Source organism: Cydia pomonella, chromosome 22 (assembly GCF_033807575.1).
Source record: "Cydia pomonella isolate Wapato2018A chromosome 22, ilCydPomo1, whole genome shotgun sequence".
Taxonomy (NCBI): Eukaryota; Metazoa; Arthropoda; class Insecta; order Lepidoptera; family Tortricidae; genus Cydia; species Cydia pomonella.
In genome coordinates, this window is record NC_084724.1 from 8,012,033 (window position 1) to 8,125,627 (window position 113,595).

The 113,595-nt window shown below is 37.0% G+C and overlaps 5 protein-coding genes across 8 annotated transcripts; 3 read left to right on the forward strand and 2 right to left on the reverse strand.

The window, feature by feature from the left end:
• Window positions 1–395: 395 nt before the first annotated feature.
• On the forward strand, window positions 396–77,854 carry LOC133530162 (transcription factor AP-2-epsilon). Of its 4 annotated transcripts, none has more exons than XM_061868020.1 (11): window positions 396–993; window positions 20,680–20,787; window positions 58,465–58,611; window positions 60,235–60,372; window positions 63,094–63,204; window positions 63,966–64,020; window positions 66,354–66,537; window positions 75,215–75,333; window positions 76,129–76,271; window positions 76,693–76,860; window positions 77,515–77,854. In XM_061868020.1, the coding sequence occupies exons 2-11, from the start codon at window positions 20,728–20,730 to the stop codon at window positions 77,620–77,622; spliced, it is 1,233 nt and encodes a 410-aa protein (XP_061724004.1). In that variant the 5' UTR covers window positions 396–993; window positions 20,680–20,727; the 3' UTR covers window positions 77,623–77,854. The 4 variants fall into 4 exon arrangements, with proteins under 4 accessions (XP_061724004.1, XP_061724003.1, XP_061724005.1 ...); XM_061868019.1 differs by having other exon boundaries at window positions 20,685–20,787; XM_061868021.1 differs by lacking the exon at window positions 20,680–20,787.
• Window positions 77,855–87,089: 9,235 nt separating this feature from the next.
• On the forward strand, window positions 87,090–90,695 carry LOC133530126 (uncharacterized). The gene is made up of 2 exons (XM_061867969.1): window positions 87,090–89,910; window positions 90,442–90,695. Exons 1-2 carry the CDS (start codon window positions 87,784–87,786, stop codon window positions 90,544–90,546), a joined length of 2,232 nt encoding a protein of 743 aa, XP_061723953.1. The 5' UTR covers window positions 87,090–87,783; the 3' UTR covers window positions 90,547–90,695.
• Window positions 90,696–93,835: 3,140 nt separating this feature from the next.
• LOC133530163 (large ribosomal subunit protein uL30) lies at window positions 93,836–103,245 on the reverse strand. Its single transcript, XM_061868023.1, has 7 exons — window positions 103,137–103,245; window positions 102,321–102,468; window positions 101,498–101,617; window positions 100,606–100,695; window positions 98,894–99,037; window positions 96,723–96,875; window positions 93,836–93,996 (listed from the first exon to the last, which is right to left on the reverse strand). Exons 2-7 carry the CDS (start codon window positions 102,462–102,464, stop codon window positions 93,856–93,858), a joined length of 792 nt encoding a protein of 263 aa, XP_061724007.1. The 5' UTR covers window positions 102,465–102,468; window positions 103,137–103,245; the 3' UTR covers window positions 93,836–93,855.
• A 1,083-nt stretch (window positions 103,246–104,328) lies between these two features.
• LOC133530165 (small ribosomal subunit protein eS12) lies at window positions 104,329–109,280 on the reverse strand. The gene is made up of 5 exons (XM_061868025.1): window positions 109,128–109,280; window positions 108,573–108,707; window positions 106,712–106,814; window positions 105,371–105,472; window positions 104,329–104,430 (listed from the first exon to the last, which is right to left on the reverse strand). Exons 1-5 carry the CDS (start codon window positions 109,142–109,144, stop codon window positions 104,368–104,370), a joined length of 420 nt encoding a protein of 139 aa, XP_061724009.1. The 5' UTR covers window positions 109,145–109,280; the 3' UTR covers window positions 104,329–104,367.
• Window positions 109,281–109,680: 400 nt separating this feature from the next.
• On the forward strand, window positions 109,681–111,399 carry LOC133530164 (protein NDUFAF4 homolog). Its single transcript, XM_061868024.1, has one exon. The coding sequence runs from the start codon at window positions 109,835–109,837 to the stop codon at window positions 110,501–110,503; it is 669 nt and encodes a 222-aa protein (XP_061724008.1). The 5' UTR covers window positions 109,681–109,834; the 3' UTR covers window positions 110,504–111,399.
• The last annotated feature ends 2,196 nt before the right edge of the window (window positions 111,400–113,595 follow it).

Genomic DNA, 113,595 nt, shown 5'->3' on the forward strand with positions numbered 1-113,595 from the left:
GTTCGTCAATTAAGGCCATTTCTCTCTGTCACTCTAATTACGTCTTAGTGAGAGTAAAAGAGAAAGATTCCCGATTTGCGAATTTCGGTTTTCGAGGTAGGCCCCCTGTTTCAGTCGGATACTTTGCGAACAGCTAATTGTAGAGTTACAAAGCAAAAAAATGCTAACCATACCGCTTGCAATATTTGACAAATAAGATTCACAATTACCTTTCAAGCAAAATATAACCTACCCAAAAAGTAAAATATATTATAGGTAATTTTACGAATCCTATTCTCCTTCTTTTAAGTTTTTGTTTAACTCCTTTTGTACACTACCAATAGGCAAAGTGTAACAAACCCAAAAAACCATTTTTTGACAAAACCATTTTCTGGTGTTCATTCTTACTTAAAAATGGATATTCGTTTAAATCTCACCATTTTATACACACTTCAATAGAAATAAGCAAACGTAAACACGAATCCCTCGAAAAAAGAGCAAACCTTAACCAGCCTGATCAAACAAATCGTCGCAGGCGCAATCTGTACACAGTCATAAAAAAATCAAATATCGAACACAAACGTCACATATTAACCGCTCACTCAACCCTACAATAGCCATAAAGAATTACAATTAATCGCTGCGACGAGAAATGCCACCGCGTTAAAAAAACGTCAAAATATCTATGCCCCCACTGACTACTGACCGCCAATGGGGGAGCCCGTTTGACGGCTCGCTACCACTTTCGGGCCAATGGGGCGCCCCGGGGCGGAGCCTCGAGCGCCGCGCGGCGTTTCGCCCCCAGCGAAAACCTTTTCGCCTGCAGTCGTTTACCGATAAGCCTGAGGGATGGTCGGTTATTATTACATTCGGTACGTGAGCGGATGGCTCCGGGCATAATCGATAATGCGGAAGGCAAGCCAGTGACTGTTGTGATATGAGACATTTTGTGTTCTGTGATATGTTTGCCTTAGTATAGATAGCATGAACCTTTATATGCAGTGTCACCGCGAGGTATGGATACGATTGCTTACTTATTAGGCGTATAGATATGGAGTGATGCGGTTAACAAGTGTGTATACTTACATGTACAAGTGTATGATAAATCTTCTTTTATAACTTAAACCGTTGTGGATACCTACATAGGTACTTGGTTTATGGAAAAATAAGGATACAAAATATAAAACATAAACAGAAGTTACTTAGTTTTGAAAAATACTACCTATTAAGTGTTTTGATTGTGTTTATAATTTAAAAAATCGTGATTTATTACAAAAAATATTGTAGTTAAAAAAACTGTTGTTGCGCTTAATTACATTTACTCACACGAAATCACGGTAATTAAATTAAATATTTAGAAAAAAGCATTTTATAAACACCAATGTCGTAAATAAAATACATACTCTCTTTGAATCTTTTTAACAAACTTTTTGGCGCCCCACGGGGGCTTAGTAAAAGGATAAGAAGAGGAGGGTTTTTGTAATAGGTAAATGGAGACCAATAATCTAATAAGATTGTATTAATACCTTCCTTTTATTAATCAAGATATTTAGCTGATTTATTTTTTGGTGTTTAGGTACTATTTAGTTAAGTCTCGTTTATTTTTTTCAATTAAGGTACTATTTTTTTATTAAATAACTTGGTTTTTAATCCATAACTAATCAAATTTACGAATACTTTCGTATTTTAATTGATTGTTAGGTATTCGGTACTAAGGTAGATTTAGGTTCTGAAGTGTTTTTATTACACAAACATTTTTTTTTAAGTACTAAGAAATAAATACGGTGCTATCAATAAAATAAACGTATTAAAGTTTAATTTAAACATAAATTATGTAGTTCGAAACTGAGACTATAAATATGTCGTTAGGTGTAAACTTAAGGACCTGGAAAAACCGACGGGAAATTTAAAACTTCTTGACTTTACCAAATTAAGTAAAAATGAACAATTATTACGGAAAAAGGACCTGAAAGTATATGGTACCACAAATACTGAATCAAATTAGCTTACTACGACACAGTCCTAAATTAAGTAAGTCCCTGATAAAAAGAACAGGCTAAAAGAGTGTCTCCTCGATTTGTCTTAATGTACTCGTATGAGACTATTACAGCATGCTAATATCATAAGTTCAATAGGTTAAGTTGTTAAATTGTATAAAGAACTGAGCGCCTCTCGCCAATAAACGTTACAGTTTGGCGGGAATAAATATGTATTAATTATAAGTTTTAATTTTAATATATAAATAAAAAAATTAAATTAAGTACACTACTAAAATTTTGCACTAATAAAACTCGTAACAATATTAAACTAAAACCACATCATGTTTAGTTCGACCACAATGAAACTTTACATATATTCCCAGAACTTGACAGTCACAGAAACTCACAAACCCTATATTTAAAAGTCCAAAATATACTTTCCCGCCTTAAAACCAAAACTAAGTAACATTTCATCCAAGAAACTTGACACAAGAAAGGGCCCAATCCTTTATTTGTAGCATTCCTTGAAGCGTATAATTATGGCGGCCAACGCACGTTATACTTTGAAATTTTATAATTGGTGGTCCTTGGCACAAATTGTCGGGACATCCTTTTCAAACAGGTAAAACAATAAAAAATAACTTTTTGCGATATAGGTATCTTAAGTTGAAAGCTTTGAAAATCGAATATTTTTGAGTTGTGTGTTTTTTTTTGGATTTACGATAAAAAAATACTATGATGTATAATTCATCTTTTTCCTGTCTTTTGCAAGAATTGCCCTCAATCATTATTAGTTCAACTTTTGTTAGTTTGAACATGGTAAAAGACAAGACTTCCGGCAGAAATAAAAGTACATCAAATTTTTACTAAAAACATCGAGTGACCCAGCAGTGGACGAACCCCTATTTTCATAGGTACAAAAGTGTGGGACAGCTTTGTCCCCTGGGTCACTGCTCTTAAACAAGTTAAAAAATATCAAATCATGATAAAAAAATATTGCATTACGTAGCTTGTTTATCTGTTTTTATATAAAAAGAAAAACAAAAACATTAAATCCGATTTTTTTTTAATCACTTTTAGCCAAAGTAGGTCAAATTTTGCTGACAAATAACTGAGCGCTTTGCTAACGATGTAACTTTTGTGGTGTTCATTGAGTACCTAAAAAAAACTGATTTACGTAGTTTTAGCCCCCAGTCCTTATAACAAAGCGTTTTCGAACAGTTTTTGCTGGTAAAAAAAGTGACGTATACATATATTGTTGTATGCGTCACTTGGCACTGAAATTTGAAAAAAATGACTTACGTAGTTTTAACCCTAAGGATCTTAAAACGGTAGAACACCTGATTGGACCGCCGGCCAGTCAGCCGACGGGATAGTCACGTCAATAGGAATATACGTTTGACGACTTTCCTAGTCGGTAGTGACCCTACATACGGTCACGTCTGAAAATATCGATACAAAGTGCCAAAAATATGTATACACTACCTTATATATGGAGTCCATATACATGCCCATATTATGGACAATAAGGTCGTGTATACATATTTTTGTCAGTTTTTCCGTATCCATATTTTCAGACGTGACTGTACAAAGCAGGAGGTTCAAAGTTCAAAAAATAATAATCTGCAAGTAGGCCTCAGGCTCTTTTACAAGTCAATGCAACATTTATAGTAACATCATATAGTGACATGAAAAATACTTAACAACATTTATAAATACAACAGCCAATACCTGGGTAAACATTACATTATAATAATCTTAAAATAAATAATTACTACAATACAATAGAGATGTATAGTCTCTATGGTTAAAAATACATTTAATCTGGAGATGTAAAAGGTCCCCAGGTTCAGATTTTGAATCATAAATACGAGGGGAAAGCTGAAAATGTTTAGAATAGAAAAATCTGAAGTAAATAAGCCGTCACTCTTTATTTTAATGCGTGCTTTAACTCTTTCTGATCACGCGTACAAATTTTTATTAGGATAGGATTACCCTGAAGCGCACACATCATTCTTCCAATGCCTTTTCTGTATGGCGATTTTATGTCCTCGGAGTTTGTATGTGAAATTCACGAGATGTCCATCGGGATTAAAGTTTTTTTACGCATAAATATTTATGCAAGAAATTTTAGAAGAAATGTGAATAGGGATGTCAGAAACTGCTTATGTATATAATTTTTTGTATAAATAAAAGTATTAACTGCACAAAAGTGATGTAAAATTTTGACGTTGCTCTTGAATGACATTATTAGAGAAGCATCATAGGAATGATCCTATGATGATTGAACGGATGACCGTTAAACAACTACAAAAGCGATTAAATTTAAAATTTTAAGAATAAACAGACATTCATTATGAAAATATAACTGAAACTTGTAACTCTGTTGGTGGCTGAACCCCAATGAAAATCGTTTAAAGTAGTTTATCTACACACACTACACATATCATAAACCCTCTATGATGCCTTCAAAATTCGTAAATAATGGCCAACATTACGATAAACTGTTTTGTTACATCAAATTTCTTGCCTGTAATTGCTTCATAACTACATCAAAATCGATTTGGTTATGATATTCAAATTTGGAACACATCTGAAAAAAAAGCAATTCGATTTGACCTTTATTCTAACATCAGGTTAGATGCCTTTTTGTTCGTAATGAAATGTCAATTGCATACAATTTTGACATAATTCGCATGTTAGTTTGTATCGAATGATACGGAAATAGGGCCCCGACTCTTGTTCGTCTCTGGATTCAAAAAAAACTACGAATGCGTGACATAAGTTTTCGTTTACCGCCATTTGATGTACTGTTTATATTTTAATTAGTTTAAAGTATAAAAAGAATATGTTTTGTTGTTTTTAAAGTAACTATAGCGAAAGTTTCGTGTAGAATGAGCGATAAAAATATTTCGGTGACGCCACCACATATCCGCGAGTTCCGCCAAGAGAGCAACGATGCCCCAACGTTGGCTGTAATTTGGGTTAGTGAATATATCATAGAAAGTTTATAATATGTGTGTAGATAAAATAGTGAATGTAACTGTATATAATTAGGCATTAAAACACTCGTGTGATCCTTTTAAGAAACTCACTTCATTCGTTTCTTAAACCCCCACTCGTGTATTTTAATGCCTTTTATTATGTAGCACTCACATAAACTACTATTACATGAAAATTCTTGGGTTGAAATTAGAATAAAGCTCGACGTACAATTTCCAAATTGCCAGCAATCCGGAAACACAAGTAACGACCAAAAATACTTCAAAAAAATATAAAGAGTTATATTCTCATAAATAATATGCCTCTTTTTTTATACGATCTCTAAGCAATCTTTTCTAAGAACATTTAGTGTTGCCCTCGTAGGTATTTGTTCCTGAGTTATAGGTGTCGCAACTTCGAAATATATTTTCATTCATTTTACTAGACTAGACGCTTTTTTCTTCAAAAACTATCTTGAAAAAGGAATCTTGTAGAAGCCATTGAGTTAGGTTATGTTAAATAGGTGACCCTCTAAAAATTCAACAGTTTTTAGAAAAAACGTGTTCGTTCAAATATAAATGGCGCCAAACCTCTTGCGCGAATTACAATATTTGACGTTGTCAACATGCACGCTGTACCTAAATTTGAGTTGCTCCCTTGAGGTCATTTTTGAGTTCTAGTCAGACTTCTGTAGTTATTATAATTCATTGGTAATGTTTTACATGTCACGTTCAGAAACACTAGTAACAGGCTAACAGCGACGCCATTCAACAATACATAAACATTTCAAGGCAAGAACTACCATGAAGAACCAATTCAATTTCAGCCAGCATAATAAAACAATTCGAAAATGGAACGCTGAAGTATTATTTAAAAAACCGCCGTTCCATTATGCCGCTGTCATCGGCTTGATAAGATTTAAATTAGCCCCACAATACGGCGCTGTCAAATCCGCCATTAATTTCGAATTTCGAACGGGAGCGGTGTTGCCAACCTTTTGGCCGTTACGACAATGGATGTAATCTTGGATTATTTCGGTTGATCTTTTATTTTAGGTAATTAATGTGGATTAGGGATATTTAATGGATACTTTTATATAGGTTATTTTTCTGTTTTACGAAGTAAAGTTGATTTTGATGTTGAAATTTGATTTGACTTGACTTGCCAAAAAAAACATTTTCAACTTATATTGCTTTTACTTTACTTGCTAGACAATACCGTAAATTTAGTAATTCTACCAAGAGTATAAATATTACAATTAAATGCAATTTTCTCAATCATGCAAAAACATACAATGTTGACGTCACTTACTTCAAATTAAGTGCGATGAGTGAAGATATCTAAAGGAGTTTCATGCAGCCTTACACACCTAGGCCTGAAAAGCAACCTTCTTTTGTTTTAAAACGTCAAATTTTGACGCAATGTCTTGGCATTCAACCATCAAATAGTAGTAGATTCGAAGATTGTTTTTACCTGCGGAAACCTACGAATGAAATAAAGCACTATACAAATCTTAGCGAGCAACGGTATTGCCGGCCGCGCATCCCTATCCGTCTATATCTACTTGGCCTGCAACCCTTCGTTTCCCGGCCTCTATAGTAATGTACTAATACTCAAACCAAGTTACAATTTATTATATTACAAGTCCAGTTTACATATACGGGTAAGTAAGCGCTATAACAATGATAAAATATGTCTTGAATCTTTATTACATAAACTGCCAAATCAAATCAAACTCCACAAAAGTATTAACCTTTAAATTACAAAGGTTATATTGATAAACAACAATTAATTAATCGTTAATGAATTTAATGCCGCAACCGACGCAAATAAATGCAATTAATAGCATTTGAAATTAATGCGCTGCTGACAACATATAATAAAAATAAAGGCAGACATTAAATATATTTAATGACATGTCACGCAGCCCCGCCCACAGCTATTTAAAATTAGTCATAAACTATATAGAGAATATTAAAAAAAACAGTAAATTGGTATTGATATTCATTTGCAATAAATTAATGTAATTATTTTGCGTAACATAATGACTAGAAACCAAGGACTAGATGTTTATTTTTTGTACTAATGCATAAAGACAGATGCCTATAAATTTTACAATGGTTAGGTAATAGCCAGTTAGAGTGTATAGGTAATGGGGATGATAATGAGATTTACCTAAATATTTCTTGATCTACCTACACAAATTGTATCATTTGATTAAAAATAATAGTAGATTTTGTATGATAAAATTTGTGTAGATAGTTATTAAGAAATTATCAAATAAACTTCATTTTAAGTTTTGTCCCTATTCACCCCAGCCGTCCCTATTCACCCCGGTTGACGGTAAGATTCTTATCTGATTTCATTCGTTCTGGTCTTGCCATTGCCAGCAATTCCTAAAAAAAAAACACCTGAAAAATGCAAATAATTTTTAGTGTTCACCGGAAATTATGTATATCCCGGAAATGTAAATATTGCAAGGCCTAAAAGGCGCATTAAAAAAGCTTATCACTTTTGTTTATTAGTGTGTAAATATATTTCACACAATATTTTCCAGGTTTGACATCCCGCTGGCCAAGTAAATGCAGCCTCTACACACTACAATTCGAACGTAGGTGTATACACTTCCTTAGGAAATATATTTAAATCATGTTATTTAAGTATTATAGAAAGTCGGTTTTAGGATATTTATAAAAAAATAATTCTTTACTCATAGTGTGGGTTAGTCCTAATAGAACCATCTAGAAGTCGTCAACGACATCATTAGTTTATCTCTCTCTCCCCCGCTGTGACGAGAGCTCCTGTCGCTCGTGAATCTTCAACCAATGTTAACAAACGATTGTAAACCCTATTGGTAAAGGCCATAAGGTCCACCGATGTTTAAATGTTGTTGTTAGAACATTAATCGTGCACCACTCGTGAACTTCGTATTCGAAGTGCAAACCCAACGGCTAGAAGCTCGTTGATGTCTTTTGTTATGTCATTTGGTATGCGTCTATAATTTGGTCTACGAAATCTTGGTTTAAACATTAAAGTAGGTTCTCCTGTATTGGAAGCCTCGATTCCCAGGAATTGCAGAAAGATAGCTTGTAGTCCCCTGACAGAGGTATACAGAAATCGTGAACAATATCATTAGATTATCTCTCTGCCCCCGCTGTGAAGAGAGCTCCTGTCGCCGTGATCTCGTGAACCTTTACCCAATGTTAACAGACAATTGTATACCTTATTGTAAGAACCATAAGGACTATTGATCATGTACTACCCGTGAACAAATTCAAAATGTCGGATTTTACTTAGATTCATTAGAGGCCATTTTTGCAATTACCTGACATTCGGAACTTTTAGGAACTATCCGAATACACCTTAAGGGAGCGATGTGTTCAAAATTATCTACCCACAGTATGGTGGTCTTCAAAAAGTAAATTTTTGAAGAAATTTTTTATCCTTGTTATTAATTCTCGAGTAATTGTAGAAAATTCTGTGTCATTTATGCTTCAAATTTATGCCCTAATTCATAAGCTATCGAATGATTATTTATTTTTAAATGTGCGGTAGGCAAATGGACAGATTGGTACATTAATCGAGTGCAGTAGTGTTTGGCACCATAAAACTTTGAAAGGGTGCATTTTTAAAATGGTTGAAAAAAACATAGGTATGGGGGGTGATTGGTCGATAACATTCATCGTACTATACGTGGTTAACGGCTCGACTATACGTCGACAAACACATTGTACAATATGTATGCGTTCTTACAGTCAAGTTGTAATGTCAAAGTTTAGGCAAGTAGCTTTTCGTCGAGTAGTTACACACATCTCTTTTTGACATTTTGCTGTGACATCAGTTATCCGCGAGCACGACCAGTGAAACCTGCGTCGAAACGTCGGAAATGAAGGTAACAAAATAAATTCACGATAGACTCGGTTTTGAATATTTTTTTACAGTACATATGGGGCTACTTTATAGCACTAGTGCGAGAAGTAGCATATTACGTTACTGTGTCGAACATTTAAAGGGCCATATGTACTGTAAAACGTTGTACGATATATGTGCGAATAGGTAATTCGCAACTCGTGTCGATTTAAAACACTCCCTTCGGTCGTGTTTTAATTTATCGCCACTCGTTTCGAATTTCCTATTTTTCGCACTTGTATCGTAATGTACTATTAAAATGTGTTCAAAAGTATGCTTGCTTGCCAGCGACGTAAAAAAAAACTTGAAAGTGTGAAATGTTCAGTAACATAATAAAAAATATTTATTTAAATTACAAAGTATTTATCGATAAGTAGATGAAGTACTTAAATCAAAATTATAAGTTATCTATAGTAATTAACAAACAGTAAGTCTAATATAAAAAGTCAAATCATCAGTTTAAATTTTCGTACAATTTAATAAATGTCACAACTTACGATAAACAAACGCAATTAAATCGAGACGCGAGACAAAACAATACATTTTCTAATTGGCTATCCCTGAATTGGATTTTCAATGATTGCCGATATATTTTTAATAGGCAATAAGACCAAAGATGGAGGTTGTTTTATTTTTAATTTTTCGAAACTTTAATAGTGTGTAAGGCACCGGCCAACGGCCAAATGAGAAGGTCGTTCTTTTTTCGAATTTGATTTATAAGCAATGAATTGTGAACAGCAGTTAATGAAATATAGAGTGATGTCGCACTGCGCACGCTTTTATATCGGGGTTCCGTAATTTCGTTTACAGTATGGGTGCTACCTTACGGCACTAGTGCAATAATTAGCACATTACGTAACTATCTCGAAAATTTAAAGGGACATATGTAGTGTAAAACGTTGTACGATACGTGTGCGAATAAGTAATTCGCACTTGTATCGTAATGTATTATTATGTTTTCTGACAGATATTTCAGTGTATAGAATAGTCTGATATATTTATTTATTTAAACTTTATTGCACAAATGTACACAATTATGTACAAATAGACTTAATGCCAAATGGCTAATTTACTAGTCAACCATAGCGCCATCGCCACACAGACACAGAAACATTAAAAGTTGGTATACTTACCAATTTGTTAGAGAGACACAGCGATTTCAAATATATGATCCTCCTCCGCGCGTTATCGCTGCTCAATGCACTCTTGACATCAGCACCAGAGTGTGACTTGTTTGCGGGGAGATGGGCGAATGTGTGCCAGGAGTGTCTGAGGTTCTGTGAGATGATGGATGATAGGCTTTCCAGCACTTGCATGTGATTATTAATGAATATCTGTTTTTTATTTTATATATGTTTTGTATTTGTATAGTCTAATTATTCGGTGTATTGGCATATGCTGTAATGCCGTGTAAATATTTGAAAAAAAATAAATAAATAAATATATGATTTTTATAAAACGCGATCCTAATTATTTATTCGTGCAACTCGCGCTTGGCCATAATTTCATACTCGCTATAATATTGTATTTGTTTGCCCTCAATAGCAAATATTTAGTTATAACGAAAACGAAAACGCGGGGAAGAAGATGTTAGATATTTATCTAAGGACGTATACTGCCTAAAATATATGATTCATTTCATGTAAGTGGGGTTTTATTTCAAAAATGTAGAAACAGTATGCACATTTCGACATTTTTGAAATACTTAATAAAACCCTACTTCTAAAACGTTATGTAACATTTCCGGTCTAGTTACTTGTTTAACTTGCCTATTTGTTTGTTTATTTAGACCGCATTGTGTTCTAAATTTGAATTACGGAGCCTGTGGATCAACAAAGCACCATAGACAAGCCATTTCTCACCGTCGCTTTTTCTAATAAAGCATTTGTTAGGCAAAGGCAAGCGCCCATTGTACCCGTACAACCAAACAGAGGTCAAATCATCGCTTTCCAAGCCGTAACACGAATTTATACCTGACATTATTCATACCACCCGACCGCTTGTTTTTCCCTAATTAGAATCCATTCAAACGTACCCCATTAAAACTCGTCTAAATTAAAATTCGAATAACTTACTAACTAGATATATAAATCACGAACCGTACAGAAAGACAATAAAATATATTGTCCAGTCCGACAAACGGCTCGAGTCCAATAATTAATACAACAATGCGCTCACCGAGTAATTAAAATAAACTAATTTCTAAACGTGAGTGGCTTTTTATGAATGAACGCTGTGGTCTATCTTTTTTCAGTCTGGCAACATTTCTCATCCGCGGTTGCGCACTGACAGTACGCTTGACGGCGTTCTTTTTTCAAAGCGCGACTCGCAGCGGGGCGCTGCATCCGTTGCGCGTTCGAATTATCTCGTTTTAATTTGAGAATCGGCTTTTTTGTTTTATGCCATTATTTTACTAATTCGTAATTTGAAATGTTTAGACAATTACACGGCACTTATGAGTGAGGATTCGTGAATCACGTTCAAATCATTTTCTCACGCTAGGGACTCCCACGAATTAGTTGAATTGCTCGAAGCCTGGGATTCGGGACGAACCTAAGGATTTTCGGCATCGGATCGGGACGAGATGATTCCGAGCAAATCGGCGAACATAATTACAACCTGCCTGCCAGTATTTGAGCGCAGCGCCGCGTGCACAGTAGCAATAACGTGCAATTTAAATGTTTCAAATTTCGAACACGATTCTTTTTTAAATACAAATCGGTATTGCGTGCATGCATTCAAAATAAACAAATAAACATCGTGCGATTTACAATGCTAAAAGAGTCCTTTACGATTTCAAAAATAAGTACATTTATTTCTCAATCATGCTACAACTCATAGGGTACGTAGGTACGCATTAACTCACACATGAAACGTCAAAGGCAGTGTTGCTAGTGTAAAAAAAGACAACAGGCATTTCAAAATTAGAACGTTAAAGGCAGCACGTGCACAGATAAGTGCACGTCGCTCCACCGTATTCGGGATCACGTATCTCAAATAACACAGGCCGGTTGTAATGAGCCGATGAGTTTAAACACGGCCATTGGGCTCCAAATTCGAATTAATAAAACGAGTTGTCTGTTATTATTTTGTACATGTTCTGGTGCTTGAACAACGTTATTTTAGAGTTAATTAGCTAATGAAACAAGGTATTCTACCGATTTTCAAAGACTAAAAGTATTTTCACGTTAATTTATAAAAAGTCATATCATTGACGGGGTAGCAGAGGAACTTAAAGGGGTTTTATTCTGTGTGACTGGAAGAGATCACTCATAGGAATAAGCTCGCCTTTGTACTTTCAATTGTATATTCGCTGTTACATATCCTAGCCTAACCGGTATTAGTAACCCTGCCTTCGAAGCAGGCTTGTTACTTGATTATGGATGTTTTCTATGTATATTATTATATCTTCAAAATCCATGATGGCTAATAATTCAAATATTGTTTTGTAATCATTATGTTTGCCATTTCGTGGCTGTTTAATATAAAAAATGTTCACAGTGACTTGACTATGAAGAGATCCTTCATAGGAATATTAGGAATAGGTTCGCCTTTGTACTTCTTGGCGTATATCTACGATACACACAGCCACAAAATTGCTTGGTCATTTTATGAATTAATTACTTCGTGATGTGTCCATGCAAATTTGCAGCTATTTGTTTTATGCAATCGAGAATGTATTACCTACTATAATGGACTAGGTATGACTCGAAATTTCAATGTCTGATTCATTGAGTTGAAAGAGCGTTTTTTTAAACCTAGGAGAAGACCCTGCATAACTATTAGTGGCTCTGTGAGATGTAGACCTCGCAGGCTCCCTGAAATATTTCCTAAAATTGAATCGATAAAAAAATCGACAAATAAATTTCACGAGAATCGGTTGAAAATGCGACCCAGAAAATCTGGACATACGAAACAATTGTTCCCAAACTGAAACGGAGACCTTTCGTGCGGTTAAAAAGTACAGACATAAAGTAAGCACTCGTAATGACCGCATACAGCTTCAACTCATCGTTATGAATGAACACAACAGGTCTCTCAACTATCTTAATTAAAAACAACAAAAAAACTTTTAAAACGATTTATCCATTTTTATTTATGACCGCCACTCTTCAAATCGACGTACTTTTAATTTTTTTCCAATACCGGAAGACATGACACCTCCAGATTTACCGCTCTACCCATCAATTATTATAATAGATTCTCTGTCTCGCTCGCACGCTCTTTCTATTATAATTTAGTTTTAAGGATGACCTCGGAATCTTTTAGTCGTATATCCTTAAAGGTAATATATGATATATGTATAACAACTGTTAATGTGACTTAGGTAATTATTACTCATGAAAGTCATGAATATTACTGTAAAAAAAACAGATTGCGGTCAGTTTCCACTAGGGTTCCCAACCGTACTATATTATATAGTAACGTACTATATTTTGGCTCTCTGTACTATATACTGTTGAAAAAATATATAGTACGCTAAAATACTATATTTCCGACATCCTTCTAATTTGTTCAAGATCGATTATCAATTTAATTCTAATCAAATAAAATTATTTCAAGTATGAAGACAAAATGGCGTGAGGAATGCAACAGGGCTGACTCATTTTATTAAAAATTAGACATTACTAAAAAGTGCACAAAGTTCAATAAAAAATATAAATTTAAACTTTAAATAAATTTTGTTATTAAAAAGATTTTTTTTTTACTCTTTATTATTACTGGGCGTATGAGATGACGAGTGAGCAGTTTTACATATATGACTAACTGATGGCATGATAGCTGGAGTCTAGGAATAGGATGATTTTGACAACAGAGAGTGGTCTACATAAAAGGAATAGTTAAGAGGCCGTTATCGATTTTAGTCGCAATTCATAGATTTAGTCCATGAAATTGTACAACTTCTGTTAACTGTTAGAAATAACAAGTACAAAATGAGTACAATTTCAACGACTAAATCTATCAATTTTACATTTTTTCTCTAAAATCGTTACCATAACTAATCTTACCAGAGTGCTAGTAAGTATGATTAAACGTATATTACACTTATGTTAAGCATTTTATCTAAAAGTACTATATTTGTTGAAATGTACTATATTTTTAATGCCTTATTCTGGAAAATACTATATTCCACCAAAAAATAGTTGGCAACCCTAGTTTCCACACGAGTCTATAGTCTACACAACACGAACACAGACGCAAAATCCTGTATTATATAGCACTGAGGGCCTACCGCGAAAAAGAAGATCTAAATTTCGTTATCTGCATCTCTGTGCTACTCTTGAATATTCGAACGATCCAGAGGCAGATAAAGAAATTTCGATTTTAAATTTTCACGGTTCACATTTTATTTCTGATGGAAAACTTTACTAGCTTAGTTCGATGTTCACATTAATTTCCGTTGTTTTTAATGCTTATCCAAAAAGCTTCTTCTGAATCCAATTTTCTACACATTCCTACAGTAGCCTCATCCTCCCACTTTATAACCTATAAAAATCCCAAAAACAACACGAATCAATTAAGAACCGCATTGCCCGCACCGCCCAGGCCGGCCCAGTGTTGCCCACTAAAACCGAATTACCCGAGCAATTACTGTGTTGCCGCGTTACGGCGTAAGCCAGGGGCGCGCGTGCCCGCCCGGTCACGACCCAGCGTAAGTGTTGCAACTGTTAAAAAATCGATAATGAACGATCAGTTCTTGATTAACGTCTAATAGAAAAAATAATTTCAATTTGATTTTGGAAAAATATTGATGCAAAATTATCGAAGTGTGACAATGAAAAACTTGGTTACGACACAAAACAAAGACAAAGCAGGATCATTAAAACCACTAAGTTGGCATAGCATTGCCCTATAACAATGGCAATATATCGGCATTTAAAGTGAAAACGAGCCATATGGAATTATATTTCATAAATACCTTTTCTATTATCAGTATTGTCACCCTATGTCTTGTCTTCAAAATATAATTTCAGGATTTCACCAGCAGATAAGGATAGCAATCTTACCAAAATGTAGTTCATGTATATATGTATCTCTGATTTCCAAATGTTCAGTAACTTTATTGAGTGTTCGCTATACTTATATGTCCAATTTTCTTATAGATAAAGTGAATTCATCTGCTTTTCCTATCTTGTCTTTGGCCACAATGAACAAGTTCAATGTAGTAACTAAATGGTCCAAATTTGATCTGTGAGTGTTTACTTCAGTTACTTACTTCATTTCTAGTTTATCTAACTAGTATAGTTATTAGATACTATCTACTATCCCCTATTTAATTACTTACACAGAGCTGCATTCATATGATTGGTAAAGCATTTGATTATTCAGCTCTGAACAATAGGCAACAAATACAGGTAAGTAATAGGCTGTATAGGTATTAATTTATCTCATCAGCTTTTCAATCAATATCTTATAATGATTTCTAGATGATTCCTACTCAAGTCATGGCAACGAGGATTCTTCGATGGCTCGTCCTCAAAATGACTGGTTGAAATGAGCAAATAATTAACATTCCTGTACAGAAGCGTAATTTATTCTTAAAGACTTGTAAACAGAATTTGCACGAGCAGACAGCCGAACCAATATTAATAACTCAAACCAACTTCCTTCATTAAAATCAAATTCATTTTCTAACGTTTTCCATGCGTTGGAAACAAAAGTTTTTAAGCGTCACCACGTTAGATAATCAGTTGAAGACACCTCTATTTTTATAGCTGTAGAGTTTACTTTAATATATTTGTGTGTAAGTGTTAAGTGTGTGTTATTAAAGCTGGACATTCAATCTCGGGCATCCACCGGCATCCATCACGCGACCACGCCCCTCGAGAGTGTTTCGACAACGCTCTTGCCACGTGATTTGTGGGTGATTAAAATATTAATAATGTCTTTAAAGCGTTTAAGAATAGGGCTTGGCATGTCAAATGTGATGTAGATGCTATCACCGTTACTGCTTAAACTAGATGGTTCAAGACAATGGGTTACTTAATGTCAGTGTCAAAAACCGTTCTATAAATAAAACTGGCATATGTAACTAACTTACGCATTTTCTATTTTGGTAACTTTAAACGGGAAACTTATTCTATAGATAAGTAACATTTTTGGAATAACTATATCGAAAACAATAGTTTTAATTTTTATGGACACTACCAATTCTTACATTTCTGTTCATTACTAGCAGTAATATATTAAAATGAAATGCATTTTCACATTTTGTGCTTTATTAGTAATAAGTAGTACTTTACACACCAAATTACCTACGTGCTGCATCTCATTTCACCTCGAATACAATAATTTATTCAGATTTGTTATTCTAAAATTACCCCTAATTTTGGGTAGTTACGGTGCTGTAACCTGACAACACTCAAAATTACATTAACCAAACAGAGCCGTAGACATTTTTCTGGGAATTCCAATTTTCTAAAAAATATGTCAAAGATTATTAAAAATTGTAATAACATCCCTAATGAAAATTCCAAATCCAAACTACTGGCCAGTTAAAAAAAAGAAAACAAATCACTGGCTGTTAAACCACCCGAATTTAAAAAGAGAACTCGAGCATGGAATGTTGAAATCAACAGGCTACCAATTTTTAATACGCATTCGCGAACTCGACTTTGAAAAGAAACACTACCGCGTAGATATAGAAAGCATTTTCATTTAATAGTTTTATTGGATTTAGTATCTTTTCAAAGTGAAGCGTTTAAACGACTTCCGTTTTTTCGAAAGAATGTTAAGATTAAGCCAATTAATATTCGTATGTTTTGGATGCATAATGGAAACCAAATTTGACTTTATGAGTCAATTTTGAAGAATTATTGAAACACATTCCTTACGAATAATTTCTAATTTCGTAGTAGGTAATATTGCAAACCGTCTATCTACTTAACAAAACTGTAACGCTCCTCACACTCTGTGATTGTGCTTAGAAATCAACAGACTAATTACGGAAGTTTTTAGAGGAGCACGGTCAGCCTTGATTATTTTTGAGACCCCTTATGTCAAATCGAGCGATGCGATCAGTTTCGTAAAACTCCTGCAAATTATTATTATTACCGATTTACATCGGTTAATTACATTTATTTTGAAATATATGATCTCTCTGGCAAACCCACTTTGTTAGTAGAAAATGGCGCAAACTTCCAATTTTCAATGGAAATGGTTACCCATTCTCGCCTAAACTTTTTAAATTTGCCGCCATTTTCTACTGACGAGAATGGCTTGCCAAACTATATGTTTAGCCACTTTTCATCGTCTTATATAAAGTTTAAAAACACTTTAAATCTAATGTCAAGGCAGTTACCAGCTGCCGTTTTTGCAAAAGCTAATAGAATCAGACCAAGATAAGTTGGCAGCGGTTTTGACCATGTTTTGACAGCCCAGACAGTGCAAGTGCAACCGCTGCCAACTTAGGTTGGTCTGACTCTATATCAAATTTTCTTAAGTACCTAAAGTAAATCTTAAAATATAACAGTACAATTTTGAAATATAACTTTTATTATTATTGGACCGAATGGCTGAGCATGCGTGATCCTGATGATCACAAAAACGGACTTACCCAGCAATTACTGTACCTTTACGCTGTTATTAGGTGCTTGTGCATTAAAGGGTGTACATTAAATAGGGGTTGTCTTCGCATATGACCTTTTTGGTACGAAGAGACTAATTATGGTTCACATCACATTAGACATGCTAGGTATTGAACGCCATGCTATCATCAAAACTGGGAAATTTTATTTAATCTATTTGATTACCTATATACGGTTGGGGTCTGCTTACTTCACGTTATTTTTCTAATAGGACGGTACAGTACAAATGTGAAACTTTAAAAAAAAATTTAAAGCGTCTAGAAAATTTCGCTTACTTTCCGACCCTACATACGATGGGGACAAAAAGTTACGTTCAACGTGTCACTTTCCTTCTCTTTATGCTTCGTTTCACGTATGTTTCACGCAGTGTATAACAAAGAGCTATTTACGAAAACGACAGTCCTTGACTGAATACAAACACCATACGTATTGCTGTTGGAATTTTACGGATAATTGTTATATTACGCTTTCTTTTAACATTCTAAAATGATTTATCGCTCAGTAAGTGCTGTTAACTCGAGCTCTACAATGAAGCATAAAATCTCGCCGTCAGTGCACCAAAATCGACTTTAAGAAAAAAAAACTAGTACCACTTAAAACCGTACCTTATATGGTGTAAGTTAAAGTTTAAAATTGGTTAGCGCAAGTGTTTTTTTTTTTTTCTGTAAGTTGGTCAATAAAAAAGTTGTACGTGAGCGTAGCCGCGGGCTTGGCACGAGCCCGCGCTCCACGCCTAGGATCATTTTGAATCTGTGGACGTCAAGTCAGATGCGAAAAGTTCACTTTGAATATCTGGATGATTCATTAGTTTTTTATGGTCTATGGTCTTTTTGGTTTTAAAAAAGTTTGAAATTTCGGGTTCAGGTAAAGTTATAATGACAAACGACGTTGTTTCTGACAGCATATGAGTCGATGAACACTCAGCAAAATGGAACCCTAGGGCACCATTGGCACTTGTTTTTTTGTATAAAATAATACTGCTAGCATCTACAGTGCCAAGAGTCAGACCAAGATAAGTTGGCAGCGATTTTGGCAGCCCAGATGTTATTTTAAACGTCAAACTTCTATGAAATGATGACGTTTACTTAACACTTGCACAGGCTGGGCTATCAAAATCCCTGCTAACTTATCTTGGTCTAACTCTTACGTAAATTACTAACTAATTACTAATAATGGACTATGAGTATACCCCTAGAAATGGCTTTTTTTAGTAATATTTATTTATGATTAGTATAATGTAAAAATACATAAATTAATATTTTATTTTGTCGCAATTTTAAGGCGGCTTATGACCGCATCAATATGATAGCCGCCTAAGACCACATCTAGAGCTGTAGGGCTAAGATGGTCGGCTCTTTACCTATCATTTGTCACCATAGCTGTCACGTTCTAACAAGTATGTAAGCGCGAAAGTGACGGGCACAGTGACAAGTAATAAAAATGGAACCATAATACCGCCCCTGGTCAAACAACTTTGTCGATTGAAAAAAGCGCGAACTTCAAATTATCTATGGGACGACCCTTCCCGCCTAAATTTTTTTAATTTGCCGCTTTTTTCTACTGACGTAAATAGCTTGACAGACTGATAATACTCGTAAATTCCCGAGGTATTCAAGCAATGTTAATCTTTTCAAAGCAATCAGGTACTATATTGTCTGATTGGCAATCATTGGCGAATTATCTTGTCGAGGCGTACGTCTATAAATCAATATTATTGGATTATTCAACTTTCGTGAACGTTGAGAGAAGTTTCGTAACAGACATTCAATTTGAACTAGTAAATTTCTGAATATACTACAGAGCAATGAAAATAGTGTAATTGACATTATTACAAATAATACAAATAGCAAAGAGAATTTGAAATAGAAGTGGATTGTGGTGGATTTCGAGCGATGGCGCCATCCATAACCTATGGCCTATGCTCTATTAGATGGCGCCACTTTTTGAATTTTAACAAATTTAACACATCAGTTAAAGAATAAGGATCAAAGTCAAATACCGTTCTAAAAGTTTTAATAATGTGTCGAAAGATGGCAATAGATTTACTGTTTTCTTTGACAATCCACCTCTATTTCAAATTCTCTTTGGAAATAGCCATACAATGTGACTCGTTTTAATAAAGTGTATTTAGGTTGTGGAGATGGTGGTGGCCGAGTGGATATGACGTCAGACTTTCAATCCGGAGTTCGCGAGTTCAAACCCTGGCCTTACCAATGAGTTTTTCGGAACTTATGTACGAAATATCATTTTATACATATTTACCATTAGCTATTCGGTGAAGGAAACCATCGTGAGGAAACCTGCATACATCTGCAAAGAAATTCGAAGGTGTATGTGAAGTCCCCAATCCGCATTGGGCCAGCATGGGGACTATAGCCCAAGCCGCATGAGAGGAGGCCTGTGCCCAGCAGTGGGACGCATATAGGCTGAATTATTATTATTCTTTAGATTATTTTCTGTCCTTTTTTGCCCTTCGCTTGCTCGGGTATCAATATTAGCACGAGAAGTTTAACAACAACTATACCCCTTGTAAAACAAATAACTATTGTTTATTTATTTTAATTTTGAAGTTCAACCGGAAATCCGGACATATTAGTTGTTTGACACCAAAATTGACAACGTCTGGATGATTTGACAAACTTGGAATGTGATAAAAAAAATTAGCTATAAATCAGCTCAGATTTAAGATGGCGAAGACGTCTCGAGAATATTTTTAGTGTTTTGCTCATTAATGTTGCTTAAAGTATAAATATTGACAGCTTATTATGCAGTGAACTAGCGTGGAAGTGTGCACCTAATGAAAAACTAATCTTGAAATGCGTAAAACGCGTTTATCCATATTTTACTCAACCTTGGTAATCCATCGTGGTTTTTAGTAAAGTCCAGCTATCTCTTTACTAAAAGCAACTACCGAACAACGTCATGATCTACGAGCACACTTAAAAGCTACTACTGACCAACCGCACTTGACATTGGCAAAATCATCATAGATTTGATGGAGGCCATTTTTTTTTATTCAGGATTACAACAGCTTATAATAATTACATGTGCAATTTTAAATTTTAAATGTATAAAGCCTAACAACGAACTAAAACATAAATTTACTAATTGAAGCTTGTTAAGTTTTATGAATAAGGGTCATTCTAATCTAAAGTATCTCTCTGAAATTTTAAAGAAATCTCAATATATGATGTTTTATTTATTTACAATGATCACTAAGTAAGTGTTTTGTTTTGTTCTAGGTAAGCTGTGAGAAGAAACCACAAGTAGACTACTAGAATAATATCAAAATGACTTTCCGTTGTGTTCCTACATTCCAAGCAGTGTCTAATGACAGTAGCGCCACCTGGGTAAGAATTGTGTACCAGTTTTTAATTTAGTTTCACTACTCGCCGCTAGATGACTAAAGACCATTCACAAAATGTTATTAGTTAAATCTTGTTTTTAGTATGTTTTGCGTATGCATAATTAGCATTTATAAACAAAAAAGGCTAATGTATAAAAAATATAATTAAGAGGAGGCATTAAAATAATATATGCTAAAAGGAACAAAACATTAGTTTTTGTCTATTATTATACAGTACCTGGGCGACCGAGCTTTGCTCGGTTATAACTATTTATTGTAATATGGTGGTGTATAGGTGATAATCTTAACTACATTTTTTTACTAAATTAAACTTGTCTAAAACAATAAAAATTAAAAAATTATATATAAACTTGAACATATAAAAAAAAAAAAAATTAGTCACAGGGCGAGATTCGAACCCGTTACACTCGTTTAGCAGTCCGCGTCTTAACCCGCAGGACCAGACAGACAGTGGCCGGCGTTACGAAATTAGCGACCATATTCTGCGCCGAAAGAAAAACGCATGAAAACTCGAAAACACGCGTTTTCCCAAACATAAGACTAATCTAGATAGGGCCTATTTTAGATATAAGCTAGTTATAGTAATCATCTGTATATATCCATTATGTATATTGACATTGGAAGATAGATTGTATACCCCCAAAAACCCCCATATACCAAATTTCAGCGAAATCGTTAGAGCCCTTTCCGAGATCACAGAAATATATATACAAGAATTGCTCATTTAAAGGTATAAGATAAGCATTCTTCCCGAGTTTACATTTAATAACAGCGCCATCTAGCCGTGTCTGAGTAAAACTTTCATTATGCGAATGGCATGTATTGCTTGCGCGCTCTCGGAGTTACGCTACGCAACGGTAGATGGCACAGCGATTAAAATTTTATTTAGTTCGTTTACTAAAATAAAGATGGCGCAACATGTCCTTTAATGTCAATTAAATTCAATGTAGTCTGATTTAGTAACTTTGATATTTATTTCTTTATTTTGTTTTGATAATATAGTATAACCATATAATATAATTGTATTAAGCACAGAGACCTCTTCCTCCCACACATACTTAACTGTTTTCTATCCAATGAACTATTGACTCTTGGAGTACCAACTTGACATGTCAACAGCTCGCCAGACTTGACCCGAAAGTTTGGTTCGGTACTTATTCATTCTTGTGCCCAAACCTAAGCAAATTTATAGCATTCTAGTCTAAGGCAATGACCTTAAAAAAATACAGTTGTTCTGTTGCATGTTGTAAGTACTAATTTTCAGTGGCGCCTAATGCTGGTCGTCTATAGAACTTAATTCCCATCGACTTGACTAACTTTCGAACTATAGAACTCGTGAAGAAAGAAAAGCCAAGTTAACTTCAGCTTATTAGTTAATATTTTTGACGCGTCGTCATTGCTACCATTGTAAAAGTATAGTTAAGGTGCAATGGGCTAATAAAACGGAGTTTTTAAAAGTCTTAGCGGTTTTTTGGATCGCAATACTGCTGCCATAAATCTAATTAGCAATCTTGAGGCCTTTCTCGAGGGACTGTATTGGTTCGAATCCTGAACTTTCAAAAAATCACAGGTAAGTCTAAAATTAACTTTAAAATGTAACAAATTATGCACAAAAGCTAAAAATATGAAAATTTGAGGGAAGGAGTTTGAGGGAAAGTATCGATTACTTTTTTATTTGTTTAATCGTACAAAAAAAAAAACATTGTATCCGCTTTCCCTGGCACGTACTTTCATCTCGCTCACACTTATGCTCAGGGAGAGTGAGAGAAGAACATAAACGTACTGGGTCTTAATGTCTACGATTCGATTACCTACGATAGCTACGATTAGATATCTACCTATTCGCTACTTGAGTTGCGGGTTTACGGTTAACGTGTCCATTATAAGAATCTTTACCACCTGTCGTGTCAATCGTGTTATTCACGATGACGCGCAGATTTGTCAAATCTAACCTTTAATAACAAGGCAATACGAGTCAAGGCGCCGTCAATGACACGTTCTTATACATTTTGTAAGCTAATAAAAGTGGAAAATGTTTTTAACCAAATTTTTTTACGAGAAGTTGAGAATTTTAAGACGAAAGTGACAACCCTTGAAACAGACAAACGTAGCCCATTTTACAAGCTTTTATTTAACTTGCCCTGTTAGTATGTAACTTTGTTAATTTGACCCCCTTCCCGCTTTCCGATTTAGCTGAAAATTTGCATACATATGTTAAAGGCACCAATCGTGGGACATTTAAGAGAAAAAATTGACTATTTTTGATATTTCATTGACATCTGTAAAATTTCTACCGCTTTATGCTTTAAAAGTTGAATGTCCAATTCATCCTTTATGCTTTCTATGTATGTAATGAAAGCTACTTCAATTGGTTTTAATATTATTAACCAATTAAAACTATGTTTTTTTGCTCCAGTCATGGGATTTATATGGCGCAATTTTTTTTCAAACTAACAAATATCTTAAGCAGCTCATTGGCTCTCATTTATGGTAAAATGTTGCCAGCGATTAAAAACTGATGGTAAAAACTTGTTTTACAGGATTTATCTATACCATCCCATTACTGGTGCCTGTTCCATTATAGGGGTGTTTACTATACATTTTGTAAGTTAATAAAAGTAGAGGCTGTTCTTTATCATTTTTTTACTAGAACTTGAGAATTTTAAGCCTAAAGTGGACAACCCTTGATACTGACAAACGTAGCCCATTTTACAAGCTTTTATTTAACTTGCTCTGTTAGTATGTAACTTTGTTAAAGCCTGACCAGTAATATATGATCACGCGCCATATTGCGGAATTTCATTGGAACTAAATTTTTCATACTAAACTGAACTGTCATTCTATACGTGAGAATAACAGCGCCCTCTTGACAATGATCATATATTTCTGGTCGAGCTTTAATTATTGTGGGTCAAATCTTGGAAGCTAAATTTGACCCGATTCCCGAATGAGCTGAAAATTTGCAAACATAAGTCGAGTGATATTATGGTACCATTGAGCTGATCTGATGATGGAGACAGGAGGTGGCCATAGGAACTCTGTGATGAAACAACACAACCTAATTATGTCTGGGGTTTTTAGAACTATCTCGATGAGTATTAGTTTCCTGAAGAAAAGTACAGTCAGCGACAAAAGCTTGTACGAAAAATGTATATTTTGCCAAAAACTTATTCCTCCCTGAATATTGGGTATACTGCAGACGGATTATGGATGGTTTTATCCACGTGATAAAATAACTGTCACTTTTTCACATCGCGGGATAGAAAGTGACGGACTCCGTTTTATCACGCTGTCACGTAGACAAGAGCGACGCAGCTATGCGGTGGAATGAGATAGCAATATCACTTACTCCCTCTAACGCATAAATGCGTCCCTTGGACTGGCCTGCGCTGGGCCAACGTATAGAAGAGCCCGTAGGTGGACTTAGTATTGTTTAAAATGTTACTAAGAAAATATGGATCGCTGCTGGTCTGAAATAAATAAATTTTGTTTTTCTTTTTATTTGATTTTATTGATTATATTTTGACAATGTTTGGTGTATATCAACAACAGCTATGCCCTTTTGTTTGATTGTTTTTCCATTTTTTATTATTATGAGTCGCGACTCTGACTCGCAATTAGCCGGTTTTTGAATCTAGATCCCGACAATTATCATAAGATTTTTATTTTTAACTAATTAGTATGTAGATAATACTTATACCTAAGTACCTATAACATTTTATTTCCTTTTTAGGGTTCCGTACCCAAAGGGTAAAACGGCACCCAATTACTAAGACGTCCGTCCTTCTGTCACGAGTCAAGTTGAAATTTTCACAGATGATGTATTTCTGTTGCCGCTGTAACAACAAATACTAAAAAGTACGGAACCCTCGGTGGGCGAGTCCGACTCGCACTTGTCCGGTTTTTAGTTTTTGTATAGTATAGTAATAATGGGCCCGGTTTTAATAAAACTTCCCAAATGCAATTCTGGCATAATACGACATCAATCAAAGGCTTCGTCACTTTCCTTAACTCGGGCTCATTAAAAAAGTTCAATTCCATCCGATACACACACACGCACACATACACCCACACGCGCGCATACAAACTGGATATGAAAGAAACAATATTATAGATTCGCCGCTGTACGAGGAAGCTTTTGGCTGTAGTATATGTAGAGGTGTCAGATGCGGCATGAAAGCTCGAAGCTTTTCTTTATTTTAACACACACCATTCGGTTCTTTAATTATTAAATAGGTATCTGAGATGCCTATCTTTCATATATATGTAGTTTATATGCATTATTATTACTTTAGTTGATATGGCGTAGAGTCAAACTTAACATCTATTCGTAATTTCGTAATCGATCATCATGCTGGTTTGTCAAAAAATATTTAGCTAAAAATTGACGTTCATACTGTTTCAAATAGTTCGCGAACCATACCTTAGCCTAAACTTAATTGTTACAAGTTAAAATTATGTAGGTTCCTAAGTCACAAATTCTACAATGCACAGCAAAATATAAGATTGATCTTAAATAATTAACTATGTTTTATCACAGTAGGTTATACAACTCAGGCGGACTTATCGTTCACAACCATCTCAGCCAGTCAATTGTGCCACTTTTTCGTTTCATCTCACATCTCGTCTTGTACTCGCAGCACCTTTGCCATGGCATGTGATAGCCGCGAGCGCCCGCCGGCGGCCGCGTTCGAGATTTAAAAAATAAAAACGCGCGGGAAAATAACGTTTAAAAAATAAAATCAGCTGATCGTCAATCGGCCATTTTGTTGTGATATTATTGTGGATTTTTCGCGTCTTGTTTTTGCATTTAGAAAAAAGTTGTTCATATTTGTTCCATATAATTTGTTACCTGTCGTAATTTTAGTGTGTGTTAAACTTTTTTTTATTGGATTTGAAAACGAATTACGGTTTGAAATCAATCAAAGCGCCTAATCACATATTGGACGTGAGATGCACCGTAAACCAATAACGGTGCAAGGTAAACAAAATTATTTATTGTAAAAACGAAACGCAACTACGTGAAAGAGTGAGATGGGAAACAAATCATCGATCTAAAGAAAATAGAATTCTCATACGAAAGGTAATGGCGGAACAATAATCGTGTAAAAGTTCACGATAGTTGCCCAACGGTGCGGTAACAATGCAACGTGCCCAGATAAGTAGACCTCACACTAATCGATTTTGAAGGTACTTTAGTTCCGAGCCCAGAGGTCAGGGTGAACTGGACCTTTAAAGCGGTCATCTTAGAGATAATGATCTGCAGATGACTTATATCGCGCTAAACCGACAATGGCGGCATAGATTCAACAATATGACCAATTAGTTCGCCAACATGACCAAAACCGACGAAGCTACGATGACTGGCGGATTGGTCGACGACATTCTAAACGACGACAAAAGAAAAAGACATTACGATTTGGACAAAATGTCTGATAAATTTACCAACAATAACAGCATCAAATTAGATACAAACTTAAAAAGAAAAGCTAACGAAGACTTTATAGATAAAATAACAACTGATATAAATATAGAATTAGATAAAGACAAGACTATTAGACTTGAACTGAGGCAACCTGAAAATGAGTTTAAGAATAATTTAGAAAAAGAAGTGAACGAGGGTTTGTTAACTGATGACTATGCGGTACAGGGCGAGAACAAAACTATAGGAGACCTCGTTAGCAATGAAAATGGATATGTACAGAATGGGCAAGATGATGTAAGTACTAATTAAAACCTGTAATATCAGGTTCGACTTCTTAATGTGTGGGTACAAGTTGGTTAACACATAATAATGTAAGAGATCGAGAACAGATCTCATTACGTAAAAAGGTACTGTCAACCGGGATGAATAGGGATGAAATGACGGCCCTGGAGTGTCAATGGTGACGTTTTTATCTGAAGAAACGCTGATATATCTAATCCTCGTATCTTTAGAAAATGTTTGACGTATCTTAAAGTTCGAATCGGACCGTGAGATTTGCCTGATAATTTTTTAAAAACTGCCCAAACAAATTGTATCATGCGATTGAAAATAAGATTTTTCACCTCAGCAGCTCGAACAAGCCTACTTTCGTCACTCCAGTGAGTGAGACAAGCTTTCGTCATAATGATGATGCCTTTCATTCATGAATGTAAATAAATGTGGTTAACTTTACTTGATGTTGAATTTTTTAACTTTAATATGTTTTCACTGCTGAGGTGAAAAGTTGTATGTGTCACACGAGAGCAAAGTTATTTTACATCTCGTGTTTTTGAGTCCCGGAGTAAGCGAAAGAGTGTATAATTGAATCACGAGCGAAGCGAGTTATTATAAGTTAAAATCTTGAGCGTAGCGAGGGACTCAAAATCAACACTCGCAAGAAAAACCAACTTTCCTCTCTTGTTGCCTAAATAACTATTGTATGATACAATTTTAGTGGGCAGTTTTTAAGAAAATGTCAGGTAAATATCATTCAAGGTTTTATCCCTATCCACCCCCGCTATCCCCATTCACCCCGGTTGGCGGTATGTAGTTACACGAAAATGTTACTTGCTTGGATATATTTCAAGCTAAACTAATACGATTAAAAGTCGAAAAGGAAAAGCGTTTAGTTTTACTGTAGGTAACTTGAACTATAAGACATTGCAATTGCAGTACAGACTACAGACAGATCACATTAAAGCCAACTCACAATGGACGCGATTCTACATTGTTTTAAAGAGCTAGTGACATTCCTGGCTCGCTAAACCTTGGAATATTTTCTAACGCGTATATAATGTATACACCTAAATAGAAGAGCCTTGGTAGAGAGTACCATTTGGCGTTGAAACTCTAGGTCCATGGGGTCCCAGCGCGCACAAGTTTTTTTGCAGAAATCTTGTGACCGAAGAGCTGGCGGCTTCCTCGCACAACGTATCAGCATTGCGATACAACTAGGAAATGCCGCTAGCATCCTTGGTATTGCCTCAGGGGTCTATTGTAGATTTAAGCTAGTTTACAGTAACCACTGTCTATATCCATTATGTATACTGTTTGTAAACAAAATTTCGTTCAGTACCCCTAGTGTAAATATTTTCGACAGCGAAACGTTACGTACGCGTTTGCGTTAAGTGTCATTTTGTATGAGATTTTTGACTTTCCAAAACGTCCCGCTTGGCGCGCTGTTCAAAAACCCATACAAAATGAGACTTAACGCAAACGCGTACGTCACGTTTCGCTATCGACTAAATTTACACTAGGGGTACAGTATGTCTATTTCAAGTGTGTGGAACTTTTAAACAGCAAAATGTTACATCGCCTCGGTGACATGTGCAACTTTTTTTTAATTGGCTATATCTCCTCCTACACTAAATCATTCTGAGTTACCAATCTCATTTGTGACACAAGCTTTTTTTCTGTATAGAGATTTCAATCATTTACCAATAAGAAAAAGATTTTATCTAATCTTTTACCCAACATTGGACATAACTGTTTCAAAACAGATTCGCTGTGATAATATGCCCGAAGTTTTTTGCAATGAAGTCAAACGCGAAATAATTGCACTCACAATCAAATATAAATTAGAATGCTAAAACGTATGTAGCGATTTGCTAGTTAATCGCTAGTTAAGCCTAGACTGAAAGTCGATAACTGTGTGAAATCTGCTTGAATTTTTAACGAGTATGTACAAATTGAGGGAAGAGGACGTCCGATTCTCCATACAAACGTGGTCCTCATTTTCCTCCCTGGATATTTTTTTTTAATACTACGTCGGTGGCAAACAAGCATACGGCCCGCCTGATGGTAAGCAGCCTCCGTAGCCTATGTACGCCTGCAACTCCAGAGGAGTTACATGCGCGTTGCCGACCCTAAACCCGCCCCCCCTCATTGAGCTCTGGCAACCTTACTCACTGGCAGGAACACAACACTATGAGTAGGGTCTAGTGTTATTTGGCTGCTGTTTTCTGTAAGGTGGAGGAACTTCCCTAAATGAACTCTGCTCTAGATCTGGAATGACATCCACTGGCTGTGCCCTACCACACAAAGCGAGATGACATTCACAGTGCCCATACCTCTCTTTTGGACGTAGTTTAAGGACGTACCCGGGTCCAAAAATGATATTGGCATAATGGAAAATATTTTTACACAATTTTATGTATTTTAATCATAGCTATGCCCGACCGTTTTATTTTTTTTAATTTTTTCTATATTATAAGAGTTACGAGCGAAAAACAGGTTTCATACAATTGTTTAAAAGTAAAAATCGATAAATATCAAACGGCCCGACCGTTATATCATAGCTATGATCCAACTACATCAAATTGTGTCAAAATGTTTTCAATAATGTTAATATCCAGAGAGGAAAATGGGGACTACGTTTGTATGAAAAGGCGATGTCACGCGGTTCCTCCACTTTCCTCTTAAGGCGCTTATAAATCGATTAGTTTTAGATAAGTTATGGATCATGTACATTTTATAGTATTCTCAACTCGTTTCCGTCATTTCGTCTTTCCTGTAGACCCCGTAAAATGAAGATAATCACCTTTACGGGCGGGATACATTTGTTCAGTACTTGAGGCTCAAATAAGAGAAACAGGATATTATAATGTACCAGAGTCGTTAACTTTTATTGTACCTATTGTCCACAGAAGTGACCTTTTTCTAAAATATGTTTGACCCGGCTGGAAACTAAGGTTGTGTCGCTCCGGCAACTAACTAAGATCAAAACGCTGCAGTTGTCTTTGTCAGCAACATAGGTTTACTTGCTGTAAAACTGTACCCAATATTGTAACGTACAACGCACAAAGTAGGAATGACCTACACTGTACTGTACAAACAGCAACACTCTTTGCTGTCCATCGATGGACCTTATGCCTTTTGTAATAAGGTCCACCGATGGGCAGTTAACAGTGTGGGCGATGGTACAAATATTCAGAAGAAAATAGTTATTTGTTTCACAAAGAGGCAATGTTGTTGTTTAACCGCTCGTGCTAATATTGATGATACCCGAAGTTCCAAATTGAACCACGAGCGTTCGAGAAGTGGAATCTTGTGTGTTGCGAGGGTTTAAAGGGTTAAAATCAACTTCCGTCACTCCAACAAACTTTGCCTCCGAGTGAAACACAAAATTATTCAAAAATTTTAAAATTCTAATAAATTTTAATTAAATTCAAAGTAAATATTTATGACGTGAATTTTTACCCGGGCCATTTTTATTCTTCCTAGCATTACTATAAATGGGTATGTAGGTAGGTAACAGAACATTTTGTTTTTAATTTAAGAGTAGGTATCCCTTCAGTCGGTTGTACAGAATCTCAAAATCTCAAAGCAACGTAAAAACAAGAAGTGCGGTCGGCGCTCAAAGGTTACAATTTGTGGGTCGCCGACGCACGAATACTGCGTACTTTACCAAGTTTTTCAAAAGCTTTTGAGAAGGTAATACAACATCAGAAAACATTTGAAAAAATTACATAATATTCGATTTGAATTGCATGAGACATTTACCCAGAAATGATCAGACAATTAGTAAACGGTAAAAGTCTGAGCCTTCTTGATGGTGGCTAGAGATGGGTAACTACCAGATAAATACCCGAGAGCGTATGTCCAGTCCTGCAGTGGCATCATTGTTCCATTTTTGCCCGTCACCTGTCACTTTCGCGCTTACATACTTTTTAGAACGTGACAGACATGGTGACAAATGATAAAGAGTCGACCATCTTAGCCCTAATGCAATGATATTCCGTTTGATGTCCATAGAACGAAATGACGTACATAGAAATACCATCTCATCATCTCATTTCTTGGTTTTTGGCTCCATACATTGCCCTTACTGTAAACTACAAATATCGGCAAATATTTAATGCAATGGGTAAAAGACTAAACAGCTCGCGTTGTAGTATTTTGTAAGTTAAAGAGCTCCCCGGTATTATATCTACAGAGGCACATTATTGAGAAAAATACATTTATTCCGTCAGCAATTTCTTCAGCCAGAACCCTCAACCAAAACTGCACTCTTACTTTTAACACCTGCGCCGTGTCCGATTTCCTGTACCCTTTACCCTTTGCCGGTAATGACACCGCCGAATTCACATAAAATGTCGGCTCGGAGCACCGTGGATGTAGTTAAGAAAATGTCAATTTATCAACCGCGCGTCGCGTATTGGTGTGCGACGGCGATAGTATACATACATGTAGCTTTTTAAATTTTCGATTCGTCGGTATCTTTGTTATTTTACAGTACATATGGTGCTACTTTACCGCACTAGTGTGAAAATTAGCATATTACGTTACTGTGTCGAACATTTAAAGGGCCATATGTACTGTAAAACGTTGTACGATACATGTGCGAATAGGTAATTCGCAACTCGTGCCGATTTAAAACACTCCCTTCGGTCGTGTTTTAATTTATCGCCACTCGTTTTGAATTTTCCTATTTTTCGCACTTGTATCGTAATGTACTATTACGGTACATATGGCGCCAATTTACCGCCCTAGTGCGGTAACTAGCACTATACGTGCGTATGTCGAAAATTAAAAGGGCCATTTGTACTGTAAAACGTTGTACAATACACGTGCGAGTTTCCTAGTTTTCACACTTGTATCGTAATGTACTAGTGTGGAACATATGGCGCTAATTTACCGCCCTAGTGCGGTAACTAACACTATAAGTACGTGCGTATGTCGAAAAATTGAAGAGCCATAATATGTACTGTAAAAAGTTGTACAATACATGTGCGAATTTCCTTCCTTTCGCACTTCTATCGTAATGTACTATTTTATTCCGTGACGTAAAAAGAGAATGTTATATACCTATTTGACGCCAATGTCTGTCTATATGTCTGTCTGTGGCATCGTAGCTCTCCAACGGATGGACCGATTTCGATGCGGTTTCTTTTACGTGAAAGCGAGTTTCCTTGCGGTAGTTCTTAACTATGTTTGATAAAAATCGATCCAGCAGTTTGAAGAATATCAGCTCTTTTCCAAAATGATGTAAGGCATTTTTTGGCATAACATTATTTATTGGGCATAATGCGTAGGGTTTTTTTAATAGTTATTAAGGGTAGGTATAACTTCACAGATGTTCCCATAATCAAGTCAGGAATTCAGGATCTGATATTATAGGTACACATAGATGTGTGTTTTGCCCCTTAGCCCCTTCCCCTAATTCAATATTTTATTAATAGAGGGACTTCAATGATTTTTGGGGGCTTGAATACCTTAGCCTAAAACCCGCTACTGTTCTCATACCAGAAATTTTTGAAAATAGTTATCACAACTCGATGCGGAGAAAGGTTTGATCATCCAGTTCACCCCAAATATGTCAACGAACATTTTATATACATACTTACTTTTATTTCATAACATAAACATTTGTTCAATAAAATCAAAAAACGCGTGAAATAAGATCGTGAGAAACACCGAAATATCGCCCAAGCGCTTTATTACACAATTACACCCATTTACACCCATAAATACGTATGTTTATAATGCCACGGGTGCTTATCTCAAACAGCTTTATTTGCTGTAATTTGAGAAACAGTTAAGAGGACAGAAAGAGAAGAAGGATCACAGAACTTTTAGATTTTGAATCCACTTAATACGTTTTTTTTGTAAATCATGTATGACGTCAATTCAATTCAATTATTATACCATACACATATTACGTCAATTCAATTCAATTATTATTTATTCATAAGAACGTATGGTACCTAATTGGTACTTCTTGTCTGTGTATTGTAAGGATGCTGTCAGAAAATTTAGTAATTTTTTTGCATTTTTTCCAAGAAATTTGTTTCTGCTCTATCCGGCACTACTGAGGTTTAAAACCACGATTTTTGACCCACACACATACGAAAGGTTAATACTTAAAACACGCAATAGTAAACTTTATTAGAACGTATTAAGTGTCATTCTATAGGTACTGTAAACTTAACGGCTATCGGCAGTCAATCAGTTCTTATATCCCGAATTTGTCCAACTGATCTGTACTTTGATCTACTGATTTTGAGTCAAAAGAAGAAACTTTGGTAGTAAAGGTAGTAAATTAGCCAATCGAACGATAATTAAAAGATATAAAGATAAATGCTTAGCGAAAGTTTTATGTTTTCGTCCCAAAGTTAAGAACATAGAATAGATAATACAAAATGACCACAATTTAACCCCGAAAATTACGTTAGCACCGGTTTTGAACTTTTGAGCGATGCGAATATTTTTTACTTGTATTGTGCTGTCACTACAACACAATACAACTAAACAATAAAAATAAATAAAGTAGAAATAAAATAGAAATAAAATAGAAATAAAATTAGGTTTTAGATAGGTAGGTACCATAGTAATAGTAACTTTTCAGCTAGACTATGAGAACTTATCGTCATCAATCTCACAATAAAAATATTAGCAAGCGTAAGTTTTTATACATTTTATTGATGTGCGTATGTGTGTGTCCGTGATGTCAATGAACTGTCGTAAATGTGTCAGTCGTCAGGTTGTTTTTGTGTCACTTTTAGTGTGAAGGCACTCGCGTTAAATCGAAGTCTGATATAAAAGTTGTGATACATTTTTTTTCTGATATTCCCTAGTAGTTGACACTCATCTCATATTTGTACACTATAATTTAAAAAATAACATACTTTCTGAGGCATACAGCTTAGGTATAGTATATGTATACAACTTATTTTGATGACAATCGGCTACCATAGCCTGCAATTGCCGAGGTGATTTGCTGACTAATGAAAGCTTGTTAACCTTTTTTTAAAAGAAACCAGTACCGTAAAATGGGATGACAAAACAGACATTCAAATCTCGATACAAAAAAACGTAGTTTCCAAAACGAATAAGGGTCGCCAAAATCATTTTTTGATAAAGTTAATATTTTCGGAAATAATTGCTCCGAAACAAAATAAAATGATGTGCCCCCCTCCCCCTCCTCCCTCTAACCAAGCAACCACCATGGGTCCAAGATATAATGAAAAAATAGTGAAACAAAAGCTTAATAATTACTTGCAATGAAAACTATAGCGAACATGATCGGTCCAGCCTTTTTTGAGTTATTGCAAAAAATCTTCTCTTCTTACTAAAAAGACGTACAAAGCGCTGCGAAGATACTCCCTTAGTCCCTAATGCTTGTAATGTACACGATATTTAATAATAGCCCCCGTTAACCCTGTTCTGACACTTCTGACCGCATGGTAACTACGAAAAACTGGTAACTAGTGTAGGGACACTGAGCATGGCCCGACATGCTCTTGGCCGATTTTATTAGAAATCTACAGGGCTCTTCTAAGTTTCACATTGCTTTTCCCAAAAACCGGATCTCCCAAAATTCGAATCGATCAGTTAGCTATGATCAGCGGCGCACGATTGCACATTGACAATAGATCACGATCGAAAATGAAGATCTATAAGTATTTGCTGTGATGGACGTGGCATCCTGATTGTTGCTATTGGGAAAACCACAATATTCGGTAAATGTGGCTTAGCTATGCACACAGCGACGGAATATTTTTGGCTTCGAAAAACGGTCCATACGACTGACGCTTATCACTGATAACTATTCCTTCTCCTTAATCTCTTACGGTAGCTTTGAATAGTATCCAATAGGTAGATAATTTCCTACTATGACAAAAAATCGGCCAAGAGAATATCGGGCCATGCTCAGTGTAGGGTTTTGTAGTTACCATTCTGTCAAAATATGCCAAACGGGGGCTATTAGTATGTATCATGTACATTACAAGTATAAGGGAGTACCTTTGCAGCGCTTTGCAAGTCTTTTTACTAAGAAGGGAATGTTTTTGCAATAACTCAAAAACTATTGGACTTATCATGTTCTCCATAGTTTTCATTGAAAGTATTTATTTATTAAGCTTTTGTTTCACGATTTTTTTCATATTTATTGGACCTATGGTTCAAAAATTAGAGAACGGGGGAGGGGAGATTGTTGTTTTTCTTACAGAGCTATTATTTTCCGCAAATAAAAAACAATTGGAGACCCTTATACGTTTATATTTGAAAGACCTAACGATACCCCGGACTATTGGGTCAAAGCAACAAAAAAATAAATAAAAAAAAGTCAGTTTTGTATGGGAGGTACCCTAGAAATATATCTTTATGCTTTTTATTTTACCATTCTGTCGCAATGCATGATTTATGTAATCATGCTAAATTGCAGCTTTCTAGCACTAACGATCACGGAGCACAGCCTCGGACGGACAGACAGACGGACATGGCGAAACTATGGGTTTCTAGGTGACTACGAAACCCTGAAATATGGCACGTATCTTTCATTTTATACCCCACACTTGTAATTCGTGTCGTGTATGAGAAAGGCATAATTTAGGTACAATATGCTTCTCTTTTACTCTCACTAAGACGTAATTAGAGTGACAGATAAAAATGCCCGCCATTGACGAACTTCGATTTTCGCGGTTGTAGCCCATTATTCTCAACCGCAAGGACGCGGGAGCCATTTTGATGACGTCACCTCATTACGTATAAGTAGATGACATGCGCCACCGTCTCCCGGCAGTTTTGGGGTCCCGATATACCGTGACCAGACACACTAAAAGCAGGTAGCAGTAGGCGGCACGTAGCGGATAGCGACTCTAAACTATGTTCCCACTAGGGAGAGTATCAGAGGATACTTTGAATCTCCATCGCGCTAGCTTTCCTGACGACACAGCTCACAGTACTAAGATCAGCCGAGGATACAGACGTACAAAGTGAGACCCCCCTGATGATAGCGATAGCTATTAAGAACATACGTTACCTACTGTAAGCGATTGTTCTAGCCATGACGTAACAGCCAACTAGTTTTGAGTCGCGGGTCGCCCACGCATGCGTACTCGACAATTTCACAACGCGGCGGTACGAGAGGTTCTCGATCGAAGCTTTATTAACTGCATGTCCCGCTATGAACCTAACTACCGGTGACTGGCCTAGTGGGTAGTGACCCTGCCTATGAAGCCGATGGTCCTGGGGTTGAATCTCGGTAATGGCATTTATTTGTGTGATGAGCACAGATATTTGTTCCTGATTCATGAGTGTTTTCTGTGTATTAAGTATTTATATATTATATACATTGTATATCGTACCCACAACACAAAGTCTTCTTGAGCTTACCGTGGGACTGTCAAGATTTGTAAGAATGTCCTTATTTATTTATTTTATTTGGCTTAGTAAGCTATATATTCATGTAATTATCAAACTACGTGCTCGTTCAAAAAATGGAATCTTGTACGTCTGCCTTTTCTTACCAATTTTCATTAATTGTTTCGGTTTTATAGTAAAAAAAGTATTATTTTTGATGCGTCGTAGAAAAAGTATTGTAAACCATAGTGATATAATCTTTTCAATCTCGTTCCTTACTTAGGCAACTCAGCAAGCTTCGTTGCCTAAACTCGGTACTCGACTGAAAAGCTTTCTATTATATCACGATTGTATAAAATACTATTTTTACACAGAATATTTTATTTAGCAAAAAACAAATAAATGACAGAGAAACCCCAAATATTTTAAAGAAATTCTAATAGTCGTTACGCTCGTGAATAGCAGACGAGATTTTTTTTCATGCCCATAGATAAAAAGTCTTTTTCATCACACTTGTTCGAAAAAGATCTTATTTCATGCAGGTGTGCTGAAGGACAAAAGCCTATTTCGTTCCCGCAGGAGTTATGGGTTGTAAAAAAAAGCTTTAACTCCCTAGGGAGTTATAGCTTTTTCTTTAATTATGTCACTTATTCGTTAGCATAAATGAGTTTTACTTTTAAAATACTGACGTTTATAATTTAATATTTTTGTTTATGGTTAAAATTATTTAATTTGATTAATTTAACAGCGCCGATTAAAATATTTTTACATAATTTTCAATCGTGGCTGAATGCTGAATAGGTCTGTGCCTTCGATGCTTCACCTGCCAAGAAATTACAAAATGGCGGACAAATGTTTGATATGTCACCATATTTAAGAATTATATCGCTTAAAATTTATTTTTTTCTTTAAAACATTGTGTGTAACTCCGGGGGTAAGAATATTGCAAACTCGGGTCGGGAATTACCACCCTCGTATCCAAAGTTTCACTTATCCCCCTCGTTGCACAATGTACTAGCGTTCGATACCTATCTTAGATACATAACAATATAAAATCTAGAGATAGGAATTAAGAGGCTGTCAATACATAAAGCGCGCACACTGTCTATTTGTATCGGAGTAAATGAGATAGCACTGTCGCATGTTACTGGGCCTGGGCAAGGGAATAATAAGAAAAATATTTAAATAAAAAAAAGTGGATTATTAGTGTAATATTTAACTCGACCAAGGTTTAGATATAAATGTTTTGAAATTGTGATTTTAATTGCAGACCCATAAGTCAAAACAATAAAGACATAAAACCGTTTAATTGTGATTTTAAGACCAATCTTTGCAATTATTTTCTATCGAGCCGATTTCGTTCAATCGTGTATCGAGTACGACCACGGTCTTTGAAATATAATTAATACGAACATATATTTTTCTTACTTGACTAAAACAAATAGTCTTTCTTAAAAAACTGTTTAAGTAACATCAATTTCAAGGACATTGGGTGTTGACAGCCTCTTAAAGTTAGAGCTAAATAAACGAGAATTTCGCGAGAACCAGTGTTACCACACTTAACAAACCATTTGGTAGAATAATAATAATACATGGCCAGTTCATTTGAAATACGTCCATTGTATTTTTTAGGTATGGCAAGTATTTGATAGTATGGCAGTATATCATTTTCCGTTACGCCAAGAATGTGATTGGACGTTTTTAGGGTTCCGTAGCCAAATGGCATAAAACGGAACCCTTATAGTTTCGCCATGTCCGTCTGTTTGTCTGTCTGTCTGTCTGTCCGAGGCTTTGCTCCGTGGTCGTTACTGCTAGAAAGCTGAAATTTGGCATGAATATATAAATCAATAAAGCTGACAAAGTCGTACAATAAAATCTAAAAATTTTTTTTTTTTAGGGTACCTCCCCTACACGTAAAGTGGGGGTGAAATTTTTTTTTCGTTTCAACCCTAGAGTGTGGGGTATCGTTGGAAAGGTCTTTCAAAACTAATAAGGGTTTTTAAGAAACATTTTTTGAGAAAGTGAATATATTCGGAGATAATCGCTCCGAAAGAAAAAAAAAATGTGTCCCGCCCCCTCTAACTTTTGAACCATAGGTCCAAAAAATATGAAAAAAAATCGTGAAAGTAGAGCTTAAGAAAGACATTTAATGAAAACTATAGCAGGTATGATCAGTTTAGTTGTTTTTGAGTTATTGCAAAAAGTTTTCCCTTCATAGTAAAAAGACTTAATTTAATTAGGTACTGATTATGCAAATTTGCCTATTTGTTTAACTCGGGTGAAAGGTACCGTTTCATCCCTTGGTTAACAATTTACTATACTTTAAGCTCCAGTTTAGCTTATTGTGACGGAAGAGTAACTACGGAACCCTACACTGAGCGTGGCCCGACATGCTCTTGGCCGGTTATTTTTTAAAGCGTAACTACCTACGCTTTTTTTAAATATGACATATAATTCCGTTATGTTAATCCGACATTTACATATCAGTAAGTAATACATGAGTACATGACAAAGTCGAAAAATTTAAATATTTAATAGTAAACAGACGAGTTTAATATATTCTATGTGCGAAGTACGTAAAGGGGGACTGAAAACTACAATAGTGCTCAAAATGGCAAAAATGTGAACTTTCGTAGGCGAATAAATAATAATAGTATGGTCTCCCGTAACCGCAAGGCGAGCGCCACTGTTACGCATACAGTCAGATAAACAAAACCTTATCGCGTCTATTTGATCCTTTTTAAACTAACTAACAATCAAAATATACTCTGACACAGCGACTTGTCAGTAGAAAAAGGCGGCAAATTTAAAAAATGTTGGCGCGAAGAGTAAACTTCCCATAGAATATGAATTTCGCGCCTTTTTCGACTGACTAGTTTGGTGTGTTTCAGTATAATTATATTTTTGAAAAAAAACCTGTTTTTCAATTCAATTCAATTCAATATTTATTTGCATAAATAAGGGTACAATCAGGTGGTATACAAAGTGTCAATGTCATTCCTTATTTTAACATAAAACTATTTTTAAAGATATCAGTAGGATCTCAGGACCGTTGGGGCCGTAGCAAAGACGTTTTAACGTTAAACTCCAATTCAAAAGTAAAAATCTATCGAGATGACCGAGGGCCTACCTAGTGCCTACCTACGTGATCATCAAGAATATAAATATCGTTGTAGGCCCGTAAAACTCACATGATCATAGGTACATTATGTAATGCTCTATTGTTGTTTTTTTACCTGGCAACCGTGAAATGCAAGCAAAGTGGAAAAAATGCTTTCGTATGTCGGTTCAGATATTCCCTCTACTGGTACAGGTCGGACGCCAAGAACCAAAATTTCACAATAATAAGTTTAGAACAACAAAGTTTTGTAACCAAGTTCGAGAGTTTTTTTTTGTGATTCAGATTGACGTAAATTTTCAAAATGGCGGATTTGGATTCGCAAGATCTACAGCTCACAGAGCCATTGACGATACACGATTATCAATTGACTAGGACCGCTGGGCCCGAAAAGATTAGAAAAAACTTGGCATTACGCAGCCTCATACATATATAATAAGACCCGTTTGTCCGTATGTAGAAAGTTGATCTACTTGCCCAACCCGAACGTCACAATCAATGTTGACAGATGACAACTTTGACAACGCTGTATCTCGGTTGTCATCGCGAATTCGACTTTATTCTGTATGATGTAAGTGTGTTGATATGTTATGGGATTTTCGTAATACCGGAACAGCGTAATTTATCTTAAGTGGGTTTAGTTAATGGGTCAAAAGATTTTAAACTAATTAGGTATTTAATAAAAGGAAAAAATAAGTTGATAAAATAAGTTTTACTTTGAGTCGGACCAAAGCTAACTTTGCATGGCATTTGCAATGACATTGTGTGGTTGTTATGTCATTAATTATGTCACAGAATAAGTAATAGTATGTTCTACCGTACAGAAAGGAAACTTCCTACAAAACCAAAGTTTGACAGCGATTTAGACTCATCAAAATTCATGTAATTATCTTATCTGTAGTTGTGCACGCAAAGGAACGTCAAGTTGTGCATCCCCTAATAATTGCTCGGAGGAATCCTAGCCGAACAGAGCCGAGAAAGCCCGAACTCTCTAGTTTCCTCCCCCTGATTATGTCAAATTTCTATGAAACTATGACGTTTATAATGACACTTTGTTCTATTCAAAGTTAGCTTAGAAGTTAGACGGACTACTTAATAATATAATCGTTTGTGTTTTTTTTTTTTAGTTTTTAGGGTTTCGTAGTCAACAAGGCATGTCCTAAATATTTGCCCGAAGTGTTAGCTTAGTGAACCTTATTGTCGACGGTATCCACTATTCCCTAATGAGACTGTAGACTGTAGGTAAGCATCTTCTACAAAATATTTGTTTGAAAAAATTTCATCGTATTTTTATGAACTTAAAATAGTCTAAATTCTTCTTATACCTAACACCCTCTCGCCCAAAAAACTATTAGATAAAAAAATTACGTTACTAAAAAACATACAGAAGCTAGTGTTGCCAGCGAAAGCCGAACAGCGAATCAATCACGTCCTTCCGCAAAGTAACGGCCGCTTCACATTACGTTCCTTTTTCAAAATTTCGTAATTAACCTGTTTTTGCGGAATATCGCGGGAATGCGGCCCGGCGAAAACAAGAGACCATCGGTGGCTTCCGATGTGATACGGTGTTGATACTTGCGATGTGTATGTGCAAGTATGTGTTAAATTTTGTTGATTAATGTTAAAGCGTTAACAAAACATACTATGGGTCATACCCATTATATAGTAAATACATGCTTAACTCCTTCGCGTCTTTTGCTATAGACATCGCAAAGTTAAGGGAATTTACAGCTAATTTTTACGTTGAACCCTTACAGGCGGGATGCATTTTTTTCAGTAGGTACTTGGGACTGAAATAAAAATACAGGTTATATATGTAACAGAGTCGATAACTTTTATTTTATAGTACGCAGAAGTGGCTTTTTTATTCAAAATGTTTGACCCTAGGTTATGGTAGGGTAGGGTAAGTATGTAGTTGAGTTATTAATGAGGTTACGGTATTTTTAATTTAAATTTTCCTTATAAGTTTTACTCATTCAGAGTACCTGGGTCATTCTACTTTAAAATGCACAAAATATGTCCGCACGTTAAAACTTCGTAAGAAATAGCATAATTTTACCATCTTATTTTAAATAATCATATACCTGTGAAGTTGCAGGTGTCCATAGTGACTGCTTACCATCAGGCGGGCAAAAATATACACTTACATTGTTTCATTCAAAATAAAATACTTTTAGATAACATAGTGATGGTCTTATGTGAAAGAATTACAGAGCTGTTAAATTGTGAATATGATAAATAACAATAAAGACTTCTAATGGCCCTGTGATCTAGGATTAAAGTCATGAAAGTGATTGGCAAAATTCTTTTTTTATTTTTTTTTTATTTAGGACACAAACAGTCACATATACAAATGGATTTGAAGTACAATGTAGAGTACTTAACATACTTAAGAATCATAGACCTGGAGGTTCATTATTAAGTACATAATGTTAACATACATACTAACAGCATAAAGAAAATGAAATCATGAGCCATACTTAAATTCTATTTACTAGTCTTCAGAGGAAAAAAAAATACAATAAGTTGTAATACAGTAAGCAGGTTTGACATTACTGTCTGTTTCATTAATTATCGGATATGTTGTATTTTTTTTTCTATAATTATAGTAAGATATATATTTTATGTCAAACAAAATGTACGTCTTTGAGTAGAATGACTACCTTACTGAGCTAAGGCAACATCTGTACTTTAGTACATACCATATTACTTGTACTGTGCCAAAAGATACCAGGAGGCCTATTCACACTTATATTAAAATGATATCTAAATGATGGATGTCAGTCTCTCGTGCATTTCACACGTACTTGTCCGTACATGTATTGGCGCGAGTGAGACGCACGGGCCACTGACATCATTTGGATATCGTTTTGATGTCGGAATGTTGAATTGGCCTCGATGTGTTGGCGCGAGCGAGACGGACGCACTAACATTATTCAGATATTATTTTGATGTCACAATGTAAGTCCGAATTGCCCTCCAGCAGGTGAAATGAATAAAAAACCCGATCCGTTTCGCAAGACAGGAAAATGAATCATTTCGCCGTAATTATAACTCGTCATTTGTAACGTGTAACCCACTTTTGCCGAATGTGCTCGGAAATGAATCAAGCGCTATAAAAACCTCCTTAAAAGCTTTAAACGGCCATTGTATAAAATATTAATTAGTATTAATAACCTGAAAATGAGCGCGTGAAATAATTGTTGCCATTTAAATGACCAGTACAATTTCGATAAAAGGTCTGTGTTGTCACGTTATTTCTTCTATGAAGTTTAAAAGCCGTTTAACTACATAGTACCAACTATTATACACCGTGTTTTTTTTTCTGTTAATTTCAAGAGTGCATACCCGAGCTTAAATTAAGTAATTAACTTTCTCAAAGACACCGGTATTCTAATTAACTCCATTTCGGAGATAATCAATAATTCATTTTTATCTTATAAGGCCCTTACGAGCTTATACACTTGCCTTAGGGCCTGGTTACATATTGATTCGTGTTTAGTACGAATGTATAAATTTGCTACTAAACGTAAGTACTATCTCGGACGATTACCATACCCCGGAGTTAACGGAATTCAATAAAAACACGGTGTATAATCTGTGACACTATACAAAATTAATTACTTGACTAGCAAAGTGGAGAGGTTAATGTTTTTCGAATGAATGTTTATTTTTGTGTGCAGTTGTTATCAACGTTCGTTACCTGTAGGCGTAGTTTTTTTTCTTACTGAAACGTATTTCTTTGCACATTGAAATATATTTTTGTTACTCCCAAAACCTTAACATACAGTAATTCTTTAGACCACTAGGTAGGTATTAGGTACTCCATTCAAAATGTTTTTAATAGTACCGTAAAGTAAGTGGTTGTTAGTTTTATACAGACTTTAGAAAAAGGAGGTTCAAACTCCATCATTTATTAATTTTATTATTGACTTCAAAAAATTATAATAGAAAAAATCGTGCTTTGAATAGCCTCACGGAAGTAATTTACTTACCAATAATAATTAATTAATAATAATTTTAAAAAATCAAACAAGCACTGGCCAATTAGAATTTAAAACTACTCAATGAAAAGAAAAAAGAAAATCCATTGTAGCAGAAGCAGTTTGAATTTTTGAATAAAGAACGCGCGCCGATTGGTCGTGTAGCCTGAGGCTAGAAGCGGGGGGTCGCGTGTTGCCAACCTTTCGGACGGAAATATGAATTCTATTTGTCTAATGAAGTTCGAAATTTAATTCAAGAGTAACAGGAGGTTGAAATGTTTTGAGTGTGTATTGTAAGTGGCAATAAATAGAAATAAGTAGGTACCTATTCATATACGAGTAAATAGAGTAAGTGCGGAAAGAGAAGAGTCGTGGAATGTATGGAGCCCAATACATTCCACGACTCTTCTCTTTCCGAACAGACTCTAACTATCTAGGTTTTTATGGTATGCTAAGTGCGGCCACACTTAGTCGCACAGTAGATTGCCTAGAGTCAATTCTGTCGCTTGTCAAGTCAAGTCGGTGCCACGGCCTTGTATAGAATCCGGACTGATTACTTCAACAAAAAAGTGTGACCGAAAGAGTAGTCAAACTAGAGGATCGCATTTCAAAATGAACAATCTTTACTTCAGGCAACTCACTCATTCAATTGTCATTAGACAATATCGCCAACATTACAATCAGTTAATATGTCAATGTATATACTTTGGCAAGCCGGCTTTATCAGTAAAAAAAGGCGGCATACAAAAATGTAGGCACGAAGGATCGATCTCCTAGTAGGCAAAGTTGGCTTGCCCAGAGTATATGTCCATATGTTAACAAATACAAGCTGAGATACAGTCCTCTAGTTTGATTATCTCTTTCGGACCGTTTCTCTAGTTTCGTTTGCTGCGTCTTGCTTGGTGATAAGGGTCAATTTTGATTAGCAAAATAAGTAACAATACACTATCCGGATTCTATACATACATTGTTGTATACATCTTTTGACTTAGTTTGGTCTAATTCACAGGTCATTTCCTATATACTTAAATACAACTCTATGTACCATTTCCCTTATTTACTTTGCCCTATAGCCTCGGGAAGGGTGACTGGCGGATATTGCCCAAACTGAATCAATTGCCAGATCCGAACGTTAGGGGAGAGTTGTCAGATGTAAATGAAGTCCATTTACGAATCGGTGATTTCATATTCGATATGAATTAAGTATCATTATGTGTATTTGTGATTGTGTATTAAATCTTAGTTTTATTGTACAAACTAAACACGAGAAACGCTTTACATAGATACTCATTATTACTGACAGACAACGCACAGCCTGACCATTGAAGGTAGGATCTTGAAATTTGAATTCCTCATATTCTACTAAGAAAGTATTTTTTTACTCGTCGACTGCATTGGTTGAATTAAGATTTCGTTTACCAAACTATAATTGGGAGCCCATACATGAAAGTACTCAACTATAAGATTCATTTTGATATGCTGTAGTCAACTATTAAAAAATTGACCAATCACGTGCCGCCGCGCTCCCATAGAAAAGACTAAACGGGCGCGGGGCGGCAGTCGCGCGTTTATGTCTACATTTTTGTCTACCGAGTTACTTACCAATTTTCATTATTTATTTAGGTTTTATAGTAAAAAAATATTATTTTAGATGACTCGTAGAAAAAGTATTGTATACAATAGTGATAAAATCAAGCTTTTCAATCTCATAATGAATTTTGAATTATTTTTTTTTAATTTGCAAAAAGCGGTCTTAATGCCAGAAGGCATACTCTACCAGTCAACCAAAGGCTAAACCGAATGAGTTACTAATTGGATTTTTTTAAACAAGATGCCGTCTTGATTAAAGTGATGCTTTCAATTTCATAGAAATTTAACGCTTAAAATAACACTTCCACAGTCGGGGCTATCAAAATTGCTACAAACTTATCGTGGTCTAAGGGCCAACACACATACCCACGATACGCGGTCGTCTCACGTTTCGGCATCGTGCAACGTTACGGCGTTGTATCGCGGGGCCAACACACATACCCACGATACGACGTCGTATCCACGATACGTGTGTTGGCCCTAACTCTATTATATTTTGACCTGAAATAATAGTATGTATACATAATTGTTCGGCTACTTCTAACTTCGACCATACATAAAGCTCAAACACCCTACCAGGTGAAAACTGCCTAACTTGTCAACTGTTTCTATTTGACATAAGCCATTTTTCCACTGGTAGCCTAATCCACGGCTGGATAGTCGCCAATCGGCGCGCGGCAATACCTACTAATTAATAGAGGGAGGGGCGAGCTACTACTGGAACTCGAAGGGAAATACTTGCGAGTTACTCGAGAGAACGCGGTGCGGTGATATACTATACACCGACGCTGGCCAAAGATCTCTTATTTGGTAAATGTCAAAATATGAGAGATTCTGATGAAAACTACGTAATGTATTATATTTTTTTTGTCGTATTTTTTTTCGTTACATTTGGATAAAGTTTGGCTGAATTGAAGAGCTCCTTGTTCTGGGTGGAATAATTACGAAATTAAAACTTACTCTGATAACTCTGACCAAATTTTATCGAAACGTAACGAAAAAAAATCGATAACAAAATAAAAATCGGCCGATTTAGAACATTTTATGTCACTAACTTCCCTGTGATACTATCTACAGATACTATTGGTCTTGGTAAGTCCGGTACGGTTCTGTCTAAGTTATTGATCCGGTATGACATCTGCTGTGCTGACCTTACAGTCCACCTTACAGAAAACCGCAGCCAAATAACACTAGACCCTACTCATAGTGTTGTGTTCCTGCCGGTGAGTAAGGTTGCCAGAGCTGAACGAGGGTGTTAGGGTTGGCAACGCTCATGCTACCTCTGGAGTTGCAGGCGTACATAAAAAAATAAATAAAATAAAAATCATTTATTTCAGACCGATAAGATCCATAAACAACACAACACAACATAGGCAACGGAGACTTACTTACCATCAGGCGGGCCGTACGCTTGTTTGCCACCGACCACCACCATTATAGGTCTCAAATCTTTATTTTTATAATTAAACTAGCCACAACGAATAATTAATATACATGTGGATAATTTGATTCTAACGAGGGCAGCGACAGAACCTATTATTAAATGGTTAACTTTCAGTTAAGCTTGATTTAGTTGATTATAACACTTCTGAATTTTAACACGTTAATAATTTATCCAAGATTTGACACATTACCTACCCATACATTAAATTAAGTAGGTACATTTACTTGTAACGGTATTGTAAATCAAAATTCCAAGAAAACTGACTTCACATTACTATTTTATTACTATTATTTAAACGTACTTGTTAAAAGTTTTACTTTCGTTCATTTGGTAACCAATGTTGGTTTAAAAAAACAATTACTAGAATAAGAATAAGAATAAGATTTTTTTTATTGCCACATATTACTAGACAATGTCTGAATTTATTTCGTAACAGATACTTCTGTGCTCAAATTCTGATAATTTCAGACCATTTGTGGTGCTGGTGCGCCTTAGTTGCATTTTATATTTTTATCTTTTATGAGTTAGCTTTAAAAATACTATAGTTTCTCAAAAATATTTCAAAAAGTGGTAAAAATAGTAAAGTCACAATATTTCACTATTAAAACACTTAGTAGCGCAAACTACAAAGGTCAGGGCGTAAGGTCGTCGAGAACACATGGTACCCCGAGGGTCCGCCCTCGGCAGTCGGCTACGGACCCGCGGCGCGCGCGGTTGCAATCCGTTTTTGCACTGGCAACATTTTTGGCGGGAAATCGAAAGTGTCATTTTTTAAAACGTACACGTATTTCTTGAGATATTTGCGGTTTTCACGCTGGCAACATTGCGTTTTAGCGGGAGAATACTGTGTTATAGATATGAAAATCAGAATTGGTTTTCTCATTTTGAATTTTAAATCTGTTCCTTATTTAGCTTCGTGCGGTTTTTGACACTAGTAAAGTCAGAGTTGGTCAAATTAACGTATCGTTAATATAATTTGTATCCATTCTAATCAACTTTTTAACAGTTTTCATAAATAACGGTTTCATAGGAATTAATTGCTCCAATCAACGTTAGTGCAGATTGAATTATATTTAAACTTTTAAAGATCAATCTCGTTACTGGCCGTTATTAAGTTATATTGTTAATTGGGAGCACTTTCCAATTGAATGTTTATTAAATTGATTGATAAATAATTGTAGCGCGTGTTGAAACTAGGCGTTTGAAAAAATTAAACCGATAGTGTTGTATTTACTAGTGATGTGTATATCTAATTCACTAATACCACAACTACTTATCGGACCCATGGCAACTACCTTATAATCTGTGGTAGAATAATGATGTAGTAGCCGCTTCTACACATATAGTTAAAGAAAAATTCACAATTATAAGGGCATACTTAGTCATAGCAACAAAATTAAAAATAAACACGCAAACGTCGCGTCAGAATAACCAAAATTGAATTCTTACGTTACATTGAGTAAACAAAAACCAATCAATATATAAAAACTAAAAACCTCATACTTCGGAAAATATTAATCTATTCATTGTATATCAAAATCGATAAAACATCTGGGTGCGTAGCCAACGTGTCAATTGTTAACGCTCCATAGCGAACGAAACGCAACAGTCACTGTCGGGCTAATATGAGTGATAGAGAGATATGACTACGCCACGGAGCGTTAACGATTGGCACGTTGGCTACGCAGCCAGAACAGAGCCAAGTGATTATGTACCGTATATAAAATGTCGTAACCGCAATCGATCTCATTAAAAGGATCCGATGATTGTCGTCATTCCAAATTTCATATTAGTTTTTCATCGACTTTCGCTTCCAAATATCGATAAAATGCTTCTCGTAGTAGCACTATTTTAACGTTAATTTGCACAGACGAACGTACGGAGTCCTAACAGTGTTTAATAAGAAATATTTCATTTGTTCAATTATTGTTTAAGCAAACTGTAAACTTTCTCTTACTCAAAAAAATTCAAGATTTTCCTATACAATCAAAACATCTCGCCCTTCTTTAACAGTAAAAAAAAAATACAATGAATTAAAAAAACTTTGAAAAGTGTGACCAGCTTCAAAAACCTGTAGTTTTTCTATTAAAAGTGATCCGCAGCCCTGGCACTGGCGTACGTGGACTTATCCAGCGTGATTGAGGTGCAGGTAAAGAAATTTGATCCTTAGCTACAAATACTTTTTATATTTTCTCAGATTAATTTTACTTTAAACACTTTTTTATGATATAGGACTTAAAGGGGGCAAACGAGCAGACGAATTGCGGAACACTTTAAGATAGACAGAGGAAAGTATACCTACGCTCTTTTCTTGAAGGTTTGAAGGCCGTATCGGTCCGGAAATACCGCAGGCGACAGTCCATTCCACAGTTTAGCTGTGCGAGGCAGAAAGTTCCTGGAGAAACGCACAGTAGAGAACTGCCGACAGTGCCAACCATCGGAACCATCTAAGTGGTGATTTGGTTAAGATGGGAATGTTGTAGCCTAGGGCGGCGGCGGAAAGAAGCGGCACGCGCTCACGTTTTTCGTTTGACCAAATATCAGCACATCGTTTACAATATTTGAAATGTAAAAAAATTGTTTATTTGGATATAACAACATTTTTGGCAATTTTTTTTTAAATATTGTTAAACCCTTAACTGCTGCTGATATTCCATGAAACGGAAAACGATCATCAGGCCCGAAATCGGGACTGATTTCGGGCTCGATAACGGAAATTGTGGATGTAATTGGCGCTTAACGTGATAACGCCAATGATCAACTTATCCCGCTGATATATTTGTCAAATTTGGAGGCAAATTCGACTTGTTTTCATGATACATCGTTACTGTCATAGTTCTTATTATCACTGGCGCAATATTACAGGGTTCTATGTTTCACTTTTATTGAACTGAAATTTGAACATTGTCATAGTGATATTGAGTCCAATTTCAACTATCTTGAATATGTAACATAGAACCCTGTAATATTAGGCAAGCGATATGTCGCCGGGAAGCTGTTTATTTTGATTTGCCACATTTCAGAACAGCATTCCAAATGATAATTCGTACAACTATACATATATTATATACATATATGTATACAAAGTAATACATTATCTGTTGAAACGTTGTAAACATCGTGCAACCCAACAGGGGTTACTAGGGTTGCACGATGAATCTATCTTTACCACTCAATATCAACAACTCCTATAATGTTTCCATAATATCACTTTAAAAAAAACACGGCATTATTTGTCTTCCCTGTAGTCCATCTATTGTATTTTTTGATGTCATGACTGTTTATTGCCATAATAAAATAAAATAAATAATAAATAAAACTTAGATGATTTGCGACTTACACATGTTGTAACATAGTGGTCAGTCATGTCACGAGGTATTAGGCAGTTAGCTTTATTTGACGTTCATAAGCGCATTGTAATATGCCTCTACATTGTAACATACTTGAATAATAAACTATCTTTATCTTATCTTATCACACCGACCTCAACCGGATGCGACACCAGTGTGAAAACTGCAGTAAAAAACATGGAATTGAACACTTAATAGACCAGTCTCTTTTCCTACTATATATCCGAAATGTCAATTCTAATTGATATTATAAAAGAATCACAAATAAATTCGGTTTGCTTTTATTAAAGAATACCGTTTCAAATTACTCTCATATATCCGACTTTTAAAAACTAAAGCGCTCGATCAGAATAATAACAAATAAAATTATTTAAAAATACTCTTATTTCAGATCATTTTATCAATTTAATAACAACTTTGAGAGCTTAAAAATAAAGTTTAAAATTGAATAAAAGTCAAACCTGTTATACACGATTGGGTTACGGGTGATTTTGTTCTAATTGGTAAGTTACTGTTCGGACATCATAAACTTACGCGTTCTAAAATCAAAATGGCGGTATATAAACAGAATAAAGGTCGAATAACGTGTTAATTAAGAATCGGCAAACGTAATAAAATCGATTTTTGATGGAGCAATAAATCGATTAGAGATTTGAGATGTTCATTTCTTCATTTTGTCAACGAATTAACCGTACCTATTGGCCTTTGCTATGAGTCCGATAGTCAACCGATAATTTCTCTATTTTCATAAAGCTTCTGTAGCTCCGAAAGAACAGAATAGAAAAATTAGTTTTTGCCAAAAAAAAAAACAGTTTTGGTACGAGCTTTTGTGGCTGACTGTACTTTTTTTACTAATACTCATGGAAACAATTCAAAAACCCCAAACACAATTAGGTTGCGTTGTATCATCTTAGAGTTCCTATTGCCATCTCCGGTCTCCATCATCAGATCAGCTCCATGGTACCATAATTTTGCATTGTCACCCGACTTACATATTATGTCTGTAAATTTTCAGCTCAATCGGAAATCGGGAAATAGGTCAAATTTAGCTTCAAACATTTGACCCACTTGCACTAACCAACTAACGTAACGTACATGTTATACTAACAGGGCAAGTTAAATAAAAGCTTGTAATTAGTAAAATTACCAACCAACATTTTTAACGCGCCGCCGCATCTGCTAACTAATCGCAAGGAACGTTGGAAATGCAAACCGTTAAAAAACGGTATGTAAATAAACGGTAAACCGGTAAATTACCGGTTGCATCTCGTAGATACGCACTAGTTTTTAAGACAGTAGCTGTAGAACTAATAGTATTTTATACAATCGTGATATAATAGAGAGCTTTAGAGGGAACGAAGCTTGCTGAGTTACCTAATTAAGGTACGAGATTGAAAAACTTGATTATATCACTATTGTATACAATACTTTTTCTACAAGTCATCTGAAATAATACTTTTTTTACTATAAAACTTAAATAATTAATGAAATTGGTATCTTTGTAGAAAAAAATGTAGTACGAAAGACATAAACGCTCGAAACCCCCACCCACCCGTACCCCGTTTATTATCCTTTTCTATGAGAGCGCGGCGACACGTGATTGGTCAATTTTATAGCTGACTACAGTGTATCGAAATTAATATTATAACTGAGTTGGGACCCCAGACATGAAAAGTACGCAATTATAGTTTGGTATACGAAATCTTAATTCAACCATTACACTCTACGAGTAGAAAAAAATTGTTACGATATTGATGTATAGCAACTTGATTTCCTTTATACATAACAGTCATAGCAACCCGTACAAAATCTAATAAATTACTATGAAGACCTGTCCAACTTAATCACCGAAATCATAACAAAATCAATATGCGATCCTAAAAAAGGCTTATGAAATACAAAATCAGTAAAATTAATTGTCTTTGAAAACGTATTTTCCTGACATAAAAATCCTAAATTCAACCTTAACTCTTCACTAACAAGCTTCAAAATCAAAGAAACGAACATTTTCATAGGCATGCCTCATTTACTGACAACATCACAATAATTATCCACTTGATTTCGACATTTATGTGTTTTATGGATCGATAATTATAATTACTGTAAAACAGAGCGCCTCAAAATATCGTATTAGTAAAATCAATAGAACAAGTCGATTTAAGACTTGTTCCTTTCCACTTTGGTCCAAAACGTATTGGAGTATTATAAAGGTTTCTAGTGGGTGACGGAACCGTACCTAGTCATTTTGTGAATTTGAGAATATTACTTGACAACGAAGCTGGGAGTTCCGCCCGGAACCTACGGGTTCGAATCCTGGTAAAGGCATTTATTTGTGTGTTAATCACGAAAATTTGATTCGTTCCTAAGTTAAGAGTGTTTTCTTTGTATTTATCTAATTGATTATAAGTATATAACGTTAGACCTAGTACCAAAAGTACAAGCTTAGTTTAGTTTAGGGCTATGTAAGTTGATCTACAAATAATAAAAGCATTGAATGGCAAATCTACACTTTGTAACTTCAAAGTCTGTTTAACTATAGTCCTGAAATGTAAAAAAATCTCGACTAGGCCAATAGTGATGTTAGAAGGCAACATAAAATTTATGGTATAAATAAAAAAAAATACTTAATGGAAGGTCGAGGAAAAAATATGGTACCGAATATAAACGTCCAATATTTTGTTTTGTAAAATTATGGTTACGTGTATGGACACCTCTCAAATTTTACATGGTACAGGGGCTTGAAAAATGGTACATGTATCATAATTATGGTACATATAACACCACTGACAGGCCAATAAGAACGTGTAGCTGATATCAAACTAATATTACAATAATACATATTGGAATCGTTAGCTGATACGATTCCTCGACTCATTCGCGCGTTCATTTCGCTCAGACTCGCCCGCACAAGTATAAGTGCGAGCGAGACGCCCGGGCGAATGACAGCTAACTGATATAGTGATTCCAATATCATTCTAATATCGGTTTTGTGTCAGGTGCGCAGTCAAATTGGCCCATTCTGCACCATAACCGTAACCTGATCCGGCCGACCACATCCGGCCCCCGAATAAATTAAACTAGATCACTTCGTAATCGATTGATGTCGTTTGCCAATCGATCTTTTTGTAATGTACACTCGGATACGATTTTAATTACGTACAGATTGTTGGGCGTGGTACATAGCAGGACTGTGAGTCAGAAATATCAATATAAAATTCTATATAAGCACATTGGAACAGTAGGACGCCTCTTGATATTATTACACCGTTCGTGTCATCGACGATGACGCGCAGATTTGTCAAATCTAACCTTTAATAACATGACAATACGAATCAAGGCTCGCGTCTTCGTGAATGACACGATTTATAATTATAATAAATCTTCCACCAAATTATTCTTTTCGTAGCGAAACGTAGTATGAAGCCGATGTTTACTATTGTGAAGGAAATCAATCTATTATATTTATAAATTATAAGGTTAAATTATGCTTACAAATTGGTGCCGTGACCAATATATTTACAAGAAAACCTTTTTTTGTCTATTCATTTTATGTCGGCTCTCAATTATTTACCCTCCTCTAACTTTTGAACCATGGATCCAAAAAGATATGAAATAAATTTTAATACAAAAGCTTAATATGGATGTTTATTTAGTCACCTGCAATCATTTACGGGGTGAATAGAGGTCATACTGAGCAACTTTTACTGTGGGACCAACCCCGAAATAGCAAAAAAAATGTCTGTTTCATACATTTTGGCTGATCTAATGTTGAGATTTTTTATGAAAAGGTCACCTTTTTTGCGATTTCGATAGTAAAAGATGCTCAGTATGTCCTATATGTTCACTCTGTAAATTATTGCAGGCGACTAAAAAAGCACCCTGTATGACTTTAAAGGTTGAATTCGAAATCCAATTTTATGGCGAATGAGTCAACCAAATTGCTGATCTAACTGTACCATTGCCTAAAAAGAATTACCCTCCTAGAGAAAGCGATCTCGACACTTGTCCAAAACTGTCATTAAATCTTACACATTACCATTTCGTTGACAGATCAACGCATTAACTAAAATGTAGATTAAACAAGATTTATGTGTAATTTGTTTATTACATTAGCCACTTATATGTCACTAAGTTAAAAGTTACCAAATAAGTAGAGCTTGAATTCACCTTTAAACGTAAGTTACGCAACCATAGCATTCCAGTTACAAGTATACATAGCATTCAAGTTGATAAGGCATTTATTGCTTTATTTTCAAAATAGATATATACAGAGGTAACTCTATTAATAACTAGCTTAAATCTAAAATAGGCCCTTGAGACATTGTACCAAGGATGCTGGTGGCATTTCCTCGTTGAATCGCAATGCTGACACGTCGTGCGAGGATTTTAATTTTTTTTTTTGGACCATTCTAACAGTCACCATCAGATATGTATATCGGCGCGACCGCGGTGCTCACATATATCTGAACACGTTTAGATATTTTTGACCACCGCGGCCGCTCCGATATATCTGATGGCGACCGTACAATATATCCCTAACTACGACCGACTCATCACTCAACAAGATTAATCTCAAATGACACCACGTAACATACATTAAATTACAAGAATGCATGCAATCAAATTAATTCACAGATTTACTAATTCAGAGTTTGCGTGCCACAGAATATCATTAGCTGTCTGTATATTCGTTCATACAATTATTCTGTCGATTCGTTCATACTATCATAGAATTAAATGAACGCTTTGATGGTACCGCTATCGCTACATTCCAATTTCCTATTGACATTTGCCTATGTTGAAAAAACGGACAAGTGCATGTCCGTCCGAGAAGAGTCGTGGAATATATGGGGCCCAATACATTCCACGACTCTTCTCTTTCCGAACAGACTCTATCATATACGTACAATCAAGTGTAAAAATATGTATCGAAAGAATCGTCTCATAAATATGGTACTACGCTCTTATTACACTGGAATAAGATGCTATGGGACATATTTTTGAGTAAAATGTGTACACCCATATTTTTACACTTGACTGTACTTGCTCTCTTTTTTATAAGGAGAGCAGTTATTTGGAGAAAATTCTATTTTCTTCGAAAGTATGAATATAGGCTCTATGGTCGGCTCGAAAGTTAGAGGGGTACACACTATGGACTTTGGACTTTCTACGCGATATTTCACAAAACGTTTGATAAAAAAACACCCCTCAACATTTTAAAAACCCTGAAAATAACTACCGTGACTTTCTCGAAAAATTACGTAGTATCTTGAAAGTGTCACTTTTAGTATTACGTCGCGATTCGCGTTGAATTCGGAATATTTTATGAAATTTGGAACACTTTAGTGTTTTAAACTGAAATAGATGTGTTAAGAGAAAAAAATATTGATCGAGATCTCCAGTCTGTGGACTGCATGCACAGCGGACGCTATGACCACTTGGCCACCCGGATCACAGTCGCACTGGTAGAAATTTCTCAAGTATATGCAGTCTATGAAAATATAGGCGTTTTTAAAGTATCAGTCAATTGTGCAGTCAAGTAAATTTGCATTTTATCGTCTTGTTTTTTTACAACATAAGTTTATTATTAAGAAATACCTGGATATATACAGAGGATTACTATAACTAGCTTAAATCCAAAATAGGAGGCATTATACCAAGGATGCTGGCGGCATTTCCTCGTTGTATCGCAATACTGATACAACTTATTTATACCAAACTAAATATGTAAAGTCAGACCAAGATAAGTTAGCAGCGATTTTGATAGCCGAAACAGTAATTTCATAGAAGTTGACGTTTAAAATAACCCGTGCACCGTCTGGGCTATCAAAATAGCTGCCAACTTATCCTGGTTTGACTGTAGTACAATCTAATCGCCTCTAGACAAGGTACCCACCTGACATACACTTTGCACAATAGCGCAGCGCGTAAATTACATCCACACGCTTGTAAAGAGATTTGATTACAAAATTACAATGTAATTAACCTTTCTGGCTTAATATGGTAACGGCTATGACTAAAGAGCGGCAGTAATGATTGCGGGCCTAGGCGTGAAATAAGTCATTAAGCTTTTTGTATAGAAATCATAGTGACATCGAATCGTTGGAGATGAATGGTACCGTAAACATATTTGATAACAAAGCGGAGCTTTATATGCCAGATAGGAAAATGACAGTTCGATTGACCAATTTACTATAGTCTGGCAAACTCACTTTGTCAGTAGAAAAGGCGCGACTTTCAAGTGGTCTATGGGAGGACAATCCTTCGCGCCTACATTTTTAAAATTTGCCGCCTTCTTCTAGTGACGAAAATTCACAAACTATACGTAACCGAGTTTTCGTATCAATTTTGTACTAAAATTAATTTAGTTGAGGGAATCGATCTGTCAATATAGTATGTAGATAAATATACGAAGCAATGGGCAATTTTTATGTTTGACTTTTGAGCCTTTCAAACACTAATTCAATAAAAAATTATGTACAGTCAGCAAAACTATTTGCTTATAATAATAATAATAATAAATTTCTTTATTTCAGATACATGCGATCCATAATTACACAATCATTAATATTATAGCAATTTTGATAAAATTATTTAGACAAAATATAAATTAATAAAAACAAATATACATTAAAATTACAATACTTACTTAATTACTTGCACACATAAAGTTAAAAACTAAAACGAATAACATACAATTGATAAAAACTAATAAATCAGTTAGACGCCCTGTGCAGCTTATCCCAATGAAGCTGGAAAGGGCCGTCTAGGCGCTCTGCCACCGTCTGAAGGAGGCTATTCGGGCTGCCGCGCAGGCGCCTCACCAAGGACGCAACGCGCTTGCGCATTATGGCATGGAAGCCGTCCGTACGTCTCTCGCAAAACATTCCCGATGCACTGCAATGGCGCGGCAGCCCCAACAGCATCCTAAAGCTATTATTATATTGGACGCGTAGGGCGCTGAGAGCCCGTAGTGTGTAGTTAATCCATAGGCTGCAAGTGTAAAACGATTGACAATACGCCTTAAAAAGGGTAACCTTAGCTTCTTTAGTACACCTTGCGAACCTACGAATCAACATATTGCTCCTTACTGCGAGCGCCCTACGCTCCCTCTCCACATCTTTGTCGTCACTCAGACTCTCCGTGACCCAGTGTCCAAGGTATTTAAACTCTTTAACGATACTAAGAGGTGTGTTGTCCAGTTTAGCCGGCGGCACGCGTGGATAATGTTTGGTACCCGCCTTAAAAACCAACATCACGCTCTTAGACGTGTTGTACTTAAGCCCGTGTACCTTGGCATACTGTTCACAAATACTGAGCATCTTGTTGAGAGCGTTGACGGATGGGGCTAGCAGCACCATGTCGTCTGCATAACTAATGTTATTCACAAAAGTGCCATCCACAGAGCATCCTACCATGGTGCTACTGAGCTCCCTAATCAACCTGTCAACGTACAAGCTAAAGAGCCTGGGCGACGACAAGCCACCCTGTCTTACACCACATTCCAGCCTGTATGAGACTGACAGCGAATTAGCCCACCTGACAACATTTCTCTGATGGTTGTACCAGTACTTAAATAATTCAACCAACTCACTGGGTAGGTGCGCATCCTCATACAGTTTCTGCCAAAGTTTGTCGTAGCATACCAAGTCGAAGGCCTTTGACAGATCGAGGAAACATGCATACACAGGTGTTTCCCTGTCCGTGTAGTACCGCACAGTGTGTTTCAGACAGAGAACTGCTGTCTCTGTAGAAAGGCCGGCTCTAAATCCAAATTGTGCATCATGCAGAGTCAAATGTTTTTCCAGTTCCCTGTCCAACACACTGTCCAGCACCTTTGCCACAATCGTGGCCAACGAAATGGGTCTATAATTATTTATGGTAGCGACATCTCCCGTTCTATTCTTGACTATGGGCACCACCACGGTCTTCATCATGTCGTCAGGTAGGTATGTATGGCTCACGCATACAGTGAAGAGCATGGCTAACACTCTTGGCAGATGTGCTCCGGCGTTCTGTAAGTGCTCTATACTAAGAGAATCATGTCCCGATGACTTACCGCGTCGCATGCCCCTCAAGATTGCTGCCACATCCTTCGCTGTGATTCTCACACGAAAGCCTTCCGTTACCCGCTCCACGTGTGGCACCCCCACGCCAGCACCTAGTTCAGACTCGATCCGAAAATGGTTTCTGAAGAGTTCGGCAACCTGCAAGGGATCGCTAACACCCTCGACGCTCACTGGGAGACCAACCTTGGGATTCAGCTTGCTGGTCTGTTTCCAAAAACTAGGGAAATCCTTGTTGAAGTGGTGCGTTGCTATAATATCCATTTTAATTTGTTCAGCATTATCTTGGCACCACTTGAGTTTCCGCTTAAAGGTTTTCCTAGCTTCAACCATTACTTTGTGCAAGGCGCCAACCCTAGGCTTACCATAGGCAACCCAATTTTGAAATGCCAGTCTAGCCTCCCTATGAGCTTGTCGAACATGTTTATTCCACCCTACGACTGGCTTTCTTCGACTAGAAACCACCTTACGAGAACTCAAAATTGCTGCGTCCCTTAACGTATTTACTATATTGTCATATAACCTGTCAATTATTAGCCTATGATTTAAATTACTACAAAATATATTATTACAACTTTTAAGATCATTCGGAAATTCAATTAATTTGAGTCGATCATTACAATATTCATTAAAAAATGTCAATTGGTCAGGTGTTCTAGTCCCCCACAAAATCTTATTTTTTATATTACTCTCAATGTCGTTTTTGGTAATAATTAATTCTAAATTACATTTAATTTCTAATGGGTGATGGTCGGACCAATAAACGTCATAATGGATCTTAATATCTGACACTGTTTTCCATGCCGCTTCAGTCACTACGCAGTGATCTAACCAGCTTTTAGCTCCATTAACATCACTTAAATACGTATATGAGCCCGATCCATAACCCAATGTTTCTATATCTGCACACTTCCAACTTTGATCAACACAAAAGAACCCCTGCATAAATGTTTATATGTACATACGTACTGTACGTAGGTGAAGCAACTGCTATTCAAATTTCTTACCCTTAAGAATGGCCGGTGAAGTAATACCCTTCTAACCATTTCTTCCTTGTCCTCAGGAGCGCCTGGGCGGCGGCGGGCTGGGCCTGGGCGGCGGCGGCTTCCGTGGTGGCGGGCAGCCATCGCTCGCCGACTTCCAGCCGCCCTACTTTCCGCCGCCCTTCGCCCCCGCGCCGCACCCCGCAAGCCCACACCACCAGCAACAGGTATAGTACAATCATATCCTCATCATGAGCCCTCACTTACCGACTTCAAGCCATCCTACTTCTCTCCGTCCTTCGCTCCTCGCGCTTCCACCATCAACAACAGATATGTCTAGCTCTCATCATGAGACCAGGAAGACTTCCAGCTGCCCTACTTCCCTCCGCCCTTCGCCCCCGCGCCGCACCCCGCAAGCCCGCACCACCAGCAACAGGTAGTACCTACAATCATATCCTCATCATGCGCCCTCACTAACCGACTCCAAACCGCCCGACTTCTCTCCGTCCTTCGCTCCTACTACAGTTCCACACCCTGCGAGTTTGCACCATCATACAGCCTTGACATCATACCCTCTTCACAAGTATAAACAATACATTATACTCTCATCATGAGACCACGACGACTTCCAGCTTCCCTTCGCCCCTGCTCCACAACCTGCGAGTTCACACCATCAACACCAGGTAAAGATATCATGCGTCCCTTATCATATTATCGCCCTTTAGGCGGGGCAAGACGGGTTCGTATTAAACCAGTTGAGTTTTAGGCCAAAATCTGAGTAAGTATGACTCTAATGTTGCCAGTTTCTATTTAATTCTGATTCTGAGTAAGTTCGATAATGTATAGAGCATTTTATTAGTTATCCAAGTTCCTAAGATGTCAGGTTATTAAGATCTCAAATTCCTAGCTCTTCAGATTCTCATAATGCCGGATTCTGAGTAGGTCAGAAAATTACATAACCATTGTGACATTGTCATTAAGAACTATCTATTAATTACTTTATCATATTTAATCTTAAAGTGGCCAGTATCTCAGATATCTGCTGATTGTACCTGGCCTTTTCGAAATTAAATATACATAAAATCTGTCCTAATAAGAAAGCGTTATTTCCAGAATTCATCATTAAAAGAATCTGCTTAATATTTTAATCGAATCGTTGCTAATCGGATGAGATAAGAAACTGCATAAATCCGATCCCAACTTATTACCAATCAGACGTATTACTGTCATGTCACGGGACCATATACGAATCTGACCTACTCAGAAATTGTTTTAAAAAGAAAGTGACTTCTATATCATAAGTCGTATGTCGATATTGTTTTGTTCAGAAAGATACCTATGGCGAATCTGGCCTCTACAGAGTCGGGCTTACTCAGATTCGGGCCCAAAAACGAAACTGTCTCAATACGAATCTGCCCTGGCCCGCCTAAAGGGCCGCATCTTGCCAGCCAACACCACCAGCAACAAGTGTAGACATTGCAATTATGTCATCCCTTTTTGATCATAAGCTATCATTAGCCGACTTTCAGCCACCCTACTTCCCACCGCCCAACTCACCGCCCAGTAACAGGGCTATAACCGCGAAAATCGATGTTCGCAAATTGGAGGCATTTTTCTCTGTCATTCTAATTACGCCTTCATTAAAGTAAAAGAGAGAGAGAGATTGCGAATTTAGGTTTTCGCGGTAGGCCCTCAGGTATAGTATAGACAGGTCATGAAATCTAACCCTAATTTTGACCTGATAATTGATTGATAAAATTCCTTATAGCATTAAATCTGTTAGTTCAAGTTATAAATGAATTACCAAATATTTTCAAAGTACATATAATAACGGTACCATTCATCCCCAGAACCATGGCATGGAATACAGCGGCGGCGGCGAGGCGTACGCGCAGCACTACGCGCCGCAACAGCTCCTGCCACGCCACCATACGCACCACGAACACGCGCGATTGCACCGCGACCATCACGACATTCATACACACCATGTAAGAATTTTTTGAGGTGTAATCAATAATAGTGCAGGCGATATCAAAGCCGATGTGTGTATTGACCAAAGCACACGTGTTTCATACGACATTTTTCAAAACAATTGCGAGGAACAAGATAAAACTTCTATATAAATCAAATGTTAATTGTTCAAATAGTTAGTAAAAGTACCTAGAGTAAAATAAAAGTGTCAACATACATTACCGCACAAGTTCGATAATGAAAAAGCACGCAGGTTTAACATAGGATTACGAGCCTAAAAGCAGTTTGACATTAAAAGCAAGTGTGTTGAAAAGAGTGTTCTATCTTTCTATCTAATTAGTGTACTTATATTTAAACAAACGCCCAAAACCAGAAAATTGAACAAGACAGATTCATTCAAAATATATAGATGCAATAAACTAATAAAATCTCAACGCCAAACGCATGCAAGAAGCTAATCGCTTAACTATAATATACGAATCCGAACTATTCTATGCTCGCATATTCTCCCCTCGCAAATATGTTATAACGGGGCTCAAAGGGGACTCGTAAGAAATGCTGCTTACATTTTAACGAACAATAATTAGTAGGATTAATTAAAATAACTGAATGCTCCTCGTGCTATCACTTACTTATAAATCTTGTTATTAATATTTGGAACTATTTCAATGAGAATGAGAGTTTTCAAAGAAAGCTAAGTTTCCCACTGCTTTCCTACTTTCAGTAAGCACATTGACTAATATATCCATAATATACTCTAACAAACCCACTTTGTCAGTAGAAATATGCGAGAAATTGTTTTTTAGGGTTCCGTAGTCAACTAGGAACCCTTATAGTTTCGCCATGTCCGTCTGTCTGTCTGTCTGTCTGTCTGTCTGTCTGTCTGTCCGAGGCTTTGCTCCGTGGTCGTTAGTGCTAGAAAGCTGAAATTTGGCATGGATATATAAATCAATAAAGCCGACAAAGTCGTACAATAAAATCTATAAATTTAATTTTTTTTAGGGTACCTCCCCTACACGTAAAGTGGGGGTGAAATTTTTTTTTTCGCTTCAACCCTAGAGTGTGGGGTACCGTTGGAAAGGTCTTTCAAAACTAATAGGGGTTTTCAAGAAACATTTTTTGATAAAGTAAATATATTTGGAGATAATCGCTCCGAAAGAAAAAAAAAATGTGTCCCCCCCCCTCTAACTTTTGAACCATAGGTCCAAAAAATATGAAAAAAATCGTGAAAGTAGAGCTTAAGAAAGACATTAAATGAAAACTATAGCGAACATGATCAATTTAGCTGTTTTTGAGTTATCGCAAAAAGTTCTCCCTTCATAGTAAAAAGACTTACTTTAATTAGGTACTAATTATGAAAATTTGCCTATTTGTTTAACTCGGGTGAAAGGTACCGTTTCATCCTTTGGTTAACAATTTACTATATTTTAAGCTCCAGTTTAGCTTATTGTGACGGAAGAGTAACTACGGAACCCTACACTGAGCGTGGCCTGACATGCTCTTGGCCGGTTTTTTTTTTTTTTTTTTGCGGGATAACCTTTCGCGCCTACATTTATATAATTTGCCGCCTTTTTCTAATGACGAAAGTGGCTTGCCTAACTATACAATATCTATTTAATATGCTAACATCATTCCTAACGTCAAATCAACGCAATAGCTTAGTACCAAACCTAAATAAACTAACAATTGAAATCTAAAAACTTGGAAATCGAATCCTGTTTTTCGATTTACAAATTCCTGAAACCCGTTTTTTTTTAAAATTCGAACGTATAATTTCAACATGCATTTCCGGCCAGCAATACTATGCTCCAGAACTGAAATGTTATATATTCCGTACAGATATCCAATGCATGAGACCATTAGGCGATGAAGCGTACATTTATGGCACTGGCACTTCGGCAGATTAGCCCTAATGTTCCGGTCCAACCGAGACGGGCGGGCAACACAAAGAAATTCACTTTTGGCGGGAAACTCTATGTCATTTTGTGATCTAATGGCGATTGAAGATGAAGTTGAAAGGATATTTTAGTTGCTGAAATTGCAATATCTATTGAAAACATTGTCATTGTATAATAATTCTATAAACATTTTTGCAATATAGAAATTCGATAGTAGTTAATAAATGTCACATTACAACGGTATTTAAACGATAATTCTTTCCTAAATTCAGTTTGCAATTTAACCAATTATAAGTGTGTTTATTACACTGGAAATAGCTATGAGATTACATTATAGACACCTTTTTCAAATAAAAGTATAATGTTGAAATCGGTTCACATGATAGAGAATTATCCTCGAAAAACCAACACACGTGCATCGCGCAAAGTAGTTAGACAATTAGCCGATAGATGGCGCTGTACACAATTATACTTAGTATAGGTACTTCTGATCAAAATTCTTTCGCCTTTATAGTTACACAAGATAATTCAAAGTTTGTACGGAACCCTCAGTGCGCGAGTAAAACGAACTCGCACTTGACCGGTTTTTTTAAACAACGGTTTGGCCTAGTGTTTTTGTTGATAGTATAAATACGAAGCTGGGCTGGGGGTAATCTCTTGGCCTGGAACCCGGTATTTATAGGATAGGTACAAAACCTACTTACTTACCGTCATGCCTTTTACTTAACCAGTGGCATCATATAACAGAATAGAATATACAGGATTATTTTGATTTATTTATATCTGGGGCTTAGTCGGTTTGTGTGATAATATCCTATAATATTTATTTATTTCTAATAGTTGGGGCACAGCGGTTTCGGGTACGGCGGCGGCGAGCGGCGCGCTGACTACGGCGCACGAGAACAACATGAGATCGCTCTTCACCACGCACTGCACTCTGAGGAGGCGCCGGTCAGTTCAAACTTGGAATGTTTGACAATAGGGCACAGGGACTATGTCACATGGGTGCAGCATGAGATCGCACTGCACCACGCACTGCTGGGAAGAGTGAGAAGGCGCCGGTCAATTCAGACGTCGATCGTTTACTAGTTAGGGCACAGCTGTTTCGACTTCGTCACGGGCCAGCGGCGCTATGAATACGGATTTAAAATTCAGAATATATAAGTTTTTTTTTTGCGATAGTGCATGAAATATGTATGTTACATCACGAAAAATAGGTGCGAATTGCGACGTCGAGTTGCGGAAAACAAGCCCGCGAATACGAATACGAATGTATGTTACATATGTATATGATCTAAGTTTTCAATCCAGATTAGAAACTACGCCTTGTACAGATCTATTTGATTTCCTTATGATGGTTTTCTTCAATTTGTCGCCAAATTACCTACATTTACAAGCAGATAGGTACACTCGTGTATATTGAAAATGTGTCTTCATATTTGGAATCAGCAGATAAAAAGTTAATTCTTAATAATTATTTAAAACATCATATTTTCTTTATATTTTATATTACATTCTGTTGGATAATAAAGTCATAAAACGCCGATCACCCCCGGTCAACAAGGAATAAATATGTCCGCAAATTCTATAGGAATTTAATAAAGTAAATTAAGGCGACCCGTAGTTGGAATGCTGGAATTTCGTGCATACATTTTTCTTAATATGCCAATAACGTATCGCTAAACCATAGACAACTTTGTATTTTTTTTCAGAACGCCGGCATGGATGATACTACAGGGTTCATGACTGATCTACCTTTATTAAAAAGTAAGTTTTTTTTTTAATAATTACTAGTTTTTTTATATTATTATAATGGACAGTGTCAATAGCTGCAATACTGCCGAGTGAATAAGAAAACATTATATAGCCCGTCAAACAACTTTGTCAGTAGAAAAACACGCTCGAACTTTAAAAAAAATATGGGTCGATACCATTACATTTTTTAAATTTGCCGCTGTTTTCTACTGACGGAAATTTCTTGACAGACTTAAGCTATCTAATTAAGTAGATTTTTTCAAATTACCGGTTTGGCCTAGTGGGTAGTCACCCTGCCTACGAAGCTGATGGTCCCAGGCCTATTCGTGTGATGAGCATGGATATTTGTTCCTGAGTCATGGGTGTTTTATATGTATTTAAGTATTTATAAACATTTATATATTATATATATCGTTGTCTAAGTACCCTCAACACAAGCCTTATTTAGTTTACTGTGGGACTTAGTCAATTTGTGTAATAATGCCCTATAATATATATAAAAAAAAAAAAAAAAACAAATTAACAAAAGTAGATTACTTACCTACTATTTCAAATTTTCTCACTCGACTTTATTTCAACATGACTGACATGACTCGTCTCCATAATATATTTTTTCTATACACACAAAAGCAACGAAAACGGGTCACTTTGTATACATTCGTCCATAGTGTCCATACAAGGTGGATACCTATATCCACTTTTATCTACTTTCCACTTCTCAATTTAAACACAGGTAAAAAGTGTACCTCATTAAAAATTTGTCAGTTGTTTAATTAATTATTGATATCAAACATTGATACAATTCGAGTGCCTAACATCTATCTATTAACATTTTGACTGCACTGCACCAGCTAGTTGAAAGTGGTCTAGTTCTTAAAAAAATAGTGTTGCCATGAATTAAAAGTATAATTACCGGCTAAATTACCCCTGCTGCTTGACGACGGTTTTTGTCGAGTCATCGATACGAATATATGAGTACAACCCAGTACAGACAGACAAAAACTTTAAGTATTACATACGGAAATTGGTTTTTTTTTACGGATATCATTCAATATGAATTGAAGACCAAATTTTGTAGAAAAGGTGCAACAAGGCAGCTTCCGAACGAACCGCCAAAAACGCGCTACACGAGTATTATATTATTTAAGAGATTCTAACACAAATTATATTTTTTAAGAAAAGTAAAACAATCTAGAATTTTGAGGAGAAAAAACCATATTAAGCGATTAAAACATTTTCGTAAGTTTTTTTTAAAGAGACACCTACTCCATTCAAGATAGGTCAGGTACGTAATAGAAACATAGTGGGCTTCATTTAAACTATGTTTTACTAACCGTACAGAAATTATTCAAATTGCACAGTGCGTCGATAAAATAAATACATATTATTAACTTATCAAATATTTCATTGTTACCCGCTCAAAGATGACCTCTTAAAGATAAAACTGTAATTAGGCCTCATACCGCACTTATCGGATAGGTGTATCGACTTTTCTAAATAGATAGTAAAAAAAGGCCCATCTCATCTCATGCAACGGGCCAATGAATCGATATCGACGAAATAAAACTATCGAATCGATCAATCAATCTATATTTGAATAGAGCATTCGAATTTGGAATCGACACTCGTAAAAACTCTATACCCTAGTATTTTTAATTACACTTCCAAATTTGAAGTTGCATTCCAATTTCAAAACTCGTAGTACCTAATTGACTGCTTTTTTTTCTTTTTTCAAATGGCAGGGTGTTAAGAGCCAGTATGGTGCAGAGTTAATGACATACTAATGTTTATTGTATTAGGGTTGCCATAAAGAAATATTACAATGTGAATGGCTCACGCTGCGTTCATGTTTGGGGCGTGGCGGACGCGGGGAGTGCCATTGTAGAACACGGTGCTCAGAAATTTATAATCACCCGTATTTTTTGTGCGAGATACGCATTTATTAGCTGTATTTGTATTGTAGCAGTAACAGGCGCTGGTAGATGGGGTCCGCCGATTTGGGGTACACTGAATGATATGCAGTTCTTAGAACATGTATCGGAGTAGCTAGATCATTGTTTGAAGTAGGCTCATTTCAAATTGTAGCGATGAATGCTTTTTTTTACCTATCAATGCTATTTATTTAGAATAATACATTAAATTGTACCCAGCAGGCAGATTAAAATAGGGACCATTTACATTACGAAAACTTATTACCAAGTTTAACCTATTAATACTTCAGCATCTTTTATGATAGCCCAACCTTTACCAAGCAATAGTTAAGTACGGAAAGCCTCACAACATAACAATAATTATCTTTCCTTTACACCGCTATATCTCGTTCTTATGTCTTATCTTTGTCGCAGCGATAAAAGGGCGCGACGGCCTCGGCGGCTCATGTGCACCCAACGACGTGTTCTGCTCAGTACCGGGACGGTTGTCACTACTGTCCTCAACGAGCAAGTACAAAGTGACAGTGGGGGAGGTACAACGTCGGTTGTCACCCCCTGAATGCCTCAACGCTTCTCTACTCGGCGGAGTACTACGTCGGTAAGTATACAATACAAATCTTGGAAAGCCAACTGCGACTATCCCTAATAGCACAATATGCTCTGCTCAATATCGGGACGGTTGTCACTACTGTCCTCAACGAGCAAGTACAAAGTGACAGTGGGGGAGGTGCAACGTCGGTTGTCTCCACCAGAATATGTCTCGACGTATTCTAGTATTAGACATGACGACTCTAGCTCACCACCGGCTCAACTATAACTAGGTATAGTAGGTATTAACTAAGTTCAAAATAAAAGGTGCAGCGCCAACATCTTTTTTTATCAGCATAGACGGTAATTTATGCCAGTAATAATAATTGACTCCGAGCAACAGTTATTACGATGATCAAGTGCGAGAAAACGGGTATCTTATCACGAGTGACAATATTTTCCGTTTTATCGTCAACTTTTATCGCCTTTAGTTTTATCACTACTTCGAAGCAAACAGATGATTAAAAAAACGAACTGGAATTTCGCACTCAAACCTGTCTGTTAAATTACAAATAAACACTTCAACGTCACATACTCCTCAAACCGATGATACAGACATTAATTTAAATCAAGGCTACAAGATTATGTCTAAACATAACACCTAATTATGATATGAATGTCTGTGTTTGTTCTTTAAAGTCATTAAGATACAAAGAGATTTACTACTAACTTAAAGATCTCCTAACTTAGATTGACTTGAGTGGTCTTCAAGTCAGGTTCATTACAATTAAGTCATAATTTAGGTATTATTAAAAGTAACATAAGTCAAGGCCAATATGCTACATAGCTATACATATACGCGAATACTAGTTTTAAGTATATTGCGGTTTAGTCCGTGGCTAGGTAAAGCTGCTTTTATATGCATTATTATCAAAGAGACCGTGCGGCAAATATATACCGCTTCAGCCGTTTCTCGATAAAAAGGTACCGGGCGGTCAATAAAGCGATTAATGACATGAAAATCCAATAAGAAATCGCACTTAATACCGACGTACAAAGTGGTAGATTCGGTAGAAAATGTCTAAATAACTTCCTTCCATAAATCTACATACAAACCATAAAAACAATATGCACCTGACGTAAAGCCATTATTATAATGCTCTCGATAAACGCTAGATAATATTTCAGTTAACTTCATGCATAATGTAATAATTCATTTTAAATATTTTTTAAGTACAAGCCGCCGCTACCAAGCCTCTTGTTTAAGTATAATAAAGCTGGAGAACTACCTATAGTGGAGAGCGAGCGATATTTTTATTAGCTTTGCGATTTCTTTTGGAGTTAATTTTCAACTATAAGTATGTATGCGATAGGAATTTTATTTTAATACAGTTATAATAAAAAATCAGAACCAGAAGCCCTAAAAGTCAAGACAGACATTCAAAATTGTCTTAAATATCTATTGCGTCGAAGGTCAACAAAGTTTTCTTACAGAACATAATATCCTAAAATGTAAGTTATATTGACTCGAATTATATCAAAATTAATTTTACGCAGGTAAGCGTCTTGGCTTTTTTCTACAAACAACTGAAAACTAGATATTGTAAAATTCTTGAAATATAAGAATATAAAGGAGTTGCCTAACGTTTATCTACGTGATTTTTTTCCTAAAACACCGAAAAGTGTGTTAAAAGAAAGTTTCCTCCTATTAAAAAATAGAGGGGTAGCTCTAAATTACGTTGAGACGATATGCGAAAACTCGACAAGTTGAACTTGACGATAGTTACCTGAGCGATGATAAATTTATCGCATCGCATGTCCATGAGCGACAGGCTGTCGATAAACTTTTTTTACAATGGCAACACTGTGTAGCTCGGTCAACTCGGTTTGCGGCCAGGGCTTCGTCTGCTATTAGATGCTTTTTATTCGCGGTTGGATCTGGGTCGTGTTTAAATAGCCACACATTCATAACAGGTTATAACCGCTCTTCCCAAGTTCAATTAGACCCGTAAATTGTAACAAATATGCGTTATTGGAAAGCCTACTTTTACTCGTCAATCTAAAGCGCGGCGAGCGATATACTACATATCTTACCCAGAGAAAATGTACCTTAGGACATGAAACGGTGCATTTGCTTACCTAAACGCCCAGTACCTTTTCCGTAAATATTATTTTAATTAGCTGACCTGATGTCTTCTATGAAGATGATGTGACAGTACATAGTAAAAGGTCAGATAAGACTCTATGTTGACTACATCGTGTGGTAGGCATAATATAAAGTATCTCATTAAACGTCAGCGGAGTTGACTAACTGCTTTGCAACTCACCCCATAAACACCATACATATTTATTGCTAGAAATAATTAAAAGACTTAGTGGGCCAGTACTTGAAATAAACTAAGCAATTATTATAAAAAAAAATAATGAGCCAAAATACTTCACACATTAAAAAGAGCTCATTTAGTTAATAGGGCGCATTAATTGAAAGACTGTCGCGCGACAAGACAAAGGTGCTGTCACGAGCGACGGTAACTGGCGTGACATGATGATTGAGCGTCCGTGAAATAATTGCCAATAGTGACACTTATTTACGGCCAGTTTGATTAGTTACTTCCATACGGATAACCGGATGTCGCGAAATAGCAACTTGCTTTGTTTTATTATTCATGAGGCAGTTACGTTGCACAATCTACCTACTACGATGGTAAATAGACATAAAACAATAGCCGATATATGACATAGTCCCAAAAATGTTTTCGGTAGCATGTGTACCACACTGTTAACTAACAATTCGTAAAATGTGTTGCTAAAGCATATACAGGTACAATAGGTACATCGATGATCAGTTAAAATAGTTGCTATTAGTACGACAAATTATAATAACCATAATCAATAACTCACCAACTTATCTTAATTAAAAGCCTAGATTTCACTCCTCGGTCACGAAAATCACGAATCGGCCTCGTTATAGTGACATTAGTGAGGCAACACTGGCAACACTGGTACGGCAAGACAGTGATAAGCTTAACAATGCGATTATTATTTTATGCTAATACTATATAATATCTCGCGGGCGAAAACTATTTATATGACTTAACGATAGTAATCAAAATTTATTTATTCATTGCAACACTAGATTTTATTTACGTTTTACGAAAAAGTAGTGATGTTCCTCTCAATAATTATTGAAATTTGATGATTTAAAAAAGCAAGAAGTTTCTTATTCTTCCTATTAAATTTATTCGCTTGATCAAACGAACTTATAAATAGGGTCGTTTCCATCTACAAATCTTAGGGCAGAATTGTATCCCAATAAATTCTTTTGGATTATAAGAACATGTTAAACTACTTTTAGGGGACCTGTAATGACCATATTTTTGTAAATATTGAATTTAAAATATCTTTTAGCATACGTCACGTGACCAAACTCGAAACGTCTTTGAAGATTCTGATGACGTCACAACTCTCGGATTGACACTGTTGACTGTTAGGCGATAAACAACAAATGACAAATGTCAGTTGACAGTTCGTATCTTCTACGTGTGTATGTAGTTATGTGTCAAACCGTAAACTGTGACGTCACACAATTTTCAAAGAGCGTTTTGGGCGCGAAAGCATCTGTCAAAATATATTTTGTTAATTTAACATATTTAAAGCCGTTTTTAGTATAAAAGTTGAATTTTAGGGCAACTTTTAGTTAATATAGAACGTAATACGAGCGTTTCAAAAAATTGGAAACAACCCTCTTGTAAGAGATTATACTTATCTAACATATCAACTTAAAATTAAATTGATAAATTATGCATTTAAACAATAACATTGTATTATAGAGTCTTTAATTCCCGCAAGTGTTTTAACTTACCGATTTAACAACTAAAGCCAAAATAATAACAATAAAAAAGCAACTTCACAAAACGGCTTAATTGCGACAAAAAAAATATAACTGAATAAGGTGTCCAAGTAAATTGGAAAATAACTGTTTAATGAGAACTGTTCCAACTATTTATTCCATTACTGTCACATCAATGTATTTACAATTGTACTTTACATATACATTTCATAAAACTTGAATAGGTCATCGGGTACTCAATATTACAAGATTAACATGAAAATTACCGTCTTAACACGTAAATTAGGTGACTATGTGACATTTTCTCTCTGTACGTATAATATATCTAGGTATAATTGCGAAGACCAGGAATGTATATTATTCGTTTTAGTGAATTGCAATGTAAGAATACAAATGGCGGAACTTATTATTTTGCCGCCATTTGCGCGATGTTGCCAGGCATAATGGGGCTAAGGGATAGTGATGGGATACATGTAAAAATATTAAGTGATACGTTAATAATAAATAAAGATAATATTTAAGGTCCCATACTAATACTAAATCATTATATGATATTAAATTACAAATCTCAAATAGTTCCTAATCTAAGCTGTAGATCAAATATTCGTGCATCTCTTATGAGTTATGATTGAAATAAAAGAAGCGTTTCTGATAACGATTAATATTATTCCCGTGTTAAACGCAATAATTTAAGTCCCATGTAGTAAAAAATGTTGTAATAAAATGGTTGTATTTTTTTAATGAAGAGAAAAATATCCCCGTTTTGACAATCGCCGCGTAATGAGAGCAATTACGAGCGCGTTCGAAATTCAATTTTAAAAACCGACCAGCGACAGTTATTTATTGTGTGAAACGGTTTTTAATTTGTAATTACGGCTATTATAAGGATGCTGCATGAATTATTAAATCGACCGGATAGATAATGTCATTCAAGCGTAATTTGCCTTTTCTGTGTGACGTGTAAAAGGGTCTTTAGTTCACTTGGCGCATACGCCATTATTGTAACGATATTCTAGTAAAAAGTGACGTTTCAAGGCGTAAGTGCCAATCGCCTCTAAAGTTCCTTTTTATACGGAACCAGATATTTTTATTGAGGTGTAGGCAATTCCTGCATAGCATTTTGACGTACTTACATAAATCTTATGTCATTATCTTTGTTTTTGGATCAAGTTTTTAAAAACGTGTCATCGATATAGGTTTTATTTTCGAAACTAAGTACCTAAGTACCTATATTACACGTATAAATACTAGTGGCACTGTAAGCTGTAGACTTCGCGAGTATAGATTAAAATTAAATAAAAATATATTGCTCCCCCATTTTGATAAGTTTCCAAAAACTGAATGCCAAAAAAATATATTTTATTATTGAATCTGCTCACAAAATTTCTCGAAAATCGTTTGAGAATTGCAACCTGTAAAGACATCCGGTTTCGGATATACGAAAGCATTTTTTCCCAAGCTAAAACGGAGGCCTTCGCTAACGCTCGATCAATTAAGCAAGAACCAGGATGTCCAAAATGTATGAAGCTTTGGCTTGGCTAACTGGCTCTTAAACAAACTATTTAGGGAATGGGGTATCAATACGGAGAATGCACCTTACATGCTAATACTTAATTACCATTACTATCTATGAACACACATAAAGAACCCACTCGAGATGTCCCGTAAAACCGCCGTCAAAACAGTACAGTACCACAGCCATTATTTCGAAACGCAACACAATGTGTCGTAAGTAGGCACGCCATTTCGATTTAATCAATCGTGGATTATTAATGGATTCTAAGCTACACAATATAAGTTACTTATACTATTTTACGTATAACTTTTCAAATTAATTGAACTTGAAGAGATATCAGACACACGCGCCTAAAATTGATAAAAAAGCTGCCAAAGCTTTTCAAAAACGGAACGCGATTCGATATTTTTTTAATAATCGCATTCGGACTAGAGTCAATAATCTTTTTAAATCAGCCGCTCGAATCGATACGTACTGGCCATTAGTTTGTGATCTGTCGATTCATCCGATTTAGTTTTCCATTGATTCTAAATTCAAATTCATTATTTGGCTCGTTAGTCGCGGACGGTTGGATCTTTTGTCGCTGGCTAAGCGGACGTGTGAAAATATTAACGATTGGATGTAACGGTATTTTCTCTAATTGCGGTATTTGGTATCTTTTGATCGGAATATCTTACTCATTGACCGAACAACGAGATTATCATTATATGCTTTGAATGTGTGAACGACCCAGTAACATAAAGCAAAAAATGCCTAGTAATTTCACCGGTGTCATTTTCAAAAGCTTTCAACTTTCATTGGGGGTTAGTAAGCTTATTTACTGTCTGTTAAATCCCGATATGTAACTTCTGTAAAGCTGATCTGATGATGAAACCAAAAATGACTAAGAGGACCTATTTAATAAAATAATGAAAACTTTACATGTCAGAATTGCCATAATGAGTAAAGAAATATCACCGAATTTTGTTAAAAAGTATTATTAATCCTTAAGCATACTTAAAAAGGTACCGTTTCGTTTCAAAAATTATACCTAATCAATAAATTAAATATTTATATTTCAACAATAAAATATGATAATTATCATTTCAAACAACAATAAAATGCCGCATTTTATGAGCGGAAGTAATAAATAACATTCACAGTCGTTTAATGCTGTTTTAAAACCGTAAAAACATTCAATATGTTCATCTAAAACAATAAATTACGTATAAGTAAATAATAAAAATCGCGATTAGTGTCCATTTCTTTTGCACGGGTAGGTTAAGAGGAAAGAGGACCGCCGATTCTTCATACAAACGTAGTCTCCATTTTCCTCTCTGGATATTGTCATTTTGGAAAATATTTTTACATAATTTGATGTATATTAACCATAGCTATGCCCCTACGTTAGACTTTTTTCGGTGATTGTATTATTATAAAAATTAGGAGCGAATAATAATTAAAAATTCGAAATAATCAAACGTAGGGGCATAGCTGTAGTTATATACAACAAATTATGTCGACATTTTTTCAATAATGTTAATATCCAGAGAGGAAAATGAGGACTACGTTTGTATGAAAAGGTGAATCGCGCACCTCCTTCTTTCCTCCACTTTCGTCTTAAAGTAAAGCAGGCAAGCTAATAAATAATATTTAAATCGCATGAGTAGAGCCAGGCCAGCTAACAACTTTCCAGACCTCGTATAATAACATTAGTAACGAACCATCACCCATAGCAAAAAACGGTCGTCCATAAAATCTATTAAATCATTCTTATTACGTGATAACCTAAAAACGTTCGGAATACACTTTAATTTCAATCAATCATAATCTACGAGTCGCATTCCTCGCTCGCTTATTCGGAAACTTCATCAAAGAAATTTATCGAAAACAATTTCGTTAACGAGCCTTTATATTTCGGCGGTTAATACTGGTAGCCAGCTTTGGAGTAACAACATCCGACACACATACCGACAAAATTAACTTTGCGTCTTTAAAACAAAAATATACACTATTATAAACCGCACCCCATCGACATAAGCGACATGTTTCTTTATTTTAACTACGTAAATCGAAACGGTTTCGAATAACTTTCTATGCGTCAATCAAGTAAGTACATTTGGCGGTAATCGATAGTTTATCGGTAGCTCCATCTACCGGCCAGTAGCGATACTACACGCGACCTGTCAAAAGTTTGACAAACGTCATTTTTTACTTTTTTTGTTATTGCTGTGCGTGGGGTCAACGGCTTCTGAATGGGTTTGAGTGAGTGACCTGCTAATATGACATTTTGTTTTAAAAATAAGTCATAAATCATACAAGAATTGATTTATAAACTCACGTATGATTTATGTTAATCATTTTCTTAAGCTTAGTAGTAGTTTCAAATAAAAAAATACCACTAGGTAGATCACTTAAAACGGCATTTTACGATCTACATATCTGAAGACTCTGAAATTCTGATATCTCACATATAGTTTGAGAGTTTGACCCAGGACAGTCTCATTTCAAATGGACAGAGACAATTATACTGCCTTTAGCTTCGTCTTACGCTAGTACTATCACCCAAAAGAAAGGGATGAGTATAATTTTCCTGGTTCTTACTGACTGACAAGATGTTTGCCAGACTATACATGTAGGTAATTACTTTGCGGTGAAGCGACATAATATAAAACGATTATTCATATTCTTCGTATAAAGTTAATGTTTACTCTTTGAATAGTTCGTTAACGGTAATGTCAAAATATTTTGTGAAGAAACAATTTCACGCCATCTTAAACTTTCTTTGTCTATCGAATATAGTTACTCGCTTTTAAAAGGCTAAAAAGGTTAAATGTTGAAACTGACAATTGGTGATTTTCTAGCCACACCACACGACATTATACAAAAAAATGCAATAGACAAATGAGAACTACCGTTTTTAACCTTTTAACCTTATGAAGATAAAATAAAAAATACATAGATGACGACTGGTCAAATTTTACAATATGATACAACCACAAGTACCTAAGTACCCGTTATTGGCGTTGTTGCTCACCTTAATAAATAAATAAAACCGGACAAGTGCGAGTCGGACTCGCCCTTCGAGGGTTCCGTACTTTTTAGTATTTGTTATTATAGCGGCAAGAGAAATACATCATCTGTGAAAATTTTAACTGTCTAGCTATCACGGTTCATGAGATACAGCCTGGTAACAGACGGATGGACGGACGGACAGCGAAGTCTCAGTAATAGGGTCCCGTTTGACCCTTTGGGTACGGCTACTTTAATTTAACATTTATTCTTGGGGACTCTAGCCCAAGCCTGCGCGCATGTGAGGAGGTCTGTGCCTAACAGTGGGACGTATATAGGCTTATTTTTTTATTTATTCTCGCCTGATTGGATTTTTTCCGTCTGTTACAGAGCGAAGAGCAAAAATGGCGGCCGCCTGCTGCGGGAAAAGCTAGAAAAGATTGGACTAAACCTGCCGGCGGGGCGACGGAAAGCCGCCAACGTCACTCTCCTCACTAGCCTAGTCGAAGGTGAATATATCAATATTTTTATAGTATTTTAACCCCCGACGCAAAACCAGGGGTGTTACTTATACATGTGATGCCAATGTCTGTCTGTGTCATCGTAGCTCTCAAACTGAGGGACCGATTTCGATGCAGGATTTTTTACGTGAAAGGGAGTTTCCTTGCGGTGATACTTAGCTATGTTTTATAAAACGATTCAGCAGTTTGAACAGTATCAGCTCTTTTCCAAAATGATGTCAGGCATTTTTGGCATAAAATGGTTTAAAATCGTATGATGACGCCGTCAATGACACGATCTATACAAATATTAGTATCAAAGTCAGCCGATTTTACGGTTGTCCTAGATTCTCAAAGACTTAAGCGGCATTTAATTTAGGTTCATGGAAGCGCATAAATTGCTATGGCAACATAACTAGGACAGCAAAATTCCTCTACAATCTTTTGGAATCACGACAGCTTTTTAATTTACTCTCATCAACAATTTTTGGCTAAATCGCCCTTATTGAACACAACCTTGGTTAATTTTACACCGTCTTCTTTACAACACATCTTCATTCTTTTTTTGACACTAGATATTTCATGTTTGGACTTATCTGAGCAAAAATATCTTTATTACGACAACAGAAGAAGAGTCGAATCTTTTATCGTGTGCGGTGCCTCATCGTGATCTTTATCGGAATGCACGAAGGTAGATATTAGGGTGTAGCCGCACGTGTCAGTCAACGTCTTTAACGGTCAAAAGGTTAAAGCTGACGGTTAACTAATTATTCGCCACTAATTCTTATGTTTTTCGGTTTCCAGCGGAGGCAGTGCACCTAGCGCGCGACTTTGGTTACGTGTGTGAAACGGAGTTCCCAGCGCGCGCGCTGGCGGAGTACCTCGCGCGCCAGTACGCGGAGCACGACGCGCGGCGGCGGCGCGACCTGCTGCAGGCTACTAAACAGGTAACTTCAAGGGCCGAACGAGTCCCTACTGGTCTATAGCCTTGCCTTATCTGTATCTACCGCCTTCAGAGGCAGTGCGGTTAATACTGCGAGACGCGAGCAGGATGCTTATTACTGCATGCCACCAAACAAATATGTATCGTAAATACCGTCCACAGAATTTTATTGATGCTATACCATCCAGTCAAGTCTTAAATTTTCGAGTCACACTAAAGAACTTATGTGGATGTGATGTACATGTGTAGCCTTGTAGTCTTGACCTTCAATATTTCGCAAAGGTCTAACTGACACTGTTCTTGCAAATAGTTATCGATTAGATACCTACTTCAGTTATTATAAGTATAAAATCCACCTAATTGTATTTCCTCATTAAGACCGATTTGTTTATAAAGCTCTTATAAGAAATATGTATACGTTTCAGGTGACCAAGGAGCTAATGGACCTCCTGAACCAAGACCGCTCGCCGCTCTGCAATACCCGGCCGCCGCACCTACTAGAGCCGGCCATACAACGGCACCTCACGCACTTCTCGCTCATCTCGCACGGCTTCGGCGGGCCGGCCATCGTGGCAGCACTGACTGCTATTCAGGTACTTATCATACTTGTGGCTGTTGGACCTCTGAACCAGGGTCGTTGGACACTCTACAGCACGCGGCTGCCGCACTTACTAGAGGTATTTATAACGGCACCTCACGCACTTTTCTCTCGTCTCTTACGGCTTCGGCGGGCCGGCCATCGTGGCGGCAATGATTGCTATACAGGTACTTATCATACTTGTGATTGCTGTTAGACCTCTGAATCAGGACCGGTCTCTGATATGTAACACACAACTGCACTTGCTAGAGCTGGCCATACAACGGCATCTGATGCACTTTCCTCTTAATCTCACATGGTTTCGTTCGGCGGAAGGTTTTTAAAATCACCTTTGAGACACTTTAAAAATAATTTGCATTACCTACCCTAAGTATCTCTTTCGTTCTGACAGATGGCTTCGTCCCTTACCCCTTATGGCTGTAGTGGATATATGGATACACCGGGCGTTTTATGACGAGTGACTGGAATCTCAAATTGTCATAACTTTTATAACTTAAAGAGAATAATCAGATAACTGCAAATAAAAACACTTGTATTTAATACCAGAATTATTTTATATGCCAATTTATGAGTCGTAGCGTAGATAGCCTTAAAGGTAAAAAGGTTAAAATAGTATTTTGTGATATTTAATTAATTGTTTTTGTTTCAGAATTTCCTAAACGAGTCCCTCAAGCATTTAGACAAATTATACCCCCAAAGCGGTATGGTTTCTTCGTCAATGGACAAGACTAAAATGGACCCCGACATCAAGAAGTAACACCAACATAACGACGGAAACGTCGGCCGCACCACAGAGTGTCACCATGTGACCAAGAAACTGTCCATTCGGACGCGAATTACTTCATATCGTTCTACTGCCAACATACAAAATTTAAAAGGAGATTGCGTATTTATTTTTATGATGATCTTCGTTTGTGGCCCGCATACAAATAAAGTGCAATTAAAATACTCAAGATTGTGAGATTTGTAAATATAGATTATAAAATGAATACCCATAGTATTAATTAGCATTTAATGTAGCATTAATTCTCAGGCCATGATTTCGTGCTTTCGTCGAGACGAACTATTTTTATTACGAGGTTATGATAAATGCAATGACAAAACTGCAATAAGTAACACATATCAAATTGTAAATAGTTTATTGTACAGTATGTACCTCTTACATACTAAGGGATAACATAGCATTTTCACCGATCGTTCGAATTTAGAAAAAACCTCTTTAGTTAAGGTTAGATATAATTTTGCTAGTGACTCAATGTGAAAGTGTGCCAATTAGTTTAAAGAACGGATACTTGTGTCCGATGATTAAGTATTTAATATTTATTATTATTCTCGCATGTATATAATAATTATGAGTACCGTCTTGCCAATTTCTCAGTTGTAGTGTTTGTAGAACTAAATTACATTGATGTAAATGGTGCCAATATTCCAAAAAATGGTAACTAAATCATACTATTAACAATTTTTTGATTATCATAAATAATTTAATTTCGACAAGATTACACTTGATACGCACAAATTCGCGCCACTGAATGTTTAGTTCGGAACATACAAATTTTCCCGTTTTTTAATTAAGTACACAAATGCTTTTCAACTACAACAATTTCACAACGTTTTTCATATCTCAGTGAAATAGTAAAAAAATATATAGCTAAAATGAAACAATATTAAGAGTAAAGTGGACGGATACTTCTTCACACAAACGTAGTTCCCATTTTCTTCCCTCGAGATTGACCAAATGGAAATAGATTAGAAATAGATACATTACGATATAAGTGCAAAAAATAGGAAATCCTAAACGAGTGGTGATAAATAAAAACACGACCGAAGGGAGTGTTTTAAATTGACACGAGTTGCGAATTACCTATTCGCACGTGTATCGTACAAAGTTTTACAGTACATATGGCCCTTTAAATTTTGAACATAGTTACGTAATGTGCCAATTATAGCACTAGTGCGGTAAAGTAGCGCCAGATGTACTGTAAATATTTTTACATAATTGAATGTATATTTACCATAGTTATGCTCATTCGTTTTTTTTTTAATTTTTAATTATTGTAAGAGTTAGGAGCTTTAAAAAAATATGCGATTTGTTTTTCGCTTCTCTTATAATAATTTAAAAATCAAAATAAGTCAAACGTCAAATATCTTAAGTTGTATAAAAATATAATAAAATATAACGTATATTTTCCATAATATCAATATTCAAGGAGAAAAATGGTGCCTATATTTGTGTTGAGAAGAGGTTGTCCACTATCGTCTTGACTGTAAAAAAATTTAAAGACATTTTTCAACCATATCAGGGATATTAACTCTCGATAATCGATGCGAAAGCTTTAAAGTATTTTGTGATTTATTTAAAAGTAAAATAAATTTTCACTCATACTTGCTCAAAGAAAAAACTTAAAAATGATCTTTAATCGTGTGCCAAATGATACCTAATTAAAAAATATTAAACTTGACGTAGATTAGCGATTTTCGTTACTTTTACCACCACAAAGACTACCGAATAAGTTTATTATTTTTGTAAAACCATTGCCATATTTAAAAAAAGCAGAATTGCATTTTAACCTTTTAACCATATTGGGAGTATGTAACTATAATATGAATACAGTCGTGGTAGTATAATATATGTCATATAATAGTGTTATATTACCATGGCTTGTTTAATTTCAATATTATTTGCATAATTCCAATTTCTTACATTTAACCGCTAAGTAGTAATTAAAAAAAAACAGAGTCACATCAGAGTACAGGACACAGAGAGGATAATTATGATTTTTGGCGTTTGGTGTAATCAAGAAAACTAATTAACACTGAGGTTAAAAGGTTAAAATGATCGTCGCAGCTATTCTATCAAAACAATAACTTATAACACGTTCAATAAATCGGTTTTGCAAATAAAACCGTAAATGTACTTGGCCCTATTTTGTAAAGCTACAAGAGGTTCAAACAAAAGAGATTCTAACCTAGGACGACTAGCATCGTATTTAGCGGTGTGACACGTGGTTTAGATAATTATGCAAAATAATAAACTGTAGATTTATAAAAAAGGGCTCTAAAGTAATTTCATTATGCGTCACTTTAAGACTATAGTGGTCGACCGTATACAAATGTGGTCCCCGTTTTCCTCCCCGGATATATAATGGAAATATATATTAACCGAATTCTTATAATAGGGAATATTACGCAAATCTCGGCTAGTGCTGCTCTCTGGTGGCAGAACATTGCAGTAAAACCCCTTGTTGAACGAAAAATCAAATTCCATACAATTTTTTTAACTCTTACAAGAATAAAATCAAACGAAGGAGCATAGCTGTGGGAAATATACATCATATTGCGTAATAATATTGTTAATATCCAGAGAGGGGACTACGTTTGTATGGAGAAGTGGTCATATGACGATGTCTTTACAACACTTTGTAGTACGTACTATGTTAAATACATTTCGGGGATTACCTCATTTGTCTTAAGGCTCTGTGAAGTTTTTAAATCAGGGTAATATTTTGTCGCACATTTTATTCAATGCACTATGTTAATGTTAATTCTTTTGACACGGACTTTGGATACGTTTGGTTGAAGTGTAATGAGGATTTATCATTCTTATGAAGACTTGAAAAATATCGATAAGATTGTGTTTGTTTCATTTCCCAGAGTAAAAGAAAATGATGTTATTTCATTAATTGTTTAATTTATTTCTCCTGATTAATACTCATTAGTGAAGGAAGGAAGGGGTGTAGAGTCAGACCAAGCTAATTTGATAGCGTCATAACTTAATAAAACTTTGACATTTAAAATAACACTTGCACCGTCTGCTGCTAGCTGCTATCAAAATCGCTGCGAACTTAGCTTGGTCCCACTCTAGTGAAAAAAAAACTGAGTTTATGACAGATCGAATCCTACTTCACAATGCTACTACTTTTCTATTTCTTCAAAACAATTTTTCATTTTCATTATCCATTTTCACTACTATTATTATCTGTCAGATTTCCAAAAGCCGAACAGTGTCCAATAAGTACAGCTGCCGAAGAACAAGATTACTATCGTACAGAAAAGAAACTTTCTACAAAACCGAAGTTTGACTGCGATTCAGGGGCGAATCAAGCTTTCCCTTTCCCTTTCGGCTATTTAGGGTTGTCAAAATTCAAGTCATTATCTTATCTGTGGTTGTGCACGCAAACGGGCGTCAAGTTGTGCCAACACTGCCAACCCTAATAATTGCTCAGAGCAATGCTGAGCCGAACGGAGCCGAAAATGCCCGAATGCGGCAGTTTCTCCCCCTGGTACTAACTTGCCAAGATGGTCCCCAAGCTCCCGAATGGCACACAAGACGTTCATAAACTCGACTCCTATCTAATCCTCCACATTTACAATATTTGCTACATCGGGTAAGGACCCATTGTTAAGATTTTTCCCGTACCGCGAGGTACGATTAGAAAGCGCTGAGCAGCGAGATTGGGTAAGCACTTTTTCATATCTCATGCTCTGAAAATGAGTCGTTGTTCTAAGAAGAGTGCAGAATATTATTATTATTACTGTGGTTTGTGGGCCTTTGAATGCCACGTCGACCAGGCATTGGTCTATTGTGACAGCCCTTTAAAGTTCATTACTGATGCCCGTTGAATCCAGGATATTCCAGATTCTTTGGGCCGTAATGTTCTGTACCTCATAGGGTTGCAATACGTGCCGCCCTAGGTGGGTACTTCTTTTTGACATTAGTGGTCCACAGGAGCAGAGAATGTGCATTGCAGTCTCCTCTGACTCATGGCAGAACCTGCATGTCGCGTCTTGTTTCTTTCCGATTTGAAACATGTGTTTGTTCAATTTACAGTGTCCAGTCAAAATTCTGGTCACCGCGCAGACTTTGTGTCTTTTGAGCCCTAGAAGCTCCCTAGCATTTTTGCTGTTGAACCCTTTGATTAGAGCTTTCGAGTGTTCTTGTCCTTTTACGAACTTCCACCAATCGTTTGCCCTTATTTTTTCTAAATTGCTGAGCAGTGAATATGCATCCCGTTTTGTGATTCCACAGAACGGTTCTGGGCCGACCAGGGGTGTGTCTGCGCCCTTTCTAGCAAGTTCGTCCGCTTCTTCGTTTCCGTTAATGTCGGAGTGCCCTGGTACCCATCTAAGTGTGACTTTGTTGGAGTTTGCCAGTGCATTGAGGTTTGTTTTACAGTTCTGGACTAGTTTTGAGTTTGACTCAAGGGATTCTAGTGCCAGCAGAGCAGCCTGGCTGTCTGAGTTGATGTAGATATGTTGGTGTCGTAGGTTTTTATCCAGGTTAATCTCCGCACATTTGTTGATGGCGTAGACTTCAGCCTGGAAGATTGAGGCCTGTGTGCCCATGCTGACGCTGGCTCTGAGCTTAGGTCTCTCACCATAGATCCCACATCCTACATCAATGCCTTTCTTGGAACCATCCGTGTACCAAATATGGCTTCCCTCTTCGACGAACATTTGGTTGTTGGTCCATTTGTCTCTAGGAGGTATTTCTACTGTGTACAGTTTATTAAACTGACATTCAGTGTGCGTGTCATCGGTGGGCATGCTAAGGGTTCTATTTGCAAAAACCCAGGCCTTTAGTTTGGTTAATGCTTGAGAGCGCCATTTTGGCCTGTTTAGCGTGCATATTCTGTAGACGCACTGCTTAGCCTCCTTTTGCACCTGCAAGTGGAGTGGTATAATATCCAGCAGTGCGTCTAGGGCCGCCCCCGGTGTCGAGGAGAAGGCGCCTGTTGCTGTTAAACATGCCGTTCGCTGCAGGCTGTTTAGAGTTTCTATTGCCGTCTTTTGGTTGGTTTTGTTACACCAGACTGCGGAGGCGTAGGTAATTATGGGCCTCACAACCGCTGTGTATAACCACATAGCAATTTTGGGTCTTATGCCCCATCTTGCTCCTGCCATTCGACAGCATGACCACATGGCCATTTTCGCTTTTTGTATAATATTTCTTAGGTGAGGGTTCCAAGTTAACTTTTGGTCGAAAGTGACCCCTAGGTACTTGACCTCGTCTGAGAATGGTATTATTTGTCCATTAAGTCTTGGTTCTGTGAGCTTTTCGAGCTTTCGTTTCCTTGTGAATGGTACTATTACAGTCTTGCTCGGATTAATGGACAAGTCATTTTCTCTACACCATTTGAATATTGTGTTTAGAGCTCCTTGCATTAGGTTTGATATTGTGTGGAGGCAAGGGCCTTTGATGATGACTACAAGGTCGTCGGCATATCCTTGTGTGTCATAGTCTTGGCCTGACATAATTGCAAGAAGTTGGTCCACTGCCAGGGTCCATAATAGAGGGGGAAAGAACGCCTCCTTGTGGGCACCCTTTTGTGGTATAAAATTCATGCTCTATAGTATTGAGGGTCAGAGTGGCTACTCTGTTCGAGAGCATGCTATGTACCCATCTGGTGGTGGTTTCGTCAACACCCTTTGATTTCATACCATTAAGTATGGTCTCTGTGGGTGTATTGTCGAAAGCACCCTCTACATCAAGGAACGCACATAGAGCGGTTTGCTTGTCCTCTAGGGTTTTCTGCACCTTGTCAACCAGGTCAAGTAGGGCAGTCTCCGTAGATTTTCCCTTTTGGTAAGCATGTTGGTTTACACTTAGTGGTCTTTCCACCAGGTATTGGGCTCTAATGTGCTGATCGATGATTCTTTCCATCGTTTTGAGTAAAAACGATGTTAGACTAATAGGTCTGAAGGATTTAGGCTGTGAGTAGTCCTTCTTCCCTGCTTTTGGTATAAATCGTACCTTGACCCGAGTCCATTTATCTGGTATAATTCCCCACGCGAAACTTGCTCGGAATATTCTGGCCAGATGCGGGAGGAGGAGGTCCTGTCCTTGCTGTAGAAGCGCCGGAAACACTCCATCTTCTCCCGCTGATTTAAATGGTTGAAATTTTTTTAAAGCCCATTTAATTTTGTTTGGTCTAAAGATGTTGGTTGCCAAATTCCAGTCGATATTGCGTGCCCTGTGGATTTGAGGATTCCTTTGGGCGCAAAGTTGTGTGTTACTGGTTGAATACGAACCGGGGAAGTGTGTGCCTCTGAGCAAGTCAAGAGTTTCCTCTTCTGTGTTCGTAAATGTGCCATCTGGTCTTTCAGGAGACCGAGATAGTTGGTTGATGTCTTGGAGAGTATTTTGTGAATTCTCGCTCCTTTATGAGTTTGGGCAATCTCTTCACAGAACCTTCTCCATGACCTTCTTTTTGCCTTCCTGATTTGTTTATTATATTCAGTCAATGCTCTACCATACCTTTCCCACTCATTCGGTGTGGTTGAGTGATTGAATATGCGACGTGTAGACCTATGGAGGTTTTCTAGCCTTTTGTTCCACCACGTCGTTGTGTTAGTAGTTTTTGACTCTTTCAGCGGACAGCTTTGTTCGTAGGCCCTACTTATGCCTTCAGATATTAGGTTAACTGCCATGTTAAGAGAGTCTGGTGTTTTGACATATTTTGGGACATCCTTTAGACGTTTTTCGAGGTCAGCCTTATAGGCTTCCCATGACGTTTCTTTTGGATTTCTACGCGTAAGTGGTTCCCTATCTAGAGAGCCTTTAACACTGAACAAAATATGTTTGTGGTCCGACATTGAGTTTTCGCTGCTGACACGCCAGTCGGCTAGGCAACTTGCCGCCTTTTCAGTAGCGAAGGTTATATCTAGTACTTCTTGCCTAGCTCTAGTTACGAAGGTGGGCATATTACCCTTATTCAACAAGTGCAGACAATTAGTAAAGATGAATTGGGATAGTAACTCACCCCTTTTGTTGATTCCAGTGCTCCCCCAGATGGTGTGGTGGGCGTTGGCGTCACATCCCACAATAAGTTCCGCCTTTGTGCTTGAGCGTACTCAAGCACTTTAGTCAGTTCTTCTGTGGGATCTTGCTTCTCTTCGGGCAGGTAGGCGGAGCAGACTATTACCTTGAGTGCTCCTCTCCCTTTGAGATCGACGTAGGCAGCTACTTGGTCTTCACTGCATAGTTCTGTAACAGGCAAGAAGTTAATATTTTTGTTAAATACGATGCAGGCTCTCGGTTTAGCACCTTTTTCGTAGATCAGTACCTTTCCTGCTCTGTTCAGTCCTGATGCCATGGACTTAGTGTTGATCCATGGTTCTTGTATGAGGGCAATGTCCAGGCCATTTTCGCCAAAAAGTCTTTCCACGACCGCTGTGGCCGCTATGGCGTGATGTAGATTGGCCTGTAGGAACCTCACCCCCCTACCCTCTAAAGCGTCGTTACTACTTGGCACTGCGCTGGGCACTGGTGTGCCCTTGGTGCCGTCTTCGGTCCCCATTACCCCTTGGGCGGTTGTTGCCCCTGTAGCCTCCCCGGTTGGCGAGAAACCGCTGCATGCCCGATGGTCCTGGGATGGGATTGGATGTTGAGGGAGCCGCCCGTTTTGGACCAGAAGGCACCTTTCGGGCAGGCTTTTGGGATAAGGTGTTGGGTGGGGTAGGGTTTGCAGACTGCGGTGGTGGGTCTTGGGTAGGCTGAGTTTCGGACTGTTGGGACTTTGGGTGGCCCTTTAGCCGAAACTGGACCTCCCGGAAACCTAAGTTTGCCTTTAGGCCCTTTTTCTGTAGATTCTCCACAGACAAGTCGTCTAGAGATAGGGTTACCATAACCCCACTCTTCTCGACTTTGGTGTGGAGAATCTTCCAGTACTCTGTGTACAGCCCCTGGTTCTGTGCATAGAGTAGAGATAGCGACTGCTTTACCTTAGAGTCGTCTATCTCTGGAATGAACACCATCCCTATGTTCGGCTTGGGAAGCTCATTTTCAGGGATGACCCCGAGGTTGGCTTCCGGCCATGGTTTTAGAGAGGGTGTTATTTGTTCAAGCCAGGCTTTTGATCTTTGGTCACTACAGGTGATGAGTAACCAGCCTGGCTTGTAAGAGTAACCTTTGAACTTCGGTCCCTCGTCCATCTCCAGAGTCGCAATCTTTAGCAAGATGGTGTTGCAGAGGGACTCCAATTGCGCGACACTCATCGGCTTGGAATCCTTGATTCCGACTCGGACTTGGCTGAGGACCTCGTTGTAAGGTTGTGAAGGTTGGGGTTGGGTTGGGGGGGTCACACTCACCCTTGGGTTCTTACACATGTTACCCTGCGGTGACTTTTCCTCCGAGCGCGGCCGTTTGGCCGGTTTAGGCTCGGGTCTGGAATGTGTGGACCCGAACTTGTACCCCAATTTCTTAAGTTCCGCAAAGCTCTTTGCGGACAGTTGTAGCGCTTCCTCGTGTGCTACTCCTAGTTCTTTAAGAGCTTTATAGCGGCCCTTCGCAGAACCCGTCAATTTCTTGACGGACTTACGTGTTTCAGGGTTGGGAGCCTCCGTTGGGTTGCTTGGGCAATGAGTATCGCTCCTTTCAACCGTGTCGGCGCTCTCCACTCCCTCCATGGCTTGCTCCGATGTTTGCATTCCGGGTCCCAAATGTGCGGAATATCATTCCGCACATTCAGGCTCCGGACTGCAAACCCCAGGAGAAGGAGAGGTGAGACGGGAATAACAGACAGGAAATGACATTTTGGAACACGGGATGAAAGACTGGATTTCTGGGGTGGGAAAAGGAACACCTGACGGGTGGGGATGCCACATCATTTGGCGTGGCCCACATCAGGCGAGGCCCTCATACTTGGCTACTAGTGGTCTGGGGTAAGTTGGTAAATGTAGCGACGCCCATTCCGACCACTAGCATTGCCCGGGGGGGACGACCCACCCACCAATGAAACCCTGGGTGGGTTCGGCCCTGATCCGCGGCGGCAGATGCAGGGACGACGGGGACGTGTATGATGGACTTGAGGTGTTGGCCAATAGCCCAGCGTCGCATACCTGAGCGTACCTACTCCCTCCTCCCCCCCGTGTGCAGAATATAATACGTTTCTGCGTTTCTGTATTTTACTTTCGAAGTACGTTTTTTTTATTTGTTGTACATTATCCATTCTGACATTTAACTACTCATTTTTTAAATAACAATACTTTTACCGAAATGGTTTATTGAAAATACCCTCAAGAAATATTATAAAAGTTTATAGTTAATCATGTTTTTTAAATCATAATGTATGTATTTTACTTTACCCGTATTACTACGGAAAAAAATCCCACTAGTTACAACCAACTTGATTTGGTAGTAACTACTCGGATTTTTTTTTCCCAATAGGTACCAGTGGTAAAAGGTGGGAATAAAAATTCCCAGTAGCTACCACTGGTAACAACTTGGTGGTAACTAGTGGGAATAACCCGAAAAGTGGGTTGAGTATTGAACTCAGGTGAAAGGCACCACTTCAGTCTCGAACTACCTTGACAGAAATGGGTGCCGTCATCCCTTGGTTAACAATCTACTATTTATTATCAATACGTTACATTGTGTTCTGCATTTTTTACAGATTACAAGGCTATTTATAATGGGCCTACTAGCGACATCTAGTTAGTTGTTGATTAACTATATATGCATATGGTTGACTAGGTTTTACTAATCTAGATTTACACATTCGTTACGTTTTTATGAAAATCTAAACAACTCAAAACACTAGGTTTCGGAATTTTAAAGCTACGGGAAAAATACATTTTCGTCATGTTTACATCGATATCGAGGCCTACTAGCGCCATCTAGTTGTCCTGGGGCTAACGTTCAGTTCCATATGTCTATGTATGTATGAAAGCCCATGCTTTTTGATGTATTTGGGAAATCTTTGCGTTACAAGTTACAATACTTTTTTATTTATATGTGTGAGATATTATAGTATGATAAACAAAAGTTACCAAATGTGTTCTAACTTATTTCTGAACGTAGCCAGAATGTCAAAATGACATTGAAAAATTACCGCTAAACACGGTGCCGTGCCGGTTGCCGGTTCGTATTATAAAGAATTTAAACTACTAAAACAATAATTTTATATACTAAATAAACATGGATTTAAGCATGGGTGATATGGACGTCTGTAATGATGAACAATTGGATACCAAGAAATGCTACAAATGTGGTTACGAATTATTGGACAATTTAAACGTAGTGTACAACTCATCAAATTCAATCTTCGTCTTCTGGAATAAGTACCAGTTATTTCTGTACGAAAATATACATTTTGAAGACGCTGCAAGAATATTCACTCCAGAGTTTAGTGTGCATCAGATTATAATATCGAATAATTACTTAATTTGCCTAGACTGTCGTGGAAATGTGCATGTAACTTCGCTTAAATTCAAAAATACTCAGAAACGTTTAAAGACTAGTTTTTTACCGCGAGAACAGAACATTTTAGGCTTCGTTGAATGTGGTGAATATGTAGTGAGTTTAAAAGCAGAATCAGACAATTATTTCCTTTGCTTAAATAGAATCAACAGCGATTTTCAAGCACAAAGAAAGATACCAATTTGTTATAAAGGGGAGACCGGATTACCGCAGAAGATTACTCAAGATAAATGCTTGCTAACTGTTTCGAAAGTTACTAGCCATGATGAAGGGATAAAGCAACTGTTTAGTGTTAATCTTATAGCAAAGGATTCAAATGTTGTAATTATGTCATTTGACAGAATGAATGTGTTTGCCTGTTTATTCAGTTCTAATATGGCGCAAGATGAGATTCAGTTGATCAAGCTTTACTCATGTCCATCTGAAATATGTAATATCCAAGTCATACAGTGTGAAGAACTTAATGTGATAATAGTTCTCAAGTCAGGCACTATTTTAAAATTTCCACTTCAGAAAACATCACAAACCATTGTTCCAATTCATTTAAACACTGCCGTTAACAAGTTTATGTTACTTAAAGATACATTAATATATACAGATGGTATTTCTATGTGGAAAACTGAAAAGACTTTCTCGAAAATAACTTTCAAACAATATTTTCTCCGGCATGTCAAGGACTTTGTCCGGGTCGGAGACCAATTGGTCTGCACCACATTTTCGAAGCTCATATATGTGATACCAGATGATGACTTAAGTTATCTAGAACCAGTATCGGAGCACTGTCCGGCTGAGAAATTATTAAATAATTCTGAATACTTGTACAGATTGTTAGAAGAAGTGGATAAAAACAATGAATTGATTGAAAAACTCAATGAGGAAGGGAATTACATCACAGCATTGGCATTATCTAATAGACAAGATTTAATGGACAGCATTTTGAAAAACACAATTACTGTTTATGAGCATTACGAGGATGCTATCAAAGAAAATACAGATTTAACAATAACTGAGGACTTAAAAGAGTATTTCAAAGCCGAATCAGTTTACTTTCTCATAAAAATGAGAGTAATGCAAATGGAGCATTTAGTAAACCAAGTTATATCACAACTGTTTAAAAATTCCAAGATACACATGACACTGTTTTCAGAAGACAAGCTATTGAAAACTAACAGCCTGAACGTATCAGACACATTTTATAAAATGAATGTATTAATACCGCTTGATTACAGAACTATGACAAATGTGTCAGTTGTTAAAGTAAACATCAAAATAGTCACTCATCTGCCGGGGGCTTTTGATTCTAAAGAACCGATGTGGATGACACTGTACACAAAAGAAATTATTCTAAACTCGGAACATTTTATCAAAACAGATTTAATTTCGAGCAGACCTAGAAGTTTCAAGGAACCTCAAGAAACGATTGATGACATGATTGCAAAAACTGCCAGTAATCAACATGGAAATCTTTTCAAATTCACTGATGCAACAAATATAACAGATTCAGAATTTTCCATGTATGTCAAGCTACCAGTAAATTATGCTGAAATATTTAAAAACCAGGAACTGCTTAATAGTTTGAATACAAGAAAAGCGGAGTATTTATCAAAACAACTTTCTTCAGAAGAGTTTTTGAATTCGAATAGTAACCTAACTTTTGAAATTGGAAGACACAAGGTGGATGTTGAGATAGTGTCAGACGATACCCCGGTAGTAAAAGTGTCTGGTTCCAATATAGGCAAGGTGTTGGGTATACGAAACTTCTTTGCTGATTTACTTTACGGAGATTACAAGACGACTGGGCCAGAAATTCAATATACAGATTATGCTTTTTATACCAATGTTGAGGTATTATATATTTTTATTTTATCAATAATTTGTAAATTGTTGAATTAATTTGTTTGGTTGAGGAAATTTAATCTCTAGCAATTTGTGGTTCAAGTAAACTTGGTTGTAGATACTTATACTAATAGCTGACTAATGTAAAGTGAACCGTAAACTGCTAAAGAATCAATTTCCTCAACCATACAAATTAGAAATATAGCCCTTTTAAGCTAACCCAGCACCAACTTAAACTTATCAAAGTAAGAAAGAGTCATTATAATTATTATTTTCGTAGAAACTTGACATTAATAGTGACATCACCTCACATTGTCATTGCAAATTTGCAAATGCCTTGCCGACTTAGCTTGGTCCAACTAAAGTATTAGTTTAACCACTAATATATTAGTTTAACCACTAATATATTAGTTTAACCACTAATGTATTAGTTTAACCACTAAAATATCAGTTTAATCACTACAATATTAGTTTAACCACTGAAATATTTCAAATTGATTAATGGATTAACAAGTCTGACTATATTCTTTTGTTTTTCAGAATTTGCAAAAGACCATCAAAGGCAACATGGAGAACCATAACTCAGAGAATCTTCAAGATTTAGCTGAACAATTGCAGAAGATAATTGGGAATTTGCCAATTTGAATTAATTTTTTTTAAAAGAATCTTAACTGTGAAGAAAAGAGCGTACTCCCATCTTAAAGGCAACTTATAACGCCTCCGGTGTTGCAGGTGTCCATGGGCGGCGGTAATCGCTTACCATCAGACGATTTGTCTGCTCGTTTCCTATATCATAATAACCGGCCAAGAGCATGTCGGGCCACGCTCAGTGTAGGGTTCCGTAGTTACTCTTCTGTCACAATAAGCTAAACTGGAGCTTAAAGTATAGTAAATTGTTAACCAAGGGATGAAACGGTACCTTTCACCCGAGTTAAACAAATAGGCAAATTTGCATAATCAGTACCTAATTAAAGTAAGTCTTTTTACTATGAAGGGAAAACTTTTTGCGATAACTCAAAAACAGCTAAACTGATCATGTCTGCTATAGTTTTCATTTAATGTCTTTCTTAAGCTCTACTTCCACGATTTTTTTCATATTTTTTGGACCTATGGTTCAAAAGTTAGAGGGGGGAGGACACATTTTTTTTTCTTTCGGAGTGATTATCTCTGAATATATTCACTTTATCAAAAAATGTTTCTTGAAAACCCCTATTAGTTTTGAAAGACCGTTCCAACGATATTCCACACTCGAGGGTTGAAGCGAAAAAAATATTTCACCCCCACTTTACGTGTAGGGGAGGTACCCTAAAAAAAATTAAATTTTTAGATTTTATTGTACGACTTTGTCGGCTTTATTGATATAACGACCATGGAGCAAAGCCTCGGACAGACAGACAGACAGACGGACATGGCGAAACTATAAGGGTTCCGTTTTATGCCATTTGACTACGGAACCCTAAAAAGCCATACATTTGAATGCACGCGCTGAGGGCCTACCACCAACATCGAAAAACCGAAAAAGCTATCTGCCTCTTTGAGGGCCTACCGCGAACGCCGAAAATTTTATATTTTTATTAAGGCGTAATTAGTGACAGAAATAGTTGCCCCAGTTTTTCGATACTCGCGGTTATAGCTTTCTCTCGACCGCGCGCAAGAGCGATAGGCAGAAATCGATAAGTATTCAATATTTCAATGACTGATAGTGATAGGCCCTCTGGCGTCCTGGATGTAGCGGTTATTAGATCTTCACGGTTGCCGGAATCGGGCAGATGGGCCCTGTGTCATGAATTACCAGGGACTACAGCAAAACACGAAATCTCGTTATCTATATCTCTGGGCATAGAGGCTCTGGGCTATATATTCGCGAAAATCGAACTTCGTAAATTGTGGGTATTTTTCTGTCTCTATTTTTTTATACTACGTCGGTAGCACACAAGCATACGGCTCGCCTGATGGTAAGCAGTCTCCGTAGCCTATGTACGCCTAACACTCTGCACCCACCAGGAACACACTATTTGGTTGCGGTTTTCTGTAAGGTGGAGGTACTTCTCCAGTTGGGCTCTACTCTAGATCTGGATAACATCTTCATTGAAGTAAAAGAGAAAGATTCCCGCAATTTGTGACTTTCGGTTTTCGCGGCAGGCTCCCTGATGGCTAGACTGCTTCCGGTTTACGAAATATCAGAATATAATTAACAATATTTGAAATGTAGACAAATCTGGAAGTGCCAAAAATATTCGATGTCTTATAAATATAAAAACACACACAAATAATATCATTTCTAGTCAGTTGTGGAAGTAAATTTATTTTTAAGTATATTGGTAACAGTGTCCTGATATTACGTGAAACGGAAAACTGCTGTTAGGATGCTAACTAGGGTTAAGCGCTTTACACACCTTTCTGACCGCACTAACAGATGCAGCTATCCGCTTCGCTCAAGCCCGTGTGACTAAGCCTGAATTAAACTTTACAATGTTTTTGTTTTGGTTGAATATGTTTAATAAAGAAACTTTCGGATATACATTTTAATACCCTTGATAGCATAAATAAATTGAAATTTCTTTTACTGAAAAATTTACAGTTATCCTACAATTCTGTTGAATGTTTCAAAAGTTTTAACTTGTAATGTTTGTATTTAAAAAAACCGGCCAAGTTCATGTCGGACCACGCATCATGGAGGGTTCCGTATCTTCACACAATACAAAAAGCCAAAGCGCGCGCTTCGCGGCACCTAAAAATGCTTAACGCATTCACTGCCATCACTCGTAGCCAACCCTAGCGTTTTGCAGAGAACCCACTTGTCATAATCGAAGGGCTCCTCTACACGATAGCCCAGCGTAGGCCAGTCTAAGGGACGCAGCTATGCGGTGCCGTCCATTGGACTGGCCTACGTTGGGCCATCGTGTAGAGGAGCCATAAAAGATCTAAAAAAGTAAAGATAAGCCCATGCAATTCCGACCAGTCTCGTTAAGCAAAACACAACGCCATCTGTTGTATACTGCGTAAACTACGTGGCCGATGGTTAGAGCAAAGATACGATAGTCTCTTTGGCTAGAGACATACGCGGAAGTAAAGAAGTAGAAATAAGTGGAAATTAAAACAGATTAAAATGTGTTAGATAAATACATTATTTTTTAATTACATACAAAATACTTCATAACCAAAGAAGCTTGATTTTCACTGAATGTCAACATTTAGAAGGACTATTCTTGAGTCAATAAACTAGCCTAACTTGCCTAACTAATAAAAATTATATTTATTTTAAAGCAGAGGTCTCATTCGAACTATCTCGCTCGGCATGTTTTTTGGAGGCCATAGTGCAGTCTATTTTAATATATGTCTGTGATTTCGCCGCATCGCGTCTTTCGCCGCGCAAGGTCATAATGAAACAAAGTGATTGCTTAAAATTTGTTTGAAGCAAGAAATTAATGTAATTTGAAATTATTTACTGATGATATGAAATCTCTTAAGTATTTCTGATTTTTCTGTAATAGTTTTTACACAATTTCACGACAAAATTAGGCATTAACCTTTTGAACGCCACGCCTATCGCACGCGGCGCGTAATCGTGAACCTTGTCGGTACGCATGAAGGTTGATATTGGGCTGTAGCCACGCGCGTCATATGACGTCTTTGGCGGTCACAAGGTTAAAAAAAATTGGGAATGGCTTACGTGACGCGTTTCCACTGCGCAATTCGCCACACGACTGGGAGCAGCGGTGTAACTAAATGCGATTTTGGCCCCCTATGTATTGGCCCCATTCGTAGTGCTCGTAAGGCCAGTCTTTACGAAGTAATATATATGTCTATGCCGCTTGTACGATGACACGCCGATAGACGTGGTGTTCAAAGGAACCATTCTCGTGTACCAATACTCTAAATAAATACACAGTTTCGTCGGGTATAAAAAGGGGCCAGAAACAAAAACCAAAAGTACTTAGAATAAGTATTTATTTAGACCATTTTCCTCAAGAGTTCATTAATCTTGTCCTCCCGGTTGCCGAAGTCTCCTCCGTCAACGTAATGGATGGTCTTCTTGCGCCAGCCGCCGGTCGGGTTGTTGAGCTTGAAGGGCCACAGGAAGTTGCTGGCGTACTGTGGAATACGTTCCAATTTAGAACAGGGTAAAAAAAATAGGATTGACTCATAATGCAAAACACAAGCTTTTCTTATCCTTATTATTTTATTTGACAATTTTGGCTGTTCAAAATATGAAATTAATATTATTGACATGCTTGCTTAAGTTGAATGTAGTGACAGCATTGCTCCGAGCAATTATTAGGGTTGGCACAACTTGACGTCCCTATGCGTGCACGACCACAGATAAAATAATGACTTGAATTTTAGCAACCCTAAATAGCCGAAAGGGATAATGCCATACGTTAAAAAGGGATAGCATGATTCGTCCCTGATTCGCTGTCAAACTTCGGTTTAGTAGTGTCCTTTCTGTACGGTAGTAATATTATTTATTCTGTGGTAGTGATCAGTGCTAAAACATACCGTAGAAGAATAATAAGTAAGCATAGATGATAGAGTACTCACTCCATCTTGGAGGATTTAACAACTGGAGACGCCTTTAGCCCCTTATTCATAAACGTGTACTAAAGTTACGATGCCGACGCTTTTAGTTTTTTTGCTTTCCGACGTTTTTTATTTTATACTACGTCGGTGGCAAACAAGCATACGGCCTGCCTGATGGTAAGCAGTCTCCGTAGCCTATGTACACCTGCAACTCCAGAGACGTATTGGTATGATGGAAAGGGACAAACGATGATCAGCGGCATCGTAACTTTAGTACGCGTTTATGAATAAGGGGGTAAGAGCTTACCCCTCTGTCGAAAACCTCAGCCAATGGTCATGTGTATTGTATGGACTGGCGTTTATCTGATATGGCTATTTTTACGTTACGTACATATATCCATACATTCGACGTGCCCCTCCTCCGCAAAAATCGGCAGACTGTTTTGTATAGAAAATTACAGACAAGGCGTCTCCACTTGTTAAATCCTCCAAGCACTCCATACATCAGTTTTCGTCAGTCGCGACACCCCAGGGGGCCTACCGCGAAAACCGAAATTCGCAAATTGCAGGGATTCTTTTACTCTCACTAAGACGTAATTAGAGTGACAGAGAAAAATGCCCGTAATTGACGAACTTCGATTTTCGCGGTTATAGCCCAATCTAGTATCAAATAGCAGTACTGATAATTCCGTTACTCGATGTTAGATGTCGACTACAAAATTAATAAGCGTTCTGTATAGAGATGCCGAGAACCGATGTATAGAGTGAGCACTCCATGCTACCTATTTATTTATCTATGGGTAAATCCTTTGTAAGGCAGAGGGGATATATTTCCCGCCACGTTTTTTAACAAAATGACAGGGGTTCAATTTCGAATAGAGACCCTTATTGTTAAAGGGTTCAGACTTGAAGAGTCAGAAGAACCTAGCTGCCGACGACATATTATCGAAGATACACTCTCATTTTGAAATGACATTCTAAAATTAAATAAAAATAGGGTTTCTAACTTGGATGAAAAGTACCCATTCTGCCTCGAACTATTGGCGCTCTCACTCCGACCAATAGTCAGAATGGGAATTTTTTACCTGAGAAATCTCGTCAGAAATGGTTGCCTTTCATCCTTTGGTTAACAATTTTTTTATTTAATATGTAATATTAGCACTAGCAGATAAACCTTACATACTCTACTTTTCTATTACTCTACTATTGATTCTAAATTTAAAACCTGAAAGTCGTTTTTCGGCTGGCAAATCCCCAGGGGTTATGAAGTCAGTTTTTGGTCCAATGTGTATTTGCGTCTCACATTTTGCTTAATGAGAGAGTGTAACGAGGACCAAGAAATTGGACAGGTGGAATACCATCCTTAGAGACAATACCTCTCCTTATGTTTTAACTCTGCGTTCGGAATAATAAATGTTCGAACGCTAGGAAAGTAGCCTCCGCACGTGGCGGGGCTCCATAGGGGCGCTCGGGTGCTCTGCGCTCCGAAATGCCGAGCCACATACTGATGCAGCCGGCTCGTGCGGAACGCATACTTAAGAGGAAAAGGGACGGCCGCTCCTCCATACAAACATACCCACAATTGCCTCTCTGGACATTGATATAATAGAAAATATTTTTACATAATAAGCCGGGTCTACACAGAGCGAGCATACGCGCGAGGCAATTTCCTCACGCACAAACCGGCCAGTGTTGACGTTCCTTGCTCGGTGTGTGGATTTGATGTAAAAATAGCTATGCCCCCTTCCTTTGAAGTTTTACGAATTTTTATTTATTATAAGCGAAATTAGGAGCGACAAAAATCAGACTAATTTTTAAACACTCTAATCCTCCTGACTGCCCGGTAGCATTTATTTTGTTTTTGAATTTGTACCTTAAATATTTTGGTATACATCAAATTATATCAAAATATTTTCAATATTGTTAATCCCAGAGAGGAAAATTAGTACTAAGATTGTATGGGGAGGCGATTACGCGCGTTCACTTTCGCCGTAAGGAAGAAACTGACTGATGGCACTGGAGGAAACTCCAGCATTCGGGCGTGCTCGACTCCGTTCGGCTCAGCATTGCTACGAGCAATATGGTTGGCAAAACTTGACGTCCCTTTTCGTGCACAGCCACAGGTGAGAAAATGACTTAAATTTTGCAAACCCTAAGTAGCCGAAAGGGAAAGTGCCATACATTAGAAAGGGACAACATGCTTCGACCCTGAATTGCTATCAAACTTCGGTTTTGTACGAAGTCTGTGCAGTAGTACTATTACTTATTCTGTGCTGTTGGCTTGGATGATGGATGGTTACCTTGAACTTGTCACCGACGGTGAAGATCTCGTGGATGAGGTCCTCGACGCAGATGATGTTGTTGTTCTTGCCGAGCTTGTCCTCGATGATCTTGTTGCTGGTGATGGGCACGCGCTGCCCGTTGATCTTGGCGAACCCGCGCTTGTAGATCAGCTGGATAAAAAAGTTAACAATGAAACAATCCAAATGGCCCCTTAAATGTTTATTTTATTGTTTTTAGGGTTCCGTAGCCAAATGGCAAAAAACGGAACCCTTATAGATTCGTCATGTCCGTCTGTCTGTCCGATTCTGTCACAGCCACTTTTTTCCGAAACTATAAAAGCTATACTGTTCAAACTTGGTAAGTAGATGTATTCTGTGAACCGCATTATGTTTACACAAAAATAGAAAAAAAAACAATAAATTTTGGGGGTTCTCCATACTTAGAACTGAAACTCAAAAAATATTTTTTCATCAAACCCATACGTGTGGGGTATCTATGGATAGGTCTTTAAAAATGATATTGAGGTTTCTAATATCATTTTTTTCTAAAATGAATAGTTTGCGCGAGAGACACTTCCAAAGTGGTAAAATGTGTGTCCCCCCCCCCGTAACTTCTAAAATAACAGAATGAAAAATCTAAAAAAAATATATGATATACATTCCCATGCAAACTTCCACCGAAAATTGGTTTGAACGAGATCTAGTAAGTAGTTTTTTTTAATACGTCATAAAAAATTAAAAAAAAAAAATTTTTTTCATCAAACCCATACGTGTGGGGTATCTGGGGATAGGTCTTCAAAAATGATATTTAGGTTTCTAATGTCATTTTTTTCTAAACTGAATAGTTTGCGCGAGAGACACTTCCAAAGTGAAAAAATGTGTGTCCCCCCCCCCTGTAACTTCTAAAATAACAGAATGAAAAATCTAAAAAAAAATATATGATATACATTACCATGCAAACTTCCACCGAAAATTAGTTTGAACCAGATCTAGTAAGTAGTTTTTTTAAATACGTCATAAATGGTACGGAACCCTTCATGGGCGAGTCCGACTCGCACTTGGCCGCTTTTTTAGTATTTATTGTTATAGCGGCAACAGAAATGCATCATCTGTGAAAATTTCAACTGTCTAACTATCACGGTTCATGAGCTACAGCCTGGTGACAGACGGACGGACGGACAGCGGAGTCTTAGTAATAGGGTCCCGTATTACCCTTTGAGTACGGAACCCTAAAAACCGTCCAGCCGTTTGGGCTATAGGGCGTGCCAAAGAAATGGACATATACATACATACGCTCGAAAAACATTACCCTCCTGACGCAGACGGATAAAAAACCTATACTCATCCCATTTTTTTGGGTGTGAACTTTTGTTTTTGTTTTTAAATTTGTACTTTTGCAAGTATGCGGGGACTTATAAGGATAAAATACGTCTCAGTGTAGAATAAAAAAAAAAAAAAATTTCTTGTTTATGCAGTATAAACTGTTTGAAGCTTATGGTAGGGAATGGAAAAGGAAACAAAAGATTATAGACTGCAAGCTTTTGGTTTTAGGGTTACACAAGCAGCCTCTATAGAGAGCACATGATTTTAACCACATTAGAAATGTTATTGTTGAAAATAATAAACAATAATAAATTCTATTATCTATTAAACCCTTTTGAGTTAGAGTATGTCTCTTAACTCAGTATGCTTGGCAAAGGCCTCCTCCAGCTCTGTTGTGGGTAACAAGATTAATTAACTTAAATTCCCTTGAAGAAATTTCCAGTAAAAGAAGAAAAGCTCCAAAGAAGGCTCCAATGCAGAAGCTAAGGACAACAAATAGACAGAATATCAAATTATATTAAGGCACTGGTGGTCTAGCAGTAAGAGCGTGTGACTTTTATTCTGAAGGCCGCAGGTTCAAACTCCATCTCGTACCCATGAATATTTATATATTTATGTACGAAATATCATTTGATATTTACCAGTCGCTTTTCGGTGAAGGAAAACATCGTGAGGAAACCGGGCTAATTCCAATAAGGCCTAGTTTACCCTCTGGGTTGGAAGGTCTCTGCCTACGCCAATTTTTGAGATTCAGACACCAGGCTCCCATGAGCCGTGGCAAAATGCCGGGACATCGCGAGGAATATGATCGCCAAAGACGTGGTGTTCATTGGGTTAAATGTTACAAATGCTCAAAAAGTGGTCACCTCTCGGACACTCTTGAGGTTGGGGTATCCCCAGGTGATGTAGGGCTCGGCGATGCGCATCATGTTGACGGTGGCCTTGTTGAGGCGCACGAACACGCCGTTGTTGATCTGGCGCAGTCTGAACAGCTGCAGGACTTTGCGGACCTGTGCACGGATAAAAAGTTGCTTATTAATATTCCACACATCCATTAAATTGCCAAAGGTATAAAAAAGGACCACCAAATTTAAATTTTAGATTGCCAAAAGGGCTTACTTGGGTCGACCAACTGGACGCCATCCTGTTGGTCATTCTAAATATCGTTGGGCGGATAAAGTGGAGATATGTAGATCTCCGTGAGCTCGGCTTCCGAGCAAAGTGGCGTGCTCTTGTGTTGGAGGTCGAGACTCATTTTGGGTCATCGTGCCAGCCAAGTAAGTAAATTTAGATTGAAAACTGCTTACAGAAAATGAATTTTAATTTATTTATTTATTTAAACTTTATTGCACAATATAACAAATAAAGTACAAATGGCGAACTTAATGCCTAAAGGCATTCTCTACCAGTCAACCATCAGGCTAAACAGAAACAGTAGTACGTGCAGGCATTAAACAAAAAAAAAACAGAATAAGTAACTTAAAACAAGCAAAATAGCGATAAATAATATATACTAACGGTTATAAACTTACATAAATATACATACATATATATTAATTTATGTACCCAGTGCAAAAAATACTATGACTACGAAGGACAATTAACCAGAGAGCTTGTCGAAAAAGTGCTTGCGTAACATACGCTTAAACGAGAGCTTGGTTTGAGCCTGTCTGATGTTGAGTGGGAGATCATTCCAAAGCCGGATCGCCTGAACGGTAAAGGAGTTAATATATTTTTGGTTACAATTAAATCAATCTAGCTAGGCGAACATCCTTAAATTTAATTCACACAGCACAAAATTAAATTGGCAATCTTGTCACACTGTAGATAAACTGATTACAGACTGAACCCAGTCTATGACCATATGAATTCAAGTTAATGTGAAGTACCTAAATTCCACATTAACACGAATCCAATTAATTTCTTCTTCATAATAACATATCCTGCCTATCCTCCATAAAAAAAATCTCTGAAAAGAAAAATAACAGTGCAATAAGATAAATGTTTGAGCGCTAGGAAAGTTGCCACCGCATGTCGCAGGGCACCATAGGGGCGCTCGAATCGCTCTGCGCTGCCAATGTGCCACCTCCACACAGAATGAAGGAGGCTCGTGCGGAGCGCATTATAAATAGCTATGAAACTACACCAGATAAAAAAATGTCAAGACAGGCATAGATGATGCTCTCAATGATATATTATTTTCTACGCACTTTAACCAATCTGTCATTTTGACCAAAAGCAGGATGAATAGGTAATAAATTGGCCAATTCAACTGTCATTTTAACATATGGAATATACGAAAAGCTCAGAACTTACGCCATGATTTTGGTGAGTGTGGTTTTTTTGATAATTGAAATGTTAAGTTTATGTTTTAAAGTTGGGAGTATCTTCACAGACTGTTATACAATTCGAGCCCTACACGACTCAAATTAAATTCAAAATATATGGTACTGTAATGAAAGGGTATTCTATGCGTCGTCCATTATTATGAACCAAAAGTCAGTTGAGTTTGGTTTTGGAATGGTGTGGAGGTGTGGAATGGTGTAATGTGCGAAGACCTTAAAGATGCAGTACTGACCTTGGGGGAAACCTGGTTGATACCGCGGATACGGATGACGAAGGCGAGCTTGGCTTCGCCGGGCACGTAGTAGTTGCCGCGGTTGCGCGCCTGCAACACAAACAGTTTGTACCATCTACTTCCCGAACAGAGAAATATGCAGGGTGGATTTGCTTTTTGGAACAATTTTCTTTCCATACATTTACTGAGGTGAAAAAGATAAATTTAAATCCCCGTTTTTTGATATTTTGAATGTTGTTACTGCAATGCCTTCATACAGTATTACCCCGTTTTTTGATATTTTGAATGTTGTTACTGTAATGCCTTCATACAGTATTACTGATTGGTGAGATAAAAAAATGTCTAACATTTTATTTTTGTGTACTATTGTTTCTTATATGGGATAAAGTTGTTGATAGTATTCATGTACGAGCACTAGGAAAGTTGACACCGCATGTGCGGGGCACCATAGGGGCGCTCGAATCACTGTGTGCTCCAAAATGCCGAACAACACACAAGTGTAGCTGGCTCGTGCGGAGCAAAATTGAACGTAATTGAGGAAAAAGGATCCTACCTACAAATCTTACAATAAAATTTGAACTTTCTGTCAAAAAGAAAAGTTATTAGGCGGGTCCACACATAACGAGTAGCCTGGCGAGGAAATTGCCGCGCGAAGCAGCTGTCTGTATAGACGTACCTCAGGCAAAACAAACACACTCGCGGCCGCAATGCCTCGGACGAGGCACGTCTGCACAGACCGAGTTGCTTCGCATGTCAATTTCCTTAGGAGGTGTCATACCTAACAGTGCCATGAACACTTATAAATGTTACATACACTGTCACAGTAACCTGTGATCATGGCATGTAAGTGAAGTTTTTATTTATGATATAGAGCATACAAAGGGTTATGTACCTGTCTGGCTAGCCTGATCTCATCACGCTCCCTGATGCGGTATTCCTTAACATACTGTTCTGCCCTCTTGAAGATATCCTTCTTCTTCTTGATGGCTGCTGAACGCCTCTTGATCGTGACCTGCATACAAATTGAGCCTTAGGATTGTATGATTAAGGTAGGGTTTGGTATCAATATGGGTAGGAATCAGATTGGAAGATTGACAGCATCATTATCAGATGAACTATGCCTTTAAATTGTGTATCATCATGACAAGTGAAAATATTATTTAACATTGTATTCATTACATCTGTAATATCAAATCAGTGAAAGAACTAATAAGTTCTTCTTTAAACGGCACAAACAAAATTAGTAATCAAAATAAATCCCAATGACTATATAAATATAGTCACAAATTTTTAGGTTTTATCATTAAATTTCTGGAGGCAATAAGAAAAAACAATAATTTGAATTCATTGTTAATGTAATTTTGATTCTGTATCTGCTATATGAAAACTTCATTATTTATCAATTTGAGAAACATAGATACTAGCAAATTTATGAAAACTTCATATTCAGACTAATATACATATTATGGTACAGAAATGGGCAGACTTCTGCAGTTCACCTGAAATATTGGGCAATGGTGGTTACCATGTTAATGGCAATAACATGATAGGCTTCTCAACTTGTAAGCAGTCTAAAATGGAAAACAATTGACTTGTTGAAAACTTGGACGTATACAACACAAATAATTGACGAAAATTTGTATAAACAACATAAACATGACCTATGATAGCTGAAATGTTATAGGTTTATTACAATATCTCTTATTTGTATGTACCTGTACACGTCTAGCGCGGAGAGCGTCCCTCCTCTTACGGTGCTTCAGCACGGACTCAGGTACAGCAGGCAGCTTCTTGCTGTCCTCCTTGCCCTTCACGGGCTTCTTCTCGGCCGCAGCCTTCTTCTGTGTTGTGGCAACCATCGTGCTGGAAACATTATGGAACTTATAAAATTTCATGTGATGATAAGTGTTTACAGAACGAAAACTGTTGATAAGAACTAGGCTAGACGTGGCTGTTAGGCACAGTAAGTGCAGTAACATTTGAAACGGCTAATAGAAAATAATCGTAGTATTTTAAAATTTAGTTTCGAGTAATTTATAAGCATGGAACCGAGGGTATGTTTATGGTAAATTGATGAAACATACTATATAAATTATAGTTTCTTGATCTAAATAAGAACTGTGTTCACATATTACGATAATTTTTCGTAATATTACTGCAATAATAGTTCGATAAAGTATTATCGTGCTCTTTGGCGTGACAACATTGTTTTTAGGTTAGGTTGAATTATGTTGTGCATTTCATGATAGCATCCAAGATATGCATGCAAAAAAATATTTCTAGAACATAAAATATCAGAGAAAGTTGATGAAAGTAAGTAAGGCATAATTTTCAAAACCAAAATCTAATAAAAAAAATTGTTCACAGTGAGGCGGCATGTCATCCATCCGCACAATCCGACGAAGTTTTAAGGGCACTTTTCATCGATTACACATTATTTATTGTATAAACGGGCACTGGTGATTGCTTTCTTATGATTATAGGATTATAATTTACTCGATTAATTACAATATTAATAAATATTTAACAACCTGCGAAGTAAAACTCCACGCGGCACGTGTGTCAAATTATCAAAAGAAAGACAGATCAGAAATCATAGACAAGATAGATTTCTTGCGTCGGCCATTTTTAATCCATTTTTCATATATGGCAATCTTATAAAAGAGTCAGTTCGAGTAGACTTTAATTTAATCGTCGATATTTAAGTTTTTTTCTTGATTTCAATGATTCATCTAGTTAGTAAACATTGTTAAATACCAGTGCTAACCGATTATATGAAATTCTATTCATAACTGCTATGAAAATTTACATTTTATTGCATGAAATTTACGGATATCGTATCAATTTATGGTGCATTTACCTACTTCCGGTAGCGCGTATTTTGAATATTGGCTATAACTCCATGGCACTGCACATGTATGTTATTGAAGACAGTTAAGGCACGGGCTACTTGCGTATTAGCTACCGCTTCTAATTGAGCCAGTCTCGCAAAGAATGCGACTGGATCATTCTGGGACATGGCCCGCTGGGCCTGCATGGTTCCCAGTGAAGTGCCTCGACAACTTCTGCGACGATAGCAATCTTTGATAGCAATCAAGTAATGCGTTACAATAAAAGGGCCACCCATCATTATATTATACTACTACTTTTTAGGGCCACTAGCTTAAGGCAACGTCGCAAAAAAAGGCATGAGATTTTAAAATAAGAGCAAGCGATTATCTGTAACGTATGTAGAGGGCCCATAGATATCAAGCCTTTATGGTCGCTTCGAAACGGTGGTGCCACAAGCGCGTTGCCCATCTTTTGCGAATGCAAGGATTTAGTTTTATTTCCGATACTGAAGACAGCTATGGTATACAATTTTTTGGGTTATTCCCACTAGTTACCACCAAGTTGTTACCAGTGGTAACTACTGGGATTTTTTCCCAATTTTTACCACTGGTTACTGGGAAAAAAAAAAACCAGTAGTTACCACCAAAATTTGGTTAGCGTTCAATAGTGGGAAAAACCAATTTTTCCATGCGTTGGCGCACTCTCATATGTTCCCTGCGTCATTTTACCAGGCCCAAATTGGCCTCGCGGGCCGGATCTGGCCGTAGTTTGGAGACCGCTGCTGGTCGATTCATAAAAGCTGGCGCCACATGTGTAATAATATGTCAATACTTTCACCGCCAGTCAGTGCCCGCTCTTGTGAATAAATCTACACGTAAAAAAACTAGTGCATCGGTTTTTTTGGTTTTTATTTGAACTTAGACCTAGGGATTAGCTCGAAGACTTGAGGTAGTCCTTGAGTACGTCGAGCGCTGGCGTCTCCTCACCAAAGTCCTGAAATCAAATAAAAAGTCTTTTAACATACCATTGGATAAGACAAGGAAAGAGATACTAATAATCATGAAACGGATGAGATCTTTCAAGTTTGAGCTCACGTTTGTGCATGTGGCACCCATAGCCAATTAAAAGCCATGGTCTCCGCGGTTTACCTCGAACGCTGCGTAAGCCTCACATTGTTGTTAAGAGAGCATTTCTATAGTATAGAACATTACGCTCTACGCAGCGTAAGTCGTGAGCCGGGATAAAAGCCTAGTAATGCCAGCCCCAATTTCGTATTCATACTATTTAAGATGTATCTCATCAGTCACTTTTTATGGCCATTGCTAGAAATGTTGCTGTGTTGTACGTCACTGGCATAACATATCAGGTAATAAGAGGTTTTCACTCTTAATTGGGCGTATTTATTTCATAAAAACGCTTGTACGAACGACTGGAAAGTAAGCAATGCAAAAGCATGCCACTATAGTGATCGCTCGGGTGATTTCGCGCTAAGAATCGGCACTAGAGACGAACTGACGTCAATAGCGCTCGCGCTTAGCGCATTTTCATTTTTAAACAGTCATATGTCCGGCATGTTCGCCCCTCTGCAACTATATTCTGTATAACTTTGTTTACTAGACGGTTAGATGCTCGACAAGTTGAACCTTACACGCCCATGTCGATAGTGGTACTTTCGATTGGATTTAGTTATCAACATTACTTATGGTTACACGATTATTAGATGGATACGATTCATAAAATCGGCCTGCTTTGAATGATCGGCCTGTTTTAGTTAGGCCAATTAATCAATTGCAGTAATAATTGAGACACGAGGAACGTCTAGAGTTAGACCAAGCTAAGTAGGGAGCGATTTTAATAGCCCGGACTGTGCGTTATTTTAAATGTCAAACTTCTATGAAATTATGACAGATTGACAGATTGCAGATCCGCTCACCTTGATGACGACGCACGAGCAGCCGACGATCTTCCTGGCCTTGCCGTCCTTGTCGATCTTGCACAGACCCGCCCACTCTCCGAGCTTCTTGTTATTGTCCACCTGCAACACCAAAACATGTTTGTTAAATAAATCATCAGGCCACATTAGTGCGTAATGCAGCCGCTCTGGCTCCCCGAGTATTACGTTTACGTTACGCAACACAAGCAATGCACTAGAGTCAAACCAAGATAAGTTGACAGCTATTTTGATAGCCCAGACGGTGCACGGGTTATTTTAAACGTCTAACTTTTATGAAATTATGATGCTTCTTTTATTGCATCTGGAACACCTACTGACATGTCATTTTTTTTTGTTTAATTCCGCTACCAAGGTTGTTTGGAAGAGATCGCTTTTTAGCGATAAGACCGCCTGTTGTTTACATCTTCTTTATGTGTATTTGTACTGTTTCTGTATTGAGGTGTGCAATAAAGAGTATTTGTATTGTATGTTTACTTGACACTTGCACCGTCTGGGCTATCAAAATCGCTGCCAACTTATCTTGGTCTGACTCTATGAAGGGACCTAAGGACATGCTGCTTTACGTATTTGGTGTGATTTGGCTTTAATTTAAAGGATGATAGTTTAAAAAGAAAGCATTTTCTACACTCATTAGTTTCTTCAAGATATTAACCTGTTAACCATTTAGAATTTCTCATCCGTGCTCGTGTCACCGCCGGTACGAAGGTACACGAAGTTTTGTCTTATTTATCGGACTGCGGTGGAATGAGCAGGATATTGTATGTCTCATATATCAGACTACGGTGGTTAAAAAACCTTCATCCAAATAAACCACACATTTAAAACGCAAATAGCCGATCCATGCAATAGAGTAAAAAATCGAATTTAAACTGTCGTGAGACATACTAACATTAAAATCCGTAATCCGTAGAATTATTTTTAGAGTAAAAAAGTTTAATGAAGTTTAAATCAGACTTGTTTGAAGTGTTTGAGTGCTAGGAAAGTTGACACCGCATATGCGGGGCACCATAGGGGCACTCAATTTGCTCTGTGCTCCAAAAAGCCAAACCCTGCAAGTGACAGGGTTGACTCGTGCGGAGCGCATCTATTGCTTATGGTTCTAACACATTATGATATCTTTTTAGGCCAAATATACACCTGTAAAATCTTACAGTATCGAATGTCTAGATTACATCTAATTTAAGTATGAACTTCACACACGTCACATGTAGTTGCAAGTCAGGTTTAACCACTCACCCCTCGCCCTGGTCTAGCAAAAGCATGTGGGAGCACTAGCCTTTAATTCCTCTGAGCTCATACAGACTGTAGTGGACAGCTTACCTTGACGAGTGGGATCTGGTGCTCATTGCACAGAGCCTGCACCAGCTTCTTGTAGGCAGCCTCATCGCAGTTCTCTGCCAGCACACACAGGACGGCTTGCCTCCTGTCAATAGGTAATTATTTTATTAGTTTGGCCAGAAAAAATATATCCAAATTTTGACCAGGCCTGCATGATCCACAATCATGGATAGTAGGTTCTGTCTCAAATTACCCACGCACTAGATAGATAGTGTTCCCTAGAGATCGGACACAATAGTCTAGTGAATACCTAACTAATAAATAGTTGTTCCTATAGTACCCAGGTGGATTTGAGAAAATCCTGTGGTATATTTAGTCTTGAGTTCATGAAACAGTAGAAATAAAAGAAAAGAGTAAAATCTTTACATGTGTGACTAATAGCAAAAAGCATTTATGACTTTTTCTATGTATATTTAAACATTGATTATAGGTGCAACTTGTACTTGGAAGTAACTAGGTAAGTTACCTAATGTTACAACAACAAAAGTTAACTGCAGTGTGATGCATCCTATGATGAACATAAGGATGGATATTGTGGTTGTCTGGAAGAGATAGCTTTTTAGCGATAAGACCGCCTGTTGTCTGCCTCTACATTTAATCAATTGTTTATTTTTCTTGTATCTTTTTACTGAGGTGTGCCAATAAAGAGTATTCTATCTATCTATCTATTGTCCTACTTTTGTTGTTTACCTATTAGCCGGGTCCACACAGAGCGAGCATATTCGCGAGGCAATTTCCTCACGCATAAACTGGCCAGTGTAGACTTGCCGTAGGAAAACGCACGCGCCGCCTCGGCGGAGGCACGTCTACACTGGCCGGTTTGTGCGTGAGGAAATTGCCTCGCACGTACGTGCTCGCTCGCTCTGTGTAGACCCGCCTATTTGCTGCAAAAATTGTTTATACCAGTCACCTGAGAGCGCACCAGTGACGCTCTCAGTGGTAGAACGCAGTTGCTGTGGTCAAGAACGGTTAGGAGATGATGATAATGATTTGTTTTGATAAAACTCTACTATATATTGCATATTTTGGTATTTTTTGTAAACTGTAGCACAATTGGGAGGCCACAACCTTGCATGACGCAAGTACTGTGGTACTATGTATGTGCATTTATGTTGGCAACAGAATGGACCAGTAACCACTGGTGCAGTCACTGATATTTCCACACAGTATGATACTAGAACAGCACCACACTGAGTGAATGTTTAGGAGGCTTCTATTGCCATTATTTTTTAATTTCAGATTAATTTTAAACTACCATCTAATTTATTTCCCAAATATTTATATTGATCCTTCTTTACAACACTAAAAAATAATGAAAATCACATTGCATTCTTTAATTTGCATTTGTTTATTATATTCCAAATACCTAAGATGTCAGTTCAGTCTATCTGAAATGTATGAAGTGTATGAACACAAGGTTTACTAATAGAAATCCTTTCTGTAACTGTACAAAATATTACATTGTATGAATGGATCCAAAAGCTTATACTTAATGAAATGAAATACTACATGTATAAAACAAAATCAGATTATCCACTAAAATTAGTCATAAAGAAAGCACAAAAGGGCATAGCTTATCTTTCTGCTTTCCACTTATGCAATATCAGCAATGATTATGAAAATAATAATACAATTTCAGTGTTATCTGGCTGGCCTTTTTGAGACCCCTAAGAGTTGAGGGGTTGGGACTGTAACTTTTCAGATTCACTTCACATTGTATTGTGTAGCAGTTATAAGCTAAGCAACATACTTACTATTGTATTTTACGTTTGACCTGATGACAGAGTTGCCAATATTCTTATTAAATTAAATAAAAACTACGAGTCATAGAAGTGTCACTTACTTGTCAAGGGCCTTGGCAGCCTCATGGAGACCGTGGACGAGGCCTCCGTGGATGAGGGCGGTCTTCAGCACCTCCTGCAGGGCGGTGTTCACGTCCATGGCGCCGCCGCTCAGGACGGGGTTGTTGGGTACCTCACTGGAAGTCATTTTTACAGGTTGTTGTTTTCAATAAGGAAAGATTAGGTAGCTTTAACCTAAAACGTTACAGACAAAGAAAGGAGAGATTATATTAGTATGGGGTTTTGTTTTAGACTACGAAAGGATTTAGCCTACTCCTGAAAGTAGTTTACTTTAAATGAATTTAAGTCTATAAACAAACATGTAGTTTTTGGATTAAGCAATGAAATTCTGAGTAGTACATGTAATCAGAGAAAAAGCATTAATCATAGAGGTTATCCTAAACATTGTAGGTTATGTTGATGTCCTGTTTATTATAGAAACATGACCAATTATACCCGAAATTTTAACGCTGATGATGGATATAGGGTTTTCATCCCAGGAAAAAGTATAATGATTGAAAAGAGAGCAAGTAAAAGTCAAAACAATGGGTACTCACACATCAACATCAGCCATGGTTTATGACGATTAAACGACCTGAAATATGAAACGTATTGGATAGAATAGCATTGTAACATTTCTAGATTATATTCACAGTCACTTTATATCAATTGATCACAATAATAATCCTCGATATGAAAAAATTGCACAGCAAAACGTTTGACACTTTACCTTTCGTACCGGAAAAGACTTTAAAAGACGCCCTCTGGCGTTGACAAACCGAAACTAATTTGACATTTTTAAAACGTTCCATTTCTCAGAAACTTTTAGATCTGCCCTTATACCTGTTAAACATACTTTTCTCATTGTTCCTTCAGTTCTTTTCTATAATTATGTATCCTAATAAACCACAAAAGAGCGCAGATAGTTATGCGGTAAAAACGCAATGTCAGGCACTATATACTTTATTTTTAGTTAAAAATTGATCCCTTAAACAACTAGTTTGCTCTGAATAATTTAATGAAGTGTTGGAAACAAAAACAGTGTCGATAATCGATAACAATCCACGCAATTGCGTTCCGTTTCAGACTTTAGTTACTGGCTATATGACATATGCAACAAGAAAAAAAACACAAATGTCAAATAAGAAATATAACCTAGAAATATCGGGAAATGTTTATAAGATTTAACTTATTTATTTTAACGAAATAATTACTTCATGTAAACGTTTTTATTATTAAGTGTTTTGTTCTACTGCCGCCTGAGATGGGTGCTTTAGCGACAAAAGCCCTACGTCCCTTAAAATCATTCAACATTGAAAATCGAGCACATCGGGTAATATCGAAAGAAAAACCAACGCCGGCCCCGAGATATGCGGCTAATATGGAGGATTTGAAGCGGGCTATGGAGTCAGACCCTAATTTAGATGAGAAACTTGACAAAAAAGATCTAGGACTCGACACAAGACTGAAGAATGTTTATGTAACTTCTCATGGCAAGCCTGAAGACGACGTTACTCGAGAGAAACAGAACCCGAACAGGCCATTACCCCAAGACCGTGGCCTAGTTGAAGACTTCGATTACGGCTTCAAAGAACCAGAGAGAGTTAAATATGGACACACAACACTCAGAAATGCTGTAGAGTTCATTTCCGCTCATCAAATTGATCCTAAAGAAGTCACAGCAGCTAAAATAGCGCTCCAATACAAACTGAAGGCGGAAGATGTAGAAAATATACTTAAATATTTTAAAACTTACGAAGTTTATCTACCAGAAACAAAGAAATCAGCGGCCATGTTTGCTGGCCCTGCTACTTTAAGGAAACAGTTGTACAAAGAAGATATAAAAGAGATTGAAGGAGATGTTCAGAAGAAACCTGATAAAAAAAGCAGCTTCTATAAATATGAGATTGAAAATGAAAATAAGGGCAGATAATTTACATTCAATAAACAAATACAAACACCTGTTACAAATACCTCTTATAATAGTATATTTTTGCAGGTCGCGAATAGTACTGAGTACAATGTATTTAGTCCAATAATTTGATATCTTAGAGACAATGATTGAAAGCCAGTGTAGCATTGTTTGCCATAAAGCCACTTCCCAAACTATGGGTTGTGACCCATTGGTGGGTCGCGGGCAAATATTGAGTGGGCCCTGAAACTACTATAGTGAATCTGAGTGTTACCAATAATATTTTATGCCCCTTTTTTAAGACGGCCAAGAGGTCACAAATTTGGCAGTATTTGTTAGGTGGGTCAGAGCCCAGTCAATTTTTGGGAATCACTGCCATAAAGAAAAAAAAAAAGTAAAGTGAAAGAATACTAGATTTCCCAGTGAAAGTATGATTCACATAGTTGCACTTTAAGTTATATATAGATTTCCCAACAAGTATTCATCACTGGGATTTTTTTCCCACTTGTTTATTACCACCAACTCGGTTTTGGCTGTTACAGCAAATTTACATAAACAAGCATATTTGGCATGCAGTTATCTTGAAGGCTACCGCACTGTTAGTGCTTGATAATGGAGACCTAGGCTCTCTGAAACATGTAGTGTGAATGACCGAAAATATTACTGTAAAATTTGCTTAATTCCACACAAGAGTATCATAGATTAAAGGCAAATTATCCTGTTCTGTAGTAATCAAGTAATATACTTTATTCTGTGAATATAATACTGTGCTCTAGTAGAAAATATTTGATCAAATTATTTTAGATCCTTGTAAATACGACTCATATTAATGGTTGCTACTTGCTTGTGTAAAATAATTTACAACACTAATGTGATCTAGATTTAGTCAAATAATAAAAACGTTTTGTTTTCCAAAATATTTATTTTGTTATAAACCATGACCCTTAGTTTCTAATTTTTACTAATTATAATTACATAGAAGTCTTCAATCAACAACAAAGTTGAAAACCTGCTGAAGTCCATGAGTATTTTCCAGCTCCTTTGTAAGGCAGAGGGAATATATTTCCCACCATTATTGAATGTTTTTAACAAAATAACAGGGTTCCATTTTGAATAATTGCTGACACCCTTATATGCTTACATATATGCCCTAAAGCGTTATTGTAGCCTTGACTGACATACTAATAATTTGCAATTGTTTGATGTTCAGTAATAAATTGCATCTCTGCAGTGGCGGGGCAAGAACAAAATTGTATGTGGGCAAGGTACATTTTGCAAGGCCCTCCAGTGGCGCAAGAAATAACGAACATTTGTTCGTTGTGGCCTCTTGGACTACGTATAGGCACTTATTTGAGGCGCGAGGCCCTTCGGACCGCCGGAACGCCGCCTCTGCGTAGCTATGAGTAGTACTGTCTCGGAAAGTTACTATCTCTGAATACAACTTTTGATTTCCAAACCCAACCCATCTTTATTGGCTTCGGAAGGTCTTTAATGTCTACAACCTTAATTTTAAACCCATCTAATTGCACCCCATTGAGTGCAACACTAAGCCAGGCTACACATTCCTTATCAACACAATTACAATGAAATGCACCTCCAATAAGGTCACCTATCATGAGCCCAGGAAGTGGATCTGGAGCATTATCTAAAGCCTCTAAGAGTATTTTAATTATAGAACTAATTTGACCGTTCCAGATATGATCAAATGGAAATGTCACAGGTATAAAGGCAACTTTTTCTGGGTACTCTTGGTCTATCTTTGTCCGCAAAACGTCAGGTTCCAATTCAGTAGACCAAACACTAGAACTGCTCATAGCTTTAAGACCGCTTTCGCCTTGCACCTGGTTCGCCAAACGACCCACCGAATGTCATACTTTTCGCAATTTTTCCTTTTAAGGTGACGAACGGATCCCTACTAATCCTCCTCTGTCTGCTTAAAGCTCATTCCGTGAAACGGGTCAACTTTGCCTTTTGGGGTACATTTGCATAGTAGGCTTTCGTTTGCGTCCCTCCAGGTAGGCCTTAATAAAATAAAAATATAACACTTCGATGTTGAGCCGACACTGCCGTCTGCCGTGGACAAAGAGCAAAGACCGACTACGAATTACGATACTATGATCAATATATTAATATTATTATACGCTTTGACTGCGATGACTACAAACATGTGTAAATACCATGGTTTGCAACGAATACATGATTAATTGATTATGATTATTATTACAATACCAAAGAGAATATGATCACTAGGTCACGTCACGTCCAAAGAGTATAATAATATAATTATGTCACGTCTACGTTTGAAGAGACGGGACCTAGGCTATAACCGCGAAAATCGAAGTTCGTCAATTGCGGGCATTTTTCTCTGTCACTGTAATTACATCTTAGTGAGAGTAAAAGAGAAAGAACCCCGCAATTTGCGAATTTCGGTTTTCGCGGTAGGCCTCCTAGAAAAAAATGATATTAGAAACCTCAATATCATTTTTAGGGTTCCGTAGCCAAATGGCAAAAAACGGAACCCTTATAGATTCGTCATGTCCGTCTGTCTGTCCGATTCTGTCACAGCCACTTTTTTCCGAAACTATAAGAGCTGTACTGTTCAAACTTAGTAACTGGATGTATTCTATGAACCGCATTTAGATTTTCACACAAAAATAGAAAAAAAAACAATAAATTTTGGGGGTTCCCCATACTTAGAACTGAAACTCAAAAAATCTTTTTCAAACCCATACGTGTTGGGTATCTATGGATAGGTCTTCAAAAATGATATTGAGGTTTCTAATATCATTTTTTCTAAAATGAATAGTTTGCGCGAGAGACACTTCCAAAGTGGTAAAATGTGTGTCCCCCCCCCCGTAACTTCTAAAATAACAGAATGAAAAATCTAAAAAAAATATATGATATACATTGCCATGTAAACTTCCAGCGAAAATTGGTTTGAACGAGATCTAGTAAGTAGTTTTTTTTTAATACGTCATGAAATTAAAAAAAAAAAAATTTTTTCATCATACCCATACGTGTGGGGTATCTATGGATAGGTCTTCAAAAATGATATTAAGGTTTCTAATATCATTTTTTTCTAAACTGAATAGTTTGCGCGAGAGAACCTTCCA

What these genes read in the sequence shown, in the direction of transcription:
- LOC133530162 (XM_061868020.1), top strand. Translation starts at nt 20,728, where the DNA reads ATGACTTTCCGTTGTGTTCCTACATTCCAAGCAGTGTCTAATGACAGT. An exon ending in ATGACAGTAGCGCCACCTGG is followed by an intron (nt 20,788 to 58,464) that starts GTAAGAATTGTG and finishes CCTTGTCCTCAG; the next exon opens with GAGCGCCTGGGCGGCGGCGG. An exon ending in ACGACATTCATACACACCAT is followed by an intron (nt 60,373 to 63,093) that starts GTAAGAATTTTT and finishes TATTTCTAATAG; the next exon opens with TTGGGGCACAGCGGTTTCGG.
- LOC133530126 (XM_061867969.1), top strand. Translation starts at nt 87,784, where the DNA reads ATGGATTTAAGCATGGGTGATATGGACGTCTGTAATGATGAACAATTG. An exon ending in CTTTTTATACCAATGTTGAG is followed by an intron (nt 89,911 to 90,441) that starts GTATTATATATT and finishes TTTGTTTTTCAG; the next exon opens with AATTTGCAAAAGACCATCAA.
- LOC133530163 (XM_061868023.1), bottom strand. Translation starts at nt 102,464, where the DNA reads ATGGTTGCCACAACACAGAAGAAGGCTGCGGCCGAGAAGAAGCCCGTG. An exon ending in AGATCAGGCTAGCCAGACAG is followed by an intron (nt 100,696 to 101,497) that starts GTACATAACCCT and finishes TTTGTGTTGCAG; the next exon opens with GCGCGCAACCGCGGCAACTA. An exon ending in CCGTCGGTGACAAGTTCAAG is followed by an intron (nt 93,997 to 96,722) that starts GTAACCATCCAT and finishes CGTATTCCACAG; the next exon opens with TACGCCAGCAACTTCCTGTG.
- LOC133530165 (XM_061868025.1), bottom strand. An exon ending in GCTGCCAAGGCCCTTGACAA is followed by an intron (nt 106,815 to 108,572) that starts GTAAGTGACACT and finishes ACCTATTGACAG; the next exon opens with GAGGCAAGCCGTCCTGTGTG. An exon ending in GCTCGTGCGTCGTCATCAAG is followed by an intron (nt 104,431 to 105,370) that starts GTGAGCGGATCT and finishes ATTTGATTTCAG; the next exon opens with GACTTTGGTGAGGAGACGCC.
- LOC133530164 (XM_061868024.1), top strand. Translation starts at nt 109,835, where the DNA reads ATGGGTGCTTTAGCGACAAAAGCCCTACGTCCCTTAAAATCATTCAAC.